General features: G+C 41.5%; 5 protein-coding genes across 6 annotated transcripts in view; all 5 read right to left on the bottom strand.

Moving 5' to 3' along the window:
- Positions 1-2298: 2298 nt before the first annotated feature.
- Positions 2299-11456, bottom strand: morf4l1 (mortality factor 4 like 1). The gene is made up of 12 exons (XM_072694947.1): positions 11305-11456; positions 10250-10296; positions 8896-8963; positions 8679-8765; positions 7633-7713; positions 7507-7532; positions 7018-7106; positions 6333-6434; positions 6079-6167; positions 5374-5546; positions 3213-3297; positions 2299-2729 (listed from the first exon to the last, which is right to left on the bottom strand). The coding sequence occupies exons 1-12, from the start codon at positions 11342-11344 to the stop codon at positions 2648-2650; spliced, it is 969 nt and encodes a 322-aa protein (XP_072551048.1). The 5' UTR covers positions 11345-11456; the 3' UTR covers positions 2299-2647.
- A 5460-nt stretch (positions 11457-16916) lies between these two features.
- rxfp3.3a3 (relaxin family peptide receptor 3.3a3) lies at positions 16917-18104 on the bottom strand. Its single transcript, XM_072695465.1, has one exon. It carries the CDS (start codon positions 18102-18104, stop codon positions 17055-17057), a length of 1050 nt encoding a protein of 349 aa, XP_072551566.1. The 3' UTR covers positions 16917-17054.
- A 5189-nt stretch (positions 18105-23293) lies between these two features.
- pias1b (protein inhibitor of activated STAT, 1b) lies at positions 23294-48341 on the bottom strand. 2 transcript variants are annotated; one of them, XM_072695097.1, is made up of 14 exons: positions 48298-48341; positions 35926-36373; positions 32378-32462; positions 32097-32144; positions 31614-31704; positions 30829-30963; positions 30571-30676; positions 30319-30392; positions 29742-29902; positions 29251-29381; positions 28723-28906; positions 28384-28523; positions 28124-28164; positions 23294-27647 (listed from the first exon to the last, which is right to left on the bottom strand). In XM_072695097.1, exons 1-14 carry the CDS (start codon positions 48319-48321, stop codon positions 27333-27335), a joined length of 1983 nt encoding a protein of 660 aa, XP_072551198.1. In that variant the 5' UTR covers positions 48322-48341; the 3' UTR covers positions 23294-27332. The 2 variants fall into 2 exon arrangements, with proteins under 2 accessions (XP_072551198.1, XP_072551199.1); XM_072695098.1 differs by lacking the exon at positions 48298-48341 and adding an exon at positions 37113-37159.
- Positions 48342-55471: 7130 nt separating this feature from the next.
- skor1b (SKI family transcriptional corepressor 1b) lies at positions 55472-61694 on the bottom strand. Its single transcript, XM_072695466.1, has 8 exons — positions 59967-61694; positions 58919-59009; positions 58118-58219; positions 57786-57860; positions 57025-57099; positions 56732-56806; positions 55977-56042; positions 55472-55603 (listed from the first exon to the last, which is right to left on the bottom strand). Exons 1-8 carry the CDS (start codon positions 61692-61694, stop codon positions 55506-55508), a joined length of 2310 nt encoding a protein of 769 aa, XP_072551567.1. The 3' UTR covers positions 55472-55505.
- A 55737-nt stretch (positions 61695-117431) lies between these two features.
- The window catches only part of c13h15orf61 (chromosome 13 C15orf61 homolog), a 2651-nt gene continuing 2320 nt past the window's right edge, over positions 117432-117762 (bottom strand). Inside the window, exon 2 of the mRNA XM_072695634.1 lies at positions 117432-117762. This exon is cut by the window's right edge and continues 437 nt beyond it. The gene's annotated coding sequence lies outside the window, so the exon portion shown is untranslated.

Here is a 117762-nt window from a genome sequence, read left to right as displayed (position 1 = left end):
CTCTTCACAATACCCCATAGATTTTCTACAGGGTTAAGGTCAGGCGAGTTTGCTGGCCAATTAAGAACAGGGATATCATGGTCCTTAAACCAGGTACTGGTTGCTTTGGCACGGTGTGCAGGTGCCAAGTCCGGTTGGAAAATGAAATCTGCATCTCCATAAAGTTGATCACAGCAGGAAGCATGAAGTGCTCTAAAACTTTCTGGTAGACGGCTGCGTTGACCTTAGAACACACAGTGGACCAACACCAGCAGATGACATGGCACCCCAAGCCATCACTGACTGTGGAAACTTTACACTGGACCTCAAGCAACGTGGATTCTGTGCAGCTACTCTCTTCCTCACTTGCCCTTGTTTCTTGCCCTCCAAGTGTCAATGGTTGTCTTTTGGACAACTGTCAAGTCAGCAGCCTTCCCCATGATTGTGTAGCCAACAGAACTCGACTGAGAGACCATTCAAAGGCCTTTGCAGGTGTTTTGAGTTAATTATCTGATTAGAGTGTGGCACCAGGTATCTTCAATATTGAACCTTTTCACAATATTCCAATTTTCTGAGATTTGAGGTTTTCATTAGTTGTCAGTTATAACCATTAAAATGAAAAGAAATAAACACTTGAAATATATCAGCCTGTGTGTAATGAATGAATATAATATATAATGTTTCACTTTTTGAATGGAATTACTGTAATAAATCAACTTTTTCATGATATTCTAATTTTATGACCAGCACCTGTAGTCCACCACTCAAAAACATTCAGCCGTTAGCGGTTCAGTGGTCAGACACCAGTGAGGAAGGGCTAAAGCATAATACACAAAGTTGTGTATGAAAATACTACTAGCTACGGCCTGTTATTGTACATCTACAAGGTGCCAACATTAAGCGTGTAATAAGAAAGCCTACAACACCAGTCAACACAATGAAAAAGCTTCTTAATAAGACGTGAAAAAGAGAACACTGTTCCCTTTAACAGTGCAACTGGATTCCTCAAGGAGAAAAAAGGCTGTTATTAACATTGCATAAGACGGGTTGTGAAGCACTTCCCTACACGCCTATCCTTTCTAAAACAAAGTAGGTGCACTCCCAAATTCCAGGCTAAGGTTTCTATGGATACACCACCTTGAATATTTTCACAGTATTTATGCACTGGTTCTTAAGTGAATATAAACACGTTGGAGTTTCTTGTGAGGACGTCTACTGACTTCTGTATCATTGAAGCTATGTAATACTGCACTTCCTAAACTTAAAGGAATAGTTCAGCAAAAAATGAATTACCATCACTTATGATCTAGGCTAATACTGGGTAGAGCTGCTATTTGCTCTCAGAACAGCCTCAGTCCTTCATGGCATGGATTTCACAAGATTTTAGAGACAATGCTTTGGGATTCTGGTCCATGTTGCCATAATTGTGTCCCACAATTCCAGCAGATTTTTCAAAACCATTTCCCATTTGACCCATTGATTCTATTGGATTTTGATCCCATAACTGGGAAGGTCAGTGATAGACACTGCACTCAATGTCAGCTTGAAACCAGCTTGTGACATAATGCATTATCATGCTGGAAATAGCCTCAGAAGATGGTAAACAGTGGCCATGAAAAATGCTTATGTCAGCAATACTCAAATTTTCTGTTCCATTTAAGTAATGATTGGTATTAATGGGTAAAAAAGGCATGCCCCACACCATTACACCACCTCCACCAGCCTGGACTGTTGACACAAGGCAGGTTGGGTCCATGTAGTCATGTGGTTTGCATCAAATCCTGACTCTACCATCTGTGTGCCTCAACGGAAATCAAGATTCCTCAGACTAGGCCATATTTTTCCAGTGGTCAACCGTTCAGTTTTGCTGAGCCTGTGCCCACTGCAGCCTCAGCTTTCTGTTCTTGGCTGACAGAAGCAGAACCCAACATTCTGCTGCTGTAGCCCATCCACCTCAAGGTTTGACATGTATATTCTGAGATGCGTCTCTGCCCACCACAATTGCACAGGGCAGTCATGTCAGATACTGTAGCCTTTGTCAGCTTGAACCAGTCTGACCATTCTCTATTGACCTCGCTCATCACCACTCACTGAAAATCCCAGATCTTTAACTTTACAGACCTTTCTGGGTATATATATATATATATATATATATATATATATATATATATAGCGTCCAGTGTTTGTTTACAATGCTAGCCTAGCACTTTCTGCTTTAATCTAAAGTAGATAAAAAAAAAAATAGGGCAATAGGGCGAGAAATTTTCTTTCCATATGACGACATATGAAACATGGTACCAGGGAGGCCACCGAGCTATGTTTGAAAAGAACAATTTATTAACAAACATACAAAACAAAAACAAAACAAAAAAAAGTATTCTGTAAGTATTTGACCATGATGGCTCATTTTATCAAACTTGTGTGTATCAGTTTTATTTAAACCAAAATATATCCCAAGAAAATAATGACAGTTATGTGTGGCTTTGCAATGACAGTACCAGTCCAGTAACGTGAAGTAACTGTTACATAAAGTCCTAATTTACCTTTCAATCAGTCAAATGTTTGTAGGTCATCTTCGTGTTTTGTGGATTTTCTTTTTAAAAGAACCAAAATTAAAAATACTGGAACAACGGAAACCCAGCAACACAGATCTTCACTGGCTGTGTGTTCACACAGCCTTGCGGTGGTACTCCGGTGGGGCGACCTCATAGTCACTGGCGTTGAACAAAGACGAATTCTTCACCAAATACCTGAATCAGACAAATCACAATTAAAAGAAGATGCATTCGGTATGATGTTAAGTGTCTCTGTGAACTACTAAAGCAGGAGACATTTTAGTGGACTTAATTTTTAGCACTGATCAAAACCTTTTACACATTCCATCAAATAAATAAAAAATGACTGGAGCTGTTTTTAATAATACATAAGAGCAAAATCAAAAACCTGAACACTTTACTTTGTGAAACACTCTACATATCATCTGTGTCCTCTTCAAAATAACCAATAGTTGTTAATGATGGTACCTTAAACAGCAGTTGGGACTTTCTAGTTCTACAGCACTCTTAATAGGCACTTGATCCAATTAAAGGAACTGTATTCACACTCATTCTGTCTCTAACCTAATATTCAATTACGTCTCAGAGACTCCCCAGTCTCTTTGCTTAATTTGATTTCGAGGCAAGGCTCCACTCTGCAAAGCAATTTTTTTTAGATAAACATCAGCCTGTACTTACTTCAAGAAATCTTGTAGGTAGCTTAGAAGCAGGGCGAGGCTCTTCTCATCCAGCGGTGTGTATGCCAGCATGGCCCCGATTCTCACTGTCACAGATTCATACAAAACAGATGAGCGACAGATGCAAACAAAGTTGTGAACATTATTTAACCCATTATTTATGGAGAGGCGAGTGTTGACAGTTAAGTCCAGCGTTTCTTAGCAATATTAGTCCAGCTACTCCTGTTTCAAACTAAAGTACAGCAGACATAAGAAACCAACCATCAACTCCACCTGTAATCTGGTGAACTATTCCTGTAACCTCAACTAATCTGTTAATTAACCTAGTGTTCGATATTGTAAGAGAAATGATAAACTAGGTTAGTTGGGTTAGTAGGTTATTTGGGGGGTGCAACATGTGGGCATCTTAGATTGGCTGGTTAGACCAATGCTTGGGTAACTTGGGATAAGTACCACTATTAACTACATCTCTTGTTCTCCTTTATATTCTACAGATAGTATTTTGTGATTAAGTGTTAATCATATAAGGTATTTGCCTTTTTTCATCTGTGTTACAGCCTTATTACTTTATTCAGTCTCCAACTAAAATCATATAACTCAGGTTATTATGTACTATTAAGTAACCAATATTATTTTGTAAGTTTAGTTTTTTTTAAGTATAAATTATTATTGAATTATAGTACAATCTGTGTGACCTTAACCCCTTAACACTTCAAGGCTTATTACACACCAAGGTGTATTACTCAGTAACTACAGGGACTTCTGTACGAACTGGCGTGTATTAAATGGTCAATGGGCCAAATGTTTTAAGTGTTTAAACCAATATGAAATTTAGCCTACTAGTATGGATATATATATGGGTATATAGTAGGACTTAAATACTTGATTGATGACTATAAATCCCAATATTTATGGTGTTCCACTTTTTATAGATTTTACTTTTTTATTATATCCGATTCCAAATAAGATATAATAAGCTTAATAAAATAATAATATAATAAATAATAATTATAATCACACACACACACACACTTGGTGCAACACTAATTATATTCACAGCATTAACGTTTACAGGCCACAATAACTGTTGGTGGGCCGGGTTTACAGTGTGGGATATACAGGAAAAAAAATAAAAAAAAAAAAAACCTGCAATGTCACCCCCACACACATTGTGTATTAAAGAGCACCACAAACTCCAGATTTTTATAAAATTGCAGTGTTGTAACTAACACTGCAAAGCAAAATGTCTGAATGCCTTTCCACAAAGAAAAGTGACACTTTGCTTGCAATTAAAAAAAAAGCAAATGCATAAAAAGCAATTTAATGAACATGAATCAGAGATATTGTACCACTTTCCATATTATGATAATAAAACTGGGCATCAGAGAGGCCAACGAGTTATATATTTTTTTAAAACATGGTTCAGATTCTTAAAACCATGACGGATGCATAGAAAGCTGTAAACATTATTTCATCTATTTCTTCACATCTGACAAGTAATTACACAATCAAATCTTGCTATACAGTCATTATGGGGAGTCTTTTAAGGACTCTCCAAATCCATTTAGTCATCTGCTACTTTGTCGTTACAGAAAGCACTTCAGGTCTGAATATGAAGAAAAGCCTGTGGAGTTAATACGTGACTAGAAAATGAAGTTCAGTGCTGTAATTCATAAGAGACTACTCAAGTCAGAGCCCAAATTATCAAAATGGACAGAGAGTGAATGTTCCTTTTTGAAAGCGAACAAAGGATGTGAGAGCGTAATACTCAGACATTTTCACAGGTTCAGTAAGTACAATGTTGGGTTTTTCACGTACACATTTCTATGCCAACACTGCAATTAATTTGTCAAATACAGGAACAGCTCAACACAATCCTTTTCCTTGGGTGCCCTTTCATCACAGCGACTGTTGCATGTGTTGTATGTTGTATCTGCACTTTTTAAAAACAGACACATTCACACCTAACCTGGTACCCGAATGATTTTATCTCTATGACTGCATTCAATAAATGCTGATAAACTGCCAGACTTTCACAGACGACCTTGGCTGAGTTTTATTTATTGAGAGGCGGAGGCTGATGCTGAGCCAACGTGCTCTCACCACGACCACAGGGACCATAAATGAAGCTTGCGGAACAGAGCTTGACTAAAGGGTCATACCAAAAAGCCTCAGAAGGTGCGGTGCTCCATAGATCTGAGACATCGAAGTGTCCTGATGGTTTGCTAGGATCTCGGCATACTGCGGCCTCTCAAACTTGTAGAGGAGCTGCGTGCCCAGCATGACGTTGAAGTACTCGCGGATGCCAGCAACCACTTCATTTACAGCGTATTCTCTGGATAAAACAAATCAAACAGGATTGAACAACTCATCGCAAAAGACAACATGCAAACTCCCTAACTACAAATGATCTGAAACATGTTTAACAGTATTCTAATAACAAGAAGCTGGACTTGTTTAATACAGTATAATTATTCCATTAAACAGATATACCTCATTAAACAAAAGTCCAGCTCCTCCTTTACACTGCATTAAAACATTATTTTAATTTTAGCTTTTTAATACACTGAAACACATGGACACAATACTGAGAGATTGAGGTAATACATAAAGCTGCCAGTTAAACTTTCTGAAGGCCTCAGAGAGCTCTTTGGGTCCAGTCATGGTGATACCACTCACCTTAACCATAAAGAGTAAACCAAGTTACATGTCTCAGGTTTAAATATACAGGCTGCTCCAAAAAACCCTCTAATGATGTTCTAATCATCTGCAGCTTATGTGCCGCATCTGATGTAGTAATAAATGTGGGAGTGGCCAAACCTTGTCCTTTAAATTTATTTTGACATTTCTTATTATTATGGACATACTTGTTATCACAGGTTCCTCTTGATTTCTTGTAATTTGCATAGTCCTCCAGGACAGCATCAACATTCTTTTTTGCAGGTAGGTGGAAAAGCTACAACATACATATATATATATATAAAAAAAACAAAAGCAAAAACAAGAATATTAAAAAAAAATTATAATTTGCACAAATTAACTTAAATATAAGTGAATAATAGTGAATTTAGGTTTAAATTTAGCATTAAACATTTTAAACAAAGCCCTTCTAAGGGGTCACCTGCTTCTGTCTGGTGATCAGGTCCCAGTCATCTACAAGCCATGGTTTTAACTCCTCCGGAATCTTCACCTTTACTTCCACCCGATTAATAAAGGTCTCTTCCTGCACCAAATAAATTCCCATTAATGATTTTTATTGGCATACAATGATTCTGGCTGGTTGGAGCATACAGGCATATAATACTGTGCAGATGTTTTAGGCATCTATGCCTGTAATAGTTACCACGCAAGAGCTACATAAACATAAATTCAGTAACAAGAAACTCTGGTATCACTTTACTTGGACGTTTTCATTACAGATGCCTCAGTAGATGCTCACCTGACATTCAACAGAACTAACATTCAACAGAATATGTATTAAATGCAACTGAACTCTAAACTGAATGTAATTGTCTGTATATTGAATGGAACCATACACCTAACCCTAACCTTATCCTTGGATCAAATTTAAATCCTAGCTCTAACCTTGAATCTGACCCTAAACCTAACCTTAAAGAGTAAAGCAATACTGGACTGCCATGAGGGGAGCTTTGGAAATGGTTAAATAAACAGGCATAAAATCATTATTATCACATTTATTAATTATTTTTATACCAAGAATGCTAATTGTATTTATTCTAATATTAGTGTTTTTATCCTAATTTTCCTCACACACACAAAATTCAGAAGAGTCAGAATTTACTTACACTCTCAACAGTTGGGTCAACACGTGCCCTCTTCTTGCGTGGGGGATGAGGCATTTCCCCTGTGCTGGTCCCTTCCCCAGCTCCTGGTGCTGAAGAAAAAAAAAAAAAAAAAAAGAATATAGAATAAATTTTATGTAGCCTTGGTATAATTAAAAACGACCAACATTGGGCTCATTTTTGTATGCTTTTGTTTTTGTGTTGAAAGTGTAGTCTTAGATAATAAATAGATTATCACTGGAAAATCTAACTAATGATTCTATAATTCTAACCTTATGCTCTATTGGGGTCACTTGGCAAACTGATCATTTGTGTTACCAATGGGTGCACCTTCAAGAAGTCAAAGTCATCAATTAGAAGCAGTAACTGATGGGTTTGTTTCTCAAACAGGGATTAAACCTAATCTGGGACTACATGACTTTCATAAATCGAGATTCTCAATAAACAAGGCAGGCTGGATATCAGTGACTGTAAAAATATATTAAAACTTACTCTTTTGTTTGTTCTTTTTTGTTTTCCTGAAAAGAATCAAACACTTTGATTAGATTATCTTTCCTTCCAATTATATAAAAAAAACTTGAAATTATGAAAAAGAGGCTGAAATTGAGGAGAACTCACACATCAACATTTTTTTGCTGCACAGCAGCTATCTTCTTGCTTGGTGCGACTCCCCTCATCCTTCCCTCAACATAATGGTCTCTTATAAACAATAAGCAAAACATTAAAAAAACAATAATAATATGATGGAATTGTGGGTAAAGGTAAATACATCACAGCAGTAATATAACTACTTTCATTAGACAGTGACAAAGTTCAGAAACCAAACACATGTACCGGACTCCAGAGACACCATAGTTTAGATTAAAATACAGGGGGAGTTGCCATGGAATTATTTAGTTTACTGAGTTTAACAACTGTTCAAATTCAGTTCCCAAATGGTGCAGCCATCTAAGTGTTGGCCTCATCATCAGGAGATCTTCAGTTTAATCCCTGGTGATGCCACAGCCACTCGTGGCAGTTTCAGGGAGCACAACTTGCCTCAATCTGTGATGTTACATTAGCCACAGTTTGCAAAGATGCAGTGACCGGCCTCATGTGAACTGGCATTTTCATCCTCTCAGTACTGGTGGCAGTGTGCGATCGAGGTCTAGAGCCCTAGCTAATGGGTGGGAATTGGATATGACTATAACATGAGGGAGAAAATCCCACATCTATTATAAATAAGGCCAGTCCAAACATTGCCCATTATTTGTGCTCCACTGGCTCCAAAGTCAGACAAACTAAACATAAGCTGGCTATCTTGCAGGCTAGTAATGACCATTTCTACAAGTTAACCTTTTTAACACTCTGTTAGAAAGCTATTGGTGAAAAAAAAATCTGAACGGGGAAAACGAAACCAACGTCAATGCTTTAAAAAGTGTCTGTTGTCTTGTTTCAGTAATGTTACCTTTAGAAACTACATCCAACACCCCTTAAGCCTTCAATTCCATGGCACCTTCATTTAGTAATACAATCATCAAGTATTTGGTAAACAGATTGGCAGAGTATAACAGACACCACACCAAAATACAAAGTGTAAAAGTGCCTTAATGTGAAGAACATTTTTAGCATTGATACAGATAAGGTTCTCTGCAGTTGTTCAGTAGAGACCACAAGAAACTTACTGATTTGCCTTCTGAAGCTCTTTCTGTTTCTGCAGGTTACTGTCCACATATTTGAGCACACGGCTTTCAGGAACCCATTCGTCCCAGCTAAGAACAGGACACAAAGCATTTTCATATTAATTTAAGAAGTCAACAAAATAAGTGTCAAGCAATCATTATTTTAAACCCATAAAAACAAACATCCTTGACACTGAAACCGCAAAAAGAGGAAACTTACTTCTTATTCCATCCACTATAATGAATGAAGTATTTCACTTGTTTGTCCTTGATATTGATTTTAACACACTGTGAAGAGAGGTTTCAAAGAGGTGAATGTCTCCTCCACATAAACGGTGACCTTAAGCTCATTATAAGAAGACTGAAGACCTAACAGATCGAACAGGCTGGTCACTGCAGTGATCAGGAGCTAGTTTCAGCATCAGGAAAGGTCTTTTGACCAAAGAAGACACCAAAACAGCATTTAGAGCAGGAATTGTTGGGGCACTAGTTGGTGTAGGGGTTAAAATGTACTTTAATAAATTATATTTTATACTACATTACTGATATTGACACATAATAAAGTATAGTTATAGAATTGTGGTCCACATCCCTGGTCTATGAGACTTCAATGCCCTGTACATTTTTGAGATACCCCTGCTCTGACTTTCCTCACATTAACCCAGTAAGCACTTGTTAAGGAGTTGATTTGTTGGCTCCAGTGTGCAGGAAGCAGGGAAATCACCCCAATGAACAGGGCTGGGGACCACTGGTATAGATTAGATGTTTAGAGATTAGTATAGAGATGTTCAGGCCAGGTTCTTTAATCCCAGTCGCAGAGAGTCAGTGCCCAGCATAGTTTGGCTGTCTCCCTTCTCAAATCTGCTTAATCTGATATTTAAAAAGTTGAATCAGGGGTGTCTACGAAAGAAAACCACCCAAGTATGTTGCAGACCAGCCCTGTGTGAAGGTTTCAACCAAACTCACGAGGAAAATGAAGTACAACTTTGAGATGTGGTTGGTGTGGCGCAACAGATAACACCACTACCTGCCACTGAGCTACCACACCATGTGGGAGACTGGGGTTCGATTCCAAGTCTGGGTGACTATGCTGCGCTACACCAATAAGAGTCCTTGGGCAAGACTCCTAACACTCCATTGGCCCTCCTCTGTAATATGAGTAACCATGTAAGTCGCTCTGGATAAGAGCGGCAGCTAAATGCCATAAATGTAAATGTTTTCAGTCAATTCATTTACATTTACGGCATTTAGCAGACGCTCTTATCCAGAGCGCCTTACAAAAGTGCTTTGCTATTTACCCAAGAAAAACCTCAGCTAGTTAGAATAGACTAATAGTTCAAAGATACCTTTAAGCTTTAGACATTACTAAGCACAAGTCAATAAGGTGACCATAGTACTCTGCTATTCATCCAAGTATTCTCTTCATACTTCATACTTTCTGATCATCCAAAATGTATTTGTATATGCTTTTGTAGAAGTGCACTGGTGATGGGGCAAAGGAAAGCCACATAAGTTTCATGATTAACCTGTGTTGTCATGCACTACGCACCCGTTCATAAAGCATAGACAGTTACCTTAGCTTCGTATAGCAATGGCCCATGAAAACACAGCACTCGTTCACCTGGAATAAAGCACAATAACAAAGGAAAGGCAGCATTAGCCAGGTCAAGACCATCTTGTATTCTCCCAACTGCCTGTGCCTTTTGGTGTATACCTGCCCATGGATCAATGAGAAAAGCTATTTTATGGTTCCTATGTCTGATCTTAATAATCAACCAGAATAATACACAGGAGTAGAGGTCTCTTAACCCCTCACTTAACTTAGTATACAACCATAAATAGTTAGCTACAATATGAACCCTTAAAAAAACATTAAGACTTCATGCTTGTAAAATCAACAGTCACCCATATTTAGGGATACACAATAAGCAGAAATCTGACAGAACGACTACTTTCTCAATTACAAGATAAAGACTGCTAATGCTATCAACTAATACCCCCAGCATAAACACCCACTATTACAATTATTCAATAAGTTAGGTAGCTAGTGGCTTGGCTGCCCGGTTAGCCAGCTAGCTAGCTAGCTATACAGCTACGTGGGAAACAGTAGTCAAAGGTTAGCCAGCCGTTTTACAAATGAAATAAATGTTAATATATCTTACAAAGCTACATAGTTACCAGTTTTAAACCTCTGCAAAACCCTGTTTCCTGTCAGCCACCCAGCTGACCAGCTAGCTCTCTAGTTTCGAGACGAACCAGCCAGTAGATAGATGTGCTGTCTTGCTTGCTTGCTTACTGGCTGAGTATTCACTGGCTAACGCTAGCTAGCTAGGTCATATCAACAGACAACCTGCCCAATTTCACATGGGTTTTCACTTTAATCCACAATAACGCACATGCTAAAACACACAGAATCGCAGGGGCAATGCTGGAGTTCTCTCTAATCATTTAAACCAAAGAGCTCATCACCCAGACCTACTGCTTTCGCTGTGGCTGTGTGTAGCTTTAGCTCCACTGTGCGCCATTGTGCGACTCCATCAGCACAAACAACAGCACAGCCCAGCAGCCACAGCAGCGCAGCCTGGAGCCATTTTCTGCTCTAAATCCCGCGCTTTAAAAACCGTCTTACCTTCTTGAAATTTAGGTTTAGGGTCCTGTTTAGGCGCCATTCACAGATTAAACAATAAAAATATCTGGAAAATCAAATCCAGGCATCGCCAGCTCCGATTTCATTCAGACACGGTGAAGGCGCCGCACTACGGCTCTCTGTTGACGCGTTATTTTGGCGCCTTGGACACGTGACCTCATATAAACAGGAATCTGACTGTACAGGGAGGAGGGAGCACCACACTATTTTATTTATTTATTAAATTAATTCATTCATTTATTTATTTATTTATGTATTTATTCATTTATTTATTTATTCATTTGTTGGTATAAGTGCTGAAAATGTGACACAAAAACAAAGGGTAGCAAATTAACTAAATACATTAAAAAAAGCAAAAGGAAGATGGTGCAAAGTGTTAAATTTTATATCTCGCATACATTTTGGAGACTTAATTACAATGGGGTAATTATAATTTATTATCCAAACATTTAGTCTTCAGAATGTGTTATGTAAATATATTTAATTCATGTAAATCCATTAATAAAATATATATATTTTTATAATAATTAAAAAATTATAAGTATTAAGTATTACATATTTAAGTCAAAAGCTCGTATTTTATTCAGTCATAAATGATTCTGATTAATTGTCTGGCATGAGTAAGAGCTACATTTAGGCCAAAAATATTTATTTATCAGAAAGTACAAACATTAAATTCCACTGTATTTAAAGAATTAATTGCAGAGATAAATATCACTGTTCATTTTAATGAGTACTTGGGCAAAATAATAATAATAAAAAAAAACTAGTACTGTAAAGTGGAGTCCCAGGTGGTTGCCAAGGTGTTGGCAAGTGGGTGCTATGGTGTTACTAAGATGATCCTAGGTGGTTGCTATGGTATAAGGTGGTTGAAAAGGCGATTGCTAAGGCAATTGGGTGTCACCAAGTGTGTGACATGGTGTAGCTAAGGTGCTTCAGGTGATTGCTATGCTTGTTGCTATAGTATCGAAAGAGGTTGCTAGGGTGCTGTATGGACATGCTTTGAGGATAGTGAGAAATCAGTAAGTAAGAAGCCTCTGTTGTTCATTTTTTACTTCTCTTCATAGTTTTGGCAGTTCTTTACAAATTGATGCATTGGGTTTGGATGGACTGCCAGGAGTGAATAAGAATCCAAGCCTAATTTACAAACCAAATGAACCTTTAGCTTATTTTAACATAAGCTGAGAGACTGTACCACATGTGCAGCTACATTTTTGGAGAAAGACCATAGGCTACATCCATGTCCAAGAAATCTGCTTGTGAGGTTTAGGCTTTGGATTTATATGACAGAAATACAGAAGGCCATTTGTGGCCCTTGTAGCTTACTTCAAGCTCAAAATCCCCAAAGCAATTTGGCCTGGAATCAACTAGTTAATTTCATTTGCATAAAGTCATTTATGCAATACATAAAACATGTCGTGTTTGGCCAAGCAGAGATGTCTTTAGGCTACACTGCTGTAAATAAATAGTGGTATGTTGGTATATTGAAAACACTACTGTGGTGTATACTCACAGTAGTGTAGTAGCTTGAACACACACTGCCACACCACCAACATGATTATGTCACTGCTGTACTGAGAATGCTTCCCAAAAAATATACATAATGTCAGCGGTGGTCCTGTGGTGGTCCTTTTCCATTGGTGGACTCTGTGGAAGGGGGTGATGTATTATACCTGAACAGAAGTAACTGTAAGCCTACAATGTGCATCTGAGTGGTGAGTGTACCTGATAAAATGAGCAGTACTGTTTCTGTCCCAAACCAAAAAACATCAAGCCTCAATATCTTACATCTCATCTACATGGTTTTGGTGCCAGGCGACAGATTACATTGGGTATGTTTGTTCAGAAAATTGATTGGTAATAGATGGAGACACCAAACATCACATGACTTAATAATTGATTGTTTTTTGTATTGTCTTTATTTCATCACAAAACAAAACCATCACTGTACAACAAAACAAAAAGTCCTCTGAATTACATATAGAGATGTGCTGTAGTGCCAAGTCCTGATCTTCTCGCTGAGCTTTTCCCACTGTTTTTTATAGTCTTTATGCGTAATCCAGTTGATGAGATGTAAACAAGGCCATTCCAAGTGGATTTGGGGTGTAATAGTTTATAGAGATGTGCAGACGTTGGTTTCTTTACAGTGGTGGTGAATGGAACTAGGGGTCAGGATGTTTACAATGCAAATAAGGACTTGATCTGGGGAAGGGTCAACTCCCTCAACAGCAGAGAAAAACAGCGACTTCTTTAAGTTAAAACCTGATATTTTGGCCCATATCCTTGAACACCAGATTTTTACATTTTTGGTTGCACGTCATCTATACTTGATTAAAGCACCTTTTTTATTGTATTTCATTGTATTTTCCCTTTGCTTTATTTAGTCTCTAAAACCACAGTGAATCTCCATGTCTTTTATATATGTGGAGTGAGTTATATATACGTGAGGCTTACTGTATATGTCATGTTGACTATGATAAAGTAAGGTAAATAGCTGTTTTGGGGGACTATTTACCCTTACAACACCCGCAATGGTTTAACAACACCCTGAATGCTTTTTCACTACTTCATCTGTAGCCAAAATTCATCTTCAATCTTAACCTTTGTAATGACTTATAAGCCCAAATTCAGATGGGATTCAGTTTACATGGAGTCCTGGGGTAAGTCTCTCCCTCACAGGAGCTCCTCGTTGATTTTAATTCTGTCTGGATCGAACGTAGCTCTATTTGCATTGGATTTGTTGATCAGGGGGATGCCTGTAGAATTGGTATTGTTTCCTCAGTGATAAAACTCGCGTCAGGTCAACAGTAAAATTACCACTCAGTGAGTGAGTTGATGAGTAGTACATATATGTTAGCAACTTTTGGTCACTTGGTGGACAGTGGAAGAGACACTGGCTCCTAGTTCAGTTCCGGATCTACCTGCGGATCTTAGATAATGCTACCTTCAAGTCCATCTCAGAAGTTTATACTTGCTCATTAGTTTTGGTATATTTTCAATTACTGCAAACAAATCAAACAAAGAGCAAACTATATATATATATATATATATATATATATATATATATATACATAACCAATAAATAAGCAGACTGTAATGTAAGGGTGCATGTATTTGTCACTGTACAGTGCACAGCAAAATGTGTTCTCCACATTAAACCAATCTGTGGTAGTGAACACACACACACACACACACACACACACACACACACACACACACACACACACACAGCGGTGGGCAGCCAACTCCAGTGCCTGGGGAGCAGAGAGAGAGCCTTGCTCAAGGGCCCAACAGTGGCAGCTTGCTATGCCCAGGAATTGAACCAACAACCTTGTTATCGATAGCCCGGCGCTCTAACCGCTGAGCCACCACTGCCCCTCGTGTTTGTATGTTGCTGTTAAATAACTAACACATAACCAATTAGATCACCATTTTTATTAATTCACCTCCAGCTCAGAAAGTTGGGGCTCATAAAAAAAATCTGACTTCATGTGCACCCATTTCATCGATGCGATTTTTCCAATATGACTTGAAAGTAGCATAATTAAGTGGACTCAGAGACTAAATATGGCATGTAGCAGTGGCCAACAACCTTTCCTCAATATAAGGTGCAATCTGCCTGGAAAAACACTGAGATGTGAACCTGAATAGTGAGGGCACAGTTGAACTCAGTAAAAAACAGCTGAACTCACAGACATGGCAGATCTAGATGCAACAAATGTAACCCATGTAAATTTAGTCTGTATTCTGAAAACCTGAACTCAGTCTGATCATTAGTTTGATCATTTTACTCACCATCTTTGTGATTTCACCTTCTCAGCAGTCTAATGTGCTACCACTATGGCCTGGGTGTCGTGAGTTTGAATCCTGAGCCATGCCACTTGCATGCCATCAGCAGCCGGAGTCTGAGAGAGCACAGTTGGCCGAGCTCTCTCCAGGTGTGAAGACTGGCTCCTCTCATCACTCTTAAGCAATGTTGGTGGGCACAGGCATCTGTTTGCTGCTATTGTGATGGAGACAGGTACCCAGTGCCTTCCTCCGAGCATGTCAGCTGCACGACAATTCCGTGAGGCCGGCAGTTTGAAAGTAGGAGATGGTGACATGTGTCCTAACGTCAGGAGCAATCATAGTGCTGAGGGGAGCTACACACAGGTAGGTAATATTGCACTTTCAAATTGGGAGTTTTTGGCTGCTGCTCAGCACTGTATTTAGCCTTCAAATATAAGCTCGCAGCTCTTCAACCATTTGGAGACCACCTTGGAAATGGTCACATGATCATGTGCTGCAAATATTCATGTACTAAACTGCAGTGATTTTATTGAGTGGGTTTTATCACTGTATAAATATAATATATATAATATAATATATAATAAATCCAATCCAAATTGTGCTAAAGATAGAATTCAGTTGTCTATAACGAAGACATTTGTCCCATGTCATTAAAAAAAAAACAGACAAGGCCAGCAGAATCAACCCTGAATTACAGTTGTTCAAAACTGTGTTTAAGTTCTTCCAACTAACTTACTGACTATAGTGAACGAATGTCTGAAGCACCAGACAGCATATTCATCAGCACTGAGTGTTTCAACCTTCTGCAGTGTTGCTTTTCAACGTGTCAAACTTCACATGACTTAATAATTGATTTTTTTTTGTAATGTCTTTATTTCATCTCAAGCTTAAGACTTAAAAAAAAATGACAAAACCATCACTGTACAACAAAACAAAAAGTCCTCTGAATTACATGTAGAGATGTGCTGTAGTGCCAAGTCCTGATCTTCTCGCTGAGCTTTTCCCACTGTTTTTTATAGTCTTTATGCGTAATCCAGTTGATGAGATGTAAACAAGGCCATTCCAAGTGGATTTGGGGTGTAATAGTTTATAGAGATGTGCAGACGTTGGTTTCTTTACAGTGGTGGTGAATGGAACTAGGGGTCAGGATGTTTACAATGCAAATAAGGACTTGATCTGGGGAAGGGTCAACTCCCTCAACAGCAGAGAAAAACAGCGACTTCTTTAAGTTAAAACCTGATATTTTGGCCCATATCCTTGAACACCAGATTTTTACATTTTTGGTTGCACGTCATCTATACTTGATTAAAGCACCTTTTTTATTGTATTTCATTGTATTTTCCCTTTGCTTTATTTAGTCTCTAAAACCACAGTGAATCTCCATGTCTTTTATATATGTGGAGTGAGTTATATATACGTGAGGCTTACTGTATATGTCATGTTGACTATGATAAAGTAAGGTAAATAGCTGTTTTGGGGGACTATTTACCCTTACAACACCCGCAATGGTTTAACAACACCCTGAATGCTTTTTCACTACACAGAGATGTGCAGACGTTGGTTTCTTTACAGTGGTGGTGAATGGAACTAGGGGTCAGGATGTTTACAATGCAAATATGTTTACATTACAGTTGTTCAAAACTGTGTTTAAGTTCTTCCAACTAACTTACTGACTATAGTGAACGAATGTCTGAAGCACCAGACAGCATATTCATCAGCACTGAGTGTTTCAACCTTCTGCAGTGTTGCTTTTCAACGTGTCAAACTTTCCAGACGTCTGGTTCCATTCACCGCCACTGTAAACGACTCTGACTCGTTCGTTCGTTTCCCACACAAACCCCTGAGAATGACTTTGCTTACCACGTATGGACGTTATCACGCAGCAGTGCTGTCAAAGTGGGGTCCATCGTTCCCCTGTACCCGATGAAGTAACGTCCAGCCTCTCATTTGGCTGCGTTTTGCGTTTTTCCAGGCTGAGAGCTCACAAGTAAGCAGGGCGCCACCTTCATCACGCAGCTCTTCAGCTTCCTCCTGAACTCGCCCCTCATCAGGCAGTAAATGAAGGGGTTCAGGCAGCTGTTGGTGTGAGCCAGGCACACGGTGGCGGGGAACACGTAGGTGTGGGCGGTGTAATATGCCTCGTCCCAGTAGATCACGTTGAACTTGACCAGGACGCCCCAGAGCGTGATGGCTTGGTTGGGCATCCAGCAGAGGAAGAAAGAAAGGACCATGATGGTGACGGTTTTGGTCACGCGCAGCTTTCTCCTGGACCTACAGCTGGACATGCTTCGCCTCTTCACAAACCTCAGCAGCAGGCAGTAGCACACGGACAGTATCAGCATGGGCAGGACGAAGGCGAGCAGGATCTTCTGGAGGTGGTAGAAGCCCAGCCAGTACTGTCCGGCCGGGAACTTCAGCAGGCAAAGTTTCTCTCCCGCCACGTTGGTCACCGCGGAGAAGATGGCAGTGGGAGCGGTGGCCACCGTGGCCAGACACCACAGCACCGCGCACGCCCACCTGACCGAGCACACCGTCCGGGGCCGCCGGTTCTGCGCGGAGGAGACCACCGAGAAGTAGCGCGTGATGCTCATGGCGGTGAGGAAGAAGACGCTGGCGTACATGTTCATCACCGTCACCGAGAGGACGATCTTGCACATGGCGTCTCCAAACGGCCAGCTGAAGTCCAGGGCGGTGTCCACTGCCCAGAAAGGTAAGGTCAGCACGAACTGACAGTCTGTGAGAGCCAAGTTGAAGATGTAAAAGTTAATGCTGGACGAGCCCCTCCTGCCGCGCTTCGTCCTCATCAAGAAGAACACCAGCACGTTCCCGGCCAAGCCGACCGCGCACACCACCGAGTAGATGATGGAGATGGTTATCCTCAGAACGGGGCTTCTGTCCGCCGTCACGTCGATGTCCTCGAGGTTTCCGAACCTGACCTGGTCCGCTGAAGTCCTGTTGAACACCCCTGCGCTGGTGTTCTTCTTATCAGCCATGCCGTGATCCGTCCGGGGATGCGAGAGCTTCTACAGCAGCTTCGCTTCACCTGTGCGCTCTGCGCCAAGGTCCTGACACGCACCAGAGCATCACCAGCGCCTCGGCACTACCCGCCCATACAAACCCACGATTGGCCAGGCCTCCCTGACAGGCAGGGTTGGATACGGTACTTGGAAAGCCAACAAAACTAAACGCGTAATCAGTAACGCATGTAAACGTTTACGCACCGCTGGTTGAACGAGTGCAGCTACATCTTGGGAATGAATGAGTGTTTATAATAGGTTTAATGCAGCAATTCTCAGCAAATTATATGAAAAGACATTTCCTTTGACCTCAGATCCTCTTTAAAGGGCAATTCCACCATTTCCCCCCATTATAACTGTAGAATTAAAAATTATACATGTAACAGGCACTCCCAGCGGGACTTTCCCAGGCTACTGCATGAAATTGTATCATACAATAGTTTAGATTTGACATTTTTAAACCCACATATGGCTGAGGGGTACATGCAGGGCTCTTTTCTTCAGATTTACCACCTTTGATCTATGGGAAAAGCAAAACTATCAGGTAATAGACACAAAGAAAACATACAGTTAAACACAACATCAACCATCAATAATTGTAAATGTTTACTACAATGATTCTTCCAGAGCAAAGGTGCCTATTTGCACCCATTCACCACTTACTAATACACAGAAACAACATAAGAAGTGATCAGCGGTGGCAGCTCAGCGGTTAGAGCGTCGGACTATTGATAACAGGGTTGTGGGTTCGATTCCCGGGCTTGGCAAGCTGCCACTGTTGGGCCCTTGAGCAAGGCCCTTTATCCGGGCACTGGAGTTGGCTGCCCACTGCTGTGTGTGTGGTGTGTGTGTGTGTGTGTTCACTACCACAGATGGGTTAAATGCGGAGGACACGTTTCGCTGTGCACCTTTCACCCATACATCTTCATACGTCGCTCTAGAGCCTACCTGGAACCACTGTGGGCTACCCAGGAGCTATCTGGAGTACCCCATGGAAACCCACATGGACAAGAAGAGAACACACCAAACCAGAGTGAGGATTAACCCAAGGTGCCTGGAGCTGTCCAGCACCCACACGCTACCTGCGTCTACACGGAGTCAATGAAAAAAAATAAAAAAATATATAATGAAGGCACTGAAGATGTGGCCCAGGTGACCACCCAGACAGTGGTTGAGGTATAATTTGGTATAATTTCTTTGCATACCGTTTCATGATGCTGAAAATGGGAGCAGTGAGACTGAGGGGGTTTATTGAAAAGGAAATGGTGATGCTGATGTTTTGGGAGCTGTCTACTGGATAGTGGTTCTTCATCACAGAACTTACCTTCACATTATGAAACAAAAAAAAAAAACAGCCCTCTGGTGTACCCCATCTTTGTCTGTGATCGTTATTGCTGGCTCAGAAGCACAGCTGATGGTCTGAGACAGTTGTGGGGAACTGTTTAGTGATTTCACTGCTGTAACACATCAACCTAACCTGGCAATCAATTGAATAAGATGCTTGGTCTAGTACAACGCAGACCATGAGACTGTTGTGTATGCAGGACTCAACATGCTTGTGTCCAGAAAATGTTCTCAGACTGGCGAGTGGATCATCAGTGCAGTAATGAACTAGTGTAGTGCCTCTGGACTGGCCTTTAGCTTTCTAGTAGATTGTAGAGCATTGCTGTGAGTAGCGGGACAGTAGTGTAGTGTTAGGTCAGGATGTTGGATGGTCACCACCCCACCTCATCTTCAACTCATCCCAAAAGTGTTGGACCATCAATCCAGAGAATCCAGTTCCACTGCTCTACAGCTCAATGCTGGGGGGGGGCTTTATAGCCCTCTAGCCCATGCTTGCATTGCATTACGCATGGTGACAATAGGACTACACAAGCTATTTGACGCATTTGCACATCTGTATCAGCAATGGGTGCAACTTAAAGTTGCTGAATGCATTAATCAGAAGGGGTGTCCACAAACATTTGACATTTGACGTTATATTAATTTTGTAAATCAAGGTCAGGCACTCTCAGGGTGGTATGGCTGTAGGCAAAAGGTTTTCAGACTAGGCCATGGATAATTCGATGCGACCAGGTGTAGTGCTCTGTCCCTGTAATGCTACAGTTTCTACAGGAACCGCCAACATCCCCCCCTATCCACCACTAAAAGTGTATTTTACAGTCATTTGAGGTGGTGAGGTGTGTGGGTGGATTCTCTGTAGGTGCACAGTACTTTGATCAGTGTCTTGCTAAGGGCTGCACAGAACCTGCACCCTCCAACACTCATCCAAGGGTACACCAGCTTACATAAGTTTTGTTTTTTGGTACACTTCTGTGTGACTCACCCTTTGATACTCGGATCTGGGTTTCCCTTAAGCATTTTAGCACAAAGACAAAGCTTAACTGGTAAAGTGGGCAACACACTGAACACTTTTTCTATCAGTTAAGATGACCACAACACTAAGATGCTGTTGGGAAACTGGGCCTAGACCATTTCTGTTTCTCTGCAAAAAAAAAAAAGCAGCTCATAAATTGCAACTGATGTTCACACTGGGTGGCACCCTACCCACCCATCCAACAGCTGACATTGGGATTGACTGACTAATGTACATCCACTGGACATATATAGTCAGTGCACTGCATGTTTGCGTGCTTGTTACTGGCCTGGCCCTGGACTGTTTAATATCCAGCACACGAGCAGCATCGCTGTGCGGCAGAGGCCTGGGGTTGTGGGTTCAATCCTTCCTCTGGTCTCTGTCTGTGGTATGTTCTCCAGGTGGGGGGTTTCTCCAGGTACTCTGGTTTCCACCCACCTCCCAAAAGCACACATGGAAGGTCAACTGGCTATGCTAAACTGCCTCTAGGTGTAAGTACATGTGTGTGTGGTACCCGGCGGTACACTGCCACCCTGTCCTTACACCTAATGATTCTAGGTAGGCTACCTGGGGCTACCTCTGCTTTACTCTATGGGTGCTATTTCTTGTCACGATCCACTGGCGGTCATCAATGGAAAATAGAATCATGGGTATTAACATGACAGACTCTGGAAGTCTGGATGGTTTTTGTGACTTGGGGGAGCACCCTGCCAATACAGTAGTATCACTGCTGATGCTTGACCTTTGTGTTGATACAATAAATGCTGAACCGTCAGTCTGACAAATTTCTTACAGTCGTACAAATGTTAAACTGCTCTCAATTAGGAGGCAGAAGCTGGAAAGCATTAACTTAGTTAGATAGCAGGATAACATTCTACTCATAGGACAAATTCAGGTCTGGCTAACTGAAGGCCCACTTATAAACATTGAGAGAAGCATGACTCAGATCGATCTACTGCTGTTGGACGAACATTACATTTACATTTACATTTACGGCATTTAGCAGACGCTCTTATCCAGAGCGACTTACAAAGTGCTTTGCTATTTACCCAAGAAAACCTTCGCTAGTTAGAATAGGCTAATAATTCAAAAGATACCTCCAAGCTTAGACATTACTAAACACAATACAATAAGGCGACCATAGAACTATTCGTCCAAGTACTCTCTGAAGAGGTGGGTCTTCAGTCTGCGTTTGAAGACAGCGAGTGACTCGGCCGTTCGGACACCCGAACAGAAAGATGGTGTTGGGATCTGTAGCCCACTCCTTAAGCTAGCCTTTGCTTACATAGCTAGCTAGCTTGCTCTGCTAGCTACAGATCCACCAAGTATCACACAGCCCAGTGCGGCTGCTATTGACTAACTGACACGTGTACTGACCATAAAAACTTGTGTCTGCATGAGCGAGAGCAAAAGCGAAAGCTAAAGTGAAGAGCGAGAGCGAAGTCGCGCGAAACACAGCGAAAGTCGTAAAGTGTCAGGTTCTGCTGTTTGGACTTGTAGCCAGCTATCTAGGCATTGGCAAGTTATTACTAGCTAGCTAGCCAACAGGCTAAACACCTCAGCACATACTGTGTTCCAGCTAACTGAAGCTCACATCACACATGTTCAGAGGTTAAAGCCTCATATCTGAGAGCACAAAGTCGAGTGAATGGGTTTAGCAGTGTTTTATACTGTTCTGAGGCTCATTTATAAGCCTGGTTTATCCAGGTTTGCTTGCTTTCCACTCGTTGTTAATGTTTTGTTTAGGATGTTTCACTGTTGGCATGACACAGGGGTCATGGTAGTGCTCATATTTTCTTTTTTCCAGATGTCCTGTAGTTCAATCCCTATACTGTCTGTCCTTGGTGTTTTTTTTTTTATTTTATTTTTTTATACAGAAGTGGTTTCTTTGCTGCCCTTCTTGACATCACGCCATCCTCCAAACGCCTTTGCCTCACTGTATGTGCAGATGCACTCAAACCTGCCTTCTGTCATTCCTGAGCAAGCTCTGCTCTTATGGGGATCCTATGCCATAGCTGCATCCTCTTTAGGAGATGGTCCTGGCGCTTTCCTGGGCGCCCTGAAGCCTTCTTCACTGCAATTGAACCTCTCTCCCTCCTTCAAATTCCTGATGAGTCTGCTCTTCTAATCAGCACAGCAGAGCGATTGTCCTAGTTAACACTTCCTCCTGATCACTGAAATGATGTTAGCAGGCCATTTTGTGGCAGGGCTGAAAAGCAGCAATTTTGCTTAAGCTCATTTTAATTGCAGGGAATGACTTTGCAGTAAAATTCATTTGATCAATTAATCTGATCAAGACAAGACAAAACACCATTTGTGTTGGACACAGATGGAAACTGGCTTCCGCCTTCAACCCATCCATGCAGACAACACACACACAGTGACTGAGCACACATGCCTAGAAATTGCCACCATAAGAATTAAGGCAGCGAACTTTGTGAAAACCAAGATCTGTCTCAAATGTTTTGGCCACAACTGTAGACAAAGCCAACATTAAATGAAATTAAATGTCCTCATTTTGGGATGCAGTCATCATTTTTAAATACCACAGTATACGATATCATCATTACTGTATCAACTTAGCTCCTCTTTTACTGTGTTTCCTCATTCCGGCCTTTTCTTTTCACTAAATTTGCTTCACCGGAGAGGTCATTTATCAACAAGGCTTGCAAACAGCAACAATGATGAGGCAGATATGCATGTTCATGTGTTACGATATGTATGGTGATGGCATCTGAGCAATTCCTGACACTGCACAGTGCAGACGCAGATAATAAAGACAGAAATGGTTAATAGTTGTATTTGTTTTATTACAGCTAAACCGCTCTCTACATAAACAAGTGACATTCATTAGGTAAACAATGTATTCCAAAGCAAATAATAAATAATTTATTTGATATTTTGTACAAACCAATAGTGGCTTGATATACATAAATGACTTCTCTCATAATGTACCATAAAATAATACAAGAATTTAAGGCAGAGAGAACTCATGCTTGCCAGTCTTACTGGTACAGCTAAAATGGGCCCACTCCCTTGTCTAGTGGTATGATGCCATTTCTCATCTGAAAATGGAGAAAGATAGGGGGGTGGGGTGGGGTGTGGTTCATCTCATTATGTTTACTAAAGACTGTGTGCTTGGCAATTATCAGGGTGTGTGTGTGTGTGGGGGGGGGGGGGGTGATGATAAATGACAGGGCCCCTCGCTGAAGCTAGATACTGACCGACTCATCTTCATGGCTTAAATTCAGTGTAATCTCTGGAGGTGTCTGAGATCAGTTCATGGTCCCTCAGTGCAGGTGTGTGACGATTCTGATCAGGTGCAGCATATGTGTGTATGTGTGTATACATAAAAGGTCTACATATATGAAATGTATGCCTTTGAAATAGCCAGTGTCTGGACCACAGTGACAGTGAGCAACGGAGCTGCAACCTGTCTCGTTAGACGAGAGGTCTTGTATCACTTCTTGAGGGTTCATGTCACAATGGAGCCAGAGGATGTTCACACTCAGCTGGCATTCATTGTTTAAGTGTTTAATAGCAACGAAAACAAAAACAAACAAAAAAAGAAAAGTCAACTCTGAGACAGCATGGTAGATTTCGGAGATGGAATTAATGCCTCAAGCATCTGGTACAGCACATACAGGGAGCAATTTGAGAGAACGGGAGGAAAAATCAGAGATACTTCTTAACAATGCAAAGCGAGTGACTAGAGCTCTTTAAATAATTACTGAGGAAATAAATGCTTGATGACAGTAAAGCATAATTGTCAAACAAATAGTAAAAATATAATATATAGATAAAATAAATAAATTCAGGTTTTATACAAAGAGATGGGAGGGGGTTTAGCAAAGATGCCGTGGCTGTGAGCTCACCAGAAACATAACGCCATAGTTCATAAAAGGATAGTTGAGCGTTTTGGCAATTAAAGTTTTCCTTAAGCCAACACAATTTCACATGGCTTCGTCTGTCCATCTGTCCACATATTGTTTGATCTACAGATCTACAAGAATGGCTGCACAACACCTCCCTTACAACAACAGTTCCAAAAAAGAAGGGAGGGGGGGGGGCATTGAATTCATAAAAGGCCTAAAAATCAATGTTTCTTTGTGACACAATTTGAATCTGGCAGACTTTTGTGATAAATGGACTAATAGAAATGCTTAAAAAATCTGGAATAAAATCTTTTTACACTGCCCTCCATTGTAAGTTCTTTTTTTTTGAGATCCAAGGTTTTTGTGTGACAGCATTGACATAAATGTACACTCCAAGCAAAACAGGGTTCTCACAGTCATAACAATAGTGGAACCCTTTTTAGTGCTATACTGAAGCATTATTCTCACCTTTTCCACCAACAATAAGAACCATTTAAGCAGCCAAATGGTTCTGAGTGAGTGTGGTTCTAGATAGAACCACTGCCTTCCCTAAAGAACCCCTAAAAAACATTTAAGAATGTACATGTATGTGTCCAACTACTGTATCAGAATGGGGATGTTCTGTAGATCACCCCTCAAGTAGTTAAACAGATACATTCAGGTTGTAGTACTGCTGATTAGATCAGACCCAACTGTCAGAACATTAAACTATCCCTTTAAAGAAACTGAGAGCTGCTTAGCACAGTCCAGAACACTGTGAAAGTGACACTGTGGAAGAGTAATGCACTACTCAACTTTTAACCCGAACCTCAGCTACCTATGCTGAACATAATCAATGCATGTTTGACCACTTTCTGCCAGTCAAGACAAGTGTACTCTCATCTTTATATGTGTATATATTTTTTGGTATATGCATGTGTTTACATTTACGACCACAGGGGTGCGTTTCAAGTTGAATACGTCCAGGACGTACTGACCTAATGGCGCTTTGAACAAATGATGGGTAATGACCAGCACAGGCCAAAAGTCAATAGCCGTTCCACCTTCAGCATACATTATACACAGTCATACCAGAATACTGTGACCACCCCTGCTTTGGAATGAACTTACCATATAGGTATGATACTTACATATATCCACCTGGTTCTCTGCATACTTGGTTAGCCTCCTTTCACCAACCATCAGTGGTCAGGACCCCATAGGACCTCCACAGAGCAGGTAGTATTTGGTTGGTGGGCCATTCTCTGCAATGCAGTGACACTGATGTGGCCAATGGTGGCATGTTAGTGTGTGTGGTGCTGGATCAAGTGGATCAGACACCGCAGTGCTGGAGTTTTTGAACACTGTGTCCACTCACTGTCCATTCTATTAGACAATCCTTCCAATTTGGTACACTCTGTATATGTATGTAGATGTACAGTCAGAGACAGAAGCTCAGCTGTTGCTGCATAGTTTGTGTTGGTCATCCTCTAGTCCTTCATCAGGGGTCAAAAGACGCTGCCCACAGGACAGGGTTGTTGGCTGGATATTTCTGGCTGGTGGACTGTTCTCAGTCCAACAACACTGCCCTGTCTGATCCACTTGTACCAGCCCAACACACACACAAACACATCAATGTCACTGCAGTGCTGAGAATGACCCACCACCCAAATAACACCTGCTCTGAGGTGGTCCTGTCGAGTCCTAAACATTGAAGAACACGTTAAAAGGAAGCTAACAAAGTATGCAGAGAAACATATGGACTACAGTCTGAAATTATAGAACTACAAAGCGGTCCTATAAGGTAAGTGGAGCTTATTTAACGGATAGACCATGAGTGGTCATAATATGCTGATATGATCGTGTAAATAGTCACAGTTTTTTAAAAAACTTGTATCACCAAATTAGCAACTTTACAGGAGATAGAATGGAATTCAATGCACCATTTCTTTTTTCTTTCTTTATCTTTATTTCGTCATTTTTGGAGCATTTCTACTGGTCCATTCATCATGACATTTGGAGGCAATTTAAATTAACTGCCAGATTTATATTGTGTAAAAAAAGTGAAAAACAAAAATGGAGATACAAGGTTTTTGAAATACCGCTGAAGGGCTCGAATTACAATGTAATTCACTGTCTTTTAAGGTCGGAAGGTGGATACAATGATTAGCTTTACAAATGCATTACATCATAGTACCTGACCCTTTCAATGTCCCCCCCAGTTTACTGACCAGTTGATGTATAACATTTCAAAGTACGTAAGATCTGTGCAACAATGGTCTCTCCACAACTTGCCCTAGAACTCTTCCTTTTGCAAACCATGTGGAGAGTTAAATGGAAGCAAAATGCCAAAAGCTGAAAGAAGAGGTGACTGCTGTTTCCGTTCTGAGCGTGCCTCATGGCTAGATCCTGTAATGGCATAAGGAAATGCTTTTATACAGCATACAAACTACATAAGTTAAAAGCCTCATAAATTATCTGCACAAAAAGTGTCATTAAATAACATTACTGACCCCTCAAAAAGATTAAAAGAAAACGTCTGAGGCCAGAGTCTTACGACAAGACGAGGAAAAACTGACCAAGATGAATCTAATTCCATGACTAGAACTGAAATAAGTGTTTGTGGTGAAACTAAATAGCAAAAAGAGTATAAAAGGTACAGAATAAGATCAAGGGACGACACACAGAGCAGTGAAAAAACATCTTCAGTATCCACACAAAAAATATCAACTGAAGTCACTCACTGGGCAGGCAGCGTCCTGTTGTTTATATACAAAAGTAAAACTGAAAATAGATATTTCTTCTCTGTACAGCATTTTTTCTTCTTTTTTTTCTTCTCTTCTTTGTACAAAAGTCTTTGTTCTCTCTCCCCCCCCTGCACCTCTCCTCCCACTGCCTTATTCGTATCTAAATTCTGTTTGAGTGCACCGAACCTCTCTCTTCTCCCATGGATGGTGATAAGGGCCAGTCTTTGGGTGTGGCGCCCTCGTGTGGTCAGTCCAGCGAAATGACGTCTGGGATGGAGCCGTATATAACTGAGGCGGCAGCGTCTGAACGCGAGCGGGACACACTGCTGTGAGGGTGGGCGTCCCGCAGGCTGCTTGACGACACCAGGCTGCTGCTGCTACCGCTGCTGCTTCCCCCGCTGCCGTTGGCTGGCGCTAGCGAGCCGCTCACCGGTGTGCCCGCCTGGTCCAGGTACAGCTGAGAGTTGTAGGGCATGAAGCGGTTAAGGAGGAGCTCGTGGTCTTCCGAAGCCGACGCGGAGGCTGACGCTGCGGCTGCAGCTGCCATAACCATGTTGTAATGCTGGAGGTGAAGGAACAGATGGTCACTGGTGGGACTGGTTTGGCAGCATACAGCACAATACAGCAGTGTATAAGAGGACCTGAGCATAATACAGGTAGTCCCACAATAGCTTAAACTCAAAAGCGAGACATATATTATTACTGTTCAAATGTTTGGAAACAACAGAAAAGGCTGTAAAAAACAACAGTAATGTAAAAAATATCTTCAAGAATCAGAAAGTAATGCTCAAATGTCAAGGCAGAAAAGGTCACAAAAGATTATACAGCATATTAATCAGAGTTGCAAGTTTCGCAAGTCAGTAAGCCTTTACAATAGAGTCTCATTTCCAAGTAAGGAAGTCTCAAATTGAGTTTTGTGTCCTTAAGAAGTGATTATGCCTTCTTCAGCGAATTTATTGCTACTCTCTCCAAAAAAGATGGTAGCGGTAATGTACGAGTCAAGCAATCTTTTTTAACTTAGCCAGATTTATAGCTTACCGGATGATTTTCTCCTTGTAGAAATGAAAAGAAGTTTAGATCTGTGGAACAAAAATAAAACCATTAAAAAATGCTAGAAAAAAACCCAAAAACAAACAAAAATGTTTTGTTTCAAGTTGTAGCATGTCTTCCACTAAAGGAGCTGCCTTCATATGGCAACTTGTAGTATGGTAAACAACTCAGAGACATTTAAAATCAGCAAGCAGTCAATACTGCAGCCTTATAGAAAGTGTAACCCTGTGCTTAGTAGGCAGTTATACCTGACAAGTCGCTGGGTGTGTGGTAATAGTGACGATAGTCCTGAATGAGGGGAGGGGGAGGAGGGATGTAGTTTGTCTCCACTGCAGGCATGCTGGGAGCTCGCGTCACTGGTGATGCCTGATGATGAAGGTTCAACACCCTGTGTGGTAAAAAAAAAAAAAAAAAAGACACAACAAAGACTAAACAATTGCTCTAAATAAAAATGAAAACAAAAGCATATCCACTTATTATAAACTGATTATTAGCAATAGGACATTTGCTCCATCAACGCTATTGTTGCTGAGGAGGGGAAAATAAATAAATAAATAAAAATAATTAAGAAAATATCAGAGACACACCCTTTGCTGACTGGAGGTGAAGTGGGTGACAGAGATGGACAAGCTCGTTTGGGAGGCGGCTCTTCGTCATTATCATCATCTGAGGAGCTGTCCAGAGTCAGATCAATCACTTCGACTTTTTTACTGTTACTATTGCTATTGGATGAACTATTTCTATGGTCAGACACCACTGATCGACATGAACCTAAAAAAGGAAACAAAAGAATAATTGTCATTTTCAGTAGAAATTATGTACAAGAACTTGGTAGAGCTCAGACAGTCAATCTTCGACTGAAATTGTGAAGTCTGAGATCCTGAAAATAAAAGCTACATAACTTGTCATGTGCATGTCATTTAAAAATAGAATAATTAACAATAACATTTAGTAGATTATAGTATAATCTGATAACACTTTAGATTTTAAATATGAAAGAAAGAAGGAAAATTTATCATATTTAAAAAAAATAAAAATCAAGTATCCCCTGAACACTAGAGCAATTATGTTTATGTCCTCTAGAGGGCAGAAAAGCAAGTGTTTGCTGTTTTTACCCTCCAGGCCATTGGATGAGGCAGACACCTCCTGCACCACCTTCTTGGACCTCATTGGTGCCCAGTTGCCATCCTCTTTAAACTGGATCTCATCGCAGTCTACACAGCTGTTTAATATCTCCATGAACAACCTATAACAGAAAAAACAAAACAAAACAAAAAACTACTCTCCTTAGATCTGCACATCTCAATAGCTTACAGTGTTTGTAGACGTAAGCACACTGTTGGCGCATCGAAATGCTTTAAGACAGACAAAAATCCTTCTCTGTCTTGTGGTTACATTTAATGTAGAAGTGAGCTTTTTTTTTTTTTTATAAAAAAAAAAAAAGAATTAGAATTAACAGTTATAACTACGTAGGCTGTGGTTTAGTTTCTAACTAAAATGTACCCTCCCCAAGCAAGATGATATGTAGCTACATGTTAAAACCAAGAACACTATGAAGGTTTGGCTCCTGACAAATTTAGCTGCCACTCAGTGCTGAGGCACTGACCCGTCAATGATGAGGTGCTCATAAGGGGCCTTCTTGTCACAGACCGGACACACCCAGGTGGGTTTCTTCTCATTCATTTGGATGTAGAGTGTAGCGTCAAAGCACTGCAGGTGCGAGCAAGTCAGAGCTCGACAGGGAATCATCAGCCGCATCTTCCCCAGCTGCCAACACAGACACAAACAAGTCAACCATAGTATGCAAGCATCATCTTCATCATTCTTGTTTACACGTTATTGAGGTGGCCTTTACGTTGCACAGAGATATTGCACAACCAGCTAAATGTGAGCCATGTAAACACTGTGCTGGCTGAACGTGGGGCTGTTTCATCCCTGAGGCACCATGCAGGGCAGAGGGAGTGTGTGAGTAGGAAATGAGGTTTGCTCAGGAAGCACTAGTGATCTCTGTTAGCGTTGAAAAAACCTTAAACAGGAGAGTATTCTACTGTAGTACATGTATCTATTCTGGGGAACATGTACTTAATTAGACTAATAGGGTTGAATCACCTCAACAAAGTCTGGCCTATAGAAACGATTAGACTTAAAAACCATGGGAGTAAAAAAGCTGCTTAATTGCATACCGGACAAAGCAGGGAGACTCTCAGACTAGTGGTGGCAATCTCACTGTCAGGGTCAGCCGTCAGCTTCTCTTTAACTGTTGAAATGTTAAATGAATCAGAGAATCAATACTACTACTACTACAACCACTACTACTAACAACAACAACAACAACAACAACAACAACAGAGTACACATGAACATGTTTTCACTCTAATATGATGCCTTAGCTTATATGCATTCTTAAAGATAAAGTGGTCTGTTGTTGAACTCACTCAGTGCTCTGGAGTGGTCTGGGTTCCTGATGCCTTTCGACCGAAGTCTTTGTAGCAACACTGAAGAGGACTGTTGTCGAACAAGGTATACAGCCATGGAATAACTCTGCCAACAAAAGAAACACAGAGCACATAAGATAAAAGCAATTGAGCAATTCCTTCCAATATGGCACAAAGTTATACTGATAATTCTCAACATCACTGACTATACCAAGGAAGCACAGTCGTCACTTACACCAATGGTGTCTAAGACCTTACCCTTCCGATTTCTGACGTCCAAGATACCACAATAGTGTTGGGTACTGTTGTGGACAACCGGACAAGGGAGGTAATGTTGATGGGTCTGCTTGGTCGCTTTGGCTCCACTCCATTTTTAGTTGGTGGAAGATATCCCTGAGAAAACATTTATTATAAGTGTGTAACAAAGTAAATCTATCTAACTGATTGTCAGTAATTAAGATTGCACAGACTGATGGAGATAGATATGGAAAAGCTAAAAGCTAGTGAGTAAGGTTAGACTCTAGAGATGCCTCTGATAAAACCTGCTGTTTACTCTATGACCCCGTTTACATCTGATCACTTTATGTGACTAGCATCTGGACTGTATCCTGATTTTAGCCACATCCATTTACACCTGGTGGTCAAATACGTCTTCGTTTAGTTAGACTGAAATCTGATTGCTGTATGGGATAAATATGCAAATTTGCGTGGCAGTTATTACTTGTGTTTTGGTTGTATTGGGAGGAGTTTTGGTTATCAAATGCGTTTTGAAGAGACAAATGCATAAACACTGCTATAACGTGGCTTAAATGTGCCTTAGACCATCTCCTGAAGTGGTTTGAGCAATCGGATTTGTATCTGGTTTAAATGCGTCTTGGGTGCATTTACACTTGCATTGTTGTTTGGCTCGGCCTTATCCAGATAAAATCTTGATACTCAAGACACATTAATCAACTAGGTGTAAATGGGGTGTATTAGAAAAAGCTGACTGGAAAACAAAGTTTAGCTTTTGAATCAGAAATTTTGACAAATGCCAAACTCACGGGAAGGTTACAGGGCTTCCCATTGACTTTTACACAAAGGTTAGGTGGGAAATGGTCTTCCTGAGGACAACTCGTCTCCGATAGGCAAAACCTGCAAACAGGAAAATGCAGGTTGGACCTGTGTGTAATGATGTGGGGCTATGTTAGGAATGTGTGGGAAAGATCTTTACTGGCCCACACAAACCCAAACAGAGAATGCACTGGAATGCCAAAAGAACCTAAACATTCAAGAACAGCTAGACTCAAGGCGCATCCCCTCACAACCATGCACAATTTACACAAGTAACAAAATATGGTTAGCGATAGTTAACACGCCGACTAAACCATACTGTTTAAGACTCCTGCCCTCCAAGACCAGGATTTAAGGACCCCAGAGTACATTGAGGGACATTCTTCTTACACTTGATTATATTATGCAATTTCTCTTACTGTCAGACTATAGATTTTCATTTGCTCCAGTGGAAATGAGTTCTTTCTTCATACCTTAGCTGAACCTGTACTGCAAAGTCACATTTGGTCCCAGAGATGTCCCTACGAAAACATAGAAGGGGGGGTGTAGTAGAGTGAGACGTACTATACCAAACATTCTGAAACACAGCTTTGGCATGTTGAGAGCTTCGTCGGAGTGATCAGCAATAAAAACATATATGCCAAACATTTATATGCCATTCACATGACGCAACTACGTGAAACAGGTTCTCTCAACATATCTTCAAATGGAATAAACCACCCTAATCAAGTCACCATTCCTCCCCTACACTTACATTGAACTGCTGATCTGCTGGACTTGCTGAGGTGTCAAAGCAAAAGCAAAGCATGTTTCCTGAAACCTCTGATTGTTGTCTGAGGCTGAAAAACAAGAAAGGAGGGGAGACACAGGAAGATAAACCATGAGAACGGAACAGTCAGTTGGCAACTACAGATCAAAGAGGGCAGAGATAAACATTGACAGTTGTGGATTAGTGAGGGGGAGCTGCACGAAGAACTGCAGTCAGGATGTCGCACTATGATGTGGAGAAGTTGGCACTTACAGAAGTTCTTTGATTCTAAGGACACAACAAAGAAGTGCTTGGTTTTATAAAAAGAAATAAAAAATTATGAAGGGCCAGCCGAACCCACATACCAACACCCCATTCATATAGGCAAAACAGGATCTTCACCATCTTCAGCGCTTTCAACAACCTAAGGTTGCAAACTTTTTTTGTGGCCCCACCAGTTTGTACAGACGTCTCTGAAGTCACTAAATAATACCTCTTAAGTGCGTTAAAGGGTTAACTTAAAGAGGTGGCCAAGAGCCTAACAATTAGCTGTCAAACAAGACCCAGCTGAATCTGCTAGAGGCTGAGAAGAGTTCATCATCTATACAAGTTTTTACAAATGACTTTTAGTTGGTATAAATCTAATAACAGACCCGCCGCATCAGAACAACAACAACTGCTTCTATACCAATATCACTTTTTCTCTGAGATCACAAGAATAAGAACCAATTTGCTGTTAAGTCTTCTGTGGAATACCACTCTAAACACTCATGTACTCATGATCATAGTTGAACTGTACAACAGGTCCAAAAATAACCCCCGAGTTACGCAATCCAATCTCCTTAAGGTAAGGAAGGGCTTCAGGAGTGGGAAAGAGATAAGAGCTGCTTTAGCTGCCATCGTAACGAAAGGCTCATCACTTTACAGCTTATCACACAGGATGAGTCATGCAGCCCAGACTATGACACCCGAGAGAGAGAGAGAGAGAGAGAGAGAGAGAGAGAGAGAGAGAGAGAGAGAGAGGTCTTCCACTCTTCTATTGACTCAAAACATAGAGATGACTAGAGTCAGATCCAAAAAGAACAATATAATACACAGTATGTACATAGACTTCGTTCAAAAGAGCTTTAATGTATCTCTGTGCACCACTGGAGCCTACTCTTAATAATCTATGCTCTATGCATAATAATAATCAAGGTTTACGTATTTTTTTACAATGACTGTATACAGTGATTGTGATGCTTAGGTGCTTATACTATATTAAAAATAAGCAGCAAGACTTTCTTCCAGGCTGTTTAATTAAATTTAAGTGCCTGACGTCACCAAAAATCATGCAAAGGCTGCTGTATTTCATCTGTTTATCTGCTCTGTACAAGAAAATCAAAACACTTATGTTGGTGAAAACACAGCAGAGAATTCCACATCTTACCGCTAGTTTAATCTTATGGTTATATTAGAGCAAAAAGATTGATTACATGCAAACATAATGAAAAAAAAGAAATGTCCACAAATGATCACATAAAGCTCTTTTCTGTCATGTTTCTGTATATCCATAAAATTGATTGTAGCAACACTAACGTAGAAACACTAATGGCCACCTCAAGCAAGCATGTGTGTTTATGTGAATTTCAGCCATTTTTTAAAAAATAGAAGTAAGATAAGATAAAATAATCCTTTATTAGTCCCACAGTAGGAAAATACCAGTTTGTATCTATCTGTCAAAAGAAATGGATAAAAATCCAGCTAGTCTTCCATGTGATGTGTAGTGAAGTGTGGCGCACAATCTAGCAAGGGGTAAAACATACCATTGGTGTTTTATGTAGTTAAACAGGTTCGTGTTTTTCTTGTTTCTACAGAGATATGCATTAGAAAGGTTCCAAGCAAATTTAAATGGATTGGGTAATGGCTAATTAAATCCTGACCCAATTCCTGTTCTTTGTTTAACCGCTGTGTTCAGCAGGCCCTCTGGAATCCTCAAGCCACCGTTAACGGGCATTATTCACAGCCCGCAGCTGTGAGTCTTCTCAGAAGGCAACAACAGGTTATAGTCTGCAATGCAAAATATTTCAGTGAATCATGAAAACCTAATGACTAAAAGTGAATAAAACAACAGCTGAAGCGCTCAGTTTTAAAAAGCAGAATGAACAGTGCGTTAAGAACCGAAAGAAGGCTAACGCTAAGACTAATGCACACATGCTATAGAACATACAAATACAAAGTGGAAAAAATGGGAACAAAGTGAACTAAATGATCAGGGATGTTAGTCAGACAGTATTCTTTAAATATTTAACAGACATTAAAATGGTTAAATAATTATTGTTAAATAAATATTAGTGATTTTTCTTCAGTAATAATCCATAACAGATCTAACCTAAACTATGACTGTTATTTATAAAAACACAAATATAGTATAGGTATCGGCATTACGAAACTCTGATCGAATCTGAATCAGATATAAGAGATATAATATATCTTCCTCTTCTTGGATATAAATATAGCAACATTTAAAAGCATTTACCCAACTCGCTGTGAAAGCCAGCCAGACTAAAGTATAGCTGCCACACAGCTGGGTTAGTTTAAACAACTAAACCCCCAAACAAAAAACAATGGGAGAAATCCATACAGTCACTACATAAATTAAAAACAAACAAACAAAACAAAAAAAACAAAACAACCAACAGTAAATTAAGGACAGATTCAGAAAAACATGCTACAGTCATGTAGATAAAACATCTAAAATGTTGTTCTGCTCACAATTCCTCTTCTACTTTATGTGCAAATATATCTTTCCATCTGAGACACATCCTCTTTTTACTAATCATATTTATTTTTATGCAGCTGTTGTGTGTTTTGGCTGGAAAGGTTGTTAGGGTAAAATGACTCAGAACAGTTCGGGCACCAATTTACTAGACTTTTAGTGACTAACAACAACTCTTTCCATTTGCATCAAAGATGTGCATGCTGCTTGAACAAAATATTATTACTCTGTATAGTACTACTATAATTAAAACCCAAAAAGCGTCACAGTACTCTCTAATAGGGCAAATGTAACATTTGTATATTGAAATTGAATGCTTTATACTTTGTTCACTGGGTTTTACTTATGTGTGGTCAGTGCTTGCAGCTTTGCCACATCCACCTTATTTTTGTAGGTAGTAGTGAAGACTGTGGAAGTTATTTTCAACCCAACGAAGACAGTTTCACATATTTTAAGCAGTCCCAGTTTAGCAAAAGCTGTGCAGAGACCAAGTTGTCTGGCACGCAGGATACGGTTTAAATAACCCCATTTCAGCAAATTTATGTAACACAAAGTATATCTTATGTTTTTCTTTTCCCCCTCATCTGTGTCTAAATGGACACTCTGTGTAGGAGAGGGCTTAAATATGCACAACACATGCTTTCAAGTTACTCCTTTATATTTAGCACAGTGGCTATTTATAGCCTCACTGGACCTGGACCAATCTGATAAGCCATAAATCACTTGAAGAGCACCTTGATGTAAATGTCACTGAGTGAGGAACGGTAGTTGGGCCTACAGAGTGAACATCACTCACCCAGGCTGGTGGGCTTGATCAACTCATCCAACACATCATAGAAAGGCAGCCTCTGGAGCTTGACATCTGGGTGAACAGGGTGCAGGGCTGAAGGTAGGTGTGGAAGACCCAGCTCATGCTTGGGCCCCAGAAGTGAGACAGGCAGCAGAGGCGAGGGAGCGCCGTGGCTGTCGAACCCCAGCTGGGTCAGACTGGTGGGCAAGCCTCCCGGACCTCCACCAGTTGTGGAATGGACCCCCGGCAGGGAGAGGTCTGTCGGGGACACCATCTTTGTAGGGAAGCGGCGGCGGTACAGCTCTTTGATCTTCATCTGCACGGCAGGGCTGCAGCCAGCCTTCAACAAGTGGAGTGCTTTGGTCAAGAGTTCGTGCTTTCTCCCGTGCTTGTTACGTCCTGCGTATCCCAGGAGTACTTGCAGCTCCGAGACACGCAGGCTCATCACCATTTGCTGTTTGAGCCAAGAAGAGAAAAAGAAGAAACATTAGCCTTATTGTGAGCTGATTATTTACCAAATGCAAAAATTCATGGCAGCTAAAAAGAGAAAATGAGACAGCTGGACAAGATTTTGGGTGACAAATTGTGATTGCTTTAAAAAAACAAAACAAAAAAAACCCTGCATCAGAGCATCTCCAAAATTACATCTCGTGGGGTGTTCTTGGTATGCAGTGGTCAGTACCTCCCAAAAAGGGACAACTGGTAAACCAGCGACAGGGTCACGGGCGCCCAGGATTCACTTATTTAATCCATGAGCAACCCACCTTGGTGCCAGATACCACAGGACACCTTCAGAGGTCTTGTGGAGTCCATGCCTCAATGGGACAGAGCTGTTTTGGCAGCATAAGGGGGACAAACACAATTTTAGGCTGATGTGTATTTGTGTTTTCTTGTATCCAGAACTAAATACAAATTAATAATAATAATAAAACACAATAAATAAAACATAATAACAATAATAGTAAATATATAACCCTGCAAATCAAATGCATATCTAAGGTTCTTTATTACAAGCAGAAATAAAATGTCTTTTCGTCTTCTACTATTATTATTAGTGTCAAGTGTCTCTGTAAGTGCATTTGCTTATGGATACATAATCAGTGATGTGCCTAAAAGCTTCAGCAGACATAACAACGACAAAGATAATGATACGAGCCACACTGTCTTTGGGTTATTTTTAGACGGCCCCTTACTTTGAAGCAGACACTGCAACAGAAGCTTCATCGTTGTAAAATAAAAGGCAAAGGAAAAAAAAAAAAAAAAAAAAAAAAAAAAAAAAAAAAAAAAAAATGCCACCAACTCCGTTAAACCACTTCATTTCAGTTCATTTTCCACATGGTTATCCAAAAGAGAGGATTTACTTAAACTGCGTAATTAGTAGTTGGCTGCAAGGCAGAATGGTTTAATCCCATGCCCCTTACACAGGAAACACATTTAATTTATTCTGTCATCACAGTCATTACAAACATGTCTACTGCCATACCAATAAAAGCATTAATTGATGAATCGTGCAACCCTAAGGTAGCAATGAAGTCAGTTACGCTCTGCCAAAAAGTCATACCACAAAGAACTGTAAAATTAACATATTACAGAGACATTCATATCACGCTTCTGGCTGAAACTTTATCCTCTAGTTATTTGTCATTCACAGCATGTCTATTTTAGTCACGTTCCCGATGTTTACATTGTAAGTAACGCAATGCAAAATGCTAAAGTAGTACCCTGAAAACAACCTTTACAGGTCCATAAATTGCGCTAAAAGCCCAAAACTAAGACAGCAGTGACCACAATTATCTTCATGCTAACAAATATGTAGGAGTCAGCAAGAATAACATCATCTCCTTGCAGAAATACACATGAAAAATGTCTTTGAGGAAGACTTGTTTTCTTGTCAGAAGATTTAACAAACTCCCCATGAAAGAAGACACCTCCTGCACTGCTGACTCTCTGGCTCACAGTTCTGAAGCAAGCCTAGTTAGTTATGGCGTTAGTTACACTGTGGATCATCACAGTAAATCCTGCCAACACATGTGAGGGACACTCATCATATTAACCCCAAATCCATATTTGAGTTTAACCTTTAAAACTTCCAGACTGCAGAAACCAATGATAAACCAACTCTTTCTGGTCTACTTTAAAGCTAAACAGCATGGTACCAGACATTTGGTTTCTATTAAAACTATGGCTCAGAAGAGAGGAGGAGATGGTGAGATATTGGGGGAGGGGATGATTGAAACTAAGCTTGAACCACTGAGCTTTCATAACAAAAGCAGTGAAGCTCAGCTCCAGAGAAAACAAAGAGAACTGCAGACTATAGCAGCTCACATTTCTCCATCTTCACGACCAGAGACTCCTCACTGGTTTATTGTCAAGTGCCAACTGGACTGCTCATACAAACACGGAGACAAACACACACTTTATTAATCCTGCCCATCCCCCTCCAAACACAAACACACATCATCTGTGCTGCCTGAGTACGCAGAGGTGAGATATGGGCACATATAAATAAGCACATTCCCCCCATACACGTTTTTAGTAGGGCGAAAGGCCGCTGTGGGAGTTCACTGACTGGTAATATCATGTACTGACAATGGGTGGAAAAACAACCAGGCCCGGCTAGATGAGAGTTTACCAAACTAGCTGACCGTTCCAAACAATAACAAAGGCAAGTCAGCAAACCTGGTTGAACTAGGCTGCAAACTGTGCCTCATAAACAGACTTTTAAGCACATTTACAGATTCATGGTTTCCATGGCCATGTTGTGCTGGTTAGACTAACTCACACCACATGTTTGATATCAGTTGTTAAGTTACTCCAACCTCCATAGCTACGACCTGTCCCCAGTAATACTGTATACCATTACAGTATTTGGAGAAGGTTTGAACAGTATGAAATAAGTAAATAACGCCATACCCAAGTCTAATGATCTGTAATTGATCTATAGTTTGGCTGGGAAGCACTAATGAATTTATCATTACTGAACAAAAACTCCTTGGTACCATTAGCCAGGGATGATAAAAAAAGGCTGTGCCATTCGCCCTATGTTAGGGAGGTATTAGGATAACAATTATTCAGTTCAGTAGTGATGGAACGATCAGTGTTCTTGGGGACCAATGGCTGATCGTCTTTCAGCTTGATCCACCAAACGCCTATATCGAGATACGGCAGGTCTGGATGTTACCTTTTCACGCAACTTAGTATTAGATCACTGTGCAGGGCAAGATGGAATCAAGTACATTTAAAACGCTGTTGAACTCTGAGCACTCATGGCAAAACTCATTCATTCTTGTACAGAACTACACTGCGGAGCTCAGTGTTGTTAGCGGTGTTTGGTAGTTCTGCTGATACTCTCTGTACTGGGCTGAGATGTCCTTGAGAAAAATCTCTCTCTCTGTCTGTGGTTAGTGATCTAGTTAGTGGTGCCTTTAATCTTGTCTCCTATGAGGCAGAGCTAGTTTTATACATTCTACAAATATGTTTGCCAAAAAAAAAAAAAAAAAGTTCCAGAATCGCCATGTAGTGCTTGAATAAGGAACACTGCAGCAAGTTGCAAAATATGGATATTATAGATTCTCAAATATAGCCAACTGATCTTTCCATTTTTGCAGTTCAGTGCAATTTAAAATTCAAGATAAGCACACTAAAGAATTCATTTTCTGCAAGGATTCGGGCAGAGATAGACAACACAGCAAAAACAGCACAATACTTTGGGGCTTTTCTTGTGATTTGTAACGAATTTGCGCAGTTGGTCAATGTTTAGGGCATTTGTTTAACAGATAAAGTCCTACCTTTCAAGAGTCAATAAGCTTGCTGGTTGCGCTGTGAGTGGAGAAGGGTGAAAATGCTAGCTGTGAAAGCCCTTCTGGATGAGGAGATCTGCGCAAAATGCTACAAACTATTCATTAAGACTTTTTCAGATTTTATCAATTATTGAAAATATGTTTTTAAAACAGTATTTTGACTTTCAGTTTTGAGGATTTAGGTATCATGGTGTTGTGTGACTGGAAACATTTTCAACATTTTCCCTACATTCAGGTTTGAACAATTAGTTATGTCAAGTCAAGTCAAGTAAGTTTTATTGTCATTTCAACTACATACAGAGTACACAGTGAAACGAAACAACGTTCCTCCAGGACCATGGTGCAACACAATACAAGTGCGGACAGACAACACAACACAACACAATACAGACAGAGGATAATAAATAATTGGGGGTAGTGTGCAAATTATGCAGTGTGTAATAAATATTGAGTCCATTTTATATTAAAGAATTTCAGGTAGAAAAGCAAAAAAAAATATGTCACTTCCATAGACCACCTACTCCTGAGCGTTATAGTAGACCAGACTATTTGGTTTCTCGTAAGAGATCAATATGCTACCTTTAACCTGCCCTTTTTTATTACCATTGAAATAGCATTAAACAGCAACACCATATTTTGTTACTAGTGTTACATCTGGAAATTCAGAAATTGTTCCTCCCTCAGAAATCTCAATGTACAGACTCTAGATCATGCAAGTGTTATTCCAGTCCCAAAGGTGCAGGACAGTTTCTCTGCTTATACATACCTACTAAGGAGTGAACAAGAGTTGAGCCAGATGTTTCTGAACATGAAAATGATGTAACTGTGCTACAGAGTGTTCTCCGTGTTTATATTCAAGCTAACCAGTTCTAAAATTATACTCCAACATGCATGGTCTGGTGTATATTTCTTGATCTGTTCATCATCATCTTTTCATCATTTAATCTTATTTCCTTTTACTTACAAGACCAGAAAAAAAAAAATACTGGTGTAATGTAGAGCTCAGGACAGAATTTAAATAAACCATGAGGCCAGTGATACATGAACCATAAACAATAAAGCATTTTGTTCATTACAGAATGCATGTATAAATCTCATATGGAATACAAGAAAAGACCAGCTGTATTGTTTTTGCCTTGCACAACTGACTGATTTCCATTGTTTAGCTCCTGCCATCATGCTAAACAGTTTAAAAGAATGTGAGCCAAGGCCAGAAATGTAATGGCAGACATTCTATGTTTTAAATCAGTTAATTGTAAGTTCATTACATTAAAAATGGGCTGTACCTAATTCAATTGTAAGTCGAATAGGATTTGGCCATTCAGTACGAAGATCTGATCTGTTCATAGTTTTTCAAAAAAAAGTTTGAGCATTGAAGAAAAAAAAAAAAAAGTAAGAGAGATGCTACGTATGATGAAAACTGCAGACTATTTTAACTACAGACGCATAACGACAGGCTGCCCTATGGATTTGTGGAATATTGAGACAGCAGCATGTATTAAACGCTTTAAATAAGCTCATTTTATTTATTTAAAATTATTTTCAGTTTAAACATTTAAATTCTTTAAACATAAATTTTGTCATTAGTTTCTTTTAAGAAATAAGAACTTAAAAAAAAAACAACATTTGTACATTTCCTGAACCAGAAGGCTGTTGAGTGATTCTCAGCGAGTTACCATTTGTGCTTCAGTTTCCTGTTTCAGAAACGGTTCTGTTATACACAATTCAATTTTTTTTCTAGGGTTTGAGAGGACTATACATAGAAGCGTGTAAGCGGCAACCAGGACCTGTTCCTGATCTTAAAACAGCATAGGTTGAAGTACCAGAAATGCCACTGCTTAGGTTTTCTGCAATCATAAAATATGCTAAATTAGTTAAAACATGAGCTTAGCACGTCTTTAATGAGATGTTTGCCATCTCAAGTGCTGGAGTTGTGAAATTTCGTCACAGCATGTGTGTAGTGTGAGCTTTACTCTTTCACATGATAGCACTGCTGTTGACAGGCTTAATATTGAGTGGCACAAACATTTTGCAGTATGCGCCTGAAGACATTTAGTCGTATTTAAGTTCAATTTGTGTTCAGCGAGTGGAGTTGCCTCTAAATTGACATTTAAGGCATTTAGCAGACACTCTTATTCAGAGCGACTTCTGCTTCTGCTTCACTGTTGAAAATATCCATAGCTAGTTTGTATAGGCTGGATTCCAAAATATACCTTAAGCTTTGATGCTGCCAAATACAAAAGTCAGTATACCTAGATACACAATACTCACCATACTACACTTTGTCTGAATGTCAAACAAAATGGCTCTATTCTAATTGTGGCACCTTAAACAGTTATCAAAGAACCTGAGTGCTGTCCACAGACCTAATTTTTACTGAATGCAAAGTAAATCATTCCTTCTTCCATGTTCATTCACAGTGACGTCAGTAAATTATGGCATCTGTTAGTACTGTCAGCAGAACACGGCAATTAGTGCTCCTTTCCAGGCATGTTCAGATGTCCTACGCCACTGCTGTGCGTTGGATTAAGACAAGAGGAGGTCACTGGCTACGTGTTGTGGAGAAACCCAGTTATCCTACGGCAATCCGAACCATCACATTAAAAGGGAAGAGAGTCACAGTGGGTAAGAAGAATCACTAGACCTTACACTAGGGTGAAATCTGGGTAGGTATGTGAGAATGTGTGAACAAACAAATACGACGTTCCTGTAATTAGCATGCAACATCTTGCATTTAAACAGACTGTTGGAGAGAGACACTTACATGGAAGGCATCCTCCTCGCAAACAGATGTTATTGGCTTGCGGCATCATTATGCACTTTGAGTTTTCCTTACAAGCCATTTTTGAAACATGCCAATTAGTCGCTTTTATAAATGCGGTGTTGACCAAGCAAAGAAGCATGTATGAAAACAAAGCTTCAAGCAAGTAAGCAGTTCATCATTCAATGCGCATATCCAGAGACAACCCCACAGCACAATATTATAGAGCACAGGACTTAAATATTTCTCAAAAGCCCAAAATATTCTAATGAAAGTTATCAGTGTGCAAGTCTTTTGAAGGACGTAAGGGCTTCGTGACCTTACAGAATTTAAAACTTATGCTGAGTTGACAATTTCAAGTGCTATCTTTGCTGCCGTTTTGTAAACACAATCTATATGGCCACTTAAACAGACATCCAACTAAGTGGATGCTTTATATAGCCACTGGACACATGCTAACCAGATGGGCTCTTATGGCTGGTGTTTCATCTGTGGGTTGATAAACACGCTGCACCTTAAATAAAGACTCCACTTTTCCCATTTTTAGTTTCTACGCAGAATTTAACTGCATTTAAATTGTTTAAAACAAATACATTTACGATGCTGATAAGAATGACAACTGTATATAATTCACTCATCCAAGTTTCAACTGAGATGGCTCTGAACACTCTGCTGACTGAATGTAAACTTGCAATCAACAGATGTGGGTAAACGGCAATAAATAAATGAATAAAAGAAATCCATCTATGATAATGTACTGTAGAGTTTTAAATACATTGATAAGAAGTGAAGGCAACACACAAGAAGTCATTCTTTTTCAATAAGAAAACTACAAAGATCTGATATGGCAGTACTGAGCAAAAATAAGACCCATTAAAAATTCTTATGGAAGGCTTTAATAAGGCATACCTTAACTATTGGTCTTTAAGTCTATAATCTATAACTGTCAATCCCAAAACACTGAAATAAGGCACAATGTAACTATTTTACAGAAATAGGCAATAAACTGCTCTAAACCAACAATCTGGAAGTGAAAACATCTACATCAGTGCCTCAGAAAGGTGAATAGCTTTTCTGCGCCAGATGATTTTTTTTGTTTTTGTTTTTTTTGGAAGGACTGAAGTCATTATATTTCATAGGTACAACTGATGACTACAGGTAGAACCTGGAACACAGTATAATACCAGAATTAATAAAGTGCTACCTAGCAAACTATTTACAGGCTGGTTTTAGACCTTGCATGCATAGTTCCTGATTTAGTAGCTGAATTAAGAAGCCACCTCTTTTGGTTTCATTTTGCATGGTCACTTTAAGGCAGTGCACTCTGACATACCGAAACATGTTTACAGAGAGACACTGCTAGAAAAGAGGAAGCATCTTCATTTCAGAGGATGTTACTTGTCATAAGCCTACTTCCTTTCTACAAAAAACACCAACCAACATTATGATTCACATTACAACACAAAGAAACATTGAATCTAATGCATCATGTTTATTATTAGAGAGCACTGCAGATCAAATACAACGTTATATTATTGGGTCTCAACAACAAAATCAATCACAATGACACAAGGATCAGTTGAACCTATTCAACACGCAAATCTTTTCTTTACCATAATGCTATGTTTAGTGTGGTGAACTCTATTTTGTCATGAAGCACATTTACAGTCTAATTTTCTTTTTCATTTTTTGTCCACATTATCCACTCAACCAATTGAACTAACAGTTTTCATATCAGGTTTGTCTTGCCAGCCCTGTTGAATCTAAACATAAAGAGAACCTTTCCAGCAATGTGATGTAGGTTAAAAGAACTAAACAAGCAGCACAGCATGCCTCAATTAAAAGAAACTCCTGAAGACAAGACAAAGTCATGGTACATATCAGTCTGGAAAGGGTTTCAAAGTAATTTTCATAGAGCTACAGTGAGGTTGATAATTTTGGAATGGGAAAAAAAAAAAACCTTAACAATTAAAAATCTTCGCATACTTCCTTCAAGAGCGCTTTGCTGACTCATCCAGGAAGCCACAAAAGAAGCCAGACAAACATCTAAGGAACTGCAGACCTAAGATAAGGTCAACATTAATAAATTACACAATTAGAAGCTAGGCAACTAAGTTATGCAGCAAAAAAATGCCTCAAAAATAAACCCAAAATGTCCTGACAGATGTTGAGGTAGAACCACAAACAGGCAGTTCAAAAGAACAGCACAAAGAAGTGTGGGCCAAGATTTCTCCACAGTCATGTGGAAAACCTGATCTCTTGCTATAGGATGTTTTAGGTTACATGTATTTGCATATTTTCCTTGAATCAGAAATTGAGAGAGTGTTAGTGTGAGATATATGCAAAAAGATAGAGGGGGGGCGGCACTACATTAAATGTAGTTGAAAAGGGCAAGACCATAGTTAAAAAACATTTGAAATTTCAAATAAAAAAAAAATACTAATAACTACGAATAACAAAAGCTAACAAACACAAATGCTGACTAGTGAACTTAGACAGAGGAACTGCAAAATGCTGAGCGATCTACGGAGACACAGAAATGTAAAGACTTACAACTGAAACAGTAATCTGACAAATGATTTCTGGTAGCTGAAAACACAAACAAGCGCAAACTCAAAGGAGCTTGTTTACACCTGACATTAACATGCGTTTCTGGTGATCGGATCACGTTCGGATTTCACTTGACCACATACAAACGAGGTGTAAACACCCCTAGGACGTACTGTGATCAGATTACGATCATATCACGCAAATCACTTTCGGATAGGATAGAGATGGATCTGGTCCTAATGCTTCTGGTATATGCTCACAGTATAACATAGCAAGTTCCCTCGCAGCTTAAACAGTCCTTCATATTTTTTTTCCCGCTAAAGCTCTTACAGGAATGTGAGAACCATCTATTGTTCCACCCGTGTTACAGAATCATCAGTGCTGTGCCCAGATGTGCACAGATGAGGAGCTTGTTGCCAGGTGTAAACAGACTCTCAAACATATTGGAACATCTCTACAGTTGTGCCTAAAGCTTCAGAGGTAAAACCGGTGGTTTGTATCTCACAAACTGCAAGCAAAAATAATATTAATATTACCAAAATGAGAATTAGTTGGTCATCTCAATATCACCTCTAGCCCAGTGTCAAATGTCCTATTGTAACTAATGTATGGCTGTCTTGTTCGGCGACAGAAAGGCAACTATCTAACATTAAATAATGATCAGGATTTTGAGGTGAAAGATATTAGGAGCCCATTTCATATTATAATACAGACAGACAGACGACAAACATTATGATAGTCAGATTTTAAAACTACCAATGATAATTACAACCATAATTTAGCATTCTATTTTTAGTGTGCACACATTTAGGCTCGTTGACTTGTGCAGACATTTCTACTCTTTACACCTCAAACAGAGCAAAGTTGATAATGCAACAGCCCCAAACACAGATCAGATATGTAATTTCACACCTAAACAGGAACGTTAACAACTGTAAAACATTAAGCTTGTAGAAGACTAAAATTACACTTACATTAATACACTGTTGCGGTCATGTAAAAGCCTTGTATGTCAACTTATGTTAGCCTTTTGTAGATACACAGTTTTTGTGCGACACTTGATAAATAGGCTGGACACAAGCTACTACTTTATTGCTAAAATCACTTAGTAAACCCATCATAACTTACCCTTCTTAACCCAAAGATGAAGATACACCACTAAATTTAACACACTGAACATCTCGCCACAAACATACACAAGACCCTAAAGACTTTTATAGAAATTGTGGGTTATTCAAGTTTTTCAATGTTAGAAATTACTTTAGATAGCCCAAACTAATGGCTTACGGCAACAGTAGCCTGTGGGCTAACTAAACACAGTGAGTTTTGGTCATTTATAAACAGTGATTTATAACCTGACTGTGTAATTTACTGTCTGTCAGAAAAGGGGGTCTCTCTCATATGTGCTGAACACACACCATGAGTGACGGCAGCACATTCAAGACATGTATTTATTCTATGAATGAGCAAATCAGGATATTTACAGGCCCTACTTTAAATACAGGTATTATAAAGGTTTTAATTAATCCAAATTAGTGGTTACAGAAATACACCAAGGACACAGTAAAGGCCGTGTTAAACAATCATTAAACGACGTTTTCAGTAGCCAACACTTCACATTTTTGACACTGCAAGTCTGTCCATTTGTGCTACCCATCGATTTGCCCCATTTAGCTGCTCTGCACGGACCAACAATTTTGAAGGTGTGTTATTTTTATTATAATATTTTTTTCCCTTGGATGAATCCTTGAATACAATATCAGCTGACAGATAATATTTGTTTAAGTGCTACAAAAGTGTGCACCACGATTCATAAAATTACAAAAGCCCTAATTATTAGAGCTATCCAGATACCACCCCTATACCTCTCCTGTGGTGCTCTTAGCTCATCGACATGTTCTACCTCCTGGTTTATTTAGGCAGCTGCACCGATAAATACACACTACAGTAGCTTGCTTTGACAAGGTAGCACAGCTCGCCAGAACTGAGCACACACCTCCTCATCAGTCTACCTGCACAACGAAAAGGCTAATACTTCGCATAATGCCGCCGCCACCTACACCACCAGCTGCTGATACCATTTCACACACGTTAGCGAAAATGTTGAGCTACGCAGCACTAGCTAATCCGACAGTAAACACTTCTTGTGACTGATGAAGCCGAAATATCCAACACAACACCGCCGAGCCGCGGACCGAGCGACCATCTGCATCCATTTGTCATTTAAAATCCCAAACAAACGTCTGAAATAAATCTCTGGGTTATAATTAAAACAGCTGATTAACCCTCTTCCGGTAGTTCAGATTTTAAAGCTTCAACTTTAGGATATCATTCCCACCAAATACCTGTTGAGTAAAAACTTCATTTTTCTGTTTGATTTCCCTGCACTTAGCTAGCACTACACCCCTGCCAAGACAGCTAGCTAGCTAGCTAGCCAGCCTCAACTAGCCCAGCCACCGAGCTAGCTAACGTAGCTAAGCTAGCTATTAGCTACTAGCTAACAACTACACCAGCAGCTCGATTACGGCAGACTGAACTACAACTAGCCCTCATGTCTGTAGCTACAGACCACTGCAGATTAAACACTCGACAGAAGGCAGTCTCACTCGCTCACAAACGAATCAGAGGGAAATGTGTTTTGTCGTGTGTGGTGTTAGTCGTTTTCAAGGTTAGCTTACAGGCTAACTAGCTAGCTACCTCTCCTGTCAAGCTTTATGCAAAGCACAGCGGGCTAGCCGGCTGGCAACCTACGCAGCTCGGCGGCGGCGGCGGCGGCTGAGGAGAGCTAGATAGAGCTAACGCTAACGCTAACTAGCGAGCAGAGCCAGAGCCCAGCCAGAGCCCAGCTAGCGACACTCCTCTGCTTATCACCACATACCGTGCCCCGTGTGGGAGTGTGTGCGGCAAAATCGCGCCGAAATAAACATACAACACGTGTCCAACACAAACCACCACCCCAGCTGAGATTTAGGGGTTCATACGATTTGGGGAAAGAAAAAAAATAAGTGTAAAGTGGAGCCACTGTGAAGAGGAAGCTAGCTGAGCTCGTTAGCCACAGCTACTCCAGCTGACACCACCAAGTCTCAACATCACAACAATAACAATGTTCCCCAGCCCTGAGACAAAGCCGCTGACGGAGCCGGTCCGCTCAGGGCACGCCGGGCTCAGGGTTCCGTGTACACACAAACACACCGCCTACCGCAGCGGGCAGCCAAGAATATGTTCAGTTAGAAACAGCATCAATAGTAAATTTGAGCTACGCTTTACCTTCAATTCCGCACTCTCCGCCATCTTGTTAGTGTGGCGCAGGCGTGCTGGGCTCTCGGCACGTGAGCGGGACGCCGCTGCTGCTAACGGCTCTCACGCACATTCAAAATTAGCGCCTACATTTTTCATAAAGTCCATCGGGTTTACTCTCAGACAAGCCTGCTCACACACCAGCTCACCTAGACTCGGGGTTTCTCACTCTTTACACTGTGTTTAATGCTGTGCAGCTGAGGTGAGACAGAGTGAAAGGACGAAAAATATAATCTCCCCCAAATGAAGGTAATGATGGTTAATTAGCGTAGGCTATTCGTTTTCTGGCCTCTGGAGATTACAACTGTTCCCCCACCCCGGATTATTTCCTCTTTTTTATCTTACAAGAAACCATTTAAAGAAAAAAAAATTTATTAAGCTCAAAAGAATGTGAATTCTTACTGCAGACCATTTTATTGTGGCCCCATAAACCTTAGTGTGTGTAATTATGAAATGACTAATTATTAACTTTACCTGCTGTTTTCTCCAGATAACAAACATTGTTTTCTTAATATTGCAATTTTTTTTCTCGTCATCTTGAGATAAACATTATAATTGACTCAAAATTGTGAACAATTTGCAATTTTGCTGTAAATTTAAGTTTCACTTGTGACCCTGAAAACATTTTAGAAAATTTAGAAAAATAGAAAATTAAAAATTATTTTCTGATTTCCAAAAAAAAAAAACAACTAAGTCTAAAGATGGCACATTTACAAATCTTTATAGCCCACATTTTTTAAATAACAACAAAAAAAAATACAAAATACATTATTTTGGGGTGGATTTTCATCATTCTCTCTTGTAAAAAGGCTTCTGGTTCTGTGGACTTCTTGGGCTGTTTGGATATTCCTTCGAAAACCTCTTTTCGAAAACCTTTATTTATTTTTTTTTTTGGAGTGACGATGCAGGACAGGTTTGCTTCCATAAAAGTCAGATTTGTGCAGGTGTCGCTTTATAATGGGACCGTGCACGGCCACTCCAGAGTCTGCTAAATCATCCAGACTGAAAGCTTTTGCAGTCAAGTGGATGTTTTAAGATAGATAGATTGATACTTTATTGATCCCGGAAAAAAAATTAGCAGCCAGTAGGGGTTAGGGGTTAGTGAATCTGGTTATCTTGGTCTCCCAGTCCTCAACTTGACCTCCCCCATTCCTGTTAACTGCCATTTCTTAAGGAAACAACTACCTTAAAAGCTTGTTATAGCCATGTTATAGCCTTGAAGCCACCTGCTTTGTGGACATCAGTTGCTTTCATTTTGAGAGTACTAGGCAGCTGCTTAGAGGAGCCCATGGCCAATGATTGTTGGGGCAAGATTTTAGTAGTAGAGTGTTTTATGAAGCTTTGAAATGTGCATCATTTGGCCTTTCCTAACAATGATTGCGAACAAGCCATAGCCATTACAAGCAAAAAGAAAGTTCGGAGAGCTTAAACTTTTGTATAATGCTTCTTTCCTTTTTTCTGTCAACAATTTAAAATCCAAAACAAGTAAATAATACACTAATCTTGCTTAAAACATTAAAAAGAATGTTTTATAATTAACTTTTTTTGGAGGTCAGTACATCTTACTTACCTATTCACAGACAATTTGACCAAACCTTTGCATGTAAGTCAGAGGACAGAGTTCAAGAGAGGCGGTTACTGTGCTGGAGAAGGACATAGAGTGTGTGTGTGTGTGTGTGTGTGTGTGTATACCACCCAGGAGATATCAGTTCATCTGAAGGCAAGCAAGATAGAAGCAAACACTGATAAAAAGGAGAGCAAAGTGACCGTGCAGTTGTTTTGGTTACCACTGAATATGTTTCTCAACACACATTCTGGACTAATGGTGGATTTGTTTTGTCATCATTACGAACTGCAAACATTCAGACTATTCGGACTGAGACACACCCCTTTAAACTATGTAGCTAGAGTCTCTTCGTCATCGAGGGGATAAAAAGACACCCAGCAAATGTTATTGTATAATTCACTATAAATAATACTTCTAGTTTAAGAGTTGCAAACTCAACACGAGCCTGAGTAGTTCTAAATTTAAAAGCAACATGAGACTATTGAGGAAGTAGAGTCTAGCCAAGACTATAGACTGTAGACTACAGCAAGTAGGCCTGAAAGTGACAACTATGTTTGAGAACAATTTATAAATAAAGTATGTGGGTTAAAATACAATATGGATGGAAGTCATATCACAGTATGTTGCCTGTACATTATACATGGCCTGTACATTATTCTAGGTGATCCATAGAAGAATCACTTTTGGTTCCATTATGAACCATTTTGTTAAAGAGATGTTAGTGTGAAGAACCATTTTTTAGGTTTAAAGAACCTTTTTTGATGTAAATGGTTCTTCACAGTCAGAATCAACGTTTATAGAACCAAAAATGCTTATTTTATGGCATTGCTCATTGCTCAGGTCATCAGCTTGCTTTTTACTGAACTTGAGCTTGACCAGTTAATGGACAGATGACTTGACAGTTCTGCAAGGGGACTAGTGGGCCAAACGTCCTACATGGCACTAATTAAGAACTATAGAAAGCATAGTTACATTCAATCTTTCAATAGCAACCACCTATGGAAAGACAGGGGGCAATCTGCTGAGAGAGAGAGAGAGAGAGAGAGAGAGTGGTTGAGCAAAACAAAGTGAGAAAGAGAAGAGAAACTGTTACTGAGTTGTCATGGTTTTATATATAACCATTGACTTTTTGGATGTACCCTTAAATAACCCCCTTCCACCACAGCGTGTTAGTGTGAAGAACCATTGTGTAGGTTTAAAGAACCTTTTCTTGATGTAAATGGTTCTTCACAGTCAGAATCAACATTTATAGAACCAAAAATGCTTATTTTATGGCATTGCTCATTGCTCAGGTCATCAGCTTGCTTTTTACTGTCTTACTGAGTTGTGGAAAGAGCAGAAAAGAACTTGAGCTTGACCAGTTAATGGACAGATGACTTGACAGTTCTGCAAGGGTAATAGTAGGCCAAACGTCCTACTGTGAGTGGAAGCACCACCCATTGACTTTCTAGCCCAGGTTTTAGTGTTTTAAGGCTGTATTTAAACCTTAAACATGCCTAAATTATATCTTGGAAAGTTGTTAGATCAGGGTCTACATGATATTGAAGCTCTGATTTAGGGGTGTCTGGCTGATCTACTTCCCCGGAGAGCTCAGTTCTAACCCTTATCCAGTTCATCAAGACCTTTAGGAGCATGTTAATATTGTGCAGCTTTCGAGAGCAAAACTCGAAAAAAAGGAGGAACTTGTTTGCCTGACTGGTCGTGTTCATGTGATTTATGTGGAGAAGTAAACACAAACAAAGAGAAGGTTGTAGTATTCTAACAAGCAGTCAGCTGACATCTATTAATTGGATTATTAAAAGTGTTTTTGACCGAGATGAACTGTAGGTTAACTTTACATAAATTATGTGCCAATTGCTCGCCAAAAGTTGTCGTTGTAGTGTAGCTAACATTTAGTGTAGTTTACTGTATGTGTTCAAATGTTTGTGGACACCCCTTCATATAAATGCATTCAGCTTCTTTAAGTTGGACCCATTGTTGGCACATATGTGCACATACACACAGCTTGTCTAGTGCATGTATAGAGGTTTTGTCAATTGACTAGAACTCTCTGGAGCAGATAAACATGAACCTATTGGTACTATGCTTAATGCCAGGTGTGGGCCGTGGACCTGCGTTCTCTGGAATTATGGTCCTTCATCCAATGATCATCCAACACCCTGACCTCAATAATGCTCCGAAATCTTATAGAAAGCCTGCCTTGGAAAGTTACTCAACAAAAGCAGGATCAACTCCTTTTTAATGCCCTTGATTTCAGAAGAAACGATCATTTAGCAGTTGTCTCGATACATACTAGGGGAGGTGGCCTACAGCGGGAAATTTACCTTTTGCTCAGTGAGATTGCATTGACCAGACACTAAGTATTTACACCCGAAAGCTTGATCACATTTGAACAGAAGAAATCAACATAAAAATGAAATTACAACAGACTTAATAACCTCAACACACAAATAAACACAATTTGATGACATGAGAGCTATTATATATGTTTTTTGAGGGGCATATTTATGTGTTCATCTTCATCTGATTCCTCCCATTAGCTAATTAATAAGCTCCTCACATGCTGGGTCAGATGTGTTAAAGGATAGGAGTGGAAATATGGGACATGCAACATTGGGTTCCCAGGACTGATTCCTCTGATATGCTGTTGGCACTTACACCTTTAAATGTGTTCTGTGCTATCTGGCACCAAATAGCATTAGCAGGAGATCTGGGGTGCTAGATCACCAGGCACCACTGAATTTGAGCTTGAATATGTGGTTAATCACATTACCAACTTTTGATTATTTTTTTTGTTCCCCAGCATATGCATTATTAATAATAGTAAAAAATAATTATTTCCATTTAAATAGTGCTGCCGTTCTCACACTCAACACAATTACCAGTTAAGAAAACACTAGTGGGAATAGAGGCAAAAGTGTGCTATTTCTAAATGAAGGAGAAGGAAGAATAGTTACAGAGGTCACTGGGGATGGCATTCCAAAGTCTAAGATCTTCTCTCATTGGTGCTAGTCTGGTTCAGGGTTCACCACTACACCAGTGTAAGTTGTGGTAACACTACTGCTACCTTTATAGCAAATCAAGTAACTGGGTCAGCACATTTTTTTAATCACAGTGTGTGGATTTAACCTCATATGGTTAATTATCTGGGTCGACGGTCTGTCCTTGGTAGGAACTGCTCTAGGTATGGACAGTTTGATGGCTTTATTTGCAGTTAAGTCAGACCCTGATTTCGTAACAGTATTCAACAAGCCATTCAGTCATTGGTTTCCTATATTTATCATGATTAAGATATGGCTGCCCACACCCTGGTTCAAGCAGCTGTTACAGATGGCCTTTGTGATTACAATAACGTATGAATAGACATTTTTGCCTAGCTGTTAGTTTGCTTGTGAAAGCCGTCTGTCAGCTGCGTTGTTGATTGTTCAGTTTTTAACTTGTCAAATCAATAAGCTATGCTTGATCACAACTAGGGATGGCAACCATGTCCAGGGGGTATTCCTGCCTTGCGCCCAATGCTTCCAGTTAAACTCTGGACCCACTACGACCCTGTCCAGGAAGAAGCTAGATGCATGGAAGGATGGTTGATTACAGGTAGGTCATACATTAATTTATTGTGTATGACCTTCTTGCTGATGGCAGTATTGCTTAGACTCCTTTTTGTCCTCCACTGTCTCAACTGACATTTCTCAGACCTACTAATTATTGGACCATCATCATCCAACATAATTAAATGATATTGGGCTAATTTGTTTAATAACAGTGTGCAGCAAAGAGAACATTTCAGCTTGCCCTGATATGTTCAGAATGCAGTCTGGAAAGGTATGTCCATTAGATGGCGCAGTTAGACCAAGGATTGCAACCATTGTGCGTTTGCAATAGACATGCCACACGCCCTCTAGTGGCGCCCTTACAAACGTGTAATCACATCTTATCAATGGTAGAATCTAAGCTTAAAGCTAATTTGATGCTTTTTTCCTCCTGTTCTGCTCTGAATCAGTTAATGTGTGAGTGAATTTGGCATGTCTGATACCCTGTATTATCGAGGGGGTATTTCTACCTTGTGCCAAATGACTCCTGATCATGTGGAAGTGGATAAGACAATTAATTAATGAATAAATGCTCTGAATCAGATCTGCAGGTAAGCCATGTATCCTACATTTAGCCACTGGAAAATGATGGAATCTGTTCAGAAATCACAAGTTTGCTCATAAGTTTGAATTTGCAAGACATGTGTCTGTCTTTTAGGCTGTATGGAGTCTGAGTCTACTGTCTACTGACTGTAGGTTTGAAGGTGTGTAAGCACTGTCTCTGCAATCCAAACACCAAAAAACTATGATGTAGTCTACAGAGGTTTAAAAAGGGATAGGCCAAAATCATTGTGAATGGACTTCAGTGTAGACATAAGAATAAGCCTGAACAGTGCTGATATGAACAGAAGACTATGTTAAGAGAAATAGGGGACTGGCCTTTGATAAATAAAAGGAGGTCAAGACCACTAAGTAAGGATACATGGTAGAGAGTACAGGCCTAAGACATAATAACATACAGCACTGTTTTTGTGCAGCTTCCCTCCGAGTAGGAATGATTAGCACCGTAGACGTGATCTTGTGTAGCCGATTCACTTCCGATTCACTTCAGAGCATTCGCACACAGTCGTATGACCACTGTGGACCTCATATGACCATGCCTACAGACAGCGTTTCTCATGAGAGCTCTGAAAATTTGGGCCACAGAGTATGACACGCTTATTAGCATTATCTGAAAAAAGGTGCCAGTGACTGCAGTCTGCTGAAGGACAATTCACAACACAGCAGACCCAGCATTCAAATTGAAATTCTAATATCTGGGCAGCATTGTTCTCGAATAATACACAGAGTACTTACAAATGTTTCATTTGTGTATTTGTGCCGTGAGATGTGGTAAAGAGCCCCCTGTAACACACAGTGGTCGCTACGTCCTCTCCAGTGGAAAAATTCTCACAGTGAATAATAACATGTAGATCATTGTTGCCAGAAAGGTCACGATGGTGTAGCCCTCTCAAACGAGATCATTTAATACACACTTCCGCCATTCAGGGTTTTTTTTTTTTTTTGCCTATTTAAAGTGCTTTACATCAATAATTTACACAGTTTACAGATGAGAACAAACAACATTCATGGACGACATGGGTTAAATTAAACTGTACAATACAGTGATCAGTTATCGGAGCGTCTAACTTAACCAACCAAGTGCCCTAACATTTCACCAACAGAAAGTGTAGCACAGAAATGAATTATAATACATAATATATGCATTGCACAAAGCCACCTAATACAAGTATATTGGTCATTTTCTAAAACCGATGGTCATATTTTCAATGAAACGTGTCAGATTTCTTTAATGAAGAGCTGGATTTTATATAAATTATACAGTACATACAATAAGGTTGTTTTGTATTTAATAATAATTACAGTTGGAGAGCTAGCATACTACCATACACGCTTGCTTATTCCAGGTCTATACATGAAGGTCTTGGACTGGAGTGAGAATGTCTTTTTTTTCTGTGTATTATTGGTATAGCAGTGTTCCTGTCCAGAGCAGTCTTGTTATGAAGGAGGACCTGAAGGCATCACGGCGGTAGTAGAGGAGGCTTGAAGGTGCAGGTCCCGGAGCAATGACGAGGGGTCAGCATTTTGCACGAGAAATGGTGGAGTGCGTCGTGAGCTTCTGGGAAAAAAGCGGATGGATCGGTTAAAAATAGACAGCTCATGAAAAGAAGCAGTCGATGTGTAGGTGGGTGGATGTGTGTGACAGCACAGAGCAAAAGGTGATGGAGGTCAACTTTGAGACAAAAGGTGATGGAATAACTCTACCAGAAGCGGATACACAAACACCACACCACATTTAGCCAAAAGGAAATGTTGGATTGAACATGAGCAGAATATTCTACACACCTCCCATCTACAACTCTGAGGCTCTGACGTTTGAGGACACACTACAGTCTACTGCTACGGAGGTACAACAGCATAATTCAAGCGCCTCCTTAAACAGCCCACCTAGGCCTTCATTACTGTTCTCCTTTACTGGAATCATTGATTACCTTTTAACTTCTGTTGAATAGCATAACGAGCCTTTCTTTCAAGGTCCAACTCGCTGCACAATGTGTCTGAGCAGGAGAGACAAAGGATGACTCAGGTATGAAAGGCCAATTATCCTACCTCATCTACTCATCTCCAGACCCACTTGTTCAAATTCATACATTCAGGTCCTCTTCTGACATTTATACATGGACCAAAAAAGGCAGGGGAATGGCACAGAACTGGGGAGTTCAGGTAGGACACCTGCCTCATAGCAAAACACTCAAAGATTTATGTACTGCAGAATAATAAGAATAAGAAATAATTCTATGGTGCGTTTGTTGGGGAATTAGAACTCGATTAATAATCGTCATATATATATATAATATTACATATGTACACATAATGTACAATATATGGTCACATTGCTATTTATATTGCTATTTAAGGAAAATTCATGGAAATTTTGGTAATCTTTCAGTCTTGGACACACAGAGGGCGTTATTAATGTCATGACATTTGATCATAGACCTGAAAATTCCTGTATTTTGTAATATTTTAATAATTTAAAGTCAAAATGTCCACATGAGGCTTCAGGTGTAATTCAGGTGGTGTACATCATTTTTTGGGCTTTGTATTGTCAAGTTACAAGATGAACAAGATGCCTTAACTTCTGATTATATTTCGAACCATTACTCAAATAGAAATGTCTCCAAGCTCACTGTTTTGTATCAAATACAAGTAATGTTAAATATTCTGGGACATGAAGAGAGCTCACCTCGCACAATCTGCAGCTGCTGGACCATCTCCTCTCGATAGGACAGCTCCCTTTTCATTTGGTCTTGGAAATTGTCTGGAGGGCAATCATCAGATTTCAGGGAATGTGAACAATACAGTGATGTCCAAAGAGCATTTTCTAATTAGAATGAAATCAGAAGGCGCGTCATTGTCCATTATATTTAACAGACTGAAGATAAGGGTGGAAATAGTGGATTGGCCATTAGTAAATAGAACGTCAAAACGGGAAGACCATTGATCAGTGATTGTAGAAACAAGCTCGAGACTAACTACCTTTCAGACTCTGAAACTCTCGCTCCAGCTTCTTCCTGAGCTCCACCTGCTCCACCAGCTGTTTCTGCAGCTCCTCTGTAGGAAACAAGCAATTAACATGTATTTATGATGTATAGCGTCACACGTGTATAATGTATTTGCAAAATCCGTAAGAGAAATGAACCAAAATGCAGCTATACTGAATAAATTCAGGACATTTAGGATTGAAGAGTAAATAGGCCTCAATATAAAATCGGGTTTTCAGAGCACAGTGAAAACCATGCTTTAAATTCCTGCACGAATTCAAACCCAAAACTACGGCATGTTCTAATCCTGAAAGCTCCTACTGGAAGCTGACTAAACACAGGCGAGTTCAGTGCTAATCTAAACTAAGCTGGAGCTGAAGATGAACGGCGAGCAGTTCAGCCTGGTCCTGCGGCCTTTTAAACCGTGAACAAGCCTTTATGATAATAATAATAATAATAATAATAATAATAATAATAATTAAATCATAGCATTACAATAGCTCTCTAATAATGATAATAATAATAAGAAGAATAATAAATGTTTCTATTGTTTTGATTAATAACGTTAATTATTATTATTATTATTATTATTATTATTATTGCTACTACAGCGACTATTACTGATATTATTTGATTTATTCATATTGTTAATTTTATATTAGCGTTAGCTTTTAGCTATTTACATGACTGTTCCTATTAGGCTACTGCTCTAATTCTAGCTCTTTTAAGCTGTTGGGTGATAATGTGAGGTCTTACCCTTTGCCATGTGTTCTATGTTTTTCTCAATCATCAGAGCTCCTCGGCCTGGTTCACTGCGCACTGTCTCCATATCTGCATACACCAAACATACCATGCAGTCAGAACACACTCTGCCTCCGCCTGCCTTCCTGTTCTGTCCTCTCTCTCTCTCTCTCTCTCTCTCTCTCTCTCTCTCTCTCTCTCTCTCTCTCGGTCTCTCTCTCTCTCTCTCTCTCTCTCTCGGTCTCTCTCTCTCGGTCTCTATCTCTTATGCTCGGTTTATGTCTTGCAGTCCAATGAATTTCTACATTTCGGTTCGTTTCACTGAGCCACGGTGCAGCGCTGCGTACCGTCGCTGGCCTCCCTCAGGCCTGTTTCACACACTCCGCTCTGCGTCCTCGGCTCCATCTCCTCCACTGTGGATGAGGGCTCCTCCTCGTGCGCCTCCTTAACTGCTCACAAACAAGGAGAAAGAAGAGGAGAGAGATTAACAGAGAGAAGTGAGGATTGTCACTTTAAAAAAAGAAAGCTGTGTATCACTCCAGCAGGTGCTTATTGGTGATTTATTTATTTATTTATTTTCAAATAAATAAAATTTTAATAAAATCACAGAAGTAAAACTGAACTGGACACACACAGTAAATGGTAAATGTGTTTATATATATATATATATATATATATATATATATATATATATATATATGGCAAAATAAGTTATTATTATTAGGGGTAAAAACGAGAAACAAAAAAATTATTATTTGTGTTATTTATTCTTTCTATTGTTTAGGTTTTATGTATTTACATTATTCTATTAGTTTTATTTTTGTATATAATTTTATTAATATAAATGAAAAGGCAGATTAAACGATCCTCCTTTAATTCTGTACATTTTCTTTAATAATGTGTGTGGTGTTGGCGTCTATTAAACATTTACTTATAGTTTTATTAGTACAAAAATAATTCTTTCAATTTTTGTATTAAAAATATAATAATAAATTATAATATGATTGGTGAAGGTGGGGTCGCTTAGGGTCCACAAACGACCCGAAAGCTCTGGGCATTACATTAAATTAAAACAATAATCCGGACAGTCCACAATCAGCCCGTCTCTCTAAGCTTTGACCACCTAGTGGTCGTGAGTCCAGACCTACCTTTGGCCTCCCGCGGCTCGCGCTCATACGGGGCCGCTGATCCGAAGCACCCGCCGCTCATCTGCTGCTCGTCCCTCTCGCGCGCGTACACCTGCAAAATGAAGCAAGCGTCAGTCCGTAATCATCCTCAGCCCCTCTGCCCCTCACAGACCCTCTCGTTAGTCTCTCGAAGCAGCCCGGGTTTAATAACGCATGTTTCCTAAACCAGCGTTTAGGGCCAATTAGACGCCCACTATCACGAGCGCTCAGGACAAAAGTAAGCTGATTAGAACCAATTTGTAAAATCTAAAAGAAATTGCGGTTCTCCTCGCGTCCCGCAGCTCTCACGGATCTATTTCATTACCATCACAATGAACATCAAACCGAGCACACGACGAGCTTGCTTTGGGATGAGCTGCAGGAGACATTTGCTCTCTCACTGTACAGAATTACTCCAACAGGCTGGACTCAGCCATTATTGGGCCATTAGGAGAAAACAGTGAGCACTGCAAGACATACTGATTTATTCCAAGAGTCTTTTGTTTTGTAAATGAGTCAAATGAGGTCCATTTAAAACAAAGAAATGGCAAAATATGTAACTACTAATCATTGTTTTTAAAGAATGGGATAAAACATTCATGCCCTGTATTACAGCATAACACTCTGTCTGTTATCTACAGACCGTGCCATTAGGCCTCATGGCCTTTGTTGTATGAATCCACACCAGGCCTTAACTGAGCATACCCTGAAAGCTGCCTTGTAAAGAATACAGATTTAAGAAAAGCCACAAATAAGACGCCATGGAAGAACCTCTTTGGTCCCTGTGTGAAAAGAGATAATTGAGCTCAAAGAACCTAAAGGATGCATAATGTAAAGGATCCACCTACAACCTACAATTTGGGCTTTTTAAACTTTAAAAAAATGTTTCCTCTATTTAAATTTGACTCATCCTATTGCCAAAAAAGGTCCTCTACTGAACCATCCACTGAAAGGCTCCATAGGGAACCAGCTGTGTTTCTTCTATGGCATTGTGCAGAGAACCTTTCTGTGTCCTTGTTGCCCCACTCACCTGAAATCGTACCATGGCTTTACTGCTCTCCAACAGCGCTTTGCTCTGCTTCTCCACGTCACATGAGCGTGCCTCACTTGAGTCAGTTGTATGTGGGTCACTCCTAGTGGCTAGGTGGCCTGTGTCTTCTTCATGACCATCGCTGCGTATTGCGGTCAGGCCTGGAGGGCTGTGCTGGTCATCCACAGAAAGCTGAAGGCACTCCTCATCCTCTTGCACTTTGTTGGACTCCACGTCCACGTCCGGATCATCCACGCTGTCCACGTCTGGAGACACCGACCTGTAGCTGGAGCTCTCGCTCAGGAAGTCAGGTGACAGGTAGCCAGCCCTGGTTCCAGGGTAAGGACCCCGGTTGCCATACAGCTTGGCTATAGTCTCTGCATCCTTGACCACAGGCCGGAATGCTGACACATAGCTCATTCGCCTCTGGGCAGCTCCCATCCCTTCCACCGACCTGCTGTCGTCCCCGGACTTGTCCTCCTCGCTGCGGCTGGAGCACCTGTCCCCATCTTGCGTGGCATCCTTCGGGGTGCTGGACCGCCGCTCACTAGGCTCAGGTGGGTCTAGCTCGGGCTGCCGGATGCCAAGGGGGTCGGAAGGTGGCTTGGGCTGCGGATGGTGGTAGGGCGGCACAGTGGGCCAGAACATGGGAAATGAAGGGTAGGTACTGTCCTTTGCGCCCGGCCAGAAGACAGCGGTAGACAGGCCAGCCTTGCCCTGCTCCCCTGCCAAGACGGCACCGTCATCCTTTTTTTGACACAGGCCAAAAGCTGGGAAGCCATATGGGTGCGGGAAGAGAGGTGGTGGGATCTTTTGTAGCATCCCAAAGCCCTTGCTGGGCACTGGGATGACGGGGTAACTGCGAACTCCAGTGGTCACGGTCACCCCGGCCCTTTCCTCCTCGCCAGGACAGCGCAGGGGTTTGTGTGGTGCCTCGGGCGGATCAACGTGCGCCCGACCACCCGGCGCGTGCGCTTTGTGAGGCGGGGGCGCGCTATTGGAGACGCCTACTGGCAGCGTCCTCTTGCGGCTGCCGCCGTTAAACATGGCCTTGACGTCCTCCCACGCGTGGGTGACCTCATCGGGGCAGCCCTTGTCCGTCAGCTTGAGGTGGCGGCGCCACGAGTTGAAGTTGGCCGCGTCGGGCTGCGTGTACTTTGAGTCGGGCGTGCGGTGCGAGTGAAAGATGAACTTATTGGGCGAGAAATACATGCTGCAGAAGGTGCACTTGATGCACTTGGCGCGCGAGCTGTTGTAGCGCGCCGGGATGAAGCTGCCGCGGCTGCCCCACGCGCACTCGTGCGACACGTCAAAAGCGAAGTTCTCGGGCAGTTTGGGCGGCCGGTGCTCGCCCAGGAACGACTTGCACAGGCGCTCGGCCTCGCGCTTCGTGATCATGCCGCAGCGGCGCGACGAGATGGGCATGGCGCCCGCGCGCCGCAGGATCTCCAGCTGCACGGGCGTGCACTGCACGCAAGTAATGCCCAGCGCCACGCGCCGGTTGTGGATCTCGTTGTAGCTGTAGCTCTTTAGCAGCGTGTTGGAGATCTGCGCCAGGCACAGGCGCTCCTGGCCGTCGATGACCAGCGAAACGATGGGGATCCCGTACAGGGAGGTTTCGCTCACCTGGTTGGGCTTCAGCGAGGTGCACGGCTGCAGCTCTTGCTTGCTGGTTGGAGAACAGGAGGAATCTGTGCCCGTGGACAGCTGGCTCGAGATAGATTCCATTCCTGGAAAAAGCTGGAAGACAAAACATGCCAGTTACAGAAGCATCATATATAAAATAGCATTAACTGTGTTTGTTGCTAGTATTTATTTATATTATTAAAACTTAGATACAAATTATTATTAGTAAGAATGATTTTATTTAGCTTTAATGCATTTTATGTTGAATTTATACCTGTATTTAAGTATTTTAATATTCTATTATTTTTTGTGATTATAACACAATTCATACCATAACAGAACAACGAAAATCATAATATAATAATAATATAAAAATAACACCGTTTAACGCCACGTGAATTCGTGGGAAATTTACTGTATAATATCATAATAATAAAATAAAACAAGGCTTTTAGAAATACATTTTAGTAGTTTGCAAGAGTCCTTGTTCCTTCCTTCTGTGTGGCGTTCAAGGCTCATCAGCAGCTCATGACCGCTCCTCCAGGCTTCATTAATTCATATGAAAAGACGCGGCGAGGATGAAGATCTTTATACTGAGATCATCTTCCTAATTGCTCTTAATTAACCCGGTTTGATCGTTCAAACGGGGTGTGCTCCTCGTTTCTCTCCTGCTTTCCGTTCGCTGTCCTCTTCAACTTTCTAACTGCCCTGAGAGCAGCTGTTGGGACGCCGGTAATACCAAAGGAACAGCGGACAGATACGAAGCTTCTGAAGTTCAGACGAACAAGTGTGCAACTGTGTCAGCAGAGAGGCTCACGCGCCAAGCAGCAGAAGGAAACTGCCCTGAGCCCCGCAAAAGAGCTTAGCCGAGCTGTAAGACCCTGTAAGCCGATTTCAGCGTCATTATCAAGGTTCAGCTTTGCGTCTCGGAGCTCTTCGGACCAAAATCCGCTGAAGTATAATTAAGACATTTGTGGAGGAACCCGCTATGGGTTCGGGCCAATAAAACACCTGCTAATTCCACGACTATGGGAACGATTTCTTCTAAGAAAGCCCAAATCCTCGTCTGGCTAACCAGGCCAACTCGCCTCTATCGCGGTCTGAACGCAGGACTGAGCGTTGCGCACGTTGGGTTTCCACATCTCACCAGTCTTATTCGATCTCATCTGAAGACGAGGAGTTATGGGAACTTTAGATTGTCGCTGTAAAGCAGTCTTACCTGAGCTGAAGAAGAGAGCAGCAGTGCGTCTTAGCTGAGGAGATCTCCACCACCTCCTTCTCGCTGGGATGTGTGTGTGTGTGTGTGTGTGTGTGTGTGTTTTAGCCGGTCGTTAGCTGCTCCCGCGTTGTCCTCGGTAAGGTCCTGCGGCATGTGGAAGCTCCAGCTTCAGCTCCAGCTCCGAAGTGTGTGTGTGTGTGTGTGTGTATATGTGTGTTTACAGCGCGTGGCTGAGCATCCTGAGCTGCTCCAGCACGGCACGAGCTCTGAAGGCGGGCGGAGAGCGACAGCTCCACTAATGGCCGGGCACTCCCACTTAGCGCCAGCACATTTACATTAACCATTCGCCTCCGGGACCAATGAGACACACACATACACAAGCGCACGCGCGCGCGCGCGCACACACACACACACACACGCGCGCGCACACGCCGACGCCACAGAGGCCTGCGGACGTTTAAAGTTCACCACGTGATCTTTTCACACGCCAAAGGGACGTTACGGTGCTCGCGCGTTGGCGTGCTTGTGGTGTTTGCTAGAAGCCAACGCGTTTACTTTGTTTACTTGTTTGATGTCGACATAAACCTGATTGGTTAATTTAGTAGCAGTGTTTTTTGTTTTTTTTTACGTTAAATGTTAAATATTAACGTTTAAAAAGAAAAACGTAAAAAAAAAACGTGGAATCTGTTTTTAAATTATGACAAATTAAAAGTATTTTATTGGGCCAAACTCATTATTTTTCCGCAGTAATGTATTCATGAATAAATCACATTTATAATGTGTTAATTTATTAAGTGATCATCAGTACTGTATACTATCTGTTACTAATGACAACATTTACGAGTTTGATGTAGATATTTAAATATATTCAATAAATAAATAAAGTAAAAAAATAATAAAATTCCTCAGAATGTAAAACCTGTGAATTTGTGAGTAAAATATGAGCGCGCTGTTTCAGGTCTGCAGGGGTGTGAATTATTGATCAGTATTTATAGCGCGATCAGAGTCCAGTGTCTCACTTCAGGAGTATCAGTGTCGAGCTCTGAGCTGCTGCACTTTGTCATCTAAAGTTCAGAAAGAGCTCACCGTCAGGGAAAGGACACGGGCTAAATAACAGGCAAAATATTATTAACGTATTATTAAAAATAATAATAATAATATTAAAATAAACGGAAACTGTTTCAGTGGGCGTTGGCTGAGGGCGCCCTGCGTCGTCAATCAACACAACATCCACGCTTTCAATTAAATGTGACCAAATGTTAAATGAGTCAAAAATCGCCTTAAGCGAGTGTGAATATGTGTGTGTGAATGTGTGTGTGTGTGTGTGTGTGTGTATGCTTGTATATAATCACTCTCCTTGTGCGAGTGCAACATTGTTATTTTAATGGCGGTAAACGGTGCAGGTCTCCAGAGGCGTTTGCTCGCAGATGCTCCGGCTCTCAGGGTCCTGCTAAACTTTCAGGAGCTCCTTAAAGCTCAGGCGTTATCAGTTTATGTGGCGAGGATCCCTTTCAAAGAAACGGCCCGTAAGAGGTTTAGCACAGCAATTAGAGAGAGATTATTTAGAGAACGGGAAAAGCCCTACTCCTTAAATGACCTCGCAAATGACGGCGCGATTTAGACCGGCCGCACTTCAAAAGCAGCCTTCTTTTCACACCGGTTTAGATGCTTGGAGATGGTTTGGGACGCGGCCTGGTGCAATATTGATGGCAGGGATGGAGTCTGGAGCTGTAATCCGATCCAGAGAGATGCTATTGACTTTCACAGACAAGAGACTTTCTTCTGCGCCAACAATAATTACCATTTTGGACTGTAATTATTCACTTCTTGTAAATTATTCAGGGCCGAGGTGAATGCCGCATTGTTATCCTTTTTTACGCGCCCGTCAGGAAGAGATTCGTCGGGAAAGCGACACCACTGTTACTGTAACCGAGCCCTTCAGTTCTTCTAGAAATGAACAATTCATTCAAAAACAAAAGCTGTGTCCAGTTATTTAATGCCGTTTAAAGGTGTATCGTTGGGGTTGTGTGTTAGGTGTGTATAAAAGCTCGTACGCCCACTTCAAAACGAATCTAAAACCAAAACGGTTTAACTGAATAACTGAATTAAAAAAATAACACAAAACCACAACAACAACAACAATGTATAGATCTGTATCCCGACAATGATTTTAAAGAGGTCTTAATTTGGCTTCTTCACAAACAAGGAGGAAACAAAACAGATCTCAAAGTGTCCCAAGTGCTGCAGAATGTACAGTGTGAATAAAAGACTATTTAGACCTTATTATTTTTATTTTTTAAAAAAGATATTATTTTAAACCGAAATAATCAGCAGCTCTGATGCAGGACCCACCTGCGCTGAAATATTCATGTGGCTGAGTGGGGGCAGTTGAGCGTTTCAAACACTGACTGCCTCATATTTCCTTTGCCCATACATCACTGTCATATCTGTTGTCAAACAGTTCGGAGTATTTGTTTGTTGTTGTTTTTTTTTCATTAGTTTGTATTTCAGAAAGTGTAAAACTGCATGGATATCTTTGGGTCCTGCACTGATAATTGACGTGTGTTGCGAACAACCCAAGTGGAGTAGACGACATATCCATTACATAGCCTTACATAGCCTGCTGAGCTTTGACTGAATGTAGGAGACACTAATGAGGGTCTGGTGCTGCTGATGGACATTTCTGCATGTCTGTCTAAATATCTAAAGGATATTCCACAATGTAAATATGCGTTTATGAGCAAATGGATCCTTAGATACACAAAGTGTATAGATATAGGAATACAGATTGACCTATATTACTATACAAATGAACATAAATTAGTATATTTATATAATATAAAACGATCATATGAAACTGCTATGAAATAATCAAATAAAAAATGTTATAGAAAATGCATGGAAACTAACTTGTGGTCCCTTCGACCCCGTATGTTTTATATTTAGCCTGCTTCCTTTTATAAGCATTAATAATAATAATAATAATAATAATAATAATAATAATAATAGCACTGGGGTCACATGTGTGTTACTATTAAAATACCCTGTCTTTTCAGAACACTAGTTTTCCTAATGTGTATTTCATGACTGTACGACATATAGCTTTAGTGTGGAAAATAAATGACAGATTTCCACTTAGCACTTCTTAATAAATCTTAATAATTTTCTTAGCAAATCATGTAAATAGCCAATTTATGACACACTAAAATAAGCCACGTGGGCTTAAAATTGATGGCAGACGCCAGAAAGCCCAGAACGCAAAGCTTTAAGTACCGGAATTGTGGAGAACAAATGTTCTGTTCGATGTGTTTTCAGGACCAGAACACTGTGCCCCCAATACATTTAATTCTGGTGCCACATCAATCGCTTGCTCCCGTATCGATTAACACCAGCTCGCCACACTTGGTCCGCCTCTCCAAGGCCTTTTTTTTGTTTCAGCTGAAAACAGCATTTCGATTAGGCCTTTATTAAGGACAGATTGCTCCAAAAGAATCAGCGTGGCCCGAAAATTAAACGGTGACAATTTAATTACTGGCCATTGATAAAGGCGCTGAGCTGCTGGCCGCTGTCTGCAGGGCTGCTGTCTGTCTGTCTGTGGCCGCCCCTGCGCTCCCTCCGCTCGGTGTGGTCAGATGATGCCTCTCCGTGAAGAGGAGGAGCAGCGGCTCTACTACAAATGAGGGGGAGAGATACGATCAGCGAATCCGATCGGGTCAATAGGCTGGAAAGCGTTTACACGCGGAGCTGATTGGCTGCTGACATTTAGACGCCAGCCAATAGAGGGCGAGGACGCACCGGCGTCGTGATGAGTGGAGCTGAGAGTGAAAGGCAGTGTTCAGGAACACTGTGGAGAACGCTGTGGAAGCGCGGTCCAGCCCGGCTCTGGTCTTAGGGGTCAGTCACAAAAACACGTGGTCGTGTTTTGGGGGCGTCCATGGGTGACTGGCAGGCGCGGTAATTCTACATGTCAAGTCAGAGAATTAGATACACAACGAAGCAGAGGTTTAAAACGAACCTGTCAGTCTTGGTTGGTCAGACACGGGGTCGCGGAGCCGCGACTCTATCAGACACTAATGAAGATCTAATATGGTGGGCAGAAGACAGCGCTGCTGCTTTAAGGAAACTGTTAATTGCAAAATTGGCCTTCAAGAGGAAACCTTGATTTGGGAAGAAATGCCAATCATAGGAGAACGCATTTATGCCATGAATACAGCTGTGAAATGTTTGTGTAAGTTTGATCTGGGCAGCAAGTCTTTGCTCAGTATGACACGAATATTAAAATAAATACAAACAACATTAATAATCAAAGTAATGTTTTTATGTCACTGTGTTCATTGAAACATTCCCAAAGCTCTCCTCGTGGCTCATGGGAGTCTAATATTTACCTGGTGTGATAAATCAGTGCTTATTGAATACATTGAATTAATCCACTGACTGGCCGGGGGCACCAGGAGAAATCTGGAATCAAGCTTTGTTGTTCGAATGAGCTCTTAAGACCTTAGATCTACTTTCCCTTCTTACGCTTTACTGTATTAATGTTTACTGATCTGATGTGATCTGGACTCTTTTTGCATGTAGTATGTCTGGGGCAGAGTATTTGTTTAGATTTCAAAGAGGTTGCGGGGAATCCCTCCTCACCCACACTGAACATCATCTTTCAGTTGCATCAGCTGCACCTGTGGCTGCTTATGTGAAAATTTTAATTCTATATAATAGTACATTTTCTATTGTGTATAAAGTTGGCCTCAGTCCATCACCAGCCATCTCTGTCCAGTGTGACTTCCAAGTAAAATTTGCCCAATAAAAAAAAAAGTAATTTTCATAGTAATTTTGTAAATTCATAACTTGATTAATAGAATCTCTATAATATTAATCTGAACTGAACATTTACTCTATTTACACCACTTCTTTACAGCTGGGGAAGTTAAGACAACTCTAACTATTATTAAAGTATTTTGGCCATGTTGTTGGAATTGCAGGGCCCAGTGTAGCATCTTTTCATGGGGCCCAAAATTCCTGGCAGTGCCCCTCGTTGGACGTCTGCAGTGTGATTGAAGCCACTGTCTTTATCCAAAGTGAACAGTGAACCTGCACATGTCTGAGCTTTGAATGTAAAGCTGAGAATGGCAAAATAGTGGTAAATCAAGTCAAGTCAAGTCAAGTCAAGTCAAGTGGGTTTATTGTCATTTCAACTACATACAGAGTACACAGTGAAACGAAACAACGTTCCTCCAGGACCATGGTGCAACATAGACAGTGCATACAAAACACAAGTGCAACACAAACAAACAAGTGCGGACAGACAACACAACACAGTACAGACAGAGGATAATAAATAATGACGGTATCTGACAAAAAGGGGGAATGCTTTATCTGACAGTGCCCTACATTTGCCCCTCTGCCATGAATGGATTCCTAGACATCAAAACAAAGGTCTCATAAAATGCACATTACATTTTTAATAACTTTCTGTAATGTTTTTAAGTCAAAATCACCACTCTGAACAGTTCTGAGTCTGTAAGTTAGTCCAGAGCTGAGCATTTTACACCAAACCGCTCTGAACGACTCTGATTTAGATCTTAACCATGTAATTATGCTGAAATAAAACAAACAAACAAACAAAAAAAGCCTTCTCCTTTAAAGAAACGCCTCACCCTGAATGCTAATAGTGCTATTAATAAATGAAAACTGGCATGGATCTTGCGAACCCCTGGCCCAGTACAGGCATTAAGGACAGCTCCTGGCAGCACCTGCTGCTTGAATGAGGAGCAGAAAAGCTATTCCGACATAAAGTTGGGAGGTCATTATGTGGCTCATGCTTACCTTTGTGAGAAAAAAGAGGGAAAGAAAAACTCATTTAGTGGCCCTACATTAATCACAGGCTGCACATCAAAGTGTGATAATCACCTGAACACTCCATTAAAATAAAACTGCCAGCCCTGGGGAAATCTCACCTTACTCTTTAATTGTTTTGAGGCTTTGATCGGCTTTTTAATCCAAGATTAATTTATGCATTTTTAAATAACTCTACATATGATTAATAAGCTCGAAAATTAAAAGTAGTCTAAAGCAATTATAACAAGTGGTTGGTCATCACCTCATTAGACGGATGTTGGGAAGATGCAGCGTGTGTGTGTGTATCCATGGCACAAAGAGAGAGAGAGAGAGTGAGAGAGAGAGCAGGATATAGATTTGCATACACATGCATATTCATGTTTAAGGATAAGGTTAGGAGGGTGTGCTGCACAGTGTTTATGTATATTCATACCAATTTGTTAAAGGTGTTATGGGGCCTCTGCACATTTCATACAGTGCACTGCATAATGGTGTACTGGATGTAAGGCACGGATGACTGTAGCAGGGGAAAAAAGGGACAGATGAGATTGGCAGAATGAGAGTGGTAGCTAAGAAGGTCAGTGTAATAATGGGGACTTTACAGATTTACATACTAATAGTCTTATTCCCAAGAAAGTTAGAAAAAACTCAGTCCGCTCCGCCGGCTGGCGATGGCCAATTTCAAGGCTGCGGCGCTGGATCTATCATTTTGGGAATGATGTCTCTTTTTAACTAATGGTGTCATGGAGTGACACACTAGATCTTCTCCAACTGTGGCTTACAGTCAGCCCTTCAGACGCCACACTCTCAGTCAAGGTCAGAGCGGAGACTAGGGGCTACAGAACTCCATCTAAGCAGATGGAAGTCTCGAGCAGGGCTCTTTACACACACAACCTGTGTGCGTGTGTGTGTGTATGTGTGTGCGTGCGCCAAGCTGGAAGGAAGCAGTGTTAGAGGAGGGGGGGATATTAGCGGGCTCTCTGGAGGACTGTGCAGCGAGAGTGTGGAAAGTTAAAGCAGCAGATTCTCCAACCTGCTAATGTGTAAACAAGACATCACTCCTCTCCCGGCCTGACGTTTATCTGCCTCCTAAAAGCCTGCCCCTGGGTCCTGCTCTTTCTCAGTCTCTTTCTCTCTCTCACACACACACACACACACACACACACACACACACACACACACACACACATTCACACACCCCACTTGCACTGCTGCTAAATGCTCTCTCCATCTCATCGTGGGGCATGTGTCTCTAAGTGTGGCTGTTGCTGAGAGATGGTAGGGCTTGAATGGAGGTCAGTGTTGTAAAAGGTCGCAGTAGTGTGTGTTTTAATGTCATCAGAGTATGATCTACGTGTGAAATGAGAGGGGGGGAGCTGTTGCGGCACTCGATAGCGGAGGGCACAGGGACCCTTTTGTCACAGACAGGGGCTCATCTGCCACTGCAGGCTTCTGCTCTCAGGAGGGACGCCGTGAACAAAAGTGCTAAAAGGCAGTGTGACAGTGAGGGCAGGGTGGAGGAAGGAGGAGGCCTGCCGCACACAACCACAGCTGTCAATCATCCCTCAATCACAATTAGACACACACACTCATTCACACACGCACACACACACACACGCTGTCTCTACCCATTTGACTAGCTCATTTTATCCCATTAGAAGTGCTATCTAGGAGGATGTCAGTGTTGTATATAAAGTGCTGTTCAAGTTTTTCTGCTTCTACTGGGGCAAAACGTGCTCTTCCCAATAATTTCCCTGTTTATTTGTTGTTGTAATGATCATGATTTTACACCAAGAAATCTAATTTAAAAAAAGGCTCAACTCTGGTCTCAAGGACCTTCCCATGTTCTATAGAAACTGGACTTTGCCATGATATCACCTGAACACCCCCACTCCTCAATCCCCTCAATCACTTGATGAGCGGTGTGAGATCTTGCTTTGTCTTATTTGGCATTCCAAGTGATTTTTGTGGTTATCCACCAAAAAACAAGGGCTACGCCCCTTCAGACACATCCAAAAGGGGTATTAAACATGAGCGTGTAAGTAGAAGATGAACTGATCTCCAAAAGATACAAAGTTCAAAATTCTACATTTAAGCAATATTAGTGTATTATTTTGTATAGTTCTGTGAGTGGAAAATAACACCCAAATATTTTGAGGTTTCAGAGCTTAATTTTGTTGTTAGGGCTATGGCTTGACAGTATTGTTAGGAAAGGCCTGGTGGTGCAAATTTCAAATGCTCTGACACCTCAAACAAGTATACAGGTAGACATTTTCTCAGTTGCAGTTAAATCATGTAATTTAGAAATGGCAGTTAGCAAGAACAATGGAGTTCGAGTTGAGGTCTGAAAGACAAGAAAAACAAACTTTGAGAGAACTGCTTGTAGGATTGCTAAAAAGGCTAATTAAAACCCCAATTTGAGTCGGGTCTTGCTGTAGGGCCCTATTTGACTATGGAATAGTGATACACTATTTTACTGTGCAGCAACACATAAAACCTGTCCTGTATCTTCATCACAAAATCCAGAGTCAGAAGTTAACAAGCCTGATGCATTTTTGAACTAATAAAGTTCCAATCAACCTAGCTTTGGGCTTGTTCTGGTACCAGTGGCATAGGAAACATTTCACTAGTAGAGGGAAGAATGGATTTAATTAAATACCAGCAAATTCTGAAAGCAAACATCACACTGTCTGTAAAAAAAAACTACAGATGACAAGTAGATGGCTTCTACAGCAGGATAACGATACTAAGGACACCTCAAATTAGACAGTGGACTAGCTCAAGAGGCAAAAACTGAAAGTTTTGCCCTGGTCCTCACAGTCCCTCATCATCACCAGACCTCACCATTGAAAATCGTTCAATTGAAAGTCATTAGGTTTAAAAAGAGCAGTGCATGCAAGACAACACAGAATGCAATCTCACAGAACTAGAAATCATCTGCAAGGAAGAATAGGGCAAACATTCCTCAAAGAAAAATAGGGATATTTGCCAAAGGGGGTGTTAACAAGTACTCACCATGCAGGGTGCTCAAACATTTGCTTTAGGATCTTTTACTTCTTTTTTTGTTATGTGCTTGAAGAAATGTGTGAAACTTACTCTATTGGAAATAAATTTGAATTAGATACAGTGTTAGATATTTTGATCCACAATTGTACATGCAAGTCTTCCCTTCTATAATATAAAAATGCTCAGCTTTCATTCTTAGAACACAAAGACATTCAGGGAGTTTAAGATACCACGGCTAGAAAGCTGATATTTCATTTGAAATGTTTTATGTATTTCACAAATTGCCTCCATTTGCACATAAAACCCCCTAAATGTCAGGCAGTGGAGGCCGAAACTGCTCTTTAAAAATGATGATTTTCTATGTTACTTAGACATAAACATAGACAAATCCAAGCTCCACTGGTGCTAATAATACTAAGAAAGTGACATTTCTATTTCTAAAACCAAGAGAACCCAAATCCACAGATAACACAGATCTTACTATCTTAGGATTGTGATTCCTTTCATTCATTCAAAACAGCACAGTGGAGTTCATTTTACACACAGAAAAAGAGAGAGAGAGGGAGCAAAGAGAGAGAGACAGAAAGAGAGAGCAGTCAAAAGCCTGCTCCATCAGCCCAGCATGTCAGCCAATAGTGCCAATCACAGGATGAGCCTCAACCAGTGATAATGGGAATTATAGTAATGAAATCCAGCGTCTGGGCCCCGGCGCTTCGCCTTAGGCGCTTTCCATACTATAGCGGGGCATTACCATAAAGATGCGAGGTGCTTGTTTTGCAGGGTCTATCGGAGGAGCAGTCCGCTGAGATAATAACTATTAGTAAAGGACAGGGCTTTTGCGGGAATCCAGCTGTGGAGGCTGCATTTCCATACAGATGGATGTGCACAGGAGGGGTGATATGTATGCAGAGAGGGGCGCCCGGGTGGGGTGATGCCATCGGCCATCCTGACCGAGAGTGCAGGCTTAGACCTCTTCAGATTCTCCTCTTTCTTGCCATGTTGCCCTGTAGGAGGGAAGAACGGAGGCCTGGTGCTGAGAGGAAAAGCAGCAGAGAGACAAAGACTGATCATATTTGATAAGATGGATGTGCAGTTAGGCTTTGTTTTGTCACTCAGAGTAGTAGAGTAGGCGAAGGAACGTTGTGAGCACAAGTTTAGCTCTTCTGCCTTACTTTTCTGAGACTAAAACAAGTACACACACACACACACACACACACACAGACAGATAGACACAAGCACTTAAACACATATTTGACATTCACACTCTGGGGCTCTTTATGAGGCTGCTGTCCAGGGTGCTGAAACGAGCAGCACTCTCAGAGGGACAAAGTGCAAATAGCTTCAGCCGTGCGTCCGTGTGTGTGAACACAAACCAGACATTTCCATCAGGGCACAACAGAAGTGAGAATGTGTGCTACATTCCTGTTAGCAACTTAGACGCTGTTTCTGTCTCAGAGAGGCCAAAGCAAAGTCAAACTTTTGCAGATCTTCACCTCTGCGCAAGTCTGGTTGCGTTGGGTGTGGCCTTCATCTGCAGCAAGATCAGGCCCTCAGGCCCCCGCTGTCAGCTTTAACTTCAACATAGTTAAACTGTGGCGTAGTCTAGGTGAAAACTGGGAACCGTGTAGAAGTTGTGTCAGCATTAGTGACCTTATTTGATGCGGGATTTTGTCTTTTGTCCTCATTATGCAGAGTTATGGATGACTGACCACTGTTATAGGTAAATAACATAAGTTTATAATCCAGACTGACACAGGAAGTCCCACTAAATATATTTATCTAATCTCCAGAACTGTAAACTGTGTAAACTATACTTTTATAAGTTTGACCCAGATAAGCTTGAAATGCAATAACAGTGAGAGGAGAGAGGATGCGACTTTAGGGCTAAGGATGGAACCTGTTTGCATTTTGATGAATTATGTATGCGAGGGCTAGACTAATAATAGCTCTGGAGGAGAAGGGCGTTGGTCCTCCAATGAGCAGGCCAAAGGCACGCTTAAGGCTAGCAGTTTGTGTAAATACGGCCAGCGGTATGTAAACAGCAGCTGCATCGTGTATACACACACACACACACACACACAAACACACACATACACATGCCAGGTGATGAGCTAACAAAGACTCCATTAACAGGATGTGATTCAGACTAATGACACTGCAAACACTCATTCCTCTGCTGCTGTCCTAACCCCCCTGAAGTATGAACTCCTGTAAGAGTGATTTGGTTTATATTAGCGCTCCCTCAGCAACACATTAGCGCGAGAGGACATTAATATCATCAAGCTATACAAACCTCATTAATATTCTTAAGTCTATAGGAGAACACAACAAAGCAATGTCACCAGCTCTGACTGATTCAGAGTGACTTTTCTGTGTTTCATAAAGCAAAACAAATGAAATATTTTGGCACATGCTGAGTTTCAACAAAGCATTAGCATTTCTTATCTGCCTAACTTCTAACTACTCTTATGCTTAGGTGGACACCAAGCAGTCCAGCAATTTTAGCCATTACGTCTGTTGTTTGAGTTTTAATTACACTGGAGATTCATGTTTTTTGCAACACCTGGGGCTGGATTTACAAACGTGTCTTAACCCCCTTTACACATTAAATCCTATTATATCCTAAGGTGTATTATTCAGTAACTACTTCTGTACAAACTGCTGGGGCTATTCTTTGGTAATAGAAGTTTGTAATAACACTTCCGGCCGCCATAGGCTGTTTATCGGGTTAAGAAAGAAATTCCTCTGAGAAGTGCTTAAGAAAAAAACTCATATTCTTCATATAAACTGATATTCTTCAAAAATCATATTAAGAATTTTCAGATTTTTCTTCTTAACTTTTCACTTAAGAAACATTGGTACTTTCCAAAAACATATGTTCTTAAATATTCTCATAACCTCATGACAGCCTCACACTTTGGCTCTGAAATGATGAGTTTAAACAGTTGAATTTCTAGAATTAGACTAGAATGTCTAAATTAATAAGATTAAACATTGATAATGTTCTTAAAGTACTGTCAGTATCTACAATAGGAAAATTCCTTTTTAGCTCTTATTTACTAAAAATGTTTGAACGCATAGTTTGATTCTGTCTTTTCTCCATTTTGCTCCCCACTGCATGCATTTAACTGAATGCTGGAAAAGTCCAAATGTCGCATTTCTTACGATAAGCTGCCAAATAAACCACTGTTACAATTGGCCTAAACAAGTAAACAACGATGTCAAACGGGTGTCTAAAGAAGATCTTACGAAAATTATTAACTTTCCTAAAAGAATATTTAAAAACTTTTGGATCTCCAAGATTTGTTGGAGAATTGCATTCAAGAACTTACTTAATGAACTTCTTAGTGTTTATCTTAAGATCCTTCATAAGTTTTTTATTAGGAAAGCTTTTGTGAATCCAGCCCCTGAATCCCTCTTTGTCGCCCTTATTTAATGGAGTGAGTATTTACAGCGAGCCAGTGGTAATAAAAGAGAGCAGGTGCTTTTACATTACACTGATATACACAGATCAGCCATAACATTAGTACCACTTGCCTACTACTGCGCATTCGAGGCAAGGACTCCACAAGATCTCTGGAGATGTACTTTGGTATTTGGCAGCAAGACAGCAGATCCTTTAAGTTCTGTATGTTGTGAGGTGGGACCTCCTATCGCACAATTTGACCCTTAAGAACTGACTGTTCATTTGCTGCCTAATATATCCCACCCCTTAACAGACACCACTGTAGATAAGGATTATCAATGTTTTTCACTTTCATTTCAGGTTTGGTCAAAAATACATACTGACTTGAGCCTCAGTAATATTAAAATAGTGTGCTGCAGCTGAAACAGAATTAATATTATGAAGATTTTTATTCCCATCTGCAGGTTAGAACTCCCCATCACATGAAGTCCCCAGACTGGAAGGCCTTTGACAATGGAGCGCCGAGCTCTTGCTGGCATTTGAATTTCTGATCTCCTCACACCTGATGAGCAGGCAGTTAGACAGTTGTGCCACTCTAGAACTGTGAAACATCACTGCTCTAGAGTGGAGTGACTGTCTAACTGCCTGTTTGCCAAGAAACTAGAAGTTATAAGTTCCCATAGGAAGGCCTTCCCCCCATGTGATAGTGGGAGTTCTAACCTGGATATGGCATAAAACAGTTATGGGAGAAGGGGGGCAAACAGAATAACATTAGTACTGATGTTTTTGAATTGACTTCACTCAAAATATACTGTTGACCCAAGTACACAAAAATGCTCTGTAATCAGTTACTATATCATTTTAAGTTGGCCGGCCTCTAAATCCTTTACAGTGTACTTGGTATTTGTCTAATCAAAAAGTTTGGTCATGGAAATTGACTCTTGTTAAAGTCAGCCATGTAGTAAATCTTAGGGTACACAGTTTTACCTATAGGTGCATGTTGTACCTTTGAGGATACTCTTACGTTGATTGTGCCTTGATAAAGCAAACTGTACCTATACAATACCTTCCTTCCAAGCCCAGAACATTTATTTTTATATTTGTCATTGTCCAAACCCATATATCCACCATGCTGGTCTTGTGTAATCATCTTTAGGGGCTGACTTGGTATGGATATAATGAGTGCTGCCTGCTGGTACCACAGCAGCAGTGTATACCTGTTCCTTTAATCCAGGTGAATGAGTCCTGTGACAGAACGTGCCCTAAAACACAGTTCAATATGTTGCAGTGAAATAAGGAAAGAAGTCGCCCGTGACAGCGACTGCATTCATGTTGCATAGCAAAACAGCCTGGGAGCTGCTCACAGAACAACAACAACAACAATCACAGCAACAATGTGCGAGCGAGTCAGGTGAGAAGAAAAAAAAATACAGTGGCAAAAAGTGCAAGCAATCAAGCCTCTAATCTAATTGAAGCTCAGAGAAACAGCCTTTGGCTGCTTTGCCTCCATTCCCCACTACCTGCCATAATGCACTGGGCCATTTAAATTAACTCAGGAGTGACTTCTTGTAATCGGACTGTGTTTCTTTTTTTGTGGGAGGGTTGGGAGAGGAGGGGGGCTTCTGTGACCATTCAGATGAGCAATGTATCATTACCCAGTCCCCACCCCTCCCTCCCTGAACTGCAGCACCGCAGGCTATGCAGCCTAGCGTGAGCCCCCATCTAGTGAGCCAGGCAATCTGGCCAGCAGACATGCATGTATTCATAATGGCAGCAGCCATGTACAAAAGTGTGTGTGTGTGTGTGTGTGTGTGTATGTGTGTGTGTGTGTGTGTCAGAGAGAGAGAGAGAGAGAGAGAGAGAGAGAGAGAGAGAGAGAGAGAGAGAGAGATGAAAGCACTGTTGGAGGACATTGAGGCTCATCTTTCCCAAATACTACAGACACAACATCACACCACAGACACTGAGTGGTAAATATACATGTAATCATTAGGGCCCAATTAAAGGTGGATCAGAGAAGAGACTGATCAGTAATTACAGATGAGGAAATGAAGTAAGCTTCTTATGTCTTATGATTGGATTTCCAGTTTGGAGCTTACACATCTATGGACACTCCCCCATTAAGAGAGTAATAGAGGATATCCCTTTACTCAGATGCTCACCTCACATTCAACTGAATGTCGGAGAGAGAGAGATAGAGAGAGAGAGAGAGAGAGAGAGAGACACTCTACTATAACCTTACTAAAAGGGTAATGTTAAGGTCAGGTTTAGGGTTTGGTGTAGGGTTACATTAAATGGCAATTTTACATGTGAAAGAAATGTTTTAAAATAACTTTCAGTGGAAAAAGATTGAAAGCTTAATTTTGGAGTATTTCTATTGGTCCATTCATCATGAAGTTTCGAAACAACATGAACCTTTTATCATACAAATTATGTCAAACTGTTAAAAGCAGCATAAATGGAGATACCAAATGAGATATGCTCGATTACCACTTAGACAATATTTTCTGTGCTTTTCATTGTACCTAGAGCCTTTTAAAATAGTTCTAAATAGCACCCAAAATGATTCCAGTACTGCCTCAAGTTGGTACTATATAAAACCTTCTTTAAAACCCTTTTATTTAAAACCCTTTTATTGCCTGCCATCAGCAGCCAGAACCCGAGAGAGCACAACTGGCCTTGCTCTCTCCCCACATTACTTTAGTGTGATACTGTCCAACACAGCCGTCTGCTAGCTGATGTGTCAGAGGAGGATTGTGTCAGTCCTCACTTTCTCAGTGTCGGGAGCATGACATGTGATAGGGGGAGAGTACTAACGAGTGGATTGGGTAATTGGCTACTGAAAACTAAAGCTATTGGGTAGTTGCTTCAGCAAGTTGTAGGTCCCATTGAAATCCCATTAAAGAACCAGCAGTTAGAATGCTTATTCTATAGGACTGCTAATTTTTCCTAACCATTCAGAACAGTCATGCCTTCCACTTCTTTCCACCCCCCTTTTTTTTCTTCCCCCTCTTCATCTCAGGGCCGGAGAGTACAGGATTACGAAAGGAAGGTATTCAGTGGGATTTAGTGGCTTTTCCATTCTCTACGGAGCTGGAGTTTTAATTCAGTCCAGGCCCCTATTAGGCCCCTGGTCAGCTGAATATAGATGCTGAAATAGGTGTTCTCTAGCCAGGGGGAGAGAGGCAAGAGGGCGAGAGAGAAAGTGAGAGAGAGAGAGAGAGAGAGAGAAGGGGGAGGTGGGCGAGCACTAGAGTTTGAGTGATGCCTCTGTCGCATGAGTAATGAAAAGTTCACCAGGGTCAAGCCATTACAACTGCAGTCGCTTAATTATTAATTACACACCTCCAGAAGAGAAAGGACAACTTCGGTTGTGGGCGTCCCTGTTGCTCCACCTTACCCCAAACACACACACACACACACACACACACACACACACACACACACACACACACACACATAACCACAACAAGGCGAATTATGAAAAGAACTACGCTGTGGTGTTAGGAAAACCAAGTTTACAGTGGAAGCCTAGACTCACACACACCACAAAATCTATAGCAGATCGAGTCAGCATGGCTTAGTAATTACACGTGGAGACACAGAACCACACTTGGCTCCACACACTTACTGACTGTAAGCAATTAAAATATTATTCATTACCTTTTAAATACAACACTGGCTCTGAAATCCCATTAAATTTGGGATAATTGAGTGTGTTTAATTATCAGCTGTGGCAGGCAGTTAGTTTTGGGAGAAAGTAAGAGCAGGAGAGAGAGAGAGAGAGAGCATGTGTGAGAGAGAGACAGAGTGGTGACCTAGTTAGTGTCAGAAGCATTGTGTTTTAAAAATGACCTTGCTCTCGAAGCTGGGCTCAGAATAACTCTTCTCTCAGACACCCAGGGCACTTGATAATAATGATCAAATGCTTCCCTCTCCCCGTCTCACTGCCTGACTCAAGACACAGGCCTCTAGCCACTAAAGCGTTAGCTTTTTGCTGTAGCAGTGGGGCTAACAAGTAATGGAAGATTAAACCCCACAGATTAACCACACTATGAATTCTTTTGTAGCAACTGTCGCGAGAGTAGACTCTTAAGCATTCGCAAAAATTCCCATTCAACAGACCACTGAGGATGTGTCATTACTGAGTAGTCAGCAACATGCCTATAAGGTATCTTCTATGTACACTGTAAGGACAAAAGTATTAGGACACCTGCTCCTTTCACTGTGCCTTCCAAAATCAAAGGTATTAAAAATAGTTGATCCTGCTTTTGTTTTGGAGTAACTGTCTGCACTGGAAGGCTTTCAACTACATTTTGGAGCATTGCTGTGAGGATTTTAATGCATTCGATGACAAAAGTGTTAGTAAAGTCAGGATGTTGGAAGATTGCCACCCCACCTCATCCCAAAAGTACTGGATGGAGCACCACCATTGCAGAGAACAGTTCCACTGCTCCACAGCTCATTACTGGGGGGCTTTTATACTCCTCTAGCCCATGCCTGGCATTAGACATGGTGCCAATAGGTTCATGTTTATCTGCTCCAGAAAGTCCTATTCTATTGGAAATATGTCTCTACAGGGGCTAGACAAACTGCATGTGTGTGTGTGTTTCAGCAATGGGTGTAACTTAAAGTAGCTCAGTGCATTTATTAGAAGGGGTGTCCACAAACATTTGGACATATAGTATATCTTCACTTGGAACAATTAACGGTGCTTTTTAAGAATCACCCTTTCAACCCCTGTAGTAAACAAACATCTTCCAAAACTGCTTTGCTAGGTCCTGTGTTAGGTGCTATGTGTTGCAAAGGAATCCCCTCCGGGAAAACCCCCTAAGCCATTTAACATGTGGCAGATCATAGGCTTTGTCAGTAGTGTGTTGGTGTTGTTATTTAATAGTGTTAAAGTTTAGCCATAGACGTAGGTAAAGCTACGTTATGTAGCAATTTGTGCGGACGCTAGGAAGGAAAAACGAGAGAGTGACAGGACGGGAGGAAATCTAGGACTGTCTTTTACTCATGAGGTAAAAAAAAAAGACAGATGTAAGACAGATGCCAAGCTGATCTTCTTCCTTATGGACAAGTAAGTCATAACTTATTATCTGCCTACTTGTCTATTGTTGCTGTGAGCGCTTGATGTGTTGCTGTGTTATCAAAGTTGTCGATTTGCAAGTTTTAAGCAAAGTCAGCCCATCTGTACTGGTAAAAAGCACTCTTGCTTTTGTTAGTGCTATATCCTTCACCTTGTCAACAACTGCACACATATACATCTGTCCATGGGGGGAGCTTAAAGCGTGATTTGCATTTATGACAGGGGTGTAAAAGTGAATTACACTTTGTGGCTGTAGGGGGAGACTAGTATTGTGGCACAGTTATCTTGCTTGTTACATGTATTTTGCATTGTTGATATTCTAATTGCTAATTAATTTTAGAATTCAGAGGATCCAATGACATTTGGGGGGGGGTTAAAAAAAGCGATCTTCCTGAGCTGCAGGTAACCAAATGGAAGCCTCTATATACACAAATAGTAACTAACACGTTGCCATGCTAACATTAGCTCGATTACACGACACACGACATTCTGCACAACGTTTTTCATTACGCTGAAGGATATTTTCTGTTGAGGTGTTCTTGGAAGGACTTCTCTTGAAAGGAGACTCGTGACCACCGTCTTTCAGGTGCAATCGTGAAACACTTTATTCCAATCACAAGTGCAGTGTGGAGAAAGCCTGCCAATTCTCGATGCCCTTCTGCTCTCTCTAGACAAAGAATCAACTCACGTTTTATACCCTACTACATGTCCCTACTACTACACCCTACTACATATGTTGTTGTACTGTTTCCATATGCAGGATGTCAATGTCTAACACATGAGGGGTGTAAATCAACCCCCACCATTGCTTAACATACATAGTATACATGAAGACACAGCTGGGTCGACTCAACATCTCTGTAGATCTCGCACTCCTTTCCCAAGTCTAACCCATGGGCCTCACCATATTATTCCTCAACTCCATACCATTCCTTCAGGTCTATGAACACTCGCATAGCTAATGAATATACTACACTGTAAAGCTTGCTCAACCTCACAACAGATGCTATGAAAGAAACCTTTTATGGGCATCACACAATCTGCATTCCTAAATCCTGGCCTCAGATCGTGTTGCGTTGTTAACCTAAGCCAGACATCACATCCTCGAAGCGACCTATCAAACATTTACAGTTGCCCTGCTGCAGCTCATAGGCCTCACCTATTTAGAGCTAATGTGTTAATCTGCATGCCTAAAAGGGACTTGCCATAGGCCTGCGGTGCCATGGTGGACCTAGCCCAGTTGTGACCATCCGTGGCCATCCGTGCTGTCCTGTCTGGCACGCCTGGCCCAGGCAGCAAGCGAGTGAGCGAGCAAGCACCATGGCTGGGGGCAGTCTGGTATTACAGAGCAAGCTGGAGCGGCAGCAGCCTGCGCCTCCACCGTGCTTCATTAGGAAACAAAATATAAGCTTTCCACTCCATTACCAATGACTTTAGGAGCTACAGCACATAAGACGGCGACTCACCTCATCAACAATGCATTGCAATAACTGCACAGGCTTGAACAGGCTACAAAGAGAGAGCGAGAGAGAGAGAGAGAGAGAGAGAGAGAGAGAGAGAGTGTGTGTGTGTGTATGCAGAGCAAGAGAGGGAGAGAGAGAGAGAAAGAAAGAGAGTAGAGGGGGGAAACATGAAGGGGGGAAGAAAACAGCATTAGCCTACATACGTCTTTACAGTGGAGTGGTGGAGAAGGGAGAGGGACGGGAAAAAAATCATTAATGCAATAAAATGTGCCCAGATTAATCAAACGCATCAAACTCTTATGAAAATATCACAGGGGTAGAAATGTTCTATTACGTCTAATGGTGTCTAATCTAATACAGGCAGTTAAGGGCTTGGGTATTTCTTCATTGTGAAATGCAATTTGGGAAGTTTAAAGGGAAGCGCTGAAGCGTGGGCCTCACACTGCCGTCAGGAACATAGGGAGCAATGATATGTTCTTTTGGTACCCCACCCCCCCCACCAACACCCCACCCCACCCTACAACACCCACCCCTCTTACCCCTCCTCTTTTTTTCTCCGCCTTCCTTTCCAACTCATAAAAGCTTACCATTAAAGATCCCTGGATGGAGGGAGCTGGAAAAGCAGAATAAAGGGGGAGAGAGGAGAGGCAATATGTAATTAGCATGTCATAATCAAAACGCCTCATTCGGACACATTATGATCACTGGGAGGAAATTACAGCATGGCTGGTGGCAATCTGTGGGCATGTGTTAACACCATTTCCATAATGAAAGTACACAAACGTTAATAGCCCGGCGCCTTGATTTGGAAGGGGAATACGGAGGAGGACTGCGCTCTTCCACCAGCACGATTGCAGGGTTGAAGGAGCACGTGTATGCTCGAGCCATTTGCAAATGTTGTTTTTCTTTTTTCTTTTTTCTTCTTCTTCTTCCTGATTTCACACTCACAACTGTGACTGCTTTCTTTTACAGAGGGAAATAACTACTTCTCCCATACCACCCTTCTCCTGAGAGCCCCCTTCAGCTCCCTCTCCCCACCCTACCCCTCCCCCCTCCTGTTATAATCACGTTTTCAATTAAAATCCCATCTCATTTCAAAGTTGAGTCTAAAACCATATATAGGAATGAACATATTTGGGGGGCCTGCCAAAGTGTAGGTTTTACATTTCGCTTTAAAAAATGATTTCACTTCATCCATTTACTTCAGAGTGGCAATGATGGATGGGTGCTCCTCTCATTATCAGCACAACGCAAAATTACAAAGTCCGTGAGAACAGCACATTTTCCCCCAATTTAAAAACTCTTCAGAATTCACAAACAAACAATAATTTGCATATTCCCGAGATTTTATGGAGCTGCTTGCCAAAGTGAAACACACACACACATACACACAAAGACACACTGTGAGCCAAGACGTTTCTTTTCCCCCCTCGGGCACAAAAAAGTAGCACTGAGAAGCAACAATATCAATTTTGTTGCAAAGTGAGAATTGGCGTAGTCGACAAAATTCATTGTGGCTGTAAATTAAAAAACAAAACAAAACATCATTAAGAAATCTACCACTTTACCAACAGGTGACAACGTAACTCTCAACGCATCACTCAACTAATGTGGTTTTACCAGAAATCTATCCTCCCAACATTTCATAATATCATCTCATTAATATTAATCTGTCAAGGCCATTAATTCTACCAGGTGTCAGAAATTAGATGCTTCTCCACCTACTCTCTTTAAGTAATATCACAGAATAAATAGCATTGTTTGTTTGTGTGTCCATTTACTTTGACTTGATGTAAATGGTCTCACCCATTTTTAATACAAACATGGTTCTATTATGAAACCAACAGTGGCTCCTCTACAGCATTGCTCAAAGAACCCTTTGAAGCAGCTTTAGTTTTAAGACTGTAGGCCTAAAATGCTCCTTTTAGCGTGCCTCATGTGGAGAAGGATGAGATCTATGAGCTCCAGGTACAACTTCTATGAACTTCCTCAACTTTAACAAGCTGACTTCCCTCCAGCTAGGCTCTATAGTCTGTTCTGTTTCCTCTGTCCAGATTGAGACCTCAGCCACCCTCTCCCTCCCTCCAAGGCCTCACTGGATGGCCCGCACTACATTATCTGCTCATTTCGCAGGGCCTTTCTGACAAAGCCACAAAGCAGTTATTGATTTGTCCTCTCAATTAAATAAGGCTTCGCTTTCTCCTCTCTCTGTTAATACCTAGAGACCCCCCACCTGACACAATATCCATTCCGCTGCTAGCAGAATGAATTATCAGTCGACATGGATAATGAATTCATCCTGCATTGCAGAAATAACTATAATTGCCAAACGCACACAGGAGGAAATTGGAAAATGATATTAACGCGTGTTTGCTAGGTGAATTATCCATTTGTCCCAGTCAATACGAACTGTCATTAATAGGGGCAATAAAATCCCCCCTCTACGTTTTGCGTACTTATTTATCTCACAGGGAATTCAAAGTTACGTTTAGCCCATTTTCCCCAATCTGATTACTTATCACATTACAATACTCTTGGATGTTAATATTCAAATGGAATGCTTCCCAATGGGTTTTAATTTGCATATTTATCATCCAAGGTTCCTCAATAGGTTTGGAAAGTAATCAGAAAAGTGTGTATTTCGATCTGATCGCAGCATTTACGCATCAGTCATATCCTATCAGTCCAATTCAACTTTTTGGCATTCATTTTACTGTCTGCAGCATGTAAAAAAACCTTATGAATATGCAATAAGCACATGAGAAAATGATTGTAATGATGTAATAATTATGTAAATGAGGGGAGAAATGGGAAATAAATGCATATGTTAGTGTGAATTAGGATCTGCACCACCAACACCACAACTTCTGTTAGAAATGGAGGGGGCTTCAGAAATAGAAGCCAGCAGGTCAGTGTGTGAGTGGGGGCTGCAAGGTGCCAGAGAGAGCTGACTGTAGTGGTGGAGCCCTGGGTGCTGTGTGAGGTTTTCAGTGCTGGTCTCCATGGAGATAAGCCTGGAGAGGAAGAAGGCTGGAGAGAGGGGAGGCCCGTCTCTCTCTCTCGCTTTCTCTCTCTCTCTCTCTCTCTACTCCTCATTGTTATCAAAATGACAATCCTGTGGGTGAAATGAAATCCGGGCGATGTGGGCTCCGCCGGCACAGAGGTTAGTGCTCCTCTCGTCTGTGCGGGAATTATGGGCTGGCCGGGTGCCCGGGGCATCCAGCTTTAGAGTGACCCCACACACGGCCTCTCCCAGCGGCGGACAAATTTTTAGTGCGGCCACTTTCCAAGGCCTCTTTCAGAAAAACCCCAGCCTCTGGCAATCACACATAACCCACCCACACACACACACACACACACAGTATAATCCAAGCATGGCTCACTTTGTCCTCATAGACATTCCCCTTCATTGGGCAGACACACAGGTAACCTGACAATTTAGTGTGTCTAAACTACAGTTCAGTTAAATCTCTGCCATCCTGATGATAATGGAATTATACAGTAGGGTAAAATACCATAATTAGAGAGAGATTTTGTGCTGCTCTTTTCAGAAAACATCTAGCAATCACATATGCATGCACAAAGTCAAGATGTAAAAAGGTAAAGAGGTCATTTACAGAGTGCTCCTCATACCTGTAGCGTGCCAACAGATTCAGTTGAAAAGATAAATTGAATAACTGAGAAACAGAGAAACTAAATTAAAAGCTAAATTAGAAATATGATTTCAGGTAATGAGACAATCATTACCAGTATATGCTTCAGTATCACTGGAGACACATCACCGCCAGACTCTACATATCGGAAAATACACAACCTCAAGCTGCCATGCTAACCAGGAGGCCTCGTGACTGCAACTTTGCACAAAGCCATCGGTCAGGAAAGCAGGTGTAAGGAGGCGGTAGTACAGGATGCAAACAGGTGGCTGTGCTTGGCTAAAAGCTAACCCTAGCATAGCAGCATTTCAGATTGAGGCCATTGATAGCGGGTTAGACCCGTGTTGGCAGGAATGATTACAAAAAAATATTGTTACAGTGCTCTTGTTACAATGCTAAAAACAAAGCTATGCTAGGTTATGCTGTGCTAATTCTGCATTAACCATCGGGGGGCCTCGCTATAAACCAGCCAATCAGAGCATCATGAAAGGAAAAACAGCTTTTTCATTCTGGCCTAAATCATAGGATTGTGATTTTGAGTGTATAACTGACACAAGTCACATTCCTTCTATGTAGACATTAGAAAACTTTATGTATGTATTAAAATACATACATTTTATGGCATCTTTAAGTGAGGGGCACAGGGCCTACACAAGTTAGAGCTTTAAAAAGGCTTTAAAAGTAAAATAACGTAAAGATAAAATTACATAAAGAATGCTACCGGTCTATTCATATATAATAAGACATAGCTCAGTCTAATGCTAATCTGCATCTTAATCTTAACTTAAACTGCAACAAGACACTCAGGACTATTTCAGGTCTATTCTTTTTGTGCTGACATTGTAAGCTGGCCCTGGCTTTCCTTCCTCTGTTTTTTTTATACAAACCTTAAAGTTTCTGGGAACATATTTCAATATATTAAATTGTTTCGCATTGTTTAAAACATGAAGCAGAAATATGAAAAATAACACACTCATCAGATCTCTCTGAGAACGGTCTGGGGGTGGTCTTAATTTTCAAATAAACATGCATAACCTCTATCACTGGCCCAAAAAAAAAAAAAAAAAAGTTTAAGTTACTTTTTTCCCCTGATTTTATGGGTTTCCTGAGGTTTCTGATATCGAATTACCAGCCCATATAGAGATACAAGCTCGGGCAGCAACTGGCGGGTTGAGTGATGACGGGACACACGGGACACTCAAGCTTTAGCTTGCCAAGTTTAACTTTAGCTTTAGCTCTCCAGGTTGCTCAGACTCAAAGAGAGGGTGGAGCCATAAAAGCCTTGTGATTGGTCAGGTGTATACCAATGTAACCCTGACCCACTTTAAGGACCGCCCATTCCACATTGAGAGGAGAGCAATACAAGTCAAATACAGCAGGCGTTAATTAGGGCTATTACTTTAGGAAGATATTCATAAGAATTACGTTGTACATTTACAGTGGGGGGCCCTGAGGAGCCTGATTAACTTAAAACCCCTTAAACACCTATGGCCTGCTGACAAACTTCTATTACCAGAGACTAGCCCACCAGTTTGTACAGACGTCCCAGTAGTTACTGAGTAATACACCTTAGTGTGTAATAAGCCTTTCTACATTAAGGGGTGAATTGGAAAGTAAACTGAAACTTACTAGTAAGTCTTGAAAATCAAACAAACAAACAATCACAGAATCAAGCCAGTGCTGATGTTGCACTTGGATGGATGTTTCTTAACTGGAAGCTACACCTTTGTGACCATTTAGTGGGTTGGAAGTGCTACAAGAGTGTTCAGTGTGCTGGAAGGCAGCTTTACTATTATAATACTTACCACCTCACATACCCCACTTTGCACATAGACTTCAACTCAAGAAAGGACAGATTTATAGACTTCCTTCGAGGAATGTTTTACAGCCTATGAGAGCACGTTTGCAAAATTCTCACTTTTATCCATTTTATGGCTGCTCCTCCCACACACACACACACAGTCTGTAAGCTTTGCAGTGTATTGCTTTGGCATCAGCTAATAACGCAAAGTTTCAGCAACATAAAAGCACATCCCAGTTCCAACTAGTTTCTCCTCTGCTTTGTGTTTCTTCCCCCGTCCCTCCATCAATTTACATATAGTTTATGTAAAAGGTATCTTTCTCTTTCTAAACAGATCTTCATATTTGTGCATGGCACACCCCATCAAAACAATATTGGTATATGCATACAGCAAAAGCATGACAGATAACTCATCTCATATATATTCATAAAGTCATATCATACCATGCCGAAGAAGCGACTTTCAGAAACTGGAAAAAAACAAGAAAAAAAAAATACAGTGGAAAAGAAAGAAGGAAAGAAGAAAAAAGGCAACGCGAGAGAGAGAGAGAGTGAGAGAGAGAGAGAGAGAGGGGAACAATCAATCAGAAGGCAATTCGCTGGCGGCTGCATATGCATCAGATCATGTCTTATGTCTTCAAGGATTTTCAGAGCGAATCGTAAAACAAAACTCCATTACCTCCTGCCAGAACATGCAAATGAATCCCACCATGGGGTGAGAGGGAATTAAAGAGCCTTCTCTAATCAATGACAAGCCAGGATGAAACCCTCCCATCCATTCCCTCTACTCCATCAACAAAGGAATACTACCCACCTCTTCCTTATGTAGCCACCGTTCTGCCACGGGGCAATACATACACACATACACACACACACACACACACACACACACACACATTTACACACTGTTTCCAAACATGCTGTGGTTACACTAGCCTGACCTGCCAGAATGGAGAAGATGGGCAACGGAGGCCCCTGACTGTGACAACATGCCTTGCACTGCCCTCTCTTTCCCTCTCCCTCTCCCTCTCCCTCGCTCTCCCTCTCATTAAAAGCCATGTTACTGAATTGCAGGTCTCAGGTGGGTGTTTATGAATTAGTGTCATCCGTGTGTTCGCGTGTGCTTGTGTCTGCATGACGGCAGAGAAGGTAGGGTGCCGCGTGCACACACACACACACACACACACACAGATGCGCAGGGCTGTGTAAATGACAGCCTGGGCCTGAGGATGTGTGCTGGCTGCCTGCTCCAGCTCCAGCCTCTCCTCTCCTCTCCACTCTTCTCCTCCGTTCCTCTTTCCACCCGCCTCCCACCGCCAGCCTGCTACAGCCTGCAGGTAAGGAGTCTGTGGCGCCATATGGAGCGGGGAAAATTAACAACGAGGAGAAAATCTCCACAGCAGCAGGAGGCCTCTCTACCCCTCTCTCGCTCTCTGTTTCTCACTCTCTCACTCTCTCTCACACACACACACTCATTCTACATCTTTGAGTTTTGTTTGGGGGAGAGAAGAGGGGAGAGTGAAAGAGAGACAGAGAGAGAGAGAGAGAGAGAGAGAGAGAGAAAGGGGGAGAGGATGGGGGGTGATAAAATTAATGGGGTTCAACACTTTAACACAACACCGCCGGCAATATTTGCACAGAATGGTGAAGAAGAAGAAGACGAAGAAGAAGAAGAGGGAAAAAAAAGAAAAAAGGAGGAGATTTCCCCTTACTGTTTGGTCAGATTGTGGTATTATAAATCAGACCCTGGCTTAAGTATTTTATGCCCCTGTTTTATAAATGTACATTAACCCCATTCGCCCCTCCCTTCCCTCTGGAAGGCAGTCCTGCACGAGGCCGAATCATGCTGAGGGAGATTCCATTGTCCCCGGTGTGTCCTCGCGTTTGATGCCATCATAGAGCAGAGGTCCCCCACGGAGCCTCTCCCGGCCTGGGTCATTGATTACAAAGAGCCTCCTGGTTTTTGTCTGACAGATGTGAATCTGCGCTATTTAATTTGGAGCGTTCCCCTCAAAGGGATACCATTAGCCCCTCCAATAGAAGCGCAAATAGGATTCCATTAACAACTAGTGTTTCACAGTGGAGCCGGGAAATGTAGCGGAGAACTTCATGCCACGTTTCCAGGGAGAGGGACGTCGAGAGGCCTTTTGCATAGGAAATGCATCAAGTGTGATCATGCAATGCAAAAAATAAATACATAAAAAATAAAGTTTTGGGGAAAAAGACTGTACCCTGATCAACCACATCGCCCTCTGACACTTTCGGACAGCACCCGGCCAGTGGCTGGGAGAGCGTAGAGCTACAGCACGACGGCCGGTTCCAGGCATGTCCTTGTTTGGCATCCGGGGAGGGTGGGGTTAGTTTGTTAAAATGTTAATAAGTGCAATACAGTTTTAATTTAACAGCCCTCTGCATTTCTAATCAGACCAGTGGCTGTGACTAAATGAGAAAACGAGAATTTAAGGCCTCCTCCTCCTCTTTTCTTTCTCTCTTTCTCTACCTCTCCCCCTCTCTCTCTCTCTGTCTCTCTCTCACACACACCAAAGCAGCCAGCAACAGACTCTGCCATTGTTTAGTATGTTGTCTCACTTAATAATGCCATCAGCTAACATCAGCACCACTATGGCGTATTCAGCACTCGTTTCTTTCTTCCCCTTTTTTCTAAAGTCATTCCATGCATCATCTATTGTGGGTAACCTTCGAGGGAATGTGTAGCCATAGAGGAATCATGTCAAAGAACTATACAATGGGGTGCACATACACAGGTGGCAGCAAACTGTATGGACACGCCAGTATCTAGCCTACTTACCAGCCCAATCAGAAGCTACAGTGACCAATGATGCACACATGTATTATGAATGACTGATAAGAGGCATAGGATAAAAAGACCTGGACACAGAGAGTCTCTTCACGACACGCTTATCAGTGGAAAAGCTCATCTCTGCGCTGTCACGCAATAAAACTGTGCATAAATTACTTTATGTAATCATACAATGTAGATTAGCATGATAATGGCAGTGTTAATAGATGCCGGGAAGCAGGGAGTGACAGCATTCTGAAATGAGACATGCCAGGGGCAGTGAGCTCACATGCACACACACACACACACAAACTCACTCTCACACACTCTTCAACTGGGAATAGTCAACCACACAGGCCTGGGCTCCATCACTGCAACGATGAGTGACAGGACAGGGAGCGGCTGCTCCTCATTTGCCTTCCAGCTACATCAGTACTTTACCACATCCAGAAGCTAAGGCCTCAGGAGAGGAGGTGGCAATGGGAGCTTGTGTGCAAGCATTGTTTATACATTCAGACAAGGGAGGAGGTATGCTTCATATTTGTTCAATCATTTTATTGCAGCTCAGAAGTATTTTTAACATGTTTACCTTGGTCTGAATTTATTCAGACGAGTTAATGGCACATTCTGAGGTTCTGAAGGAACAAACAGAGGTTATGAGCACCACCCTTATGACCCCCACCATGACGTTTTTTCTTTGACAAGGTATTTAACATGCATTGACCTAATACACAGCTTGATATGTCAAGCATGTAGGATATTTATTATTAAACAGGAGAGACCAGTCCTGCTGCAAAAGACAATCGGCATCTCCATTAAGTTTGTCAGCAAATGGAAGCCTGAAGTGCTTTTAACTCTCCGGGTAGACTGCAGGCTGCATTTACTTTGGACCTGATGGACCAACACCAACAGATGACATGGCACCCTAAACCATCACTGACTGTGGTACTCCACACTGGACTTCAGAATCTTCCTCCAGACTCTAGAACCTTAATTTCCCAAAGAAACACAACATTTACTTTCATCTATATAGAGAACTTTGGAGCACTGAGCAACAGTCCAGTTCTTTTTCTTCTTAGCCCAGGTAAGACGCTTCTAATGTTGTCTCTGCCTGGAGATGTCTATGCGTGGTGGCTCTTGATGCACTGATACCATCCTCAGTTGAAGTTCTTGAATGGACTTTTCTTGACAATCTTCTCAAGGCTGCGACAATCTCTGTTGTTCATGCAGCTTTTCCTACTACATTTTCCTCTTCCAGACAACTTTGCCTTAATATGCAGCACTTTGCCAACAGTCTGCCTTTTCAGCAATGACCACTTGTGGCTTACTCTCCTTGTGGAGGGTGTCAATGGTTATTATCTGGGCAACTGTCAATTCAGCAGTCTTCACCATGAATGTGCTGAAGTACACAGAGAGATTCACTGTATTTATACCGTTTGAATAGTAATTTACTCCAAATCAAATATTTTAATAATCTGAAATACTGGATTTCTGGTTTTAATGAGCTATAAGTCACACTGAAAAAGGCTTAAATATGTCGGTTTTAATGTAATGAATACAAAATATGACCGTTTGCATTTTTGACCTTTTTATGATATTCTAATATCACTAGGACACTAGTACTTTTAAACAAATGTTCAAGGACTTTTGAACAAGGTATCAATGTAACAGCTTAGGGTAGAAAAATTAAAGATATTTTCATTCATTTTAGGTTACGATGAAGGCGTGCATGAATTCCACAGGAGGATAGCAAAGAAAAAGGTCACTCTAGCTAATGTAAGGTATGTTAACTATGTGCAAGGCAAGTTAGCTAACAGTTGTGAAGACATAATGAGTAGAAATAAGGCAATTTAATGTATGTGCAAATACACTACATAACATGATGTATCTTCTGAAATAGCGTATTGAGAAATTCAGACTGACCTTGGTGTATGATTATGGTGAACACAACAGTTTGGATGTCTTTCATACCTGTCAAAATAAATAAAGACATATGACAAATGTATAAAATCATTTATAAATGTATAAAATAACTGAAGTGTTCCTTATTCAGTATCATGCAGGTTACAGCACAGAGGAGCAGGAGTTTTGGGGGTGTGGAGGAACATAGTGACAGAAGGCAAGAGAGCAGAGTCTTGGGGTTTGCATTAGTAATATATTGAGGTGTGGAGGAGTGCACTGGCGGGGTGTGAAGGAGTACAATGTTGGGGTAGTGAAGGGCAAATTATTGGGGTGTGGAGGACCAAAGTGTTGAGATGTGGAGGAGCAGAATACTGGGTACTAGAGAGCTGAGGTGTGAAGGAGCAAAGGGTTGGGGTTTGGAAGAGCAGAAAATTGGGTAGTGGAGAAGAAGAGTGTTGAAGTGTGAAGGAGCAGAATATTGGGAGGTAGAGAAATATAGTTCTAAGGTGCGGAGGACACAGGGCTAGGGTTTAGAGGAGCAGAATATTGGGGTGTGAAGCATCAAAGTGCTGAAATGTGGAGGAGCAGAATATCAGGTAGTAGAGAACTAGAGTGCTGAAATGTGAGGTGACCAGGGTTATGGGTTTGGAAGAGCAGAATATTGGGTGTGTGAAGGTGCAAAGTGCTGAGATGTGGAGGAGCAGAATACTGGGATGTGGAGGAGCAGAGTTTTAGAGCTTGGAATAGCAACATATTTGGGCTTGAATGAGCTGAATATTGAGGTCTGCAGAATTTAAAGAAGCATAGAGCTGTGGTGTACATGAACAGGATGCCTGCGTGTGGATGTGTAGAGTGTTTCAACATGGACGAGTAGTGTTGGGGTTTGGAGGACCAGGGTGCTGGGGTGTGGAGAGGCAGTACTAGGTCCAGAACTGGCCTGGTTGGGTGCCAGACCGCCTGCTGCTGGACAGACGGGAGGTGAGGGTGCCGAGGGCAGTCAGTTTAATCTCCTAATGGGGGTCCAGCGCAAGAGCAGCTAAGCTACACACAGGCTTTGAAGGGGTTTCAGTGCTCCCCACCGAAAAGCACATCTAACACTGCCACCACCATTAGTTAATCACTCCTGCAGTGAGCCTCAGTGGGACATGTGCACAAGCAAAAGACATTTCAAAGCAATCATAAGCATAGAACACTTCATAGCGAGCATATTGTGTATGTCCTGCTTAATTCCTCAAAGGCTCAGCAGGTGCAGCAGGGCATCAAACACCATAAGAGGCTATGGAAGACTACAGACTTGCACACCAAGGGGATCCACTGCATCCTGGGGCTTAATCTGAATCAGGTTGAGTTTAAGACGACACCAATTTTATTAACCCCTGATCAGGCTTATCTGCAGCCACATGCTTCACAGGGAATCAAAGCGGATATGGGTTGGGTCGGAGAATGGCACAGTGTAATCAGTGAAGTGTGGGGCCATACAATCAGGCCTCATACTGTCCTGTTGGATTTTTTTTTATCCAATGGCTGTGTCAATTGCCAATTCAATTGAGATTATGTCTTAGACCATCGATAAGTGCCAGTAAGAGGGATGTTGGCCTGTTTGTGGTTTGCTTCAGGAGGTCCTTACCTTAACAGATGGAGAATCAATAGTCTTAATCAGGGGAACATGGCGGCCATATTGAAGTGTGAAATTAAAGCGTTATTTCAAAATGTAGCCTGTCACTAACCCCTTGACTGAAGTGCTTATCATGTACCTGTGTGTAGAAACACACACAAGCATACTCTGCACAAGCACAGGAACATTTATACACACACACATGCACGCACACGGTAAGGAAGGACAATAAGCATAGTCTCCAAGGCCCACCCTGTTAAAACGCTGGGTCCCCAGCAGGGAGATGCAGCTCCACTGACCTTCTGACAGCCAGAGATGACGAGATGGCTCCATTCAAAACGAAGAGGCGGGGGGTCAGCACCATTAGAGTGCTACGAGGAGGGAGCGATGAAAATTAATTAAAGTTGGTGCGTGTGGTGAATGACGGGCGGCTCCAGCGGCCCCTCTGCATTCAGCAACAAGGCTGTGCTGGCCCGCGTCCCCCTGCGCAAACAGCCCCCCGGACACCCTGGCTATTGTACGCCCGCCCTGTGCCCGCCCAGCCACCAATAGCATAGCAATGAGGCCGCTCTCCTGTTTGTGCGAATGGTAATTACAACATGGGCAGTTTTGTGCTGGGAAACAATAGGTGGGCAGCCGTGGGGAAGGCGAGTGCAATGGTGATGTGGAAGCCTTAATGACTGCAGGACTGATGGGACCGGCAGAGCTGGAGGTATGAATAGAGAGGTAAATCTCAGTGGGCGCAAGAATGAGCAGTTACTCATTCTGCAGGAGGGGCTCCGATACATGCCGCTGCATATCATAAACTAGGGGAGTAAGAATATGCTGTGACACAATATATTGCAATGCAAACACGTCATAATGTGCATCGAGGAGATGGGCGACCTTAGCTGCTTTCTATTATTTAACCCATCCAGTGCTTGAAATGGGCCAGTACTCACATACTCATGCAGTCCAAACAGCTTTACATTTTACTCTTTGGCATAATGGGACTACTCACAAGCTGTAGTGTCAAATTCCAACCAATGGGAATTCCAGGAATTGGAAACTTTTGGGGAGGTGGAATTCAGAACAAAACTTTTACATTTTTATATTATGCAAGGAGCACTGCATGATGCTCACCTGTTCCAGTTCTCTAGAATGAGTCTAGAATGAGACAAGTAATGCTAGTGTTAGCCTAGGCAAGTAATGTTAATACTGCAAAGTCTGTAGAAACGCTCCCGAAAAAGCAGAGATGCCATTAAATATAATTGCATTTTGTTGCAAAACATGCAAAGGATGGATCAACCAAACTGCCATTAGTACATCCAGTGTCACACTCCCAACCTATCCCTCACCAGCATGTTTAAAGTCATATGTCACACACCCACCTAACCCACAAGCTGACCGTCTATAACCTAATTCATCTGCATTAACATGAACGTTAACCAAGAAAGACAGATGATGGCAACATACAGCAAAAAGGATCCACAACAGCACTCCCAGCCTGACACAGTGAAGAAAGGGCTTTAGAGAGACACTTTAGATGCACTCTGAAAATGGGCAACTATTAAGTCAGTGTCAGGAGCCACGGGGGACTAAATGATCTCAGCATCTCTCAGTGTTAACTATTCGCGTTCCCCCTGGTCTCCCTCTCATTAAAAGCAGGCTCCACCCGCCCATAGAGCTTTTTATACACACTAACTGACCAACAGAACATCTAATAGCTCTTTACAGACACACTCCAGCCCAGGGGTGCGAATGGATAGATGCTGGTGGATTTATGGAGCACTTGCAGAGAGCCAGAGCTCAGTTGACCTTGGCTTCTTCCCACATCGAAGCCTAGCAGCACTGGCAAATACAATTTATCAAGGAAAAGGAGGTTTACAAACTCGATGCAAAATTAGCAACCAGAGTGAAACTGTCATTGTGTTCTTCTGATCTATTAAAGAAAATAAATTTACACATATAAAAAATGTTTAAAAATATTTAATTGACTTAAGATTAAGTCATTCATGCCTCATTTAATTGTAGGCCACTCAGCTTGTAGTTGTCAAGGGTATTAAAATCCTGCTTTTGTTAGACTAACTGTTTCTACGGTGCAGAGAAGGCTTTCTATTAGATTTTAAAACATTTCTGCGATGATTTGATTGCATTCAGTGACAAGAGCGTTAGTGGCATCAGGATATTGTATGATCACCACCCAATCTTATCCCCAACTCCCCAAGTCATCCTTACAGTACTGGATGGAGCACCACCATTTCAGAGAACACAGTTCCACTGCTGCACAGCTCAATAATGTGGTCTTTATACCCCTCTAGCCCACGTCTGGTATTAAACACGGTGCCAAAAGGTTCCTGTCTATCTGCTCCAGAGAGTCCTATTCTATTGGCTATACTTCTCTACAGGCACTAGACAAGCTGTGTTGTGTGCACATTTGCACAATCAGTAGTTCTGGACTGAGCACCATGCTTACAAGCAACCGAAAGTTCCAATTAAATGATATCAAGCATTGATACAATCTACAAAAAAAAGCCATTTCCAGATTGAGTGAGGAGGAATCCAAAGCTGTCAAAGTGCAAAGCAAGAGTTATTCCTACTGGGCTGATTACATGAGGAAACATCAGGCAACCTGAGGCCAGAGCTTTTAACAGACCATGGGACAAAACCAAAAGTGCCAAGCTCCCCTGAGGAACACAAATTACATATCTGAAACGGGATAAGGTACATGTGAAACTGTCTTAGGGGTGTCTGATAAAATCTAGGTAAAACTTCCAATCATTTCATCATCTGGATTTCTTGAAGACAAATGAATGGTTTTCCAGAAACGGTCTATGAGGAATTCCTGATCCTCCAAATCAAGATCCTATAACCGGACTGAGCATGTTTCATGTCAGGTATAAGAAACCTTATGTAAGAAGATAAACTATATGGACAAAGGTGTGGGGACACACCTCTTCATCACTCAATTCAGGTGTTTCATGCAGTCCCATTGCCACAGGTGTATAAAATCAAACACCTAGCCATGCAGTCTGCACTAGCACCTCACCACAGCAAATCAGCCACGAAGGGGCAGACTACGTAAAGTTGCTAACTCCATAACTGCAAAGTTCCAAACCTTATCAATGCCTACGGATTTAGAATGGGCTGTCATAAAAGCTCCTGTAGATGTAATGTGTAGATGTCCCAATACTTTTGTCCATTTAGTGTCAAGTCACCTTACCGAACTCACATATCTAACAATGCATCCCAGACACTATCTCTGTTACATTTAAAGAGATGTCCTTAGCCACAAACATTACTCTGCTTCTCATTTGCTGGTTGTCGGGGAAGTTGACCCCTCGGTCTACCTGTTGGCTGCTCTTGCATGCTGACCGAGACAGGCTTTGTAAAAGAGCCCTGAGTGCTGAATAATTCAGATGACACTAAACAGTGCTGTGCAGTTTCAACCCTGTGTACCCTTCTTCGGAGGGGTTATAGATGAAGTAAAAGCAGCCCACTTTATGAGGATGCGGCACAGATGTGTTTAAAGTGAGCTTGAATGGAATTGGATAGTAGTAAGCATTCAGACAGAGTGTTGCAAATTCTGTCAGGCCCAAGAGGATCACAGAAGAAGCCTTGACTTGGTTAAGAATCTTAGGATGTGAACACAGAAACACAAAAAGCTAAGAAATGGACCGAAATATAGGGGAGGGAGGGAAGAAGGGAAAAAGAAACCAATGCCAAAACAGCTCTTGCTGAACTCCACACCAAAGGTTAAACAGTTCAATTACAACATGAGCATTGTGTGTTCACCTACCAATAAGAGGGTGGCAATTACAGTCTCTCCCCCAAACACAGCCATTCATCACCCCCTGCTTGTGTGTGCCTGTAGACTGTGAATCACGTGGCCGGGGCAGGGTGAACATCACCGGCTGCTAGAGCCAAACAGATCTACTCTGTGCTCTGGAGACAACTCAGGAAGCTGCTCTAACCTGCAATCTCTATGACTCTCCTCTGGACTCTGAAATCGTTCAGTTCGGTATGGCCTAGAGCGAGAACCTTTCACAAAAGTCATACAACATACAAAGGCTCTACAATGCGACTTTTAATCTCAATCAAGTTTACTTCTGATTTTCTATGTATGACAGACCAAGCAGGAGACGTGAACGTGATGGTACAAGCGCCGAGCGTGCAGCAGGCGGTAAATACAGCTGCCCCAGCAGTAACTAAGCATCACGCTTCAGAGATGCTCTGATAAGCACTGGTCGGGTGTTAGGTGGGCCGACTCGGGTCTATGGGCGAGCCACGTCGGCCCATTCACAGGGAAGCGTGGCCCCATCAGCCTGTCAGCACCTGGGCAGCCTCACTGATAGCATTACACACACAGCCCTGCAGGGCTTTGGGTTACAGCCCGATTAAAAGAGAAGACCTGATGATTTAATTATGATACTGGCTCTTTCAGACACTCAGCTCAGGTTACTGAGAGGGGACGGAGAGAGAGCGGGAGACGTAAGCCAGGTTTAGCTTAATGACCGTGACGATCATTTTCACATTTAATCTCTTAGGGAAGGGCAGGCATGTGTTGTGACATTTATGATCATGACACACTAAAAACAAGTGCAGTCTGAGACTATGCTAACACTGGTTTCTGAACAAGAGGTTCAGAAAGGTTCCCTAGCTATTTAGTAGTTGTTCCCAAAGTGTCCCTTAACTACAGTACTATGTGAACCCACTCGCTTGTTTGTTAAAGTGTTTTTTTTCCTGCAGTTCAGCACCTACACCATCAGCCATAACATTAACCTGACATACAGGGAAGTGAATAACACTCATCATCAAGAGGTAAATATATTAGACAGCAAGTGAAAAGTCAGTCAAGAATCAGAGAATCAGAGAAGAGACTGGTCTAAGCTTCTCTAAAATGGCAAGTCTTGTGGAGATGTTACCATCATGCCTCTGTCAGTACCTACCAAAAGTGCTCCAAGAAACGACAATTGGTGAACCGGCAGCAGGGTCACAGCCACCGGAGCCTTTTTGATGCCTGTGAGGAGTGAAGGCTAGCCCATCTGATCCGATCCCTCTGAAGAGCTACTGTAGCACAAATTGCTGAAGTTAATGCTGGCTATGTCTGTGGAGTCCATGACTTGACAGATCAGAGCTGTTTCAGTGGCAGTGGGTAGCTCACACAATATTAGGAAAGGTCGCCGCTAATTCTGAGGGAGGGATCTGCTTGTTCGGTTGAGTTGGAAGATTAGTAATCATAAAAATATGATATAATAAACAAATATAAATGTATACAACATAAACATAATCAACAACAACAGCAATAATAATAATGTTATATATATATTTTTAGTTTCTCTGCAATAGACTTTTCTGCACTGCTCAGGGGCATTCCTGCCTTGCACCCAATGATTCCGGGTAGTTTTTGAACCCACCATGACCCTGACTAGAAATAAGCATATAAAAAGATGAATGGAAGGCTCGATGAATAAACTATTTGTGGCCTTTATATAGATTTCGTTCAACTGAAATGAATAGTTTTTTCATTATTAATTACATTTTCATTTACAAAGCTCTTCAGGAAACACTCGCAGAACTGACTCGTTCTTTATTCATATTCTTCTTAAGTTTGTCGTTATCCTCCAAGATTGATCATTTTTGGGAAACTCACCCCTAAACAGGAATACACATAAGCACACTAATCTAAACAGAAGTACTGTTCATCTATATGCTTTGCTGAGCAGTACCACTTCTCTACACAGCAGCTAACGGTAGAAGCGAATAGTAACACCAACGGTAACACTGTACCACGCTCCTCACAGAAGCCAGACAGAGTGAGAGCTGTGGTTAAGACAGTGGTGTCCAGTTACCTCTGCGCACTATAGAGGTGTCTGAGCACTTTAATTAACACTAAAATCTCTTTGGACCCAACTCAGCTGATCCCAATTACAGCGGGACAATGTTGTTGAACAGTCCACCTGTATTTTGGAGCCATGACTTGCGAGGCTTCAAAACTTAATGAGACCAGCATTTGGCTTTTGCCAAGCATAGTGCTTCTGCCCTTCTTTTCCCATAAAGGACTTCACTGAGCAGATGGCGGAAAGACTTTGCATGTGTATGAATGTGAGGTGTGCTCTTCGTAAATCAGCATCTGCTCTAGGGGCCTCTTCGCTCCTTTTAGTGTTGATGGCTTACTTTTCCTTTGAGCCGCAATCAATACCTGTTAAGCAAGACTTTCATTTCTTAATTAAGTGGGAAAGGAGATATTAATTTTGAAGCATAAGGAGCCTTATGGTGCCTGGCATTTGATAGTGATTACCCTGTTCCCTGTACACTAGCAGAAAGGTAATTAGACTTCTGTCAGCACAAGATGTTTTTCTCAGCCATAATGATACAGCCTTTAAACAAATAAAGAGGTGCTGGATGAATTCATATGGTGGCCCATTCATGCAGCGCCGAAGCCATTACTAGCATGTGTCTATGCATTTGCTTTTTTTTCATGAGGTCATGCCCATTGTGTGGTCAAACGTCTGACACACTTTTACCAGCGTTTCAAATACAATTTTTAAGCCATATTAAGAAGACTTCAATACAAACTATTTATTTCTGAGCTTGGCGCATGAGCAATTTGAAAGGAAGCTGTGCTGAAGGGGGCGAAAGGACACAGAAACAATTTTGCTGAATATTCATCCCAGTCTTGGTCATGCTAAATAGAAGCGTGCAAAGAAGAAGATGCGGCTCAATCGGCCTCGTACAAAGAAAGTGACCCGCATTCATGTAGTAGACATGCGCTAACCTTGGTGAGTGAATGGGGAGCCAGCAGGTCCCGTTTGACTGACAGCTCTTTCCTCCCCTAGCTCGGCTGACCCGCGCTACACCGCTTCCGTGTCCCGCTCCCTCCTGTCTCTTACTTACACTCCAGCCTGGCCTGTAATGAAAGCTTGGCCATGCACTATTCATGGCCCTCTCTAAAAGACCCCTCTCTCTCCGTACACAAAGTCCGGCCAGCTCTGGGGAGAGACAGGGATCAGTTCGCTAGCCGAGCGCGATACAGGCCAGCCGCAGATATCAATTCAGATACTGCACGCAGGTCAGCACCGAGCATCCATTAAAAACTCACCCCGCATCCACCAGGCCCAGCGGTGGTCATACAGCAGCCAGATAGCGAGGTGCCTCTGCCTTCAGTCACACTCAAAAGATGATGAAGAGAAAAAGAAAACACATATAAAGACTCTATTATGACAAGGCCAGGGTATTGATTAGGCTCTGCTCTTTTCCTTTTCACCAGGCGTGCCCAGCTTTGATTACAGTATGAGGCAGTAATTAAAGAGAACTATTCCTGTGTGAAAATGTCAGACTTTAGAGTTTCTAAGAACACAAGTGCTGTTTGTCTGAGTATGTGTGTATAGAAGTCAAGGTGAAATGGTAAAATGCATGTACCGTTTGTAGCAGTATAAACAGCCAAGTAGCAAACAGGTCCCACCAAGGAACTGGCTGGATACCTTTCCTGGAGAGCAGTATAGAGGGGGTAATCTCAAATACTTTACTCTGCAAAAAATAACCATACATTCTCAAACATAGAGTTGCTACAAATGGTTCTTTGAGCAAGCTATGGAAGAACCAGTTTTGGCTCCATAAAGACCATAAAGAAGATTTTTGTAAAAGCGTGAGTGCGAAGAACCTTTACAGCGACTTCTCCAGCAAGACCTTTAAAAGGGTTTTTTAAACATCTCTTGTACAAAATGATTCTTAGCAGAACCAAAAATGGTTCTTCTATGGCATCATTCAATACTTTTATACAGTACAATCATACAACACAAAATAAATGACTGACTGTTTAAAAAACAACTAGCAGTGTATAAAGCACATAGGTAGACCTGACCTGAGGAGGGGTTAGATGAACAATCTCACTCACACACTCATTACACATCACTCTCTTTGTGGGTATATTTCCATTACCATATCTACTACTGTAGCTAAAACTATACCTAAACCTAAAGCCGAGCCTAGCCATAAATTCAGTAACCCCCCTTAAATCGTTTTGTCCTTAAAATATTCAAATATTATTAATCAAATAAACAAATATACAAGCTGCTTCAGAGACCAGTCAAATGTTCAAGTGTCAAGTGTCGTCCCATCATCCCATCCCATCCATTAGGTCCCCACAAAGAGCTAAGTACATGACCACACGCTCACAAACAGACTGAAATGGGAACATTTTCCATTTTCCTGGTGCTATTCACATCAGCATTCCACTTTTGGCATGTCTGGTGGAAGAGTGCAACCCAATCATTTCATCTCCATGGAAAAGGGAAGAAGAGCTGGTTGGTGAGCGGGCTGTGCTGAATTCAGAGAGCAGCTGTAAATGAGACGTGCTTATCCCTCACTGCCATAAAGAGAGAGAGAGAGAGAGAAAGAGAGAGAGAGAGAGAGAGAGAGAGAGAGAGAGAGACAGCGCTCATATGGATTTTCTGCACGGTTCAATTGAGTGAGAAGTTGTTTGGCTTGCAGTATTGACTTTCGCGGCACGCCGGAACGCAGGGCAGTCAGGTGCTTTTGCTCAGCTCCAATTATACTGTCGTAAAAAAAAAACTCAGAGTATTAATGAGGTACTCTGTCTACTATAAAACATTAAAAGGTTAGTGGAAACACTGGAGGAACCTAAATAAGGTCCACGTAATTCTCCATAAAAAACGAAGGCACAACAAAAGCTCTAGGAGTCTAGGAGTCTTAACAAGGCGCTTCATCATTAATATAGTGCGGTGCTGCTTCCGAGATTGTTCTGATATTCTGCATGGCGGTAATCAATAACGGCAATCAGCGTGGAGTGTTTTAGTAAGGCCAGATTGCGTCTCTCCATTAAATGGGGGTCTTGAAGGGTGAGGAACGCAAGAGCGTTAAGGGAATGTGGACGGTGCATCTTGTTGATAGAAAAGAACGGCCTTCCCAGACTACAGCTGGTGAAACAAGCCCAACTCTCGGTGTCCAAATCAATACACGTTCTACTGCCCTAAAGATCAGAAACTATAAATACTTCTGATTCACTGCTGTGCTGCAGCTATAACAGACCGAAGGGACACGGGCAGGGTGAGAATAAACACAGAGACACACACACAGGCAGAGGGTCATCTTGAGTTCGGTGGCACAGAGAAGAGAGAGATCAATACGGCGTTTGCTGTTCAATTCCGAAAACACATAGAAACATGAATGTGATGGAGGGGCTGAGTGACATTTATTTGGCCAAGGCCAGTTCATTTGAGTTTGATAAAAGATGTCAAGGCAAAATGAGAGGCTGCCTCTCTGTCGGCCATGAGAGTAAAGGGAAAGTCGGACAAAAAAAGGTAAGAGGACACATGTATCCAATTCCCCCTACCACCAATTCATGTCCAGACACACGTACACAGACCTGTCACACAGATCACATCAACAAGGGCTCCACAGCAGCATGGTAGACTATTCCATTAATAAGACTGGCAGTATATATACCACTATACAATGTACCATACAGCATTATAAGAATGTAAAAAGATGCAATAATGTGACATTATCATTTCAGGTTTTGTTTGTTAAGGCAAAATCGTGGTGCGAATAATCAGCCTTTGTGAGAAGTAGCAGCTAGATCAGCAGGGGCTTGTGACAGCGGCACTCAAAAGCGTGAAGGTCACTGTATATAAACTGGGGAGCCCAGGGAACAGACAAAATAAAATGTAATTATAACCCTTTTTGCTACTGTTAACTTTTAGACAGAATCACAGCCTTGCGGAGATGGAAACACTGTAGCAATTCCATTTAGCTTCAGTGGGCAGTGTGAGAAAAAAGCATTAAAAAAAGAAATAAAAGAAAACTCCTTTTAGTCAAATAGCTGAGGACTGGGGGAAAGAAAGGAAATATATAGTCAAACAGACCACAAAGATCTACAACACACACAAACAAGCAGTATAAATAACCAGTGTTAAAGGGCAAAAATAGTCCCATATTCAATGACTTAAAACATGAGTACAAGGGCCAATATGAATTACATTTTTTTGGGGGGGGGGCTGTCGTCAAGAGATTGTTTAGTAAAGCCATTGGTTCTATAATGCTTAAAGCGTTCTTTGGCTAAATGCTTTTTCGCATACATGAAAAACCTCATGTCAAGGAAAATGTCATAGCAATATTGGCTTTCAATGATTTCTTTGAACTGTTTCTGGTGCAGAACGAGTTTACAACATAGTTTTGTTTAATAGAAAAACAGCTTTGGGGCTTTTCTGAGATCAACAAAAGGCCACAACTTTACATACAGGGTCAAAAATATACATACACCCACTTAGATTCTTAAAATGTCTTTTGACTTGCCAAGGTCAAGGACTCTTAACCTCCTGTTAGCAATCATGCTTGACTACATCTGATAGCTTCTCTGCTTCGCATATAAAGAGTTTGTTTGACAGCATGTACTGGATTGGCCAACATTCAGCACAATAAGAAAGTCCAAGGATCTCAGTGCAGATCTGAGAAGGATGATTGTAATTTTACACAAGTCATGAAATATCTCTTGAACTGTCATTTCTAAACAACTCAAAACCTCAAGATAAGTTCAAACAAGTTCTGCATCTGGTCAAGGTGCAACTTGCTAAAGAACATTTACCATAATGTTCCTTGAAAGCCCAGTAGTGCAATAGCGCCATAATATTCATGTCAATGACTGGGGTGTGTAAACTTCTGATCACAAGCGCATGCACATTCTAAAGTCTGTATTTTAGAAATGTGTATTTGTTAAATTGTTTTTTTTTTAGTGTGCTTCCATTTGTTGACAAAATGCCTTGTAATTCAGCCAAGAGACAAAAAACGGGCCTAAAACCTTACAATTTCCTAACACACACACACAAACTCCATCAAACCATCCTATCATGGTTGTGTATGTCAGACTTTAAATATCTATCAATATTACATCACCTATATCAATAAAGCTCTTTGGTGTGTATGCGAGTGGGAAGCTATTCGATAGCTGATTTTAGCCCAGCACAATCTTTGTGTCTCTAGGCGACTCAGGCTGATATTAAGTCGATATCTGCTGTCAGAGTTCATTTTGGTAAGACATGTAAGACAGAGTGGGGCTAGACACGACAGGTACGCCCCCCCACCATTCAAACTGTTCCCTTCTGGCAGCCAAGAAAATATAAGGTGCTTATGTACAGTCACAAATACTGTCTGTGCATGGTAAAAAACAGACAACCCAATAAAGAGGCTTGAAGTGTCATAGCCAGGAACAATGCATATCAGCCCAGTAAGCCTGGATAAAGATCCCTCGCCTTGGCCTGCTTCAGAGGGGAAGTGAAGAGCGTGCGGGAGAGAAATCAATAAAGAACCAGTCATTCAGAGGGCCACATGTGTCACAGTCAATAGGAGTTAATAGGCCCGGGCTCGTCTCAGCAAAGAGGCTGACCAGGGCTCTATGCTGCCTCTCCATCACCTTCTTGAGACAGCTTAATACATACTGATAGACTGACTGCCTAATGCCACATCAGCCCGAGCCAAGTAATAAACAGGCATGAATAATAGGCCTGGATTAAGATGCTGAGCGCTAAGAGCCGGACTTTGCATTTCAGGTTAGGGGCTACGCTCTATTGAGAATGCATGCTTGAGTGCAAACAAGAGAATACAATCAGTCCAGCAACCACTCCATAAGCAATTTCAAGGTCTACTTTGTATGTGTACATGCTTTTAGAACTACGAGTAAAAGCAGTGGTGTCTAATGTAGTAAACCAGTTAAGCCTTGTGCATGTGGTGCACAACTGTTTTTCCTACACACGTGCAATTTGCAGACCTTCTGCCACAGAGAATCAGCATCTCAGTTCAGTGGAGATTGTCCAAACAGAAGATAAATGGCAAAAAATGAGCTAGCTAATTGGGGTCTGTGGGTCACATTGTTTGGTCCAGTTACACATTCTCCCCCTCATTAACATCCATTAAGACCTCATTTAAGGGGATCTAATTTTTTAATTGATTCTGATTTAATTAATTTGTAATTAAAGAGGACCTCGGGAGAAGTTCTGAGATTTGTACAACCCTGTTGAAGAAATACATTGAAAAAAAACAGAAAAGAATGACGAATATGACGAAACGAATATGCAAGAAATGAGATTTCATGTTTACTGTTTACATACTTAGCTCAATCAGAAAGAGTAAATGCATGTATATACATGTCCCCTTTCTGATGAATATATATATATATATATATATATATATATATATGTATATATATTACATGTAGCAAAAAAATACAAATGGTGATGTCTGATGAAATCTGATGAAAAATAACACAGACATTTTTTTTTACTCAGAAACTCATGGGAAGAGGAGTATCCATTGCATTCAGCTCTTGGAGAGGGGATAGGCTACACACAAAAGAAACTGTAATCTAAGCTAGAAATGTCTAAGAGAAGGTTTAGTAGTATTTTATTAAGCAAATTAAACAGAGGTAACTCAAATCACCCCTTTTTGGAAAATTGCATGGTTTATCATAATTATGCATTTTGTGGAGTTCTGAATATTTGACCACAGCTGTTTTGGTTGTAGCCCCTTTGTCCTTTCGTTTATTCATCATGAATGAACCTACCTTGAAGAAAAAAAAAAACTTCAGGCTAGCAGCATAAAGTACATCACAAAAAAACATCAAATTTCTATCACACCAAGAACGGGAATTCCATACATTTGTAATGGAACACAAAGGTGTCTAACAGGAAAATGGGATGTGTGAAGTCCTGGCTCCAATTGACATTTCAATAAGTAGAACACAACGCTAGCGATCCATTCCCAACTTTCCTGAAACAATTATTGAGATGGTCGCTCTAGGCCATGTGTGTTCAGGCTCCCCGGAGCCCGGGCGGCTGGAACAGTAATTGACTAAATTGTAGAACACATCGGGGCCATTTACTGTACAAATGTGCTGAAAATGAATCGTTTAAAAAGAAATGAGGGTGACTCTCAAATTAGCAGAGAAAATGATTGAGATGTGGCTCAGGGAATTAGGAAACGTGATTTAGAAGTCTGCTGAAGCTACGCCGTGTACATGTGTGTGTGTCTGAGTGAGTGTGTGTGTGGGACAGTGTGTGCTTATGAGTGGTCCAGTTTTACACTCCACACAACTCTGACTTGTATTTAAACACCCGGGTATGCACACACAGACACACACACACACTTAATGAGATTAGACCAATATATATACAGTATACGGTACTGTGCAAAAGCTTCTGTGAAAATTAGAATTATGGAGCTCCTCATCTGGGCAGTAAGTGTCTCAGTAAAACACTATTAATATAGAATATTAATATTATTATATTAGAAAACAAACAAATTATATGAATACAAAAGTAGTGGTTTTACGTGTCATTAACCCCTTCTGCCCTGTATATAAGCCCACACTGTGCCATTCTCATATTGACATGACTGTTATAACTAACATCAGTTTCATAGGCCCCAAAATAGAACCCTGTGGGACCCCACCATATATTTTAACCAAACAGTTACCAAATATTTCACAAAATGTTTTGCATTAGGAAGGATAACTGAATAATAAACACATGGCTCAATGGGTTAAAGCATTTCCAAAGCTCTTCTAATAAGAATCGAGTATTAATAATAGTTATCATCCAACAGCTGTTTTGGTATATCAGTGCTTAAGGTAAAATCAGGTTTGCTGGTGATGAGATTGAACAAATCTACATACTGGCTAGAGGTGTCCAGGTGTCCAACTACTGTCTTCAAAATTAGAAATTCCTCTTACTTTTGACTGGATTGATGTTTACCTGCCTCTGTTCTAATGTGATCTGGAGGCTTAACAAGCAAAACACTCTTGTTCCTGAGAGTGGTTTTAAATAATGTGCTCAGCTCTGTGCAGTACTGTATATCACAGAGGTGGCTAACTAACATTTGAAATAGCATATCAGTTTGACAGCATTAAAAACATATTGGTTTAGCATGGTTAGCTCCTGGTAATCTGTCACTGGCTTTAAACACTGCTGGACATAATGTAGCTCAGTTTACATAATGCAATATGAACAGCAAAGTGGCTTTTGCTTGATTAACTGTATAACATGCTTATGTTGAGACTGGGTAAGCTCAAATTTCACCTGTTTTCTGTGCTGTATCCTGGGTGAGTGATAGATAGGAAAAGGGGTGTTAGTCATTACCTTAGTCCAGGAATCCAAGAAGTACATTAGTAAATGTAAAATATATATATATTTAAAGAAATTAAACAAATATGACAAAAACACCCTTAACAATTCACAACATACAACACATAAATGTCTCACAGGTAGGATTTTCAGTGAAAAGCTCTGCTGCGAGCCAAGTTAGGTCACAATATTTCCTGAAAAAAGCAGCAACAACAAAGGGCAGAGTCACAGATCAAAGGACACAGTCCAAGATTGGTTTCAATGTCAAGCGCTGCGAGGTGTTGGAAAGAGTGATCTTAGCTACACATTACAGGGTGTACCCATTTCCTAAGTACAATTCCAATAAATTACACAGGCTGGTAAAAGGCCTGACAGATTTGATTGATTGTTCTGCAGCTACTGTGTTGATTTTTGCCTGTTGTGTCCTTTTTGCCCCCCCTCCACCTTTTCCTCCCAGCAGCTTTTGCCTCTTAATCGTCTCATGCAGTCCTCAACCAATTGACAGTAATTTCTGAACTTGTGCTCGGTGGCCCGTGGAGCTGTGTTTAATTGAAGAATTTACGACGATGAACAATCAAAGGTTCCCGAAATCGCTTGTCAGCAGGGACCTTGGTGCCTCGCAGTGATTATACTTAGGTGATCCGTGGAAATGATGCACACGAGTACGTGTATGTCTGAACATATATGTATACATGCGCATGCACATGTACGAACGCATGGACGAAGAAAACAAATGTATAACTAATGTGCATACACGCACTTATATACACATACACACACACGCACTCAGACATATACATACAGATAATCAGACAGATGCAGACCTACTTGCACTCATGGCCTGGTGAAACACTACAGTTGTTTCTGAATTTGCACAGGTCCTACCTACCTACACTGCAAGTCATTATACAGCCTACTGTATGAGAGATTGATTGTTTGATGCATTGACCTAAAGCTACGTACAGAGACGAACATCAGAACACTCAAGTGCTCAAAATGTTCACCGGCCTGCCTGTCCACGACATGAGCCGCCACCGGCTATTTTAGAGCAATGTCTAGGTAATCTTTCTTTAATGGGAAATTTGCTGCTTATTGATCTGCACTTTGCAATGCCTGCCAGCCGCACTCCAATCACGGGAGCTGTCAAACACAGTAAAGGGGCCCTACGCTACCCTTTGTGTGTGTGTGTGCTGTCACAGGATGCTACTCTCACATAGCTGTCACACTGCGTGTCCTCTTAATGATGCTGTACAGTACAGTTCAACACAGTACAGTGCAGTCCACGGCTTAGACTCGGGGGGCTTCCGTGCAGTCCACTAGTTCTGGTATCTTTCTACAGGGCAAATGTGTACTAAGATGCCTGTGCGAGTATGTGTGTGTAAGAACTCTTGGTCACAGACGGAGCCGTGGTCCACTGGCCATGGCCATTAGGCGATATGATTTGCTATTCCGATCCTGGCCGCCTTTCCAGCCCATTTCCCCTCTGCACAATAACATAAAAGGCCATTTTTTGTTCAATATCAAAGACTCCAGCCGAATAATCACAAGGGTGAAACTGTAACTATTATACAGGTACCTCTGGGACATCCCCCCGCAGCAGGGGTGTGGAAAAGTGGCGGGCTGAGGAGTTTCTGGGGGGCAGCGTGCATGTTTTGGCTTTTGTTCCCACATCTGTTTTTAATTACTTAATTAGCCTGATCACTTACCGACGCTGGCACCGACATTTCTCCAAATGTTAAATCATAGCCCAAAGTTGTTCCATCGAAACGGCGGCAGCGACGCTGAAATGGATCATGAAAAATGCATCGACGATAATGTATGTGGATAGTGGGCTAATTGAGCCAATTAAGGATAAGGGGCTGGGTTGAGTGAGAGCGGTACAGACGGCGCCCTGAAGCAAAGGGCTCTGACACCTCTGATCTACTGCTTCAGCTCTACCCGTTCAAGCCTCAGGTCATATTTCAGCAGACAAAAGGACTTGTCCTTAGTCTACTGCTCTGGTTCAAAATCGACATTAAAAAGCTAGCAGTATGTCCTTACACAGGACAGAGTGCAGGTCTGGGCAGCAAGGTTAAAACAACAGAGTCAGGACAGGGATACAAAAAATGTTACAAAATTAAAAGAGCAAATGACAAATTATAATTGCTACAGCTAATTTGATTATAACAAATAAAGCCATTACAATTAATCTACTATATATCATATAATCATCAGATAAAATTCAAGTAGCTCTCAGCATGGGGAAAAACAGCACATCAAGAAGATGGCTAGAAAAGGCCTTTGATAATTTGTCTGCCTTGTAATGTCAAATATGTGGCATAAAGAAGAGCAAGGCACAAACTATCACAAAATCTAACATGAATGTTTTATAGACTTAAACAGGTTCAGGTCATCACGCTTTTAGCCATGTCCTCACACTGCTCAAGCAACCTCATCTCTGAATTCCAAAATTACAGAAAGACACATGGTAGGTGAGCTGGCCATGCTAAATTGCACTTAGCTGTGAGTGTATGGGTGAATGGCTACGTGTGGTACCCTGCAATGGACTGGCTTCCTGTGCAGGAGGTGTTTCTGCCTTGCACCCAGTGATTTCATGTAGGCTCCAAACTCCAGGCAACCTTGACCAGAAAGAAACGGATAAGAAGATGGATGGATTATTTTAATGTTGTCCTCAGAGGCTGTACCATATGCACTGTTTTAAAGCACATAACCAACTCAGAGAGAAAAGTAGCCAGGCTAAAGTACAGCCACCTTACAGTGGGGTTAGTGTTAAGACTATGTGACAAATAAACCTCCCGTAAGAGAGTTCAATAGCTTCCCATATACACTGCAGTACATTTTCTGGAGCTTTCTGCATACAAAGCCATCACAAACATGGAGTGGGCGTGCCAATATATATTTATGTGTGTTTTTGGGCTGGAAGGCTTGTCTGGTTAAAGAACACAGAGCTGTATGACATTGAATGTGGATTGGATTAGATTTTTTTTATCAACTGTTATATTATGCACCTCAGTCTGTTACAAATAACACTAAGTTTTGGGGTAAGTTGTTTGGCAACACAACGAGTGGCAACTAAAAGCAGCAAAAAACTCTTTATAGAAATCTTCTATAAATATAAAAAAACAGTCTGTTTAGACTGCATGGTAAAAGCAGTGGAAAAGGCCTTGACGCAGCGTGAGCTAAGGCCTGGGCAGAGATGGATGATTTGGTAGGGTTAGAGGACCAAGTCTCCCTAAAAATCCAAATCTGTAAAATCACCCCCCTCCCAAAATAAAAAGACATATTGGAGCCCTACGGTTGTGATTTCCTTCTTGCTATGGATGCATAAATAAACATAGAAATAAATACACAGAGGACACAGGCTGTGAGTGGCTGGCCAAGTGGGGCAGCTGTTATTAAAAGGGCTATTTATCACTGTCACCCTGCCCAAGATTCATCGCTCTCTGCCCGCCAGCGTTGTCAGTAGGCCGCACAGGAACAATGAGGCTCATCCAAGCAGTCCTAGCTACAATGGACACGCACACACACATGCACAGAGGAACGTATACACCCTCAAAGATCAGGCAAAAGGGACCTTTTGGCTTGACAGCCCTTGTGAACGCAGGTTTGTATGGACCGACGTATGCACTATTAAATGTCACTATTAAACACAGGTCCGTAGAGTACAGTATATGGCGGTGATGCACGTTAACATAGCGCTGAATGCAAAGATTCGGCAAACCTATGGTTACTCCCCTCCTCCACACAATCACACCTTTCATTTTACGCACTGCTGCTTTATTGATTATGGCAACAATTACCCACTAATCTGTGCAGGCTGTATTAAGTGAATTCCCCCTTTGTTGGACAATAACTAAACAGGGCTGTTTCCCAAACACCATCGCTCAGCCTGAGGGGACAGGCCTGCGCAACTCCACGCTCATCATCATTAGCAGCCACAGATAGAGTCTTCTCCTCAATTAGTTTAGCCCTGCACAAGGACTGGGTGGTAGCAAGGGCACACACATACACACACACAAACACATAGCTCTTACAGATGCCTTCATCCTCACAATCTCCAAAGTAGTGTCATCAGTGTTTCCTAGACTGAGATCAGTGATTTTTCATGTATGTTGACATAAGGATCTATGATCAGCACTAGAGCTGCACGCTATGGATTAAACTGATGTCCATATTTAATATTTAATTTAACTATAATAATAAGATGCATTTAACAGCATCTTACAGGGTGGTTTCTGACTTTTGATTTACCATTTACACTCACCAAACATTCTATTAGGAACACTATACCAATACTGAGTAGGGCCTCACTTGGCTCTCAAAACGGCTTCAGTTCTTAGTGGCATTGCTTTCACAACATGTAGGAAACAGTGTACTCCAAGCAGACAGGACCGCATTGCGCAAGATGTAGATATTTCAGATCCGGTGACCAGAAAAGCCACTGAACTCAATGCCACGTTCATGAAACCAGTTTGAGATGACTTTTGCTTTGGGACACAATGCCTTAACATTCTTAACAAGTAGCTAGAAAGTGGTCAGTAGTAGTAGTAGCTTTAGTAGTTAGAAAATGGGTTAATTGTGGCCATGAAGGGATGAAAATGGGCTCTGGCACTGAAGTGATGATTGACTGGTATTACTAGGATCAAAGTCTGCCAAGAAAACATTCACCTCACCATTACACCCCTTCCACCAGCCCGAACTGTTCACACAAGGCAGGTTGGATCCATAGATTTCATTTTAATATTTTTATGATTGTGTGAGGCAATCATGTCACCATGGACCACAATCTTGCAGAATTCATGTCTCAAAGAACTGAAAAACAACCAATAACCAATGCTATTCACAGTGCTGTACATGGCACAGCACCTGGAGCAGAGGGGGTGGGCAGTGAATGTGTTAGGGTCAGCATTGTCACAAGATCAGGTCTCAGCAAGTTACATTGACCTTCAGTGTCACAACCTGCATCTCCTCTTTCCTTTAACACTCCACTCAGCTGGTCTAGCCCCCCTCCCAAGCTTAATCAAGTGCTTGCTTAACCAACTCGGGCCTCCTTAATTCCTATTAATTAGGTATAATAGCAATCCTCTCATCTGGAATTAACGACAGCCCAGCAGAAACCCCCCGGTCTCGGCGGAGCTGCAAACAGTCCAGACAGCACATTCCTCCTCCATTATGCGATGTATGTACATAGCAGTGTATAGATGAGAATGGTTAAAATTCATAACCCTCGCATAAGACCCCCATCAAGTCTGCTCTACACCTGTATTGCATTTTTTGCCTTCAATCAGCAGCTTTTGGAGCAGGGCACGCGCGGCCGTCTTCCCATGAGGAGCAGAAAGCCATTACAGCAAGCCGGGGCTCATTTGCAGAAAGATTGGAGATCTAACGTCACATTTGAGGGGGTGAAAAAAGGGTATCACTGTGGAGGAACAGGAATGATTTATTCCACTTTTAGTTTTCAGAAAGATTGCTCCTGACTGCTGGCTTTCTTAGACAGAGTATTTAAAGTGGATAAGTGTTCCACTGCTGAGTATACGATTGGCAATACTTGTGCGTGGTAACAGCATTGAGCATGTGAATGAATAGAAACACACACACAGACACACACAGACGCACAAACCCATTTTGGAGGGATGGAAAAAATGCCCAGTGCCTTGACTTGTAACCTTTGTTAGATGCTGTTGATCCCCCTGAGGGAGAGATTGTGACCTTACAAACATCAGCTGCTTGAACTCTGCTGACCCCTGAGGACTCCTTTGACACACCTTGTAGAGAGCCTCAACATAAAGCTTTCGAGTCATTGGAAAGTGGCTGAATTACAGCTTCACAGACATTGGTCCTATCAGCACACAGGAAAAGGACAGCAGTATTGACGACTGAAGCCAGATCAAACCCGTCAACCAAACACTGTGTATGCACACTGCAGGCATAGCATGGATTACAAAGTGGGCTGTAATGACCGAAAAGGAGTCTGGTCACTGTTCAGGCTGACATAAGTCAAGCCCAAAAGCAACAACAGCATTGCTCTCTACACGAATAAGGCTCCCTGTGAAGCCTGGGACAGCAGTGTGAAATTTCAATGGAAAGCACAAAGAATACCCAAATAAATAATTATTTCGGGAATATTCTTATTATGCTTTATGAAAAACAGATTAAATGCAGCCTGTGGCGACAGGAGCATCAGTACAGGCTGGCAGGGGGTAAAAGACAACCTAGAGGGGGAGGCAGAGGGTGGCGTCTGCTTTTTAATGACCCGAAACTTTAAATACTGCATAATATATAACAAAAATGGATACTTCATTTAACTCTCACAATAACTCACAGAGAGACCATTAGAATCCATTACTCTTAATGTCAACACTGTAAGCAGTAAATATGGATGAAGGGAACATGATATGAGCACCAAGGGAGACACAGAGGGGAAAAAAACATAAGCCATAATCAGCTAGCATAGGGACAGAAAACAATGCATTATGCTAAATGTTCAAAATGACTGTCACAGAAATTAGAACAAAAATACAAACACATGGGAATGTGGGGCGTAAATCCTGAGGACGGACGGATCAGCACCAGTCACAACCTCTGAAAGCACTAGCAATTTCGAAATCGCAAGTGTGAGGTTTCCATCAACATGATGACACACAGCAATTAAAAGAAATACACAGATTTATCTCTATCTGCCACTCAATCTGTATTGTATTCTCAAGATGATAATTTCCACATGTTCCCTGTAATCACGAAAAGAACAGAAAGCAAGTAGGAAGAGAAGGTAATGGGCAGTTGCTTCAGCAAAACCACTGACTATGGTAATCAACTATACGCTACAGATGCTGTAGCTAGAGATTAGGCGAGAAAAACACTGGAGTGTTCCTAACGGGTTCTGTAATAAGGGGGACATTCTCCGTACAGACCCTTACCTCGGTTCGGCCTTAGTTCTGGGCCTGTACCTCGCAGGACTGACACATACACACCTCCTGATTGGCACAGTAGGCACGCCATCTCTCAGCTGGCCTTTCCACTGGAAAAAAAAGACAAAAAGGAAAAAACGCAGAGAGGAGAATAAAAAAAGAAATAAATATAGAGCCACTTGTCATCCCTAGCAATCTGCTTAGTAATGAGAAGGCTTTCCCCCTGGGTGAAAAGATCTGCTATAATAGATTTTTAATGGCTTTCCCCCTTTCCACAAGAACCACTTCCAGCACCCAATAGCAAGTGGAGGAAAAAAAAATCAAGTAATTCCAGCCGCAGTGGTGTGAGGTCAGCAATTATAATCCATTGAAATCATTAAAGCTTTTAACTGTTGCAATAAATCTATTTTTCCAGCACTATTTTCCATCTTTCCTACTTGCAATTGTCATGCTAACATGTTAAAGGAGAAAAATCTCAATCAAAATGCACCTCGTTAAGAATTTACAAACTGCTAGAAAAATCGCACCCTGTTGTATTGAGACCCACTACGAAACAGAAAGCTATTATCACAAAGGCTACATCAAGGCTCTGGTTTACAGTGCTTGATCATAATACACAGGCCCAGTAATATCACAAAGACCACAGAACTAGACAACTCGGTACCTTTGAGAAGCTTCAAAAGCACAGATTAGTCAATCACAGAATGTACAAACCTTGTACACACCTTTTAGCCCTTTTCCAGTGTTGTGCATTCACTGGAGAAAAGCCTTCACACAGTTTGTAACATCTTATTCTTAAAAAACTGACCATCAGTGTCGATTCTTTAATGTTGAAAACAAGGCCTTTACTTTCTGAAATGGCATCAGTCAGAAACGTATAACACATTGAGACAAAACTGCAATTAATATGCTGTCAAATGTGCAACACTCTGAAGGACATCTTCATTCACGGGGCCATAATTGCTTACCTTGATGAATTTGCTCATATCCTACTCTATAAACGTACAAGGTCCCAATCTAATCCTGTTTTTACCACCACCTCGCTGAAACCATATCACAGAGATGACTTTCTACTGCTAGCAGATGCCACAGATCGCAACACAGTTGACGTACCCCTGCTGCTAGAGCACCCCGTCAGACACAGGGGCCTGCGGTTTGGTCTGGGAGCTCCATGATAACCTCCATAGAGCTAGCTGCAGGGGTTATTCATGCAATAATTGTTTCTGCCAAAGCCATACATCTCCATGTCACACCAAAATTAATGTGATTTTTCCTGCTAAATAATAGATTGTGTGCCACCAAGACTAAAGTCCTGCACACCGCCACCACCAATGTGTCTCAAGGGCCAGTGAGGGTTTTTCCGACTCCGCCAGTTGTTGTTTCTATCACAAACAGCTTCAGCTGTTAAATTTCTGTAGTTTCAATTAGTCACCTGAGATGTAAATAGCATTGGTGTTTAAAGATTTCACCTTGCCCTTTTTTATTATCATGTAATTGAACTGGCTAATACATGTGCTTAATCCTTGGTTGATTAGTACTTTATTTTTAGACAGGGTAATTTGGTCCCTCAATTACAGACACAAGTCTTGATTGCATTGTCCTTAAAACAAGGCATTGATCCTTCAACATGGCACCGCTAAATTTTTCCGTTAATTCAAAGCAGCCAATTTGCTGCTCTGTTATCTTAGAGTGCTGACCGGGGTGAGGTGTAATAGCAAGCACCTGCTCAGGTTAACGCACCCTCCGCCAGCTCGCCGCCGGGCCTCCCAGCGCCTGGCTGGAGTGCAGGTACACTGTGATCACAGTCACCTCGGCTTGGGTTACACGCGGCTCACGTCACCCTTTCAAAGCCACGGGAGTAAAATAAAGGCCTGGCCTGTTACTGCCCTGCAACTCATCCTGCCACTGAGCTACAGTATCGGTGCCGAGGGCTAGGGTCAAAGGGTCAACGAGGAATTAAGACATGGTGGCCTGAGCATTCCCCACGCAGAGATGCCGTCAGCTAGCGGCTCAGAGATGAAAAGCAAGAGCTTTCTATCCCAAGCTGATACCACTGATCAGATATCACCGAGCACCTAAATGACTGCCATTAAGGTATTTTATTCTCACTGAGCATATCATGATCAAGACGCCGTCTAGATGTCCTTGTTGTCAAGAGCAACAGGGAACCAAATGAATGTTCAAATACAAAACTTTATTCTATAATCTTCACTGTATTTCAGTTTCTTTTAACATTTTGAAATATGCTGTTAGTCCCAATACAACCAGCATTTCCAGATCAAAAACCATGATCAATCTAGTTCTAATTGTTTTTAATGGCAGCTCAGAAAGAAACAATGGTGGGAAAAAGACACCCTAAGTGAGCAATGGCCCTGCAAATCTTTCCTGTCCCTCAAAATTACCCCCTGCTTAAAGAAAGGGCCACGGGGTCCATTGATTTGCATGTAATACATGAAATTATTACTTTAGCCTAATTGTTACTAAGAGAGGAGGCAGTGAGGCCAGGAAATCAAGGCCTCTGATAAATGTGCTCAGCAGAACGCTTTGAGAGGCGGAGAGAATCAATATGGCAGTTTGTCAAACTCAATCTCAGAGGGAATGCGAGGCTTAGATTCTGCAGCATAGAGCCAGGGCTGCGTCAAGTCAGCAGGGCACATTATCAGAAATCAAAGGGCCCGAGCGTGACTGAGGGAGGGGTTGGGTGGGGAGACTAAGCGAAGGCCACACTTACTCCATGGTAATTAAAAACCATTTTATCAAGCCTGTCCTCTCAACAATCCCTCTCGCTTCCTATTGACAATATGCTGGGTAGAGTGAGCACTAATTTGACTTTAAATAAATGAACTGAAGGTATTTAAAATTCCGCATTAGCAAGGGAGACGAACAAAAACAGGAGAACAAGCAGATTGCAGCACCTGCGTGCTAACTCCCATTTCCTTTTCAGGTCCTTTTCATTTAAACAATAAAGCAAGAGTCCCGTGGTAATTAGTAAATAATGCCTAGCAAAAATATGAAACTTGACATGTCAAAGTTGAAAACAGCTTTATTATAGCACTTTAAGCACTTGCTCAGATGATGATTCTGGACACTTACATCAGAAAAAAAGACAGTGATTTGCATAACACTGAAATCAGTAAGTCATTTATTACTATTTTTCCAGTGTCAGTTCGGAAAAGAAACAATACAGAATGCAGTACACAGATCTGCCATAACATTAACACCACCTGCCTAATATTCAGCAGATCTCCCTTGCGCCACCACAACAGACCTGAGAATTCGAAGCATGGACTCCACAAGACCTCTGAAGACATGAAGGTATCCAAAACCAAGACATTAGAAGCAGATCCTAGCAGTTCTTG

This window comes from Salminus brasiliensis, chromosome 13 (assembly GCF_030463535.1).
Source record: "Salminus brasiliensis chromosome 13, fSalBra1.hap2, whole genome shotgun sequence".
In the NCBI taxonomy this organism is placed as follows: Eukaryota; Metazoa; Chordata; class Actinopteri; order Characiformes; family Bryconidae; genus Salminus; species Salminus brasiliensis.
Note: the sequence above shows the minus strand (reverse complement) of the source record. Positions and strands in the feature narration are given on the sequence as shown.

Excerpts from the sequence above, each read along its gene's own strand:
- skor1b (XM_072695466.1), bottom strand. The coding sequence starts at position 61,694 with ATGGAATCTATCTCGAGCCAGCTGTCCACGGGCACAGATTCCTCCTGT. Across the intron at positions 59,010-59,966 it reads AAGCCATGGTACGATTTCAG|GTGTACGCGCGCGAGAGGGA; the intron begins GTGAGTGGGGCA and ends TTCATTTTGCAG. Across the intron at positions 57,100-57,785 it reads CATAGAACACATGGCAAAGG|AGGAGCTGCAGAAACAGCTG; the intron begins GTAAGACCTCAC and ends TGTTTCCTACAG.
- rxfp3.3a3 (XM_072695465.1), bottom strand. The coding sequence starts at position 18,104 with ATGGCTGATAAGAAGAACACCAGCGCAGGGGTGTTCAACAGGACTTCA.
- pias1b (XM_072695097.1), bottom strand. The coding sequence starts at position 48,321 with ATGGCGGAGAGTGCGGAATTGAAG. Across the intron at positions 31,705-32,096 it reads GCAGTACAGGTTCAGCTAAG|GTTTTGCCTATCGGAGACGA; the intron begins GTATGAAGAAAG and ends TCCTGTTTGCAG. Across the intron at positions 27,648-28,123 it reads TACAAGGAGAAAATCATCCG|CATTACAACATGGTTATGGC; the intron begins GTAAGCTATAAA and ends CTTCACCTCCAG.
- morf4l1 (XM_072694947.1), bottom strand. The coding sequence starts at position 11,344 with ATGGCGCCTAAACAGGACCCTAAACCTAAATTTCAAGAAG. Across the intron at positions 8,766-8,895 it reads TATAGTGGATGGAATAAGAA|CTGGGACGAATGGGTTCCTG; the intron begins GTAAGTTTCCTC and ends TCCTGTTCTTAG. Across the intron at positions 7,714-8,678 it reads GAGCTTCAGAAGGCAAATCA|AGACCATTATGTTGAGGGAA; the intron begins GTAAGTTTCTTG and ends ATTGTTTATAAG.